This window comes from Balaenoptera ricei, chromosome 8, assembly GCF_028023285.1.
Source record: "Balaenoptera ricei isolate mBalRic1 chromosome 8, mBalRic1.hap2, whole genome shotgun sequence".
Taxonomy (NCBI): Eukaryota; Metazoa; Chordata; class Mammalia; order Artiodactyla; family Balaenopteridae; genus Balaenoptera; species Balaenoptera ricei.
The window spans coordinates 101,644,913-101,754,650 of record NC_082646.1 but is presented as its reverse complement, the minus strand read 5'-3'; the positions used below and the strand labels follow the sequence as shown (position 1 = coordinate 101,754,650).

The following is a 109,738-nucleotide window of genomic DNA, read 5'->3' as shown; positions in this document are numbered from 1 at the left end:
CAAATGGAATCAACTGCTCTTTCAAACAAGGAAGCAAGCAACCCAGGGGTTTCACAAGTTTTGATTTCACACAGCCACAGGCTCCCAGTGCAACCCTTCTCTCTGCTACCAGCCTCAGCAGAGAGCAACTCAGGCAAATGTGCCCCTGCTGCAGGCAGTGGCGGGCGGCGTCTTCCCTGGGGCAGGGGACAGTCCACCAGGAGGAGGAGGGCACCTGCTGTTCAAAGGACAGCGACAGTGTGAATCAGAAACTTTGTGTGACCACCTCCTTTAATCAGCCTCAATTTACAGATGAGCAAAGTTAGGCTCTGCGGGGCAAGTTACATCCCAAGATCATCCAACTATTGCATTATGGAGCTGGTATTTAAACCCACGTCTGTCTGACTCCTAAGGTCACCTTCACATTCATTTTAGACATTACCTTTTCCCTTTTTTTTTGTTTTTGGCTGCGCCGTGTGGACCCTTGGCAGTGAGAGCATGGAGTCCTAAACACTGGACCGCCAGGGAGTTCCTGACGTTACCTTTTCTTTACATTCATTCTTATGTGAGAAATAAATGCTTGTTGTAAAGCAGATCAGAAGATAAAGAACTGCGTGGAAAAGAAATACCGCTGTTAATTGCAGCGCTCTGAGATACCATGGTGGCTAACAACAGTGGCATGTGTCCTCCCAGTGGTGCAGCTGTGTGTGTGGTGATGGAAACCATCTCATAGACTCTTCTTTACGTCATCAAATAGTTGTCAAAAACGTGACTGTGGGGCTTCCCTGGTGGCACAGTGGTTAAGAACCCACCTGCCAACGCGGGAGACACGGGTTCAAGCCCTGGTCCGGGAAGATCCCACATGCCGCGGAGCAACAAACCCATGCGCCACAACTACTGAACCTGCGCTCTAGAGCCCGCGAGCCACAACTACTGAGCCTGCATGCCACAGCTACTGAAGCCTGCACGCCCAGAGCCTGTGCTCTGCAGCAAGAGAAGCCACCGCAACAAGAGAAGCCACCGCAACAAGAGAAGCCACCGCAATAAGAAGCCCGCGCACCGCAATGAAGAGTAGCCCCTGCTTGCCGCAACTAGAGAAAGCCTGCGCGCAAGACCCAACACAGCCAAAAATAAATAAATAAATAAATTTTAAAAAAACAAAAAAAACAAAAACGTGACTGTGAACGGCTGCTTACAACCCCATCTTATGGCTGTGTCACAACTTGATCCCCCACTCCATCCTGGGTCTCCCCTCACACACGTCTTGGGACATTGTGGTTCCCCCTCCCTTTCTGTCCCCCCTCCCTTTCTGTCTCCCCTCTGCTGCCTGAGCAGGGGGTCTCAGATGACAGTGAACCGTGAGAGCAGCCTAGGGCAGGTCGAGAGTGTAAATAATAATAGAGCCAGAAGCGCCACCTTGGGAGTTTCTAGGGAATGACATCACATCCATTAATCTTCCCTTAATCTGGTGCTCACTGTTCTCCAGCCTGAAGGTATTGACTGCCCGCTTCCCAGGGGCTGTTGATCCTCTTCCCCTAATTCAAAGCTTGGGGTCCTAGCAGTTATGCCCCGGAGCTCCTTTTTCTTCCAGCCCCTCGGGGGATAGATGCTTCCCAAATGCACTGGGTGTGGCTCTGGGGCACAGCAGTGAGCCCCTCTAACGTTCTTTGGGAAGAACACTTGCATCCAGGCTCCAAGGCACAGGCTCTGGTCCAGACTCCGGTCCTTTGTTGGCGATGAGGAGTTCACAGATGGGCCATGTCTGACCGGTCCTGGGTCCACTGCTGCCCACAGCGAGGCTGACTCACTGGCAGGGTGATTAAACCCGGGACGATGCTCAGGTCCCTCTGCGTTCCGTTTGCTGAGTCCCGTGTTACCTCCCAGGCCTGAAGGTGGACTCAAGCGGTAGGTGTGTGGGGAAAGGCTCTGGGCTTCACAGACACTTACCAGCTGTGCGACCTCGAAGAATCCCTTAATCACACGGAGCCTCAGTTTCCTCACCTGTAACGAAGATAATAAGCAGTATGGGAGCTGGTTGGGAAGACTACAGAGGACTTTGGGGAATAAAAGGTAGAGGTACCTTGGGCTCGGCAGTTGGACTGTCCAAGACCAACTGCCAGCTCTTTACTATGCAAGCTCTGGGACTTAGGTTCGTGGTGCCTCAGTTTCTTCATCTGTAAAATGGGGATAACAATAGAACTACATCTTGGAGTTGTAAGGATTAAGCGAATTAATGAATTTAAAGCACTTCAAACATGACATCAACCGCCTGGGATGCGGCAGGCGTGTGGTGCGTGCCTGCTGTTATCAGTAACATCTGTGATTCCCTGGGGGACGGGCAGAGCGAGGTGCTCCATACCTGATGGAGCCTGGAATGTCACTTCGTTTGTTCAGGGCAGAAACCACCCTGCAAGCATTTGCCCAAACTTGTTTCTGTCTAACAAAGCAGCACAGATTCTCTTGCATTGTTTCGAACGGGAAAACTTCAAGACGAAAAAATGGCTTTCTAATTATCCCAAATCTTAAGCCAAAGTCATTGAAAACTGTCAATCTTCATATTCAATTTTTGCACTTTTCTTTGTTTCTTCAGTAGTCAATGCAGAAAATCTGTGAGCAGAGAACTGTCCATCACCAGGGATAGGGCTGTGTATTCCTTCTGGAGCCAGGGCCCAGAGGTGGCTGGGACCCAGGGAGGAGCGTGGACAGACAGCCCTGTCTCATGTCCTCAGGCTGTGTGTCCTTGAACCGGTAGTAGCCTCTCCCTTCAGGTGAGGATAAATGAGGCTCCACATGAAAAGCGCTTGGCCCTGGCACACAGTAGGTCCTGTAGTAATTTCTATTATATACACAATATCATGTTAAAGGTCAAGTGCATATTTTAAAATGGTTTTATTCTCCTTGCTTGCGTTCCATCCAACCCGTCATCAACTCCTACAGTTCCTTCGGCTCTCAGCTCAGATCTCCCTTCTTTCCTTTCCAGCCTGTTACCGAGTACAGATTTTCATTGCACCAGGCACTTCTCTAGCATAGAGCTTGTCACAGTTGCAGTTTAACATACAGATTAAATAATAATAATAATAATAACGATGATGCAAGACTTCCATTAGGCTGGGAGCTCCATGTGGGCAGTAACTGTATCTTTTATTACCCCCTGTATCCTCAGGGCTTTGCACCCTACCTGGCACAGAATGGAGGTTCAAGAAATACTGGATGTAAGAGAGAGGCAGGGACTTCCCTGGTGGCACAGTGGTTAAAATCCACCTGCCAGTGCAGGGGACACGGATTTGATCCCTGGTCCGGGAAAATCCCACATGCTGTGGAGCAACTAAGCCCGTGCGCCACAACTACTGAGCCTGCGCTCTACAGCCCGCGGGCCACAACTACTGAGATCCCATGCTGCAACTACTGAAGCCCATGCGCCTAGAGCCCGTGCTCCGCAACAAAGAGTAGCCACCGCAATGAGAAGCCCACGCACCGCAACGAAGAGTAGTCCCTGCTCGCCGCAACTAGAGAAAGCCCGCACGCAGCAACGAAGACCCAACACAGCCAAAAATTTAAAAAAAAGAAAAGAAAAGAGAGAGAGACAGAAAGAGATAGAGACAAATACGGAGAGATAGAGACAAATACGGAGAGATAGAAGGAAGGATGGAAAGATGGGAGGGAGGGAGGAAGAGGAAAGGAAAGGGAGAGAAGAGAAGAAGGGAAGGAAAGAGGGAAGGAATGAAAGAATGTTTGAAGGAAGGAAGGAGCCTCTTTAACCTTCCACCACCCTGAGATTTCCGTTCTCCACCCACAGGGACTTGCTTGTGGAAACTTCAGGGTGACTTGAGCCAGGAGGCTTTGGAGAAGTTTGGGGTATTTCTGGGAGTATCATGTTGGGGGAGGTGATGAAATAAAATTTATATTTTATGACAGGAAAGATTTAAACATAAAAATTTTCTCAGCCCATTTGGGCCTCCTCCCTCTCCGAATGAAGATGTGTGTTGTGCATCTGCATTAATCAGACCTCCTTAGGAGATAACCTTCCTTCTTAATCTTGTAAGGGGTCACAATGACCCACGACCCACTACTCACTGTACGTGTAGATCTGGATTGTGTAAACTGTCAATAATACGTCATTTGACATATAACCCTTTGTCTCAAAAACTGATGTCATTGCTTTGATCCCTAACAGGTGGAACAGTCCTCAGAACTTTCTGAAAGACTGTCTCCTGGGTTATAACCTTCAGGTTGGCTCGAATAAAATTTTCCATTTCTGGGACTTCCCTGGTGTCCCGGTGGCTAAGACTCCACGCTCCCAATGCAGGGGGCCCCGGTTCGATCCCTGGTCAGGGAACTAGATCCCACATGCCACAACTAAGAGTTCGCATGCTGCAACTAAAAAAAAGATCCTGCATGCTGCAACTAAAAAGATCCCACATGCTGCAACTAAGAAGATCCTGTGTGCCATAACTAAGACCCAATGCAGTCAAATAAATAAATATAAAAAAATAAAAATTTCTATTTTTTTCTTAGATTGACTATTGATTAATTTCTTTGTCAACAAGGGGATGGAAGGATGCATCCATCCTTAGCATCAGAATGCTGTCCCTCCACAGCTGGTCAAGAGAGGAGGTCTATCTGGGGGGAAGACCCTGAGGTACGCAAACCCTCTCCCACCGCAGGACCCCTCAGTCATCTCCAGGAGTCTTTCTGGGGCCTGACAGAAGCTGCTTCAGGGTTGGTGTGTGTGTCCAGCCTGGTGCTAGACCAGCAAACGTGAAAGCCCATTACGCCAATCACCATGACCAACTGCCTTTTCCACTCATTACCAAATCAGCGAGTCAGCTTACATCCATAGGCCCTCACTGCACGGGCACAAACTCCCCTGCTGTGTCTGTGAGGCCCCAGTTCTGGGCTCTTCCCACCAACTGAACCTCCATCATGGCTCTGAGCTTCCAGCTGGGAGAGCAGAGCTATATTTCCAGGTGCTCAGGACCTGGCTCCTCTTGGTGGTGTCTGTGACTGGTCCCATGCAGTGTTGAGTACGTCGAAGATGTTCAGAAAATATCTGCTCATTAGAATTCTTTTTTTCAAGTTCCGTCATTTGCCAGTACATGAAATTTGGACCATCACTTAACCTTTCTGAGCCTTGCTTTCTCTACTTCTAAAATGGGGAGAATATTTAGGATTGTTTGTTCAGGACCTACCATGTGTCAGATCGGATTACTGTACAACCACCTTCTCAGTGAGTCCTCCCCAAACCCTGTGAGGTTCTCATCCTGAACTCAACTTGCAGATGGGCGGACAGAGAATGGGAGATGAGGCACCTGCCAAGCTCACGTGGTGGGCCAGCTCACGAGTGACAGAGCCAGGAACGGCCCCAGGATCCTCTGAATCCCAAGGAGCACATTCTTCATATTTCTTATATCATCACCTGCTAACTTACAGGGTTGCTTGAGTGCCACTCACATTGCTTTGAGCTAATTACTCACCACTACGGGGAAGTGAGGTGTGGAGGATAAGAGCTCAGGCTCTCCATTCAAATCCTGGCTTTGATGCTTACCTGGTAGGCAACGTCACCATCCTGAGCCTCAGTCTTTTTGTCTATAATTTACAGACGACAGTGGTACTTGTCTGATACAGCTGTTTAGAAGAGTAAATGATATGGAACACTCAAAACACTTAGCACATAGAAAGTGCTTCCTGGGACTTCCCTGCTGGTCCAGTGGTTAAGACTCTGTGCTTCCACTGCAGGGGGGGCAGGTTCCATCCCTTGTCAGGGAACTAAGATCCCACATGCCACGCAGTGTGTCCAAAAATATTTAAAAAAGAAAAGAAAGAAAGTGCTTCTTAAATGTTGGATGCTTTTGTTGTTATTGTTATTAAAATTCCTGCTTAAGATCTCATTTCAGGGAGCACCTACTCAACTCATCTTAAACAAAAATTTCTTTTCATCATTCATTCGCTTATTCAGCAAACGTGAATTGAGCCTTTGGCATGTTTCCAGGACACTGCAGGTACCAGAGATACACAGATGAGAAAGGCAACGCTGCTAGTCTTCTGGGGAGACAGCAAGAAGACAGCTGCCGTGAGATGGGCTAGGGGCGGGGCTAGAGTTAAGCCCCATGAGGTTCCTTTCTACTTCTGTCTGGGAGAATCAGGGCAGGCTTCCTGGAAGAGTTGATCTTTGGCTGAGACTTAGTAGAAGAGGAGGGTTAGCACAGTGGTTAGAGAGGAAAGGGCATTCTGGGCAGATGAAATGGTATCTGAGAGCTCACAGAATATTAGGGAAATAGCAGGGTGTTCAGTATGATTGGAGCAGAGTGGAGTGTGTGTGTGTGTGTGTGTGTGTGTGTGTGTTTGTGTGTGTGTGTGTTTGGAGAGTTGAGGTTGTAGACCAGTGGCTCTCAACTAGGGGGCAAGTCTGCCCCCAAGGGGACATTTGGTAATATCTGGAGACATTTTTGATTGTCACAACTTGGGGGGCAGGTACTACTGACATCTAGGGGGTGAGGACATTACTGCTAAACACCCAACACTGCACAGGACATCCCCCTGCAACAAAGAAGTATCCAGTTCCAAATGTCAATAGTGCTAAAGTTGAGGTAAGGAGGGACCAGATCAGGAAGAAAGTATTTGCCCAAGAGCAAGAAGAAGTAACTGAAAAGTGTTTGTGTGATGAACTCAGGGTTTTAGGAGCTCATTTTGGCAGCAGACAGACAATGTATCAGAGATGTGAGGGTGAGGGGTGGACTTCCCTGGTGGTGCAGTGGTTAAGAACCCGCCTGCCAATACGGGGGACATGGGTTCAAGCCCTGGTCCTGGAAGATCCCTCATGCCGCGGAGCAACTAAGCCCATGCGCCACAACTACTGAGCCTGCGCTCTAGAGCCCGTGAGCCACAACTACTGAGCCCATGTGCCACAAGTACTGAAGCCTGCGTGCCTAGAGCCCATGCTCTGCAACAAGAGAAGCCACCGCAATGAGAAGCCTGCGCACCGCAACGAAGAGTAGTCCCCCCACTCGCTGCAACTAGAGAAAGCCCGTGCACAGCAACGAAGACCCAACGCAGCCAAAAAATAAAAAATAAAAAAAAATAGATAAATTAAAAAAAAAAGAGAGATGGGGGAGGTTATGGTAAGAGGAGGAAGGGAAAGTGATTTGAGAGCCACTGAAGTGATCCAGGTGAAACGTGGTCAGCAGTTGGTTAGGAGAGCAGCGAGGAAGGGAGGTTGGGTGGGTAGATGAGATGGGGAAGCAGGAGCACTGTGACTGAGAATGTGTGGGTGATGAGAAGATTGCAGAGGACGTGGCCCCAGAGTCCTGGCTTGGGGGTTTGGGTGCAAGGTGATGAGTTCTCCTGAGAAAGGGACCACGAGAAGAGGAGCAGTTCTGTGTAGGTGTGTGTGCACGCGTGTATGTGATGAGTCAGTCTGATGTGTTGAATTCATAATGCGCATGGGACATCCAAGTTGGGAAGCTTATTTGGTGGCTGTATATGTGAGTCTGCAGTTGTGGACCAGACCTGTTGAGGAGCAGGTCTGGGGCTGGAGATGAAGATTTGGGAGTGATCAGTATATATTTCATAGCTTGAGACGTGGGGGTGGATGAGATAACCCATGGAGCGTGTGTAGAGCTAGGAAAGAAGGGCACCAAGAAACCAGGTGATGGCCAATATTTAAAATTCCAGAAGAGGAAGAGGAGCCCACCAGCAGAAACTGGGAAGGAATGGCTAGAGAAGTTGTTAAGAAAAGAGGCTGTTTTTAAGAAGGAGGAAGTAAAGAGGTATCAGGCACTGCAGAGGTCAAGTAAGACAAGAACTGAAGAATGTCTGTTGGGTTTGGCAATTAGGTGGTCAGTGGGGACCTTGGCAAGAGTAGTTTCCATGGAGCAATGCGGGGTGGGCAGAAACCAGATTATTATGGTGTAAGGAGTCGAGGGGGTTGAAGATCTGGCCAGCCAGTCTACACTGCTCATTGGAGGAGCTTGGCTTTGGCGCCAAGAAGCGAAGCCACCTCGTTCTTTGACTTAACCTCCAGGAAACACCAATCATCCATATCCTGGCTCAAATTCCAGCAGGACAGGGCCATGGTTTGGCTCCTAGAAGTGCCCCCTACTTCTCTCCTGCCTCTCCCATCCTGTCTGTCAATCCTTCAGAGCCCAGTCCAAGGAACACCTTTACAAGGAAGCCTTCTCTGCCTGCCCTTGCCCTTAATGTGACTCTGGTAGCACAGAAAATTGGTATCTTCTAGCAGGTGAAAGTTTTATCCTTCTAAGTGTCCACTCAATACAGTGCCTTGTTTTACTAAGAGGTTCATTTTGTTTTTCTTGCTTTATCAGCTACATGAAGCCTCCCTGAGATTAGAGACCACCTCTGAGTATTTACTGCATGAATGAATGTATGACCCAGTGCACAGAGCCTGGCCCACGATTGTGTCCATGGCAGGTGGGGCTCAGAAAGACACCTGTAGTATTGAAATTAATGGACTTCGACTTTAACTCAGCTGAACTTTCTCCAGGAAGTACATTTCAAGTTGATTAATCAACTAATTGAAAAACTCTTTCTATGATCTGGGTAGAGTTCTAGGCAGTGAGCAAGAAAGACGAGGTCCCTGTTTTCTTAGAACTTACTTCCTACTGGGAGAGACAGACAATAAACAAGAATCCAGTGAAGGAGCAAGATCGTATCACTTTGGCAAATGTTCTGATGGAAGTAAATGAATGATGTGCACCAGAGTAACTAGATATGCGAATGGGCTGGGTGGGCTTTTTTAAAAAAATTTAATTAATTAATTAATTAATTAATTTTACTTTTGGCTGAGTTGGGTCTTCATTGCTGTGCGCGGGCTTTCTCTAGTTGCAGTGAGCAGGGGCTACTCTTCGTTGAGCTGCACGGGCTTCTCATCGTGGTGGCTTCTCTTGTTGTGGAGCACGGGGTCTAGGTGCACGGGCTTCAGTAGTTGTGGCTTGTGGGCTCTAGAGCACAGGCTCAGTAGTTGCAGCACAAGGGCTTAGTTGCTCTGTGGCATGTAAGATCTTCCCTGACCAGGGCTCGAACCCGTGTCCCCTGCACTGGCAGGTGAATTCTTAACCACTGCGCCACCAGAGAAGTCCCCGGGGTGGGTTTCTTTAGAAAGAGTTCTCAGAGAAGAATTCTCTGAGGGGGTGAACTTGGAGCCGAGACCCACTAGAGGAGAAGGAGCCAGTACCAAACTTTAGCTTGGCCAATGGAGCAGAAACCAGTATGACAAGGGTCACACACACCAGTGAGGTTGGACAAGTAGACAAGAGCCAGACCCTGGAGGCCCTTGAAGGCAATGATAATGAGTTTGGATGAATCGCTAGCACAGAGGGAAGACACTGAATGGCAAGCATGGGGATGATGGGCTCGGATGTACATTATCAAACGTTGGCAGCTTGGGCTAGGGAGGTGGCAGCAGAGATGGAGAGAAGTAGATGGTCTGGGGAAGTATTGAAGGTGGAAGTTGGGGTAGGAGGATGGGCACTGACTGCAAAGACATATTCCTTCTAACCTTGTTGTGTGTACACAGTCCCTGGGAGAGGAGATGCCTGGAGGCCAAGGGGGGTTATCTCACCAAGGGAGCAGGAAGAGCACTGAACTGGGAATCAGGGCATCTGAGTCCTCCATATCTTAGGCATGGAGACTGGACTGGATCATCTCTAAAGGCCCTTCCCGCCCTAGCAGCCCAGCCCTTGGTCTATGTCAATTGTTGGGGCATCCAAATGGGGAAGTGTCAAAGGAGCTGTAAATCAAGGTTGATTTCACAGAGCAATGGCCCAGGTCTCTATCTTCTGGGCTGCTTACCCCTGGGATGATGTTAGTCCTTTCACCACCTCTTATCTGCCCCCAGGGAGATGTTGGCTAAGCCCAGGCAGCAGGCAGTTGATCAGCTCTGAAGTTCTGGCTCCTGCAGTTCGTTGCTTCTCTGAGGGCAGAACTTGGAGCTAGAAGAGGCTAACCAGCCCCTTATGGTCTGAGGGGAAGGGTGGTGGGACCTCTGGCTGGAATCAAACCTCTCTTTCTCCCTGTCCATATTTCCTGACCTTCTGCCCCTGGGTTCTTTAGAAGGTCCTCCAGCCCATTCCTTTGGGACACTCCCCTGTGCCAATCAATCCCCCACCATCAATTGCACCAACTGTAAATTTCATCCTGGGAAGGAAATGGGCCTCGAGGGTTGTATGTGTCTTCTATGCCACATAACAAATTGGCACAGATTTAGTGACTTCAAACAGCACACATTTATTAGCTCACAGTTCTGTAGGTCAGAAGTGTGGGCATGGCATGGCTGGATTTTCTGCTCAGGGTCTCTCAAGGCTAAAATCAAGGTGTCGGCTGAGCTGTGTTCTCATCTAGAGTTCAGGGTCCTCTTCCAAGCTCACATGGTTGTGGTAAAATTCTGTTCCTTCTGCTGTTCCTGGCTGGCTGTCACATGGGGGCTGCTCCACATTCCTTGCCCTCCGTCCTCAAAGCCAGCAATGGAGAACCTCCCTTGGGTTGAATCCTGCTCATGTTTGTAATCTCTGACTTCAGAAAGAGCCCAGTCACTTTAAAAGGCTTGCCTGATTAGATCAGACTCATCTGGGATAGTCTCCCTTTCATAAGGTCAACTGTGCCATATAATATAACACAACCATAGGAGTAAAATCTATCCTATGTACCTATGTACAGTCCCAGGGATTATGCACCATGTGTGCATGGGAGTGGGAGAAGGATCTTTGGGGACGTCTTAGAATTCTGCTGATTATGAGAGCCAAGGAGGACTTTTTTGGTGGAGAAGGTTGGAGGTCATTCCTGGCAATTTGAGAACAAATCATCCAGTAAAGTGAGAAGTCCCTTTCCTCTTGGGAGGACATAGAGCAATCTCATGGATGGTTTGAACACTCACCCTAGAAACATCACACCATATGTTGTCTATGATTGCAGAGTTCATGGCCCCTTGAATCCATTCATTGTTTCTAGGTTGATAAACCCTGGGGCAGGGTGTGGGGAGGGTGCAAGTGGAGATGAGGGCTGGGCAGTGTGAGTTGGGTATTTGGAGCTGCAGAGCTTTCTACCTTCAAGCTGCTCTGTGTTGGTCATGGGAAGGACATAGACCAGACCTCCTTGGTATTGGCCACCTTCGCCAAGGTGACCTCTGCTCAGTGCCCTGTAGACACGTGTGCACATTCGTGGCAGGGCAGATGTCTCAGGGCCAGGTCTGCCCCTGGACAGACTGTACCAGGGCTACAGCAAGCTGTCCCATGAGCCTAAAGTTGGGATGAGTCCCTGAGAATGAGATCAGGAAAGATGAAATGCAGGGGTGGTCTGCTGGGATCCCCCATGGGAGTGCTGATATGGAAATGGATGACGGAGTCTGTTTAGGGTCACCCAAGCTCTGTAGTAACTTTGGGGGTAGAAAGGGCGATTCCTAAGACTCAGGATCTTGCAGTGGTTGTCCAACACTTCTTGGGGGAAGAAGGCAGACCTGAGACTCAAAGGCACTGGGCCCCAAGACCTCCAGCTCTCTGCTTCCATTCAAAATTCAGGTATACTGAGCACACTGTAGCTTGGGATGCAGGGAGAGAACATGCTGATCAGAGGGCCCTAAGTGGGTCCCTTGCGGATATAGGTCAACCTAAATTATATCATTGGTACCAGATGTAGACATCGGTCTCTTGAGAACTTGATTAATGTGGGTCAGCCCAAAGACCTCAGTCACTTACACAAGTAGCTGTCATTTGTTGAGCAATAACTGAATGCCAGTTTCTGCGCTAAATGCTGTATCTGTTAGGGCTTTTAGTGGCAGCCAAAAGAAACTCTCCCTGGCTGATCTGAGAGAAAAACGAATTTATTAAAAGGAAATGGGGGACGTCCCTGGTGGCACAGTGGTTAACAATCTACCTGTCAATTCAGGGGAAACAGGTTCGAGCCCTGGTCTGGGAAGATCCCACATGCTGCGGAGCAATTAAGCCCATGAGCCACAACTACTGAGCCTGCGCTCTAGAGCCCGTGCTCCGCAGCAAGAGAAGCCACCGCAATGAGAAGCCCGCGCACCGCAACGAAGAGTAGCCCCCGCTCGCGGCAACTAGAGAAAGCCTGCGGGTAGCAAACGAAGACCCAACGCAGCCAAAAAATAAAAATAAAAATAAGGAAATGGGATTGGGACTTCCCTGGTGGTCCAGTGGTTAAGAATCTGCTTTCTAATGCAGGGGATGTGGGTTTGATACTAAGATTCCACATGGCCCGGGGCAACTAAGCCTGCGTGCTCTAGAGCCCATGCGCCACAACTAGAGAGAAGCCCGTGTGCCGCAACGAAGAGCCCATGCACTGCAATGAAAGATCCCGCATGCCGCAACGAAGATCCTGTGTGCTGCAACTAAGACCTGATGCAGCCAAATAAATAAATAAATATTAAAAAAAAAAAAAAGGAAAGGGGGTAGATCATAAATTTGCAGGAAGGGCTTAGAGGACCAGACGTGGGGTCAAAGCCAGGCCACAGATCAGGTCTGGGGAAGACCCCACTGCTGCTGCTGAGATTCAGACCCTGTGGCTGGCACCCAGGGTGCTGTAGGGCTTGCACTCTGGGTCCATCCTCTAGCCCTATGGCCACTGCAACCCCAGAAGCTCAATCTCTCTTTTTTAAAAAATATTTTATTTATTTATTTATTTATTTTTGGCGGCGTTGGGTCTTAGTTGCAGCACTTAGGCTCTCTAGTTTTGGTGTGCGGGCTCAGTAGTTGCAGCGCGTGGGCTTTGTTGCCCCGTGGCATGTAGGATCTTAGTTTCCCGACCAGGGATTTAACCCACGTCCCCTACATTGGAAGGTGGATTATTATTATTATTATTATTATTTTAATAAAATGTATTTATTTATTTTTTGGCTGCGTTGTGTCTTCGTTGCTGTGTGCGGGCTTTCTCTAGTTGGGGTGAGCGGGGGCTATTCTTTGTTGCGGTGCACGGGCTTCTCATTATCGTGGCTTCTCTTGTTGTGGAGCGCCGGCTCTAGGTGCGTAGGCTTCAGTAGTTGTGGCACGTGGGCTCAGTAGTTGTGGCTCGCAGGCTCTAGAGCTCAGGCTTAGTAGTTGTGGTGCACGGGCTTAGTTGCTCCACGGCATGTGGGATCTTCCCGTACCAGGGCTTGAACCTGTGTCCCTTGAAATGGCAGGCAGATTCTTAACCACTGCGCCACCAGGGAAGCCCTGGAAGGTGCATTCTTAACCACTGGACCACCAGGGACGTCCCCAGGAACTCAATCTCATCATTACTACCACCAGAGAGAGGTCTTCATGGCCCCCACTTTTTGGTCCCTAGCTCTATTTGAAGTCTTGAATGGATGCTTCTATTTGATGGAGCCTAGTTGTATGCCTTAGTTATGAAGGAAGCTGGGAATCTATTTGTCACATTAGTCTTCAATAATAAGAGACCTGGCCCCCACCAAGATCCATAGGAAATGGAATCCCAGAAGCCAGAAGGCAAGGAAGAGGCTGTGCAGCTCACGGCGTGTCTGCTACAAATGCGCTCATGCGTTCCCAGCGAGGCAGATGTTGTTACCCCCACTTTACGAAAAACGACAATGAGGTACAGAGAGGTTAAGAAGCTTGTCCAGTGTCACACAGCTATTAAGTGGTAGAGTCTCAATTCAAACTTGGATTGTCTGATTCCAGAACCGACGCTCTCAGCCACCGCTCTATACCTCCACTGGATGTCGAGGAAATGGAATTTCTGTGTTCGCTAAGCTGTGGATTTCAGACTGTGGATTGTGTGACCTAAAGAAGAACTTCCCAGGACTTCCCTGGCGGAGCAGTGGTTAAGAATCTGCGCTTCCCCTGGCCTAGTCGGGGGAACTAAGATCCCGCAAGCCGCCTGGTGCGGCCAAAACAAAGCCAGTGCCAAGCCACCAACTGGGCTCTAAGAGTCGGCTCCATCCCGTCCTTGTCTGCCTGTAATAGCTCTCTCCACGTACATGTAAAGTGGCCCTGCCGGGACGGCCCGGGATGGGGGTGAACAGAACGCAGCTCAGAGCTCCTGTCTTGGCTCTCCTTGAGTCATCCCCTTACTCCTGTGTCTGTCTCATTAAGTCAGTGGATACAGGAGAAGGATGTCTCCATCCTTGGCTCAAAGTGTGACATACTGGTTCCCTGTTTTTCCCACCCTCTTCCAAGGTGCACACTATTGACTTTAGTTATGAAAGGACCCTGTCCTGTGCACATGCCAATGTCACGCCACTTGCACACCTTGTTCATGCCCTTCTTTCTATCCGGACCACCTGTTTCCTTCCCTTCTATTCACCACAAATCCATCCAGATGAGACTCAGCTCCTTGTTTTCCTAGAGCCTTACCCACACTCTTCCACTCTGGAATTTCTTCTGAATCAGCAGAGAGTGCCTCTTAGCTTGGGTCTTAACCCATCTCCTCTTGTTTTATCGGGATGTGTCTCCTCTTACCAGTTAGGTTGCGAGCAAATTGAGGTCAAGGATTGTAATTGACTGTGTTTTGTCTCCACCTAGACGGCCTAGTTTTTGACATACAACAGGCACATGGAAGGGAAGAGAAATTTGGTGCCAGAGAGAACTGGATTTGAATCCCAACTTATTTACCTGCGCAATTTGCTTAACTATTCATTCGTTTATTCATTCAACAATGTTTATTGAGGACCTACTATGTGCAGACACTGTACTAGGCACCAAGGCTACAAAGGTGAGTAAACGGACATGGTCTCTGCTATCCAGGAACTTGTAGTCTAGGGAGGGAGACAGATGTTGACCCATTAACCAGATAATCTCACAAAAAAGAGAGAATGACTAACTCCAGAAAGCACTCTGAAGGGCAAACACATGGAGTTTGATCCAACATGGGGATGGGGTGTGGGGAGTGGGTTAGGAGCCGCGTGGAGCCTTGGTTTTCTCACCTGGACCATGGAGATATCACCCACCTAGCACACTAGGCTGTTGTAAGTGAGGTAATAGATGCAGTGCACATCTTAAGATGTGCAGTAAATGTTACCATAATGAAGGCTGGTACACTGGCCAATTGAGTGGCTAAGTTTTGAAGGAAAGTGGGGTTAGGCAGATGTGAGCATTTCCTGTGCTCAGACATCCCCAGGACAGTGATTCTCAGATACATTTTCCATCAGAGTCAGCTGGGAAGCTTTGTAAAAAGGCATACGTCTGCCCTACACTCTAGATCTACTAGCCAATCAAAATTTCCCAAGGTGGGGTTTGTGTATTTTTAAAATTTTTATTTATTTATTTATTTAGTTAGTTGCAGCAGGTGGGCTCCTTAGTTGTGGCATGTGAACTCTTAGTTGCAGCATGCATGTGTGATCTAATTCCCTGACCAGGGATCGAACCTGGGCCTCCTGCATTGGGAACTCGGAATCTTAACCACTGCACCACCAGGAAAGTCCCTAGGGGTTTGTGTACTTTTAAAATCTTTAATAAGGTCTCTTGCAAAATTTCAGAGTGAATACACACATCATAACCATTGAAACATGCACAGCTATATAAAGAAGGAGAACAGCAATCTCCCTCCACTTTCTTCCCTCTCCTCCTTCTACTCTTGGAGGCCACCAAGGTAAGGAGGCTGGTGTGAATCCTGTTTAGCACACGAGCTCTACGGTCTGTGGTTATGTAAAGGAAACTCACAGATAGATACTCACATATGGTTTTTTTCTTTACAAAAGTATTCTCATACTAAATGTTTTTCTCTGTATTTTGCTTTGCTTTTTTCACTTCACAGTACAGCATACACATCTCTTCAGGTTTACAGATATAGGTCCATATCTTCTTTAAAGAGTCACATTATATTCTGGGGAATTCCCTGGAGGTCCAGTGCTTCCACTGCTGGGGCCTGGGTTCGATCCCTGGTCGGGGAACTAAGATCCCGCAAGCTGAGCAGCATGGCCAAAAAACAAACAAACAAACAAGCAAACAAATGAGTCACATTATATTCTGTAGAATAGATGAGCCACATTTTATTCAATGCTCCACTGATGGATATGGGTTGTTTTGATTTCTGTAAATGGTAAAGCAATACCCAACTTTGTAAAAGTGTTTTTATTTGTGGGTACTTTAATTTCCAAAGGATAATGTCCAAAAACTCAAATGGATCAAATGATCTATGCACTTTTTTTTTTTTGGCTGCCCCCTGAGGCATGTTGGCTCTTAGTTCCCCGACCAGGGATCGAACACCCACCCCCTGCAGTGGAAGCCCAGAGTATTAACTACTGGACCGCCAGGGAAGTCCTGATCTGTACACTTTTAACTTTAATAGATATTGACAGATGTGTTTCCAAAATATCTGTGGCAGTCACATCCCCCTCAGTAAAGCAGGAGAGCTGTGTATTTTGGAAAACTGCCTAGGAGATTCTGAAGTGCAGCCCAGGATAAGAACCACTGGCCCAGAGCAAGCCCAGAATGTCCCCCAGGTTCCTGAAAGGGGTGTCAGGAGAGAATGAATGGGCTCCCCAGAGATGTGAAGAAATGGTTCTTATCAGCCCTCCCATCTCCCTCAGGCTGTGGGGCAAACCCTCCTGCCTCTGGAGAACTTCCTACAAAGCTCCTATATAAAACATCATTGTGAGATGGAGTGAAGAAGGATGGAGTTTGGGGTGTGCCTCAGGACCCAGGAAGACCTCTGGGCTAGTGAGTGCCTTGCCTGTTGCAGTGGAGCTGGTCCTAAGTAAATGTTCAATCTCCTGGGAGACGCCTGACTCAGGCTGAGAGGTTCCAGAGGGCTGGCTGGGACTGTGTGTGGCTCTCAGGTGTCAGCAGGGTCAGGACTTCTCAGCCTCAGCCTATCACGTTTCTTTTGAGGTCTGTGAAAGCTCTCCTTGGCTGGGGAAGGCAGAGCATGGAGGATGTGAGCATGTGTGTGGCTTTCTGAGCTTTGAAGAGGAGACATGCTTTCCAAGAGCTGCGAGTTCCTAAGAAGGCCAATGATCATCTTGTCTTGATCCTCTCTTTTTTCATAGACTCTGAGGAGAACATTAAGTACAAACAAAGAAAGGTAATACTCCCTTCTTCCCATCCAAGCCCACAGGAAAGTCAGCCTTGGCCGCCCCTCATGATCTGCTTCACTCTATTCAGAAAGAGGTCTCAGTGCCCTAGAGCATCAGGGGCTGAGCATAGCACTAGCTTTTCCATCCCATCTTGACTTCTATTCATGCTTTCTCTTTCTCCACCTCCCTCTCAAGGTCCCCTAATGGTGTGGCTCTTGTGTATGTGTGTGTGTGTGTGTCCAACTGTGTTCTCCATTACAGGACAAAGCCAAAATGAAACTCCCCCTACTTCTGGCTCTTCTACTTGGGACAGTTTCAGCTTTTCATCTGAGTAAGTCTCCTTGGCCTTCAGCCTTTCTTTCTCTACTTGACTCCTTTCTATAGTTTATAGGGTCAGAGTCACATAGCCACCTTCCTCTGTGGCCATCCCCAATTTCAGGATCTCTGCACAGAAAGGAGCGGGGACTCTAGAGCTGGAGTTGAAGGGATTCCTCAGGGCATCTGCATGTCTGCAGTCTTGGTTCTACTGTGACGTTCTCAGTGTTGTCCTTTCTGCAAGATGCAAACGATGATCAAATGATCACTTCTTTGACTTTGAGTTCACCGAGTGTACTGTGCTAAGCGTTTTCTATGCATTATCTCCTTTAATCCTCATACCATCCCCATGAGGTATGTGGTGTGGTATACCCATATCACAAACGAAGACCTAAAGCTAGTAGATGATGGAACCAGAACAAAACCCAAAACTGCCTGACTCTAAGTTCATGCCCTTAACCGCCAGGACCTCATGTGGGAGGTTGGCTTCTCCTGGGGTGGGGTGGGCTCCATTCCAGGTTCCTCTCTATCCAAGGCTCAGCTTGCAAATGCCTGGGGCCAGGAGGGAGCTGTCCGTGGTTCTGGGGAGGAACAGGGGAAGATGTGAAGGAGGGACACTTGGCCTTTCTTCTTGCCAGGAACTGAAATGTCCAACATCGAGAGCCCCTTGTGGGATGACACCCTGCCTCAGGTTGGGGAGGTGCCAGAAAGTGAGGCAAAGGAGGTCCCTGTGGAGGAGTAGATGCTGCTAGAGGAAGAGGAAGATGGGGCTCTGGAAGTGAAGATGCCCGCAGGGAAGAGGGGGCTGTTGAGTCCATCTCAGCCTTGGATGATGTAGACAGGGACCTTCAGTGTCCTAAGGATGAGCACACAGTAAAACTGGAGGGCATCCCTGGATGCAAGACCTGCCGTTTCCTCCTGGTGAGGAGCCCCTGAATTTTATTCATGCTCAGGTGAGTGGCCAGTGGCTGAGGCCGAGGCCCAGGGTGGGGATGGGGAGCAGGTGGCTCCAGCCTCTGTGTCGCTGGTCATTCTCCGCCCTGAGGACCCTGGGGGTGTTAGCAGAGGCTGAGACCCGCAGAGGTGTTGGGGGTAAGAGGTGAGGGTCATGTGGAAACAGAAGTTGCATCTTAATCTCCAGCCTTCAAATGTCTGTGGGGCTGGGGGGTGGAGGGTGAGTTTTGGAGACTTGGACACCCAGGACTAAGGTGATGTGAATTCCTGTGGGACGGGCACTCCATTCTTCTTCTTTCATTCTGCCCTGCAGTTAACTTGCCAGAGGTGCTACTGGGGAAGACTCATCTCCATCCACAACTGCAGCCTTAATTACCAGATCCAGTGCTTAGTCAAACAGATCAACCAGGGCCAAGTCTGGATCGGAGGCCAGGTCACCGGCTGGGTAAGAGGGGTCCCAGCTCTCAGTGGGGAGCACCTACTGACCCCAGCCCATGTTCAACTTGCTGCAGATTTGTCTGTGCTTCTCCTCTACAATCCCCTGAAGAACTGGGGACAGATGGACACCTGGGCGAGACAACAAGGGGGCTGCCTAGGCATCGGGAACAGTGAAGCATTTAGAATCAGGATGTTTAGATGCGAGTTCTGCTCAGTCTCTGACTGTCTATAGGACCTGGGCAAGACCGTGAGCCTTGTTCCTCATCTGTAGGATGGGGTTGGAACTCCTGCCCTACCTCTTGTTAGAGCCAGAAGGATGGGGGTGTCACTGGAATGCATAGAATGTGATGGTGACAATCACTGTGAATCTACATTTCGGTTGACCAGGACTGTGTCCATTGTGGTCCAGCAGTCCTTTAAGGGCCAATGCCTGGCGGGCAGCGGGAGGGTCAGGCAGGGATAGTCCCAGCTCTGCCTACCTGCTTTCCCTTTGCCCGTGTCCCAGCCCACCTCTTTCCCTCTTGCCTCCCCTAGGGTCGCTGCACACGCTCTCGCTGGCTTGACGGCACTCCCTGGAATTTTGCATACTGGGCTACTGGCCAGCCCCGGGGCAGTGCTGCTAGATGTGTGACCCCATGCACCAGAGGTGAGGTGGTGGGAGTGGGGATGAATAATGGCAAGGCCTGGGAGGGAGGAGGCTCCAGGAAGGGCCAGACCCTCCAAAGGAGAGGCCTCCTGGCTCTTCAGACTCATCTCCACTGAGGCGTGGGGTAGGGAGAGGGGAAGGCCCTACTGGGGCTGAGTCAGGGAGAACAAGAGGCTGAGACCCCTTCCTGTTGCGTCTTCACAGGAGGCCAGTGGCGTCGAGCTCACTGTGGCGTGGGTCTCCCGTTCATCTGTTCCTACTGAGCTGGATCTTCCTGGTTAGCCTCCTCCCATCCCCTCCCCTCCAGCCCCCAGCAAGAAAACTGTTTTCCTGAGACTGATTTCTTTTTCTTCCAATCATTGATCTACTCTGCTTAGCCCCACCCATGAGCTTTCTGCCATACGTGGACCACACCTCCCCACCCTACTGTCTTTCATAAAAAGGGACAGAAGTTATCACTCCCAAGGAGGATGGAGCATGGGGTGGGGTCTGTGTGGCCCTCTTGGAGACAGAGGAATGGGCTCAGGTGGCTCTTTTCATAGGACACCCAATTACTGGGCTCGTGCATTGCAGGTGCTGCCAGGACCCCACGCATCTCTCTCCAAACTTTCAAGGTGAACTCTCAGTGTACTGTGTTTGCATCTCCACGTCTGAGGGCCTTTTCTCCCTCTCCCACAAAAAACTGTGGTTGCCTTAATGTGCCAGGATATTAACATGTCCCTGGGAACAGCCCACAACTCTCAGGAGTGGGTGTATGTGTACCCCAGTCCTTTGCCCCCTCAAGTGGAATAATTCTGGGGCAGGTATCGGGCACTGCTTCCCAGGGTTTCGCAGTGGGATTAACTTCCAGTTATCCACTGAGGTAGCTGGCTTTATAACGCACATCTTATTGGCTGTCTTCTCTCCCCCATATGAACTCTCCTCTTCCCTACTACTGCCCCAGTACGTCCCATATAAACTACTTGCACTCAAATCCTTGCCTCAGGGTCTGTTTCCGGGGAGTCTCAACATAGGACAAACTGCTATACGTCCAACTCTATGTAAGGTTTGGGAATATGACAAGACACAGCCCCCTGCCATTCGGGAAGGTACAGATGTTTGTAATACAAGCTCAACAGCATCTACTAATTGTTACCGCTTACCGTGCACCCACAAAGTACCCCCTGCTGTGGCAGGCATCTTACAAAGATGACCTTGTTTGATCAGTAATTATTATCCCATTGTACAGAACCAGGCTCAGAGAAGCTATGACCTGTTTTTTTACCCAAGGCTGAACATCTAAATGTGACCTGTGCTGTGATTCAAGTATCTCCAGAGCATGTTCTTTCAACCATTAGGATTTCATGTCTGGAAGTGTTGGCTGCTTCCAGGACATGATCATATAGGGACAGAGCACAGAGGGGAGGCACAAGAGACTCATCTACCCTTGGGTTCATCTTGGGGCATTGGATTCCAACCCAGCTGGAGATGAGGGAGTCCCAATCAGAGGTGAGGAAGGAAGGCATTCTGAACCCTCCCCCTGATGGGGAGGTGAGCAGAAAGTAAGGCATCAATGCTCCGAAGCCCTTTTCCTCCAGGACTCCACAAATTCTCAGAAGTACAGATGGCCCCAGGGATTCCATTCTATCTGGTGGCCCGGACAGAAGAGGCTACTTATTCAAGGTTGCACAGGAAGTTGAAAAAGACAGAAATCACACTGAGGTCCTTTGTAACTGCTGTTCTCTTGATTTCAGAGACGGTGGAAATCTGACACACTCTTACGAGTTCAGCCCTGTGCTGGGTGCCGTGGAGGATGCAGTAGGAGCAGAACTTTCCCTCCTTGCCCTCACGGACTCTGTATTCTGGTGTGGTGAGGCGTTGCTTCTCTTTATTCCAGTACTACTAATAAAGAGTAACAAAATCCCTCATTTCATTGTTTATTGATCTTTATTGGAGTATAGCTGCTTTACAACGGTGTGTGAGTTTCTGCTGTACAGCGAAGTGAATCGGTCATACGTATACACACATCCCCTCTTTTTTAAAACCCCTCATGTATTAAGCACTAAATAGGTGCCAGGGTCTGTACCAAGAGACTTTGTGCTCAGGTGGGACCTTGTTTTATGCCTCACAAATCTCTCCTGTTGGCGGTGGTTTGTGACCGAAGTGTGACTTCCGGTCCACAAAGGTCTCCTCTGGGGGATTAATGTCAAGAAGGGGGCATGAAGGAGGCATTTGGGCTCCTGGTAACATTCTGTATCTTGACCTGGCCTGGGTTACGTGGGTGCATTCCCTCCGTGACCACGCCTCAAGCAGTCCACGCTACAGTGAACATTACAGGATGCATGTTAAAGATGCATCCTCAAGAAAAGCTTTAAATGAAATAAGAGGACTGGCCTTATGTCCCCAAATAAGGGCTTGTGTGGTATTTTTCCTGTCCAAAATCGTGCTAACTAAGCTCTGGGAAACTCAGCTCGTGTCTTTACAATGGTATCCCTGGCGTTCCTTACAGCATCATGCGGTACCCAGAGCGGGAGCTCAACCAGCTCTCAGTGCTTGCTTGTTGATTAGGGTCACAGTTCAGTCTCAGTTTCCTGACAAGGGCTACCCGCAACTCCACGTGCCAGGTACTCTTCTGAGGGCTTTACTGGAGCTGATCTCATTCGAGGTAGGTCCTGTCATTAGCCTCAGTTTATGGATGGGAAAACTGAGACCCAGAGGGGCTGACTCTGGAATGGTGATTCCATTCTATCAATATGTCGCACTATGCTGCCCTCTGCATAATGTGGGGCTGGATGGAAATTTGAGACGAGAGGCAGAGTTTGAAACCCCTATGAATATAGATGCAAACAGTAAGCCAGAGAGTTGGCGTTTCATAGATGCTGAAAAGGTGGGCACCATTGGCTAGTCTGGGACTAACACATTTGGGTGAATCAAAGAAAGCAAGGATGTAGGAGTCAAACAGACTAGGGTCAGACATGCCACTTCTAACTAGTTGTGTGGGCTTGGGCAAGTTATTTCACCTCTCTGAGCTTTTGTGGTAGGTCTGCGGACTGGGATGGCAGTGTCTAATTGGCAGGATGATTGTAAAGATTAAGTAAGTAGGATAATGGATGTGAAAGCCTTAATGAAGCATAGTGTTTGGACTGTGGTGGACCTTCAAAAATGTCATTTCCAGACTTCCCTGGCGGCCCAGTGGTTAAGACTCCGCGCTTCCACTGCGAGGGGCGTGGGTTCAATCCCTGATCGGGGAACTAAAATCCTGCATGCTGCACGGAACAGCCAAAAAAAAAAAAAAGTTATTTCCAGTTTTACATCAGACATCACCGTGGTGACTGAGGAGGGCCCTGAAGTCCCTGGGGTGTCTTTGCCCAAGGTCAACTCCGGGCAGGGGCAGGCCAGAGAGATGGGAGGCCAGTCAGAGGAAGTAGAGGGAAGGCAGGCGTGGGGTAGCTAAGGAGCCGAAAGGTCTTGGTTTAGGCCTGTCTCTGACTTGTTGTGTAATCTTGGGTAACTTATTTAAGATCTCTGAGATGCTGTTTCCTAATGTGCAATACAGGGACGTTTCAATGAAACAATGCTTGTAAAGCTTATCGTGGTGCTGGCTAACGGGGGGAGCTGACCTTATTGGTCATCCCAACCGCTGAGTGAAATGAGGCCCCTGGCCTGGGCCCCAGGACTGGGGAGAATAATGGGGAGGGCAGCTAGCTTTCCACCTCTCCCCAGCTAGGGAAGTCTCCTGCATGAACTCTGGAGACCAGGTTTTTGGGCCCTGGAATTAGCCAATCAACCCCCAAGTCAGGTAGATGAGCTGAGGGTTGCGTCTGTTGGGCCAGGGAGATAACGGCCGATACCGTTATTCTGCCCGTTGGGCCAGGGAGATAATGGCTGATACTGTTATTCTGCATTCAGGCCCAGAAGTGACCTCTCAGATGCTTCTCCACTTGTAGGTCCCCTGAGAGAGCAGAGGAGTGGAAGGAATCCAGGCCTTTTCACCCTCTGGGTGACGTGTCCCTGATGCCCTGAGCACTGGAGGACTGGGCTGGAATCCGAGGAACAAACATGCACTGCCCAGCTAGGATATCACAGAGCAGAGTCACCCACCCTGACAGGGCCACGAGCTCTTGGCAGTGATGTCTGGCAAAATCAAGGCTCAGCACTTGCTGGCCTCTCCTTGGATTGCAGTGAATGTGACTGGAACTTGATTGATTAATATTTTGACGTTTTGTTCATCATGGTAGCTTGACATCGATTCTGATTTTTAAGAAAGATTGCATTAAATATTTGTTTACCTTGACTACTGAGTCCTTTAGCGTCCCCTTAAGTTTTGCAGCTGAGGCAAGTGCCTTCTTCCCCTTAGTCCTGACCTTGGTCGTGACAGAGGGCTGGTGGGAGATGGGGAGTCGGGGTGGTGCGGGGAGGCTGGCCCACAGAGCATCTGAATGACTCTGCGTGAAGGTTTCCATTCCAGCTGCTGCCTCCCCGCCAGAAAGATATGCCTCAAGGTTGGACAAAATAGCATGTTCTAGATCAGTGATCCTCAACAGGGGTACTTTTTCTTTCCAGAGGACATTTGAAAAAGTGTGGAGACATTTCTGAGTGATATGATTTGGGGAGGCACGATTGACATCTAGTGGGTAGAGACCCAGAGATGCTGCTAAACTTTCTACAAGACACAGGACAGCCCCTCCCCCAACCTTCAACAAAGAATGATTTGACTCCAAATAGTAATAGTGCAAGGGTTGAGAAACTTGATCTAGAGCCACAGCATAAAGGAAAGAGCATAAGTTTTTCACATATTAAAGATAAGAAAGAGATGGAGAGGGAGAAGGAGAGTGAGAGAGAGGAAGAGAGTGAAGGAGGGAGGGTGGGAGAGAGAGAGAGAGAGAGAGAGAGAGAGAGAGAGAGAGAGAGAGAGAGATGGGGTGGGTAGAGAATGTTGGGAGCCCCAAAGACTTAGAAATACCAGTTCCCCCACTTCCTGCATAACCTTGGCAAGTCACTTTCCCTCTCTGTATCTCATTTTTCACATCTGTGCAGCAGGGCTAATCATACATTCTCATGGGACTGAGGTTAGGAAGGTGAGGATTCAAGGATGCAATGCACATAAAGTACTTGGTCTAGATAAGAGCTCAGGAGGGCTGAGGCTGCCCTTCATCTCCTACCTCCTCTCCTGTGGTCTCCCTGTCCCTGGGATTCTCCACTTCATTTGCTGGAATATTGACCGAAGGAAGGCTGCTCCTGGGGCTAAAGAGTATTGTTCAGACTGGGACCCTTTAGGGGTGCTGATAATCATGCCTGGACAGTAGTCATCTGGGGCTTTCTCGAGCATACTAGGGTGTTTGGGCACCTACATATGGCAGGAGGCAGGTCCCTGAAGTCCCAGCAGAGAGCAGGGCCCAAGGGTGGGAGGACTGAGCTAACCTCTTATCAGCTCCACTGTCCCGCCCCCCAGCCCAAGCCTGGGGCAATCGTCCTGGCTTTTTCCCACTTCCCCAGAAGCCCAGTATAAAGGTTGCCTCTGGGACCCAGCAGCCAGAGGCACTGAGAGTGGAGGCTCCAGACTCTGGGGAGGTAAGTGCTCCCTCGGCTGGCCGGGAAGGAGAGGTCCAGGGCTGGGGGAAGCAAGACCCTATACGGCAAACACCCTGGAGGCCTGTCCTTAGGACCATAATGGCCACTATCCTTCCCCTTTCACCCCCAGTGTGAGTGAAATTGGCCCTGAATGTGAGCAGACCTGTTCCCATGGCAGCTAGCATCTGAGCTAAGTGCTGTCCCAGGGAGCAATGATGGAGCTCTCAGGAAAAAGGGTCTTTCGTACTTGAGCTGACAACCCCCTGTTCTTTTCTTGATTCTCCAGCTCAGGGTCTGTTCACGGGGGGAGAAGGAAGCTCTCTAGTTTGCCCTTTAATCCACCAGTTAAGCAAACACTGTATCTCCACTGTGTGTCAGGGACCGTGCAGACACATGAGAAGTCCCCAAGGAAGGAAGGTGAAGCTGTGTCCCTGTCACAAGACTGAGAAGATATGAAATGCCCCATGCTCCTGCCCCTTCTCCTGCTGGGGACAGTTTCTTCTCTTTATCTGGGTAAGTCCTCCCCTTTCCCTCCTCGTCCATTTTTCTCTTTTCTCTTCTTTCCTGCATCTGTTTTTGCTCTTGTGGGCCAGGGCCACAGCCTCCCCTCTTCAGCTGACCCAGCCCACCTCTAGTTAGATTTCTCCTGGACTCAGAGCTGTGACCTGAACTTTCCGTCAGGGCTCCTTTGCAAGGAAAAACACCCACCTGTGAAGATGAGGGCTTCTCACAGGTGCTTCCTCCCACTCCCAAAATACCCCACATGTGGTGTCCGCCAGGTGCTCATGCATTTGGGTGTGTGATGCAGGAATTCTGGCTTGCCCAACCCCCAAGGGATCCGTCCAGTCTTGGTTCCAGATGGCGTCCCTAGGAAGGCTTGAGTGGGGCCATCAGAGCTGTCCGTGGTCCTGGAAGAAGAGAGAGCCCGGCCTGATGGCAGGTTACCTCTTCTTTCCAGAGAACGATGCCTCCCATCTGGGCAGCAGAGAGGCTGACCTGAGCCAGGATCTGGAAGGTTCGGGGGAACAGGAGGGAGAGCTGGCCCTGAATTATGGAGTGCTTGAGTCAGAGGAAGAGGAGGCTGTGGCTTCCAGCTATCAAGATGCGTTTGAGGATGAGGAGGCCATGGAGTCAGACCCAGCTGCCCTAGACAAGGATTTGCAGTGCCCTAAGGAAGAGGACACAATTCAACTTCCAGGCAGTCCTGGGCGCAAGACCTGCAGAATCCTGTTGGTGCGGACCCCGAAGAACTTTAGGCAAGCTCAGGTAAATGGCAGGGAGGCTACTATGGGGGACCAGGTGGAGGAGACAAGAGTGGAGAAAAACCTTCTGTTCCCTATCATTTGGACTAATGGTTCTCCAAGCCTAGTATGCATCAGAGTCTCCTAGAAGTCTTGTTAAAACACAGATTTCTGGGCCCCATCTCCTCAGTTTCTGATTTAGCAAGTTTGGGGCTTAAGAGTTTGCATTTATAACAAATTCACAGGTGGTGATATTGTTGGCCGGGAGACCGCACTTTGAGAACCACCGGTTTAGATAAAAAGCTTTGGTATAAGATATGCCTGTGCTAAATCCTGGCTTTGCTTGTCACCAGCCATTTTATTTGGGCAAGTCACTTCACCTTTCAGGGCTCCTGTATCTTCATTTGTAAAATGGAGGTGTATGGTACCACCTCTTAGAGTTGTGGTGAGGATTTAAATAATATATGGAAAGTATTTAGAATAGTCCCTGGGTCATTGTAAACTCTCCATAAATGGTGGCTGTAGTTATTCTGAGTATTATTATTCTTTTCTGCAAGAAGTTCCTGACACCAAATAAAGGAACAAGAGACGGGATTCAGGGGGGCAATAGATCCCTGATTTCTGACTTGGAAAGGGATGAGGGGGTCTCTCCTGGAGACTCAGGGACTTGAGAGAAAACAGTGAATTTTCTACCCCACCTCTTCTCTCTGCAGAGTATATGCAGGAAGTGCTACCGAGGCAATCTCGTCTCCATCCACAACTACAGTTTCAACTATCGCATCCAGTGCTGGGTCAGTAGGATCAACCAAGCACAGGTCTGGATCGGAGGCTTCGTCAGGGGCAGGGTAAGCAAGGGGCCAACTCCCAGGTACACGAAGGTCTTTCTGATTGCCTCAAGGGACCACCTGCTGGCATCAAGCCTCGTCCCGGCAGCTGAAGCTGGCTCATACCGGCTTAGGAGAACTGATGATTGAGTGCTTCTCTTCCTAACTCCATGTTCAGTGGCCTCATGCTTGTAGCTTGAAATCTGCCATGGTGGCTGTATTTACACCAAGGAAATTGACAATTATTACAAATCAGGTTTCTTTCTTCCCTCTAGCCTCTCACCTTCCCCCAAAGCTGGTTGTTAAACGTTTACCAGCACACTCCTGGCGTCAGGAGATAGATTCTATATCTAATTTGGTCCCTTACTAGCTGAATGACTGCCTCCAAATTTCAGTTTCCTCATCTCTAAAGTGGGGTCCTTCTCTCAGAGTGGCTTTGGGACTGTGGACAAATAAGTGCCATTATATTTGCTACTCAAGTGTGGTCCACGGACCAGCAGTATCAACATCATTAGCTCATTAGACATGCACGATCTTGGGCCCCGCCCCAGACCTCCTGAATCAGAATCTGCATTTTTCACTAGATCCCTAGGAGATCTGTGTGCCCAGTGAAGTTTGAGAAGCCTACTCTGTGTGATAGCTGGAAGTGATGTTTGCTCTTCCATTGTCATTGCCTGCGAACCCTCAGGGATGGGTCTCAATGGTATACTAGCCAGGTGGGCAGTGAGGAGATTATATATACAGTGTTCGGGAAGGGATACTCAGTGGGCTTTCTGGAGACCCAGAATCTGTCTGTCTCTCCGGACCTCCGCCCTCTGACCCAGCCTCTCTCTTCTCTAATTCCAGGGCAACAGATTTTTCTGGACGGATGGCAGTAGCTGGAATTTTGCATACTGGGCCCCAGGGCAACCTAGGAATGGGAGAGGCTGCTGTGTGGCTCTGGGCATCAGAGGTGAGGGGGGCCGGGCACCAGGACAAGGGGAAGGGGTGGCAAGGTGGACTCCCACACAGATCCCTCTGAGCTGCCTGAACACACCTCCCCAAACCCACACCCTCCCTCCAACCGGAAAACCAATGTCCCCGTCTGTGAGGAGGGCTGAGATGTAGGGATTCCTCAGAGCAAGCCCAGGTGATGAGGCTCCCGGTACAGGGGAGAGATGGGGACTCTCCATCCTCCCAGGCAAAGCTAGGCTCAGGGCCTGGGGACTCCTTTCCTTCCTCTGGTATGATGGCGACAAGGAGTGAGTATGGGACAGATGGGGGGAACAGATGTGAATGCAAGGTGTGGATGAGGGATGAGGTGAAGATGTGGGAATTAAGGATGGCTGACATAATTTGCCAGCTTTGAACAGCATGGCTGCCAGATGGGAGGGAACCTATTACAGTGGCTGGACCATACGGGTTGGAGTAAGATGGCCGGGATTCACATCCCAGCTGTGCCACTTGCCAGCTGAGACACAGGCAAGTTATCACTCCCACTAAGCCTCAGTTTCCTCATCTGTGAAACGGGAGTGATGATAGCACTGACCTCTTGGAGAGTCATTGTGAGGATTAAACGATAGTCCATATAAAGCACTTAGCACATTGCCTCTGCAAGGGAAGAGATCAATGGCTAGTCCGGATGTGTGGGAAACCTGTGGCCATCGGATCATGACGACGGCAGGCAAAGATGACATATGAGGTGCCTGAGGAGGGGAGGAGGGAGCACAGGCCACACTCAGGTGGGCAGCTGACATCACTGTGCTCTCTACCGCTAGGGGGTTACTGGCAACGAGCTCGATGCGGAAGCCGTCTGCCCTTCGTCTGCTCCTTCTAAGCCAGAGGCACGGAGATCCTCCCTTCACGCCCTCCTGGTGGCCTCTGTCCTACCCTTGGCACTTGTCCCCAGCCTCTCCGGATCATAAAGCCAGACTTCCCACAGCATCTCGTGACTCTTGTTTCTTCATTGAGCACTTTAGAGGAGTTGGACTGCGGGGCGCCGGGGTGTGTCTGCAGCGCCACCTGGGGGCGGAGCGTGTACCAGGCGGCGGTCCTTCTCGTTCCGGCTCCGAGGATTCCACCCCGCGCGCCCCAGCTCCCTCAGGTTCTGGGAGGAAGAACTCCTTTGGTGAGGGGGTGGGGAACTGACCCTGTTGCTCTGTTTGGATTCAGTAAAGTGTGCGGAGCGGGGTGGGAGTGGCGGCTTTCCAAAATGGAGGCTCTGTCGCCGATTCAAGAATTGGATGGACCATTGAGGTCCCACCTCGGGTAACCACATAGCGGGGAAGAGAAAGTAGTCTCTCGGGGCAGCCGGCTTCTCTAGACCTGTGTCTTTTTCACTTAGGATAATGGCCCCTATTTTCCACTCTCCCAGCCGCCTGTGTGTGAGTTCGGAGGCCCCAACTTCTTCTGAGATGGTTCCCCACCCCGTTCCCAGGAGGGCGGCTGTCCTCACTGCGCCCCGAATCCTTCGTCCCCTCCCCGGTCCCCAGCCTACGTCCCCCTCCCTAGAGGGGCCACATTCTCAGGAGGGAGCTGCCTCTCATCCCAGGACCTTTTTTAAAAAATATTATTTAAAAAAATTTTCTATTTTTGGCTGAGTTGGGCCTTCATTGCTGCGCGAGGGCTTTCTCTCGTTGCAGCGAGCAGGGACTACTCTTCGCTGCGGTGCATGGGACTCTTATTGCAGTGGCTTCTTTTGTTGCGGAGCACAGGCTCTAGGCACGCGGGCTTCAGTAGTTGTGGCACACGAGCTCTAGAGCGCAGGCTCAGTAGTTGTGGCGCACGGGCTTAGTTGCTCTGCGGCACGTGGGATCTTCCCGGGCCAGGGCTCGAACCCGTGTCACCTGCATTGGCCGGCGGGTTCTTAACCACTGCACCACCAGGGAAGTCCCTCATCCCAGGGCCTTGGGGCCAAAGTCAGGGCATCTGTAGCTGTGTGGCTCCAATGCTGGTTCTACAGCCCCAGGTCTCCTCTGCTTCTCCCATTTGCTCAGATCCTGGGGACATTGAGAACATTGTTGCTGCTCTTAACTTTGTTCCAGGCTGGGCTCCAGGAAGGATCTGGGCTTGATGAAGCGAGAAACTCACACTGGAAACTGGGTATTCAGAGGACAGAGAGCCCCAGGTTGTGAGAGAGAGAGAGAGGGATAGAAAGAGAGACTTCTTGGGGGTGTAGTTCTACATGGGGCACAGGGAGAATGTACAAGTAGTTCTGGGGGCGCACACATACACGTGTGTATATGTATCTTGGTGTGTACAAGAGTCAGTCTTTGGATACCTGTGTATATGTGAATCTATATTTGTAAATATGCATAAATCTGTGTGTGAGTCAGCATGTATTTATGTGTTGTGCGTACGTTTTATACGTCTCTATTTATGGATATGCCTGTATGTCTGTGTCCATCTTTGAGTGCGTGTATCTGTGTAGCTTTGTACCTTATACTCCTGAATCTGTATATGCATGCATATGCGTGTACCGCTGTGTCTTTGGCCAGTGTCTTTGGGAGTATGTGTGCATGTCAGTGTGTCTGAGCATACCTGTGTACAGGTCTACCTTTGTGCATGTATGTGTGTGTGTATCTGTACAGCTATCTGATGAAATGTGGAGTTTTTTTTTTTAATACATCTTTATTGGAGTTTAATTGCTTCACAATACTGTGTTAGTTTCTGTTGCACACCAAAGTGAATCAGCCATATGCATACATATGTCCCCATATCCCCTCCCTCATGAGCCTCCCTCCCACCCTCCCTATCCCACCCCTCTAGGTCATCGTAAAGCACCGAGCTGATCTCCCTGTGCTATGCTGCTGCTTCCCACTAGCTAACTATTTTACATTCGGTAGTGTATATATGTCGATACTACTCTCACTTAGCCCCGGCTTCTCCCTCCCACCCCGTGTCCTCAAGTCCATTCTCTATGTCTACATCTTTTTTTTTTAGATTCCATATATATGCGTTAGAATACGGTATGTGTTTTTCTCTGACTTCACTCTGTATGACAGACTCTAGGTCCATCCACCTCACTACAAATAACTCAATTTCGTTTCTTTTTATGGCCGAGTAATATCCCATGGTATATATGTGCCACATCTTCTTTATCCATTCGTCTGTCGATGGACACTTAGGTTGCTTCCATGTCCTGGCTATTGTAAATAGTGCTGCAATGAACATTGTGGTACATGACTCTTTTTGGATTATGGTTTCCTCAGGGTATATGCCCAGTAGTGGGATTGCAGGGTCGTATGGTAGTTCTATTTTTAGTTTTTTAAGGAACCTCCATACTGTTTTCCATAGTGGTTGTATCAATTTACATTCCCACCAGATGTGGAGTTTTTGGAACAGAAAATCCAGTTTTGCCAGATGTGCTTTGTTTCTAAAGATGCTGGAGTTGGACAGGATCGGAGAACCCCAGGGGAAGTGGCTGGTGACGAAGCGGCAGGGTTGAGTCCCTTGAACATGAGCAGGCCTCTGGCAACAGGATCGGGGCCTTGACATTGCTATGAACCTCACCAGTGCTGGGCTCCGGGGACTGCCTCTAGGTGAAGAGGCCTGTCCTCCGTAGAGGGGTCTGTCCATCTGCCTTGGGTGGAGATTGGGTCAGGAAGCTCCTAATCACAGCATGTCAGTCTCCCCAAGGGCATGGAAGGGGAGCTGCCTTGAGGTCAGGCCCCTACCCAAGTCCCTGCACTGTGTACTGCAACAAGCTAATAGTGATGCTGTACTTCTAAAAGAAGCAGAAGCAGTGGGGGGTGGGAAGGATGAGCTTTGCACAGGTAGCTCTGGGACTGGTATTTCTGGGACTTGCTGAATGGCAAGCCCCCTCTTATCAGCCTCCACTTATCTCCTTGGTGGGGAATGGGCTCTAGCTAATCCCAGTAACCAAATATACTGCCAGCCAAGATCAGAGGTAGAGGGAGGGAAGAGAAAGGGGTGAGGTGGGGTGGTGCTCAGACCCTTCCAGACTGAAGCTTGCTTGAGGCAGGCCAGGGAAGAAAAGATGTCCTTCAAATATCCAGTACTGTCTGTTAGTGGGCCTCAGCTTCAACCATTATATATTCATTCCTTTGGCTGTTTAAGGCCTTTCAGACTTGAAGCCCTTGATTAAAAAGCAAATATTCTTAGGACAAGAAACTCCTGAGTGTGTTGCCTATTAATACCTCTGGAAGATTGATTGGTAACTTGCCGAGAACAAGGTTTTGTGAGAAGGAACACAGAAGGGAAAAATGTGTGTAACTGTTAGTGTGCATGGGTCGGGGGTTGTGGAGAAGAAAAGCTATTAAAAAGGAGATAATGAAGCAGAGAGTGCTGTGCTCACAGTTTTCTCTTCCTGGGGACCTAGGAAGACTATATTCCCCAGTATTCCTTGCAGTAAACCTGGGCTCTGCAACATGATACCGAGTCTGGCCAGTGCAATGTGGTTGGATGTGATATAAAGGCCACACCTGGCCTTTATATGATCCCCTATGATCATCCATGACCCTCCAGTTCTCACTTTCCTTGCCACAGTGATCTGGGGGTCCATGTATCTCAGATGGCATAGCTGCCAGGTGGAAGTGGCTGACTGACCTACTTTGTTGTATTAAATCCTGAGATTTCACAATTAACTTGTTACTGCACCAAAATCTGCTTTAGCCTAACACATATAGAAAAGAAGTTGCCAACAAATTTCATAGTTTTTCCCAGGCAGATATGGCACAGAAGTCAAGATCCCAGACTCTGGAGTCATAACGGCCTGGGTTCAAGTCCCAGCTCTACCACTTCAGTTTTAAAACCTTATTCAGCCTCAGTTTCTTCTATAAAATGCTGGTTGAATGAGACAATGCCTGTCACACATTTAACTCATTGCTTGGCGATGGTGAGTTATCACTAGATGTTAGCTTTGATGCTGAGCTGTTAGGAATGAGCGTGGGTTTCAGGTCAAATATCCACGTATTGCAAATTTCTTTTTCTATTTCTAGGATTAACGACAAACCATAGCAAGCTAACCAGGGTTGGTGTGAGGGGTCACGTGATTATGTTGGTGATTGTGCTGAGTACACGTGATGCAGCGGAGGTGAGTTAGTTACTGGTATTACTACTGAGATCAGCCCTAAGTCTTGCACAGGGAGCCATAACCTAGTTCAGCCGTGGGGAAGACAACATCAGGCCCACACACACAGGAGTTCAGGCTCAGGAGGGGCTGGCAACCTCAGGACGGGCTGATGCACCTGTAGGAGGACCACCCCAGTCTGGAGGAAAGGGAGGGGCTGGAGGAGAGGGTCCCTTCAGGACAGAGCTGCCTCTGTCTCCTCCTCAGAGAGCATCCCTGTGACCCCAGCCTCAGCCCATCGTCCTGAGAGCTGGATTCACCGGGGCTCCTGGTGGGAGAGCTCAGCACTGTCTTCACTGATGTCTCTGCTGGTCAGATCTCCAGATGCTGCCTGATTCCCTAGGCCACCCATGGGGAGGTGTTACCCCATCCTCTTGAGGATGGGGCTGGGGGTGAAGGCAGAGTGGGGAAAGGGGTGATGGGCCTCATGTGGCAGAATCTCACCCCTTCTCTCCCTGGGGTGGGGGATCAGAGGGCTTGGGCCTTCCCGAACTACCCCCCAAGCTGCCTGCACCTTCTGTAGAGGGGCCAGCCCACCATGTACAGTTAAGCTCATCTCTGCTAAGACCTCATGATCAGGCCTGCGAGCCAACCTTTCCCAGGGATTTACCATGAAGCTAGTGAAACTTACACTCCAGGGCCACTCACCTGCCTGAGCCTCTTCTAATCCTAAAAGGTGACCCACATTGCGTATGCTTCAGGCTTCATAAAACCTGGATCTGCTCCTGATCTCTGCCCTGGTGAGATTTCTGGGCCTCCACTGTGGAAGAGCCCAGAAGGGGAGGGGGCGTCGGGGCAAAGGAAGACGGGGTGGGCTTGGCGTGCTCGCAGCAGCCTTCCCAGCTGCCTGTTCCTTCCTCCTTCCCTGAGTGGCGGGACACCTGGTTCTCTTTGTGCCACTAACTGCGTGACACTGGACGAGTCATTTTCCCTCTCTGGCCTCAGTTTGCTCATCTGTACGCAAGCGAATCAGACAAGATGGTTCCTAAAGCCCCTTTAGTTTCTGACATTAGAGGACGGACCACCTCATTAGGGCCCCACGGGGACTGGCCTGTTGACAGGCTGCTTGCCGGGCGTTGGGTCTCACCGGACCTTTCCGTCAATGTGTTGGAGGAGACTTGCTGATCTCCTGGAACAGGGCACCAGCTTGGGGAATCCCGTCCCGCTCTGGGGGAGCCTAAATGGCCTCCCGGAGTGAGGGGCCTGGAATATGTATGAGCACGTGGAGGTCCCAGAGAAAATGAGAATGGCCTCTTCTCTCGCTTGGGGTGAGGGAAGGAAAAATTTACTGACAGTTACGCCTCCTATTTCCTTCTGAATTTGGGACCCCCCCCAAGTCAGAGAGAGACCCCGCACCCCAGTCCTACTGATCTCCCCTAAAATGGGGCCTGCCTGCGTTCCTGGGGACAGCATGGGGCTTACTCTTGACTAAGCTGAAACTAATCATGGTCAAGGTGGAGGAGGCTGAAGCAGCAGGGCAGACGCCCCCCGGGGGTTCATTCTCTCCTTGTGGGGTGTGGGCGATGGAGTTAGTCAGACGTGGGTTCAAATCCCAGCTCTCTCGCTTCCTGGCTGTGTGGCCTGGGGCAAACGACTCAGTCTCTCTGAGCCTCAGTGTATCTTCAAAATAGGGAAGCTAATATCTACCTCGTAGGATTATTCTAAGGATTAAAAGAGATAATGTGTGTGAAAGTGCCTGGCATTTGGTAGGCCCTTGTGGCCACTAGTTATTCCTATTATTAGCTCTACTCTTCGGAAGGGGATGACTCAGGTACCACTGCCCTGGGGGTTCTGGGAAGCACAGAGGGGTGAGGCGAGGGGTGAAGGTGAGACTGAGGTCTTAGTGGGAACAGGACCTGTCTGTAGAGCAGTGGGAAGGCCAGACACCCGGTCCCGGCTGTGGTCTCAAGGGGTGAGCAGCAAAAATGAGAGCCTCTCCCCTCTCCCATCTCCCCTTGCCCAGGTGGGACCCTCTGTTGGGAGGCCTGGAGCCCAAGGGTGAGAGGGGGGCCCACAGAAGAGGCCCTAGTGGCCAATGGAGTAGGCGCCTGAGTCCGTGGACTGCTTTTCCTCTGTGGTCTGGTCGCTGGCGTACACCGGGTTGGCCGAGGCCGTGACCTTCAGCGTGGTCTCGTTCACCTGCAGGCAGAAGGGCTGGCATGATCGTGCTCTGTCTGTGGGCAGGGTCCTCCTGTGGGCCCCCGTGGGACAGACTCAGCCTCTGGGGCTCACAGCCCGGTCATAGGGGAGCTAGAGCGAGTCTGTGACCCCAAGACTCTTCCCATGCACCTCAAGGGCAAACAGACCTGAGCCAACCAGTAGCAGGATTTGTCCCTCCCCGAAGCAAAGAGGGGACAATGAGTGGACGGAGACGTTGACAGCGATGAGCACAGAGCCCACTCTTGGCCAGACCCCCTCTTGTCGGGTCCCCAATACGCATTGAGGCCCAGTGAACTCCCCTTCAGAAGCCCCCAGAAGGTGGGCCCCTGAGAGTCCGGGGTCCAGCTCCCCTCCCTGCCCTGTTCCTCTGCCTCTCGTGGGCGCACCCCACCCTCCCCGACGCACCTCCTCAAACTTCTTGGCTTTGTACTGGTCGGCCCCCTTGAGGAAGTTGAGCAGGATGATGTCGCAGAGGACAGTCCCCTGGAGGAGGAGAGCAGGGCGGCTCAGAGGGGCTGCAGGGTGGGAGCAGGGTGGCGGGAAGCACGGGCCGTGGGCAGGACTGCCCTCGGGGTCAGGGTGAGTCCTCCAGAGACACCTGGCTGATGTTTCCTCTTAGGAAAACATCGAGGGGCTTTGCAGAATATCTCCAGAACCCACCTCCCCAGCTCCTGGGGTGAGCCCAGACCAGAGTGCAGAGGGAGGACTTGGTGGGAGAAGCAGAGGGACCGCGGGGGTACAAGTCCCTGGGGATGGGGCTCTGTCCCCACCTTGCCAGCTGGGCTCTGTTCCTCGACCGGGCTCTCAGGTCTGGGAACCCTGGAGTCTCCTTCCCCCCCCTTCACAGTGGCGCACGGGGACTTTGTAGCAGGTGGGGGGGCTGCCGTGGAGGGAGTGAGCTCTCCAGGACTGGAGATGTTCACGCAAGGGCTGGCCCAGCAGGGAGGTGAGGGCAAGAGGTTGGGCTCACGGTCTGGGAAGGAGAGGGTCACCGCTTGCCCAAACCCTGCCAGCTGGGGCCGCACCCTGAGTGGCCCCCGGACTGAACCCAGAGGGGCTGCACTCACCACTCCCACAGAGGTGAAGGCTGCCACGGAGCTGATGATGGTGGGAATGATGTCAAACTTGCCAGCCTGTGTGTGCAAAGACCCAGGTGAGTGGGCACCGCTCCAGCAGGGCCGGGCGAGGCCTGACGTGGAGCTTGGACTCCCAGCCGGGGAGACCGTGGAGCCAGCAGGCCTCACCTGCTGTGGACATGTGACCAGCGAGGGTCTCAGAGCTGGTCAGTGGCAGGACCCTGCCCCCAGAGGAGCCTCTTTAGGGCCCAGGATGGGTCCGGGTTTCCTCCCCTATCCCCCGTGTCTGCCTGGCCCAAGGACTCACATTCCCATACACCAGCACATCGAAGCGGATGCCGAAAGCCTTCAGAAGCGTGCGGTACTCACTGCCGTTCTCCGTCTTGTAGTACTTGGCAAACCTGAAGGCCAGAGGGGAAGGTGGGTCCCGCTGTGGGCTCCTGTCTCTCTTGCCTGAAAATTCAGCGTCCTCTAGAGCCCTATGACCCTCACCTACCGAGCAACCCTTACTGATGATTTGGTGGGACACCTGCCGTGGCCCTCCCTGTGTGGTGAGCTGAACCCCTGCACAGGCATCACCTTGGGGGTTTGTTCATAAGGCAGATTTCCAGGCCCCACCCTGAACCCATGGAATCAGCATCTCTGTGCGTGGAGCCCAGGACTCTGTCTTTTAAATAATTTCTTTAAATGATTCTGATGTGTATGAAAGTTGGAGCCCAGCTGGACTCCAAGCTTCTTCAGTTCTCTTTGTTTGGGTATCCCAGGGCCCGGCAGGGGCTCCCCTCTCCACAGGCTTCTCAGCCTACTTGGGTTCAAAGCCTGGTTCTGCCACTTATCAGCTGTGCAACTCGGGCCAGTTACTTAACCTCTCTGACACTCGATTTCCTCATTTGTGAGTGGGAATAATACAGAAGTCCTGCTTCAAAGGGTTGCCGTGAAAACTGAATGAAACCGCATGTGTCAGGGGTTTAGAATAGTGTCTGGAACAAAGTAAGCACCCAGGAAATGCTCACTGGTGTTGATACTGCTGAAAAGATATGTTGATTTCTAGAGCAGTTTACAGAGCAGTTTTAAAAAGTGCCTTTAGACACCTCATCTCACAAACCTGTGGGATAAGGATGTGAATGCTCTGTTTTTCAAATGAGGCTCCAGGGGTTAAGTGACTGGTCCAGGGTTACCCAACTGGCTGAGACCTGGTGCTGGATTTGCCCCAGTTCAAGAATTTGTCCTCTGTACCTTCTCTGCCTGGGCTGCTGGCTGCCAGGAACCGTGCTGGAGACTGATAAGAATGATCGCATTTAATTCTCACCAGACAACACAGTGAAATGGGTGTTCATACCCCCATTTGGAAGATGCCTGTGGGGTGAAGGGACCCGCCTTGCAGTCAGTAAGGATTCAAATTGCATTTGGCTTTTGGCTTCTAAAGCCAGTGTGTTTCCCCTTACGTGGCTCTGCCCACCACGGGCGAAACTCTAACATTAGCGAAGTGCAATCTCTTTGGGCTACTGTCCCAAAGCTGTAACACAGGCTCCTGATGCCAGCATCCCAGGAAAATGGTGAGGATTAAGGGAGAGGATGGTCGAGAACGAACTCAGAAACCTCTGTAACTGTGTGGCGTCGACATCGGTCTTATTCGGTGCCTCCCTTTCAGTGTTTCCACTCCCCAGAGATTCCCAGGCCAGTCCCAGGCCTCTCCCAGCACAAAGAGGGCGCCTGAGAAACTCCTTCCCTGGAAGTGTTCCGTGATTGACGTGACGCCCCTCCCAGGGATGTTTGCCTTTGAAACTGTCCAGCAGGGAGAATGAAGTGCTGAGCCCAAGGGGATAAATAAGGGCGAGCTCACAGGCAGGGGAGGAAGGTCGTTTGTGGTGGGGAAGAGCCTCCTTAAGTTGTAAGTACCGGCCACTGTCTGCTCTGGTTGCCAGGGAACTTTGGGGTCAGGCAGAAATGAGTTTAAATCCTGGCTGCACCACGTGCTGGCGGTGTGGGGCCTTTTATGGGACTTAGCCCTCAGGGTTTGACTTCCCACGTCTATAAAATGGGGGTGCTCAGGCCCCCTTTGCAGGTCTGTTAGCGAGAAGGGTGACCCCTGAGACCAGCCCTTCGAGGCAGGTGCTCTCCTGATTCCCATGTTGGACATTTTGCCTGCCCCTCCACACCCAGTCTCTGCCCTTCTCTGCGGGGCCTGGCAGCCTGGTCTGCAAAGACTGCTTCCTCCCTGCCCTCTGGTTCCAGCTGGGTTCAGCCAGTGGGAGGCACCCACAGGAAACCAGACGGTGGGAGGGAAGAAGGGGGAGGGCGTTTCGTCTCCCAGTTCCTCTGCTGGGCCTCTAACAAAGCTGACTTCCCTCCTGAGGCCCAGAGCCTGTAGGGCGCACCCCTCTCCAGTTCTGTGACTGCTCCCTCCCTTTGCCTTGCCAGCTTAGCTGGTAGCAGCTTTCCTGTGGTGGCCGCTCTGGTCCTTCCCCAGGCTCCTAGCTTCCTTCAAACTGCCTGCACCTTTGCACACAGTCGTCCCTTTTGAGACCACTGACTGTTTCCCGCCAGGACACTGACCCTTACCATCCCCATTTTACAGAGCGGGAAGCTCAGGCCTGGAGAGGTTTATGTGGGTCAGGAAGGAGTGCAGGAGGAGGGCGGCCCATCTTCTGTCTTGCCTGTGCCTGGGCAGGGCTGTAGCTGTGTGCCCAAGTAAAGCACCTGTTACCTGACTAAGGCCTTAAAAAGGCTGTAAACTATTCAGTGAGAAAGTAGTTTCTGGGGAGCCTGGGCTGGGAATGTATTTCCTGTGGGCTTAGCGGCTGGAGGGAGAGGCAGGGGAGGCAGGATGATCTTCCTGAAAGTGAGACCAGAGGAAAACCGAGAGCGGCCCTGGAAAGGATGCCGGAGGAAGGGCAACTGCTTAACCCTAAGAACAAAGTCTTGGTGGGGGATTTCCCTGGCGGTCCAGCGGTTAGGACTTGGTGCTTTCACTGCCGTGGCCCGGGTTCAATCCCTGGTCAGGGAACTAAGATCCCGCAAGGTGTGCGGCACGGCAAAAAAAAAAAAAAAAAAAAAAGAACAAAAGAGGACAAGGAAAGCGGGCAGCGGCTACACCATCCTTAAAAATATGGTAAGTATGGCCTGGGTGGCAGCGGCAGAGAGCTTCACAGACCAAGGCAAAATGCAATGAACTCAAGTTGCACCAGAAGGAGAAGAATAGGACAGACACCAGAAAGAAAATCGTTTCTGTAAAGATGAAGAGGCCCCAGAAGATAATTCTCCCAAAGAAGTTTGCAAAAGAAGTATCTGGGATGGGCAGAAGGCTTCAGGAAGTCCTCACTGTGGCTTTTTCAGGTTGGCCTGAGGCTAAGTATGAACCATTGCCATCTCCACACCCACTTTTACACAGCACCAGAAAAATATGCACGTCTCTTGAGCTAAGCCGCTCAGGTAATCTCATGAAGAAGGCACCATTGGCCCATTTTGTAGATGGGGAGACAGATAAGAAGGTCACTTGCCTGAATTGGAATTCTGATCCACCCTTAACAACTCCAAAATCTGTGCTCTTAACCCAGAACCGTCCTGCCTCTGAGCTCTAAGTGGTCGTTAAGGACACAGGCAGCCCTCGTGCTGGATCTCAAAGCCCTTCTGTAGTCTGTGTTCTGTCTCACATCATGGAAGAATTCAGGGCCCTTGTCTGAGACATGTGGCAACTAAGAGATGGGGACCAGGCAAGGATGAGAGGTGGATCACAGATGTTAAGGGCCGGGCAGAGCCTGGGACTGTGATCCTGAGGGCTACATCCCCGGCCTGAGGCTGCAGCCGTGGAAAATGCTCTGACACGGACTCGAACAAAAAGTCAGCATCCTGGGCACTGCCGTTCAAAGCAGGGCTGGCTAAATTTATCTTGGGAAGGAATGTGAAGGGAACAGGGAGAAAAACCAAAGCAGACTTGGTTTTCCTCCAGCACCTGCCTTCCAAGAGGCAATAAGCATGATAAGATCATATCTCACCACCCACACACCCTTGGAGGAGGTTTGGCAGGGACTGGTTCTCTACCCGGGAGGGCAGGAGGAGGGACAGCTCTTGGTGGGTGGGGGGAGGCCCCCCGCTGCAGACAGGGGAAGGACCCAGACATCCTGACTTCTGCACTCAGTGTGGCCAGTGGAGATCACAGAATCTGGCCCAACCCTGTGGCAGAGATGGGCTTGGCATTCACCAGGGTCTGGGTTATCTTCTGTCCTGGCACCCGGCTGGACCATATTTCCCAGCCGCCTCGCATCTAGCCTGGGCCCTGTGACTAGTTCTTGTCAATGGACTGGGAATGGAAGTGAGGTCTGTTACCTCTGGGCTGACGTGTGTTACAGTTGTGTGCCTTCCTCATCCTCCCTTTCCTCATGGCCAGGTGCTCAAGAGCCAGGGGAGAACTCAGGCCCTAGAGGAGATTGATCCATAGGTGGCAGGAGCTCAGATCCCTGAATGACTGCACGGAGCTCCCCACCCACCCTGACTCACAGGGCACTGTGCCATGAGCAAGACACAAACCTTTGTGCTGAGCCACTGAGATGGGAGGGGCTGTTTGTTACAGCAGTTAGCAATATTTACGCTGACCATTACAAACTCTTATAATGTTATCGCTGAGAAGACTGAGGCTCAGGGAGAAGAAGTATTTGCTAAAGGACAAAGAATGAGTTAAAATTGGGAGTAATTCAAGATTAGACAGAGAGAGGGTAAGGATACCACATCCCTAGGAATAAACCTTCTAAGAAAGTCCAGGAGATCTACGTGTGGTTCTATGGCTGTCTTTAACTAGCCTTTTGACCCCTGGCAAGTCACTCAACCTCTCTGAGCTTTTTATCTCGACTGATAAATGAGAGTAAAAAGAGCTACAGGAAGGATGAGATGAGATATAGTACGTGCCCAGATATAATACGTGCTCAAGGCATGTCCCTTTCCTTTCTTATCCTGAGATCAAGGTAAAGTGAAATAATAGTATCTAGACTTGTCTGAACCATTACACTCTCTGAACTCCTGGAGATAATAACATTAGTAACAATAATGGCCAACGTACATTGAGTGCTTACTGTGTGCGAGGCACTGTGCTAAGTGCTCTACACCTACTAACTCATTTAATACATACAACCACCCCATGAAATCCAGTACTGCTGCAATTCCCATTTTACAGATGAAGAATCAGGATCAGAGACGTTATGCCACTTGTCTAAGGTCACACCACCAATAGTCAGTGAGTGGAGATGGGATTCAAAGCAGGGCAGTCCAGTTCTAGAGCCCACACTCTTAGCCAGTATCCTAGACTGTTTTTTTTTGTTGTTGCCTGGTTTCTGTTAGGTCCTGGCTAATTTCTTTCAAGTTCTCCCCAGCTGGGAGCCCGTTTTGCATTTGCAAAATGACCCAGAGTCATCCGGTGGGAGTAGAACAGAAAGCATAGGAGAGCCATGAAGTGTACGAAGAAGGACCCCAGCCTCCTCATCTAAAAAGGGGAAGGGGCCTTCCTTGGCCTGGCTCACCTCTCTCTTGAGGTGTTCCCTCTGTTCTCTCCTTATCGTCAATAAACTCTCTTGCAACAGGGGGAAAAAAAGGGGTGGGGGGGAAGGGCTTGGAATTCCCTGGTGGTCCAGTGGTTAAGACTCGGTGCTTTCACTGCCGTGGGCCTGGGTTCGATCCCTGGTTGGGGAACTAAGATCCCATAAGCCACACAGCGTGGCCAAATAAATAAATACATAAAAGGGCTGAGCTACCCCATGCCTGGGCCCTGATTTCTCCCAAATCCTCCGATTTCTACCTCTCTGGCTTTGGTCTTCTTGTCTGGGAAGTAGAGTTGGTGAGAATGATACCTCCGTCCAACACCTTGGCCTGGAACACCGCCCTCCCCCCAGCCTGGCTGGGCCCAGCTTCCCAGCCTCATCGGCGGAACCCCTCTCACTGCACACACACCACCCTACCTGCTTCCCGTAGTCCCCGAACGCACTCAGACAGACTTCTGTGCCTTTGCCCATTCTGTTCCCCTCTCCTCCCCTCTTCTACCGTGCAAACTCCTATTCATCCATTAGGGCCCAGCTCCGTGGCCTCTCATTTTTTTCTACATTCAGCAGATCTTTAGAGCACCCCACCCTACGCCAGGCGTGGTGCTAGGCACTAGCTGACCCGTTGGCAAGCTCTGCTCTCATGCGAGGAAGAGAAATACGAATGAACCGTGCAATCCCATCAATAGGTAAAACTGGAAGTAACCCATAAATAGGTAAAATCGGACATAAGGGCTAGGAAGGAGAAGGGCGCCATTCTAGAGCACAGGTAGTCAAGACACTGGATGGAGGCTGGCGGGTCAAGGAAGGCTTTGGTGGAAGTGACGTGAAAGCTGAGACTTGAAGGATGGAGAGCGGAAAGGTAAGAAGGACAGAGCGGGGGCAGCTTTCCTGGCTGAGGGATCTGCAAGCCCTGTCAAGGGAAAGGACGTGGTGTTCTGAAGAAGCTCAGAGAGAGCCCTGGTGGGTGGAGGACAGAGCCAGATGGCAGTGGCTGTGGCTGGTACACCTGGCCCTGGCTGCCACAGCCAGCGTGTGTCTCTCTTCCCACTTCCACGTTCAGGGACTTCATGCTTTAGCTTGAAATTGATCATGGTGGAGTATTTCCACTACGGAAATCGGCAAGCACTACAAATCAGCGCTGTTTTCTTTTTCTCCGGAGAGCCGGCTTACCAGTGTAGCACTGAGGCTGTAAAATCCCCCTAGGCTACCTTTCCTGTCTCTGCTGGGATCCAGGCCTCTACTCCAGTACCTGCCACACCAGACTGTAGTTAATAATTGGGACTACTGACTACAAGCTAGATCTCACTGTCTCTCTTTGCCCAAGGGCCTACCCAGTGCAGCAAGGAGTGGGGTAAATGCTTGCTGGAGGGATAAATGGATTTCGGAGATTCTCGACATCTCACAGATGGAGTTTAGTGATGTCAGCCTCCAGGTTTCCTCCTAGTGACTCGGGCTTCTGCATTCCTCCCCCTTCTTCATGTAGAGCTAGTACGAGGTGGTAACAAAGGCTCTTTCTCTCCCCAGCAGAAACATTTAGATCTGGCAGCTGGCTGGGTGGGAAAGTAGGCGCTCTTGGTGGGAATAGCCCCCGTGGAGGGGAAATGGGGAAAAGGGTAGGGAGATAATATACGTGCAGCGCTTACTCCAGCTAAGCGCTAGGCTGGAGACTTCCACACCCATCATTTCACTGAGGCCTCATAACTACAGCTCCACGGCATAGTTGCTGGCTTAGGGGCTCTGAAACGAAGACAGTCCTGGGCTGGAATCCTGGCTTTGCCACTCGAATGAGCTACATAAGCTGGGGCACAGTGCTTTATTTCTCTGAATCTCAGTTTCCCCAGGTGTGAGATGGAAATATAGCAACAGCTGCAGGCTTACTAGAGAGGATTCCATGAGCTGCTGGAGGTGAAGGCTGAGCACAGCCCCCGGCTCGCAGCTTTCTGCGAATATTTTCATCTATCACCATGAGGCTACGCTGTCCAGACTCTCCAGGCTGGAGGGGAGCATCGCAGCTCTCCTCAGGCTACTGGGCCTGCAGGGGCACAGCTGGGATCTGAGCTCAGGCCTCTTGAATCCAAAGCTGCCTGCTCACCCACCGCTGCTTCCCTGAGAGAAGATCCAGAAAAGAGAGTTCACTGCAGCCTCAGCGGCGGGCAGGGAGCTTGTTCAGCTGGTGCCTGAGAAAACACCGCAGCTGTGGAGGAAAGAAGAGTGTGGCTCTGACTGTGATGATGCCAGAACTATCTGGGGAGAGATCAGAGCCCAGACGCCGCCCAGACACCTGGGCAGTTGTTAAAGCGCTGGCTCCTATGTAACTTCAAGGAGTCTGGATAAGAATAGCTGCAATAACAAGTGCTGTATGGCTGACGGAAGAAGTGCTGAGCTGGGAAAGGGAAGGAAGCCTGGGGGCGCGCGGTGGGGGGGGTGGTGCACTGGCAGGGATGGCCATGGGGGTTGGGAGGCCCCCTGAGCCCGGGTGTTTGAATGAAGTGGGGACGATCACCTGCTGTGCTGACTACTCTCCACGATCCCAACACCCAGTCTCTGATCGTGGGCCCCTGAAGGCTGACCTCTGCAGGCCACATTCCTGCCCCTCTTTGCCTCGGGTTTCTGGGGGGGGTGGGGGTGAGTTGGTTAATGGGAAGCGCTGGCCAGCACCGGCCCGGGGATCAGAGGGTGGGAAGGAGAGAGGCGGGGTATTTATTCCACCTGCTGCTTCCCTGCTTCGCTGTGGTCCTGCCTGAGGCTGTGTCGCTCTGTGGCTGCTCCTGCCAGGGACCCCAGCTCTCGGCCAGGCTCCCGTCCTTTCCACTGGCTGGGGGACTAGGGATGGAAACAGCTCCCACGTTGTTAGGCCCTGCGTGTGAGTTTCTTCACAAACCCCAGCTGAACCTGCTTTCCCACCAGGCCCCTCACTGAGATACCTGTCCTGTGACCAGACAGGAAGCCCCCAACACAGGACTGAATCGAACACTTCTGAGGCCTGACAGTACTGAGAAGCTTGTGTGTGTGTGTGTGTGTGTGTGTGTGTGTGTGCGTGAGCAAGCACACGTGCTACCTCTTGCCTCAAGCAGCAACAGATAAAGAATGAGTAAGTTACAAATGTCAATTACCATAATAAGTCACTTGTCAGAGGTATTGCTGCAGGGCAGTTTGGAAGCTACATTCCACTGTGATATATATCACAGGTCTATAAATAAGAGTGCATGCTTCGGCAGCCCAAGTTTCCAAAGCCCCTCCCCAGATGCCCACAGGCACTGATTCAGACTTCTGGAGCTTAGAGATGATCACCTTTAACCAACCCACCCATTTTACAGAGGAGGAAACTAAGGCCCATGGAGGGAATGAGACTTGTCCAAAAAAATCACACTGAGTTTTTGTGGCGAGGCTTGAACCGTAGCCTGTGTCTCCTGACCCACAGCCTGGACACTGGTGTTTCACCTCTGCCTCATCTTAATTATTCTTGGCTCGCCCCAGCATCAAATGTTTTTTGTATAAACATTTTTGTTATTTGGGTTCAGGCCTTACCATCTCCACTAGATTAAAAATTCCTTGATCATAGGAACTGGTCCTGTTCATCTCTGGGTCAGCCACAAAGCCCAGCACATAATATAATTAGATGTTAAAAGAAATCCTCAAAGCCCTCCCCCACTTTAGCCACGAGAGGTTCCCTGCCGCTGCCTGCGTACCTCCAGTGAGAGGGAGCCGTTACCTGTGGGAGCAGCCCAATTCAGCTTTGGACAGCTCCAACCCTTAGCAGCGCTTCCCCACGCTGAGCTGACATTTGTAGTCGTCGGCAGTCAATAAGCTGAATGGAGAAGGGTTTTTATCACCACATTCAAATCCCTTGGAAGCTCTCAGACATCTGTTTAGAAACGATCCATCTCCCAAGAAGTGGTGGAAATTCCTTCCCAAAGCAGGGACACCGTAACTGTTACAACAGCAGGAAAAACAGCAACAAACTTGCGGGATCTGGGTTGGGCCTGCGAGGGAAAACTTGGGCCTGGAATCTGGGCGTCTAAGTGAGGGAGGTGGTGTTCTCAGCAAAGCTTTTGCCTGGTGGGAAGTAATTTTGCCAGCTGAAATATACTTTTACAGTTGATTTTATACTGATGGGAAAATATCTCCTGGCAGATGCATTGCATGGGGTTGAGGCAACATCCTTCCAGCAGGCGGGACTCTTCCCCTTAGAGAAGGGTCCCAAGCTATATGGATTTACTCATGTTCTAGGAATCTAATCCACCTCAAAGGCAGACATTTAAAATATGGTTTGTTTGATCTTTTTTTAAAAATTTAACATATTACTATTAATCTATCTTTAATGAGGCAGGGAAGGCTCAATGGACACAGAGCTAGAAGATATACCTGAGAGCCTGGTTACTAGCTGTCTTATCCTGGGAGTAATCTTTTTTTTGGCCTCAGTTTCTTCATCTGTAAAATGGAGGAACCATACCAGTCCTGCCAGGATACCTGTGGCTGTGAGCACATGCTCTGGAGCTAGCCTGCCAGGGTTTGGATTCCAGCTCCAGCACCATTTGCTGTGTGGTTTTGGGCAGATAAATGCAACCTCTGAGCCTCAGATTTCCAGCTATAAAATTCTCCCTCTTTAGAGTCAATGGGATAATCCACAAAGAGCACTTGCTAAGTCCCAGGCTCACAGGTAAGTGCTCAGTGAGTGTTAGCTAATATCTTCCACCCATAAGGTTGGTTGTTGTGAAGATAGGGTAGACATGGAAATTACCAAGGGCTGAATAAATTCAGGATTGCTCTAATTGCCTCGCCTCTCACCCTAAGCTAAAGAAAGTGAAGGGGAATATGAATCAGGGAGAATTCAAGCAAGTACGCCCCATCCAAGAGGGCCTTCACATGTTTCTGTGGAAATGATGGAAATGGCTGCATTTAACACATATTTTATGGCTTTTGAAAGGAGAAAAATCCAGATTGGAGAAAGAATGATCAAAGCCAAGGGTGTAGTTCGAGTCTGTCTCTGTCAATTGGCCTAAGATCTTGCTGATCTGCATGTTGCAACATGGAAGCAGAACACACGCCAAATTTCAGAGCTTCATGAAAGCTGCTGTGGGTACATTTCCAACACGAAACGATCACTAGAAACACCTACAGCACGAGGAACATCTAGCAGCTGAACGGGTGTTTTTTGTCCCAGACACCGAGAGAGGAAATCCAAAACTGCGTTGCCTTTTAGTAGCAAAGCTGTCTTAGGAACTCTCAGGGGAGGAACAAGAAATCAGACATTGCTAAATGCACCATTTTGCTTCTCTCCTATCAATCCAGCAATCAGGATGGGCGGGGGGGGGAGGGTAGGGGGGTGGTATATCCCTTATAGCTGCTTTTCTTTTCTTTTTTTCTCTTTTGCAAGCAATGTGTTGGTGGAAGGTGTGCTAGAAGCAATGGCGATAGATCAGGTCCCTGGCTTTGAGGACCAATGTTCCTCTTCATTAGGCTGTGTAAACTTGGGCAAGTCTCAAAATCTTTCTGAGCCTACCTTGGGGGTGAGGGGTAGACAATGAGCTATAAATCCTGTCGAAAATCGGTGTGAAAGGGCTTTGCAAACTTAACTCTAGGGGCTCTTAATCTGAGGTCCAGATATAAGCTTTTAAAGGCCTTCAGAGTCCTGGAATTTTACGCTGCATGAATATAAATGCAGAGAAAAAAGATGGACAAACTGCCCAAGTGGTTAACTTCCTGCAAAAGGAGTAGGACTGGGGGAGGGAAGAGAGTTTTCATGTCATTACTCTGTTTGGCTTGGATGTATTATTCAGAGAATGGATTTAATCTTATTTGTAGAAATAAAGTATCCTTTATAAAAAAGAAGTTGCCTGCAAAATTGCTCACGTGTATGAATATGTGCATTTTTCTTGGGCAATCAGTGCTTTCACCAGGGGGCATGAAAGGCTCAGAGACCTCCAATAGTTACGGCAGGGCTGTGATATCACAAAGGAAAGTTGTCAAGACTTGTGCTGGGTACCTCCTCTGACCATGCTCCTCTCTACCCCACACTTGGACAGTCACCAACGTCCTGTTACTGCCCCCAGACACTGCGCTATCCTTTGTGGTTTCCCTATATCCTTTGAAACAGTCTCTTTATTCAACTCTCTTCAAATTACCCAGTTTGCATGTGCCATCTGTTCCCTGCCGGGACCCTGACTGATACAGTATTTTTTTTTTTTTTTTTTGGCCGCGAGGCACATGGGACCTTAGTTCCCCAAAGAGGAATCGAACCCGCGTCCCCTGCATTGGAAGCGCAGAGCCTTAACCACTGGACTGCCAGGGAAGTCCCCTGATACAGTATTTTAATAGACGCTCACACAGATGCACATGTATTCACTGACACACTCACACACACCAACTCACACAACTGAGGCACACACTCACACCCACATGTCCACACTCACTCACATATACTCATTCACAAACACACACACACCCCACTCATGGGCAAATGCACACTCAGTACTCCCTCAGCAACACTGCCTGCTCCCAGCACTTTGGGGAATGCAGTGCTCTGGTTAAAGTCCTGCTCTGGTGAGCTGAGGGTGCACCAGCTATGCAGGAACCCTGCCTCTGGGACCCGTCACCCTGTGCACCACGGAATTCGCGATTCTTGCCAGTTCTTATTTTTAGAAATGCTGCACTTTGTCTGGGACTAATGTGGACGAATCCACCGACTGCACACCCTCAAGGTACTTGGAAAGAGGCTTCATAAAAATATCAAGTTAAAGTGGCCCCTGGAATCTTGAGCCATGCAGAATAGACCTAGGAGTAAAAATAAAATCTTTCCACCAAATTTCAGGTAGGGACAGATGGAAACCTTCAGGAGATCGTACAAATAAAGGTTAATTTAGATGGACAGCACCAGGTGCTTTGGGTGGGAGTTGAAAGGAGACACGTTTTAGTTCAATACGAGGTCACCTCTCCAATAATCAGAGCCATCAATGATGGACAGACCTTTTCTGGGGCTGCATCGCCGAGAATGATGTAGGACTTGGGAGCAAATGACCTCTAAGGCGACTCTAAGATGCACCCGTGACCTTGGGCTCATCATTTCCCCCTTTGGAGGGTCTGCTTCCTTATCTGCTAAATGACCGCCTTAGTCTAGGTATCTTCAAGGGGTCTTTAACAGCTATAAATTCTGAGAGTCTCTGATTCTGCAGGCAAAGATCCTCAAGATCCTCAGGGGTGGGGGCGGCATTTGGAAAGGAGCTGCAGACGTAATTAGTGATGGAAATGCGAGTCTCTAGCTGCCTCTGGATGTCGGAGTTTTCAGATTAAAACAAGGCTGAATCTTGGCTGAATGATTCCATTCCCTCCAGAGCAAATGGCAACCGCAGAACGCTGCAAAAAAAAAATCTGGCCTCGGTTGGAGAGCGAAAGGCAGATGAATTTGTTTGGGAGACAAAAGGCCGGGCAAGGAACGGTGCCTCCGGCAGCTGCTAGTCTTTTAGCCTCCCGGGACCTCAGATTCTTCCTCTTTAACTGGGGATGAAAGTATCAACCTCACTGCCCGTGTTTTTCTGAGGATTAACAAAAGCGAATGACCGTAGCCTTCCTATGGGGTGGAAAACAGCCAAGAAAATAGGTTTGCGTTCAGGCACCCATGCTTGCTGGCTCTGTGACCTTGAGAGAATTACTTAACTCGCGAGCCTCCATTTTCTCATCTGTGAAGTGGGGGGACGGAAGCTCCTCCCTGGCAGGGGGTGAGGAACCTTGAGCCAAAGCACACGGGACACTTAGTACGTGGGGCGGCCAGTCTCGGGCCTCTAGCAAGGAGCCTTGCGGGGTTCTACAGAGCAGACACATTCTACCGCGTCACAGGAACCGCACCGCGGCTGCGCTGAACCTGGCCGTGACCCTTTTCCTCTTAACCGAGGATTCGGATGGGTGGCCTGGAGCCTCCCCAGCGGGGGATCTTAACTTAGTCTTGGGTGTCCGTGTGGTGCCAGCAGCTTGAAGGCAACATGAGGTAGTGGGTGGGCACCCAGGGGAGGGATTTGAGGAAGCTTGGGTAGAGCCCCCTGCTTGCCATGGCCACAGAGATTCCCCCATGCCCAGGCTACTCCTCGGGCCCTCTGGACACTCTTCAACCATAGGGTCAAGTGCAGCAGCTTTGCCTCTTCACACTCCGGCCTGCAGGTTTTTGGTGAGGGGGTCAGTCATCCAGGGCCCACACCTCTCAGATGGTTTCCTTTAGGCCCCCAGGAATTGAGCTTGCAGGGTCCTTAGGGACCCTCTGACCTGTCTCCCCAAATTTTCTCTGTCTTTTTTTTTTTTTTTGGCCGCGCTGCGCGACGTGTGGGATCTTAGTTCCCCGACCAGGGATCGAACCTGTGCCCCCTGCAGTGGAAGCGCGGAGTCTTAACCACTGGACCGCCAGGAAAGTCCCTGTCTCTCCAAATTTAACCCAAGCTTATTTAGGACCAAATCCATCTCCTGCTCTCCTGCTGTGCCTAGGGGTGATAGAGGGTAGAGGGTAGAGGGTGGGGGCAGTGTGTGTGTGTGTGTGTGTGAGTGTGTGTGTGTGTGTGCGTGTGTCAGCCAAGCCCCTACACATTGGAAATAAGGAACTCCAAACCAATTCTTCTTTAAATGAAAGACTTTGTTCTAAAGCTGTATGAGACCAAGAGTCGGGGTCTTCAAACTAGCTATATTCTTCATAAGCTCTCCTGCCAAATGAGTTATTTGGAAGACTGAAGAATTCCCAGTGGCCAGAGAGAAGTTATGAAGATGAAAACTTGCATTTTAGATCACGAGGATTTTATTAATTTGTTCCTATTTTAAGCCACCGTACAAATATCCTTTGTATTGATCTCAGTGTGATGTACTGACTGAATAAATATGCCAGTTTCTACCAGGGAGCCGAACGGTATTTTTAACCTACTTTAAAATATGTGTTGTTTCCTATGGATTTTTTTTTTAAGTTTAGAGTTGATTATGAAGGCACTTTCAATTTTAAAAAATTCTTCTTTCCAGAGAATACACATATATTTTAAACTATTAAATATAAAGCTTAATGGGGCAGATAATTATTTTTTTAAACTACAAATAAAGGTGGGAAAAAAGGTGAAATGATTTTTTTTTTTTTTGCTTATGGATACCATTATATTGGATAATACCACTATAACAAAGGAAATTTGAATATATAACTGAAATATATTCTTATACATATTTTTTCCTGATACCTGCCTATTTACCTAATTTAGCCTGTTTAGTGTATATAACACTGTGTACTTAATCAGGGCCCTGCCAGAAACTTCAGGATCTTAAAAAATTGAGGGAAAAAAACTCCCGAGAGCTGAAGCTTTTCACACACTGGCTGATAGGCTCCTCAAGATAATAAGGATACCATCACCATTTCATAGATAAGGAAATGAGGATGGGAGAAGGTCAAGGGCTTTTCAAGGGCTTTCAGCTGTTTCCCAGTAGTTTACCCCAAGTTCTTCTCTTTCCCTTTCTTCAAAATGGGGAGAGGGATCCCTTATGTCTCAAGGCCATTGGGTATATAACTGAGATGATATTTAAAGACTGGCATGAGTTCTTGTTTGGAAAGGCACTGAAAAACTAACGGCCACTGTAATTGTTATTTGTGACTCAGATGAAATCTCCTGGTTATGGAGAGAAATGCAAAATTTCCACCTTGTAAAATGATACCAACTATCGCTCTTGCTTTGTGAAGTGAGAAACCTCAGAAAATTCAGGGACAGGAGACGAATGGGACTACCTACAGCTTCAGAGCCGGAGCTAAGAATGGGCTCAGAATCACAGAACCCAGCATTTCAGGAGACCCTGGTCTTGTAGTCTAACTGCCGGCTGGGAGCATGAATCCTCCACAGGTCCCTCCCTGTGACAGGGAACTCACAGGATGGCCTGTCCGTCTCCGAGTGGCCGACTGCTGGAAAGTCCTTCCTAATTTTGAGCTGAAACCTGAGGCGGGGGAAGTGGGACCGTCTCTGCCCAGGATGCGTTGCTGCCTGAAGTGTCATTCTCTAGGACAGCCCTGCCTCCTTCTCCCGAAGTCCCAGGGGACGGGGGTTACCTGAAGTTGTAGCCTGGGGAGACGCTGCTCTTCTCAGAAACGCTGTCGAGCCGGGTGAAGGAATATTTGGGGATGCACTGGTCCCAAGCCTTGTCCAGGTCACACACCCAGCCGATCTTAATGCCCAGAACTCCTCCCTGGATGGAGAAAGGGGGCAGATGTGAGTCCTCCCACAGCCCCCGACTCCCGGTCCTCGGTCGGAGTGGAGTGGGTCCCGGTGTGGGGGGGTGCATGTCATGACAAATGGACAAGTGATTTCTTTTCATTCTCCAGGTGGAGGACAGAGGTCGGGAGAAAGAAGAGCGGTCTGTCACACGTTGCTTAGTAAAGAAGTTCTGTAGTTCAGGGTGACAGCCCTTGAGCCTCTAAATCCTGTTTTTGGTGCCTTTAGTCCCTTAGCTACAACCCAGGAAAGTGGCCACAGATCCACTTTCCCACAGTGTAGACCTCCTCGGAGATGTGAGGCCTCTGCCCGCAGGTGAAGCATGAAGACAGGAATGGGAAACTGAGGCTGGGCGGGAGGCAAGACCACTCAGGGCAGGTGTGGGTAGGACAGGCACAAAGCCGGTCGCAGGCCTGGGATGCCCCCACCAGGTGGCGCTGCCACAGGCAGCTCCTCTTCCCCAGTAGCTGCTCCCCCTGCCCGAGGGCCCCCAGGCCAGGGAAGGGAAGAGTGGCTCGTTCCTCACCGTGCTGGCCAATTTGGCAAAATCCTGCCCCGCGAACTTGACCACATCTCCCACCCGCAAGATGGGGCAGAAGGGGGCCTTGTCGGGGTGGAAGCGGCATGTCTTCAGGTCGGCGGCAGTCAGGCTGGGAAGGAGGTTTCCCCTGGGGAGGAGAGGGCAAGGTCCAGGGTTAACGCGAGGACAGTCACGCTCGGATTTTCCTCTAGCCGTCAGGAGCCTCGGGGCCGCCGCTCTCTTGGACACTCGCCTTCTCCCTTCCCTCTGCCCCTACATCTTTCTGGTGATTACCCCTCCCTCCCGTAGAAGGTTCTGTGTGCCGGGGCTCCCAGAGGGCAGGAGTCTTTGCCCTTGGCTCCTCTGTTGTGCCCGCCTTGTGCTTTGCATGTGGCCGACACCCACCCAGGAGTCGCCAAATGGGGAAGTCACTGAAGAGGGGCTGAACTAAGAGAAAAGGGACACCCACACTGGGCTTGAGGTGGGGAGAAGAGAGATGGTAGGGGCGCCTCTGGCCCCACCTTTGGAGGCGTCCGAGTTCCAGGCCCAGGTTCAGCTTGTCCCTCCCCTGCTCTGAGCAAAAGCCCCCGTGGGTCCCGAGCCCCAGGGCAGGAGGCTGGCAGAGAAACTGGCCCCAGAGTCCACCCTGGGGAGGTTGGGAATAGGAGCCCCGGGAAGCTGGGGGATGGGGAGGAAGGGGTGTCTCCCCTCCTGGGAAAGGGAGGGGGAGGGTGGGGTGGCAGCATTGCTTCTAGGTTTTAGGGAGGGAGCTTGAACTCACTTCTCAAAGTTGAAGAGGGGGAAACGGATGCTGTTCTTGATGAAAATAGTGAAGTTCTCAGCTTCCATCATGACAGGCCTGTGGGCGAGAGCAGGAGGTCTTAGCGCCTTGGGAAGAAGAGGGGAAACAGGAGGAGCTTTCATCCCGGGGACCACCTTCCTGGGAGCATCTCCCAGTGGGCACTGCCCGCCCTGGGAGTGGACAGTACTGGGGGTGCCCAGAGATGCAGAGCGCCCCCTGCTGGCAGAGCAGAGCTGGGGTGAGTCCTCTTCCCGCCTGCCCTCCTCGGGTCCTTACATCTCCACCGTGTCCACCTCGGTGGGGCACCAGCCCTGGATCTCACAGGTCCGGAGCTCAGAGCTGTAGTTCACGCAGCGGCCCGTGAGGATCCCTGCGAGGGTGGAGCCAGAACTGCTAGATGCACGCCTGGCCCTTCACCCCTTCCTCCCCCCACCCCTCCATCAGGGACGCCCCCCCCCCCACAACGCACACAGGGACCCCGCAGGTGGAGGGAGAGGACAGGCAGGGCCAGGGACTGGGGGTCCGTTAGCCCTGCAGGGCTCTCCCCTCCTCACCTCCTGAGCCCTAGACAAGCCAGAGGGAGGTGACAGCCCTCCCCTCACACGTTCCAAGCCCCAGTCTCCCTGAAGACCCCATCACCACTTGCTCTTTCTTGCCTCTGAGCCTTTGCTGCTTCTGTTGCTTCTGCCTAGAATGCCCTTTTCGAAGCTTCTCTATCCTGCCAAATCCTACCCATCCTTTAGGGCCCATCTCTAGGAAGCCATCTGGGGTCACCCACCAGGAACCAATCTCTCTCCCTCCCCGCCCCGGGGTCCCACAGTACCTCCGTGACAGCACTTGCCACCTCATGGCACACCTGTCTGCAGCACCATCCCTGGCCTGGGAACTCTGGGGGCAGCCCCACTGGGCTGGCCCACAGCGGGCATCCATCAGTGCTGGCAGCGTGACATGGAACAAGCCAACTCCCACCCCCTCCCTTAGGGTGGCCTCTCCCCTGGGGGGATGTGCTGCCTCCAGGGCCCCACTGACAGTGCGGGGCAGTGAGGGGTGGGGAAGGGGCTGCACTCACCCACCCCTGGGAAGCGCTCGGGCCCGCACTGGCTGTCTGACACACAGCGGAACTTCTCCTCGCTCTGCGGGGAGACAGGAGCGTGCAGGACCCGCACTGGCTCCTGGGGGGGCGGGGCCCGCCCATCGGCAGCCTCTGGAGGGTGGAGGTCCCCGGACACAGCTCCAAGGCTGGGCCCTGGGCCTCTGCTCACACCCTCACCACCCCCCCCCGCCGACCATGCTGTCCTCCCCTCACCTCTGGGCAGAATCCTTGCATCTGGTTTTCGGTTACAATCATCTTTGTGATTATGACAAAGACGGAGGTGCCCTTGGGAGGAGGAGAAGGGAGAGGAAAAATGCAACAGTGCTAATTCTGTTATCCCCACTGTACAGACGAGGAAACCGAGGCTTGGACTAAGAAATCTGGCCAAGGTCACGGGGCTAATAAAAGGCAGAGGCGAGGTCCAAGCCAGGCTCTTTCCACCCACCCACCCACCCACCTGGCCCTTCTTGCTCCCTCTGTGGGTTGTCCTTGATTTCAGGACAAGTTGAGCCAGGGCTACAGAGAAACCCAGCCTCCCCGATACCTAGTGCTGCCTAGTGGGAAGGCAGGCCCAAGCCCCCAACACCTCCCAGACGCTGGGGAAGGGGTTCTCTGGATCACCGATGCCACAGAACCTGGTCTGGGAAACCCATTGGCACTCTCCTTGTCTTGCCCTCTCCCCTTTAACCTTCCCAGTGTCTGGGCACCCACAGCGCCCCGGGGCAGGTAGGGGGACCCTACCTGGGGTGGGGTCACATAATCAGACACGTCCATGACTCGGTTGGCATAGTGTCCAAAGCCCTTCACCTTGGTCACCACCGAGGACTCAATGGCTGTGTCCCGCACCTGGTACGCCTTCTCGTGCAAGAAAACCCACCTGGGCAGGAGAGCAGGGGCGGAGAGCAACAGAGGAGGGGCTAGACCCTTCACACAGAGGCTGGGAGAGGTCCCCTTCCTGTCAACATCAAGAGGACATGGGGTGCCTGGCAGGGGGCATGGGCCCTGCGAGTGAGCCCTGGGTTGGCTTAAACTCATGTTTCTCTACCTTTCCCCTCACTTCCTCCTTAAAGAGCCCTTTTAGACTTTTTCCCTAATTGTACCCCCCTGGAAATTTTAATACCGTAGATATCATTTATGTACTGTTTGTGTTTTTGTGCTTTATACATAAAAAGAGTGAGTTTACTTTTTATTCTCCAAGAACCAATTTTCACCCCTCTTGAGAACACACTGTCTTTCCCTCTTTGGCTGGCATCTGGACAGAGAAGGGAGAGGATCATAGGCCTCTGGCTCTGTGCATCCCAGGCTTTGTTCATGGCTGTATCCTAGGTGCTGGCACATAGTAGGTGTTCAGCAAACAAGTCAGTGAAGGCCCTGGGAGCTGGGCACTTCTCAGAGGCTCCGTCTGTGCAAGGGTCGGGTGAGAAGGGCCAGAGGAGGAAAGGAGGGGCCTTGCCAAGCCTTCACCTGGCAGGTAAAGGGAGTCGGGTGGGAAGGGAGGAGGGGGCCTCTAATCTTATTCGTTGGATTCTGCTGCCACCCAGTGGGCATTTACCTGTACTGGCTTCTCCCTGCAGCTTCAAGCCAGCGCGGGACCACGTGGATCAGGGAGGGGCCCCTTCCCTTCTTCCCTCCAAGCCTCCCCCAGCAGCAAGAAGGGCCTGCCGACACATCACTTGTTTCCCTCTGCGTTTCCGCGAGGTGCCCACCTTTCCACGTGAAATCACCCATCACAGCCCTCGAGGCTCAAGCCACTCTCGGCCTCAGAACCACGCGGGGCCTCAATACTTGCTCCTGACAGCACGTGGGGAGGCACATTCACTGTTCCCGCTGTGCAGACGAGAAAACCTCTTCAAATGTGTTTGGAAAGTGCTGCGTATGCTCAGCTTTGGGGAAACACTGGTGGCATCTCAGGGAATCTAGGAGCACACTTTTGGAAATGGGGGGGTTAGGGCCATTTTCTGATGCTAACCAGGGTGGTATCTGGCTGCAGAACTCCAGCGGACGAAGTTGAGTGGCAGAAACGGAGACCGTGGCACAGAGGAGACAAAGCTGGGGGAGGCTCCCAGGCTGGGAAGCGGTGAGGGCAGCTCGCAGGCTGACCCAAGGAGTTTATGAGGAGGGGTTAGGACATCAAGCCCAGGAGTTTTCTGACCTCTGGGGCCCCCTGATGTTGGCAGATGCAGAGGGGAGCAGCTCCCGGGTCGTGCCGGGGTCACGGTCACTTGTGGGGTCCTGCTGATGGGAACACAGGCTGACGTTTGCAAGCGGCTCCTCGTTCCGTTTTCAGAGAGAGGGTTCAGAGTCATCCCCCCATTGGGGCTTCCCTCAGGCCCCTGAATTCTGAATGCTGTCTCGAGTGGGAGAGAAAGGCTGGTCACAGCCAGCCTGGCAGAGGGCTCCTAACCTGTCACCTGTTTTACGGTTGCTGCCTTATCCCAGGCAGCATTCTGAGTAATGCACCGTTAAGAGTTATTCGCCTGCTTGTAAAACGCTCCCGGGAACGCCACACCTCCGTGGAAGTCCGCCGTGCTTTACTTCCCTAGCACTTTTCTTCTGTTTTTTAACTGGGAGGGGTTTCATCAAGGTCTCCGAAGGGAGTGTGGCTCCCATAAACATCCCACCTGCCGTCTAACGTCCTGGCAGAAGGGAAGGGAGCATCGCTATTACGGAAAACGGTGAAGTCATCCAAAAGAGCGCCACCAGCTCCCGGGCTGGGGCCCTTGGAGTGAAGGGAGGGAGGTTGCAGCGGGAGCACCTTTGCCGCTGCTGCGCCCTCACCCGGGTGGGAGCCACAGGTGCCACACACCCTTCTGGAACCTCCGTGTGCCTGGCCACGGAACGGACACTCCTCCGAGCGTTGATCAGTGAAATGGTCTCCTGGGGCCCCTCCCCTGTCCTTAAAGTCTGGTCACATTCAGAACTCTGAGAAGCAGAGTTCAGATGGTTGTTTATCACTGTATAATCAACACAGCACGCGGAGTGCTGTACGTGTTGAGGATTCTTTGAATCCTTACTCACAACCCAACGAGTCACCTGTGTTATTATCCTCATGCTACAAACGAAGGAACCAAGGCACATAGCAGTGTGCTAACTCGCCAAGCTGGCGTGCGGGTTCCAACCCCGGCAGACGGCTGCAGAGCGGCTCACGGCCACCCCGGGGGGTCCCCAGCTGTGTTCCACGCAGGGCCTGGCCACAGCTGGCCCCCTGAACTGGCCCCTGGTTCTCGTCCTGCTGGCCCTGCCCCATCACCAGGGACAGCACCTCCTAGCTCAGGAGAGTCTCAGGAGGAAGAGCCCAGGGCTCGAGGGACAATTAACCAGCCTCTTTCCTCCTCCTCCTCCACCCTCATGGCTCCTTCTTGGGCCCAGTCGGGAGGTGAGGCCACATCAGAATTCTCTCTCCGAGTTAAATAACAAGCGGAAGCGTTTCAGTGGCCCCGGGGGCCCGAGGACATCATCAGGGCAGCTCAGGATAAGGGGATACTTCATTTCCAGAAGAGAGGGACTGAGTCTGTCTCCAGAGGCCAGGGCTGAGGAGATGGGGCAGGACTGAGCCTTCAGTTCTTGGCATTTACTCTGCTGCTCTGACTTGTTTTTCTCTCGCGTTCCTGGTTCATTATTTATAGAGCGGAAGGCGGGTGGCAACTCCTTGGCAGGTGGGATGTGCAGGAAGGAGGCCAGAGCAGCGTCCCAGCACCCTGCTGTCCAGCCCGCCCCGGGAGTCAGGGAGGAGGCCGGGGAGGGCGTGTGTGTGCGTGTGTGTGCGGGGAGCAGAGGGGTCTCTCAGGAAGGTGTGAGCTGGGCCGAGCGAAAGGGGGACATGCGGGGAAATCTGAGAAATAACAACTGTCACCATCTTCCTGAGTCACCCGTCCCAGGCAGGCACTGACTTATGTCACCTCCCCTTCCCAGGACTCTCGGAGGGGGCATTCCTACACCCATTTTCCAGATATGGGGACTGAGACGTAGAGACGTAAAGTGACCTGTCCAAGCTCCGCTCCTGTCGGTGTCAGAGCCAGGCTTCTAACCAGGTCTCCCCTTCACGGGGCTGCGGTGAGGGGGCAGGGGACACAAGAACGAAAACCACTCCTCTCTCCTGACCTGCAGGAGGGGTTTCAACACTTCTTCCCACCATAAGGCACCTGGTGTGCCGTCCAGGTGGCTCAGGGGCTACCTTGGGCTGAGAGGAGGGGTGGGGGCCGAGAAGGCGGGATTCCACGCCCTCCTCTTTAAACTAGAGGGTCTCCCCCTTTTAACTGCTTTGCACGTTGAGCTACGTAAGATTTTACACGAGGCTGAATATCATGAATCAAAGTGCGTGGCTGTGCAGATGGGCCTCGTAGGGGTAGGAACAGGGCGGGAAGAGCAGGGTTGGGACAGGTCAGGGGGCGCCATCAACCTCCACAGGCCCTTCCCACGGATGGAGCATCAAAGGGCCGGGAATGCCCTCCCTGCTGGTTTCCAGGAAGGTGGCTTCCCTGGAAACCAACCTCAGGCCGAGCGCTGCCTGCTGCTTCTGGGGACTCAGGCCCCAGGGATCTTCTTCCTCCACCTCAGGGGCCCACAGGATACAGGAAGGGGGTGGCCTCTTAGGAAGTCCCACCCCCAGAGGAGACTGGGCATTATGACCTGGGCCTGAAAAGAGAACGTGAGAAACACCTATAAGTCCTGGCCTCTCGTGTGTGTGTGTGTGTGTGTGTGTGTGTGTGTGTGTGTGTGTGTGTGTAGTCGAGTAGGTGGTGTGTTGCTGTGTGAAATAGTTGGCTCACGTCACATACGTCCTAGGTAAAGCTGTGCATCTGGTCTACCTGGCTGAGCTCATACAGAAGAGATTCAAGTTAAGCATTAACATCAAAGCACTAAAAATCCTTTCAGATTCTCTTGAGTCTAAGCCATGATCATCTCTCTTCTCAGGACTGCATGGACCCTTAACAGGTTTTCCTGTATCCACTTCTACCCACTCCAATCCTTGGTGTATCAGCCAGAGCAATCTTCCCATCTCTCTCTCTCTCTCTCTCTCTCTCTCTCACACACACACACACACACACACACACACACAGGTTAAAACGCATCAGGAGCTTCCCATCCACGTCCATTACTCTTCTGTAAAAACGAAAGATCTGAGGGTGTCTGAGGTCTGGCCTCTGCCTGTGACGGCACTCCCATCTTACGCCATCCTCGCCTTTGCTCTCTCTGCTCCAGCCACAAAGACCTTGCCTTCCCCGCGTTTGCCAGGCTCTTTCTCTTTGCAGAGCTGGGTTTCCCTGCCTTGAACCCCCTTCCTTCCCTTCCTTCACCTGGGTTGCTTCTACTCATCCTTCAGCTCTCGGCTTCAATGTTACGTCTCCAGAAAGCCTTTCCTTACTTCCCCGACCGGGTCAAATTCCAACACCTCTGCACTAGTGGCCCTCCTAGCTCTGTGCGGCCCTTCTTCAACCCTCAGCCACAGCTGGAATGTTACGTTTGCTTGTGGAGATGATTTGATTAATATCCGTCGCTAGCACTGTGACCTCCAGCGCGTACAGGAAGGGCGATGACCCTTCCTGCTTTCGCCCACTGCTCTCCCCTCGGTGCCTAATGCCTGTCATGAAGAGATGCCTGATACATTTTTTGCTACATTCATGACAATGGGTTCGTGCAGCCCTAACAGTGCATGGGCTCATGTGCACAAAGATGGGGCTCAGGCCAGGGGCCGGGCCAAAGAGCGCACTGACGTAACTGCCAGGCACTGCTCTGTGGGGAGCTGTCAGGCCGGGAGATCGATGGGGTGGGATATCCAGACGCCAAAGAGCCTCTCACGCCCGCCCCAGCAGGCTGGGCTCCAGCACTGAGGATGGAGCATCAGACTGGATCAGGATGAGGGAGAGACAAGGGCAGTGGCGGGGGCGGGGGGGGGGGGGCGGAGCCTGCTGTGTCTACCCTCCATCAGTCTCCTGCCTGGAGCCCACGGAGCCAAGCCAGGCCGGAATGTGCTGAGGCAGCTTTTGCGCTCACCTGGACCAACGTACCATTTTGCGGCTATAAACAACACAGCCTCACATATACATGGGAACAGGGAGCCTTGAAGAAGCAGCTTTGCCCCAGGCGCTGGACATGCAGCTGGGGAACATCTGCAAACATCACATCTTGTGAAACCACAAAGTTGGAAGGGAATTTCATTTAACGCCGTTTAATCCTACCCCAAAGCTTGAATCCCTCCTCTAATGTCTCCGAGAGGAGCACCGGTTGTCTAGCCTTGCCTACAACGTCCACGTGAACGGAGCCCACTGCCTCTCACCCAGCATGTGGAGCAAAAAAAATCCCTTAATCCACGTCTGTCCACCTTTCCAGGCACACCCTCACATGCTACCCGGCCTCGCAGACCAGCGGGTTCACTCTCGCAGCGCCCGCCCACATGCACACAGGTCTCCTTTGATTTCCTTGCGTTAACTCCTGACGGTCATCAGTGGCTTCCTGTCTCACACACACAGAACTGTTGTTGTCTCAGGGAACAGCATGAGCCTAGAGACCCGCATGCCAGCAAAGAAAATCCCCGAGGTTTCTGCCCAGCTTTCCTAATGCAAATGACCACAAGAAGGACAGAACCTGTGTTTTCCCCCGGCCATTGTCTGCACCATGAACCTCCGTGCATATATATCTGTGTGTGTGTGTGTGTGTGTGGGGGGGGGGGTGTTTGGACCTTGATGGCTCTTAAGCAACTCCCAGGATGGGTTCTAGGGTACAAAGTCAGGTAGAGGTAGGGAATTTATGCTTCCTGACAAAGGGGAGCATTTCTGGATTCTTGAGGGGAGTCCTTACATCATGTTCAGAAAAGCCACTTCTCTCCGCAGTAACTCTCCCCTTGAGTGGCATTTGCACCTGTGTTTCTCCCCACTCCTCCCCAGGGACAGAGGCCCTCACCCAATGCCCCGCTTTGTCCTGCCCTCCAAGAGAGAGGGCTTCTCCCCTTCCAGGTTCTCTCCTTCCCCCTCTGCCATCCACCTGGTCAACCCGTCACCATCTCCCTTGTCTCAGCGCCTTCCCTTCCCCTTCCCTGGCTCCCCTGTCTTTCTGAGACCCCCGAAGAGTTGACTGAGGGGAATGGGAAGATGTGTGTGTGTGGGGGGGTCTGTCTGTTCTCTGGCTTGGGGCGGGGGGAGATGAGAGAGGGGAGGGGAGCTGGTCACTTGGGACCTCTCCTGGTGGAGGGTGGTGCAGGGGCAAGGGCTCCCCTCCTTGGGGTGTGTGCCTAGAGGCCACTGCCTAACTCCGGAGGATTTACTGGGAAAAAGAACGCATCTGGGGATCAGATCCCCGATGGCGGCAGCAGAAGCCAGTTTCTGGGACGTGGCCCCACGGAAGAGACTGTGGGCCCCGAGAGGGGAGAAGCTCAGGCAGCTGGGCAGCGACACCGAGGGGAGGACGGGGAGGACAGGACGCCGGGAAGGCCTCCTTCTTGGACCTGAGGGCCACAGACTCACCCCACGAAGTAGGAGATGATCAGAAGCTGAACGGCGCGGTTGATGATTCCAATGGTCCAGCTCTTCACAACCACCGACTTGGTGGTCTCGTAGGTGAAGAAATCTGAGATGCAGTTCATGTTGAGAGAAGGACCCCTCAGAAGAGACCCGATGGTGGCCTCAAGAAGGAGAGGTCATAGGGATGGGGAGACAAGAGATGGAGCCCTGGAGGGGGCAGCTTAGAGGGTCTTGAGGAATGGGGAGCCTGTCCCTTTAAGTCGGGCCACCCTAGCCCAATGCTCTCAGCCTTTCTCTGCTCTTGACACTCTGGGCTGCCAAGAGTCCAGGGCCAGGGTGGCGGACCCCCTTTTTGTTCGTCTCCACCCCACTCCCCCGTGATGTCATGGCAGGGGTGGGGTCTCCAATCCCAGGCTCCTGATTGCCCGGGATGCATCTGGCTAGGGCCCTCTGGGACTCATGTTTTATCTGCACTCTGTCTACCGTTTCTGTTCCGTTCTCTTATGCTGCATCTTCAGCCCGGCTCACCAGCTGCTTCATGCTCTCCTGAAAGCCCCTTGCAATATCCCACCCCCCAGCCACCTAACAGCCTGCTTGAGCTGAGTATCCCCTTCATTCCTGAGCGTCTTCCTAAAGCTGCTCGATTCTACAGCCATCCCCTCCTTTCTCGAGTTGCCACTAATAGCATGGGTCACGGGGAGGGGGTCTCTTGGTCTCCTGGGAAGGTGTGATTAAAGAGTCCTATAGTTCCCATTTCCTGCTCATGTTGGCAGTGGCTGAAGCTCTACCTCTAACACTGCATTATCATACTGGGTTTTTTTTTGGGTTTTGTTTTACTGTCAGTTTACTTATCTGAATCATTTGTTAGATTACATGGTCCTGGAAGGCTGGCGCTGTTTCCATCTTGTTTACTAGTTTCCTCAAATCTTATCACTGCGTCAGAGCTCAATACATATTTATTGAATCTAGTTGAATTTATGTTGCTAGATAGTGCGGTAACAGCCATTACCCAGAGGTTAAAGTTATGAGTTCAGGGAGCAACAGAGCATTCACGTCTCTTGTCCCAGGATCGAGTTAGCAAGCTGGTGTAACAGTAGGTCAGATTGTCAGAGAAATCTTGAGTTTAAATATTCTGTCCTGATGTCTTCATACACGACACATATTATCACTCATTCTGAACGTAGGGTCACGGTGAGGATGACAGAGGAGAACTAGACTGGGGTAAGTAGATTTGGATTCTTAGTCTTCAGCTTTGTTGCCAACTGAGACCCTGGGCCACTCCTCTTAGGGCCTCAGCTTTCCCATCTGCAAAAGGAGGTTGGAGCAGACGAACCCAAACATGTCTTCCAGGTCTGACCTCCTCTGATTTTGCAAGATGCACCCTAGGACTATATAAGGGGGGGCCTGGCTTCTGCAATCCCAGGCTGATGTGATTTCAGATCAGTTCCGGCTCCATGGTGAATCTGACACCAGCACTTGAACTTGATACTGCCGCTGGCCAGCCCCTTCCAGGCGACTCACAACTTGCAGTTACTGATGTTAAGTTTTTGGGTGCAGTGAACTCATTTCAAAATGGATCCAATCCCATGTGACAGGGGAGGGCAGTACAGTCACAGAGACACCAACAGCCGCATTCTCACAGAAGGCAGTGGGAGGGGTCATTTCTCTCCACAACTCATGAAATATTTTCCTTCTGGTCCCGCAGACTCCTTTCTACTCCACGAAACCACGATTGTGTAGGAGAGGACACACATCATTCCAACACGTACATACGTATTTGTGGAGAGTCTGATAAAATACAACTACACAATTTCTCTTTAAAACCTAGTCATCCCCTGAAGTGTCTGTAATTTTTAAAGAGCCCGACGCGCTCCCACTTTCTGGTCGGATGCCAAGCGGGTGGGACTTCAGCGCACCCCTCTTCCCTCAGGTCCTCCAGCGCCGACGACGCTCTATGTGACCGCCGCTAAGGCGGGCCGGGCTCGCATCTCTCTAGCCAGCTCGTCTGCTCTATGGTTTGTGCTGGGCTTCCGGTGGCGGGACGCTGGGCCGCGCACGCGGGAAAAGCCTCCCCAGCGTCCCCCCCCCTCCCCCGCGTCCCCACCCCCGCTCCGCGTCCCCCAGCGCGCCCACTGCCCGCACCCGGGCCGTCGCGAGGCGACAGCTTGAGAAGGTGGGTGGTCGCCGTCCCCGTTCCCCAGGAGGGCGCGGGCCCTGCTCCCCCGCGGGATGCGCGTGATGGACCATTCCGCGTTGGAATCCACGGGCAGCGGGCGAATCCATTTTAGGGGGAGGGGAGAACTGTGGGTCCGGGACCGCGTCGCGGTGGGGGCTCCGGGAGGGAAAACCCTGCACTCTGAGCTGGGTTGGGGCGCGGGCGAGGTGCGGCCTCCCGGGCAGGCCCTGGGGCTCCGCTGCTTGTTGCCATGGCGCCCGGTGGAGTGCCCAGAGCGGGTGTCTGGTTGGGATGTAAGCGCTACTTCAGGCAGGCCTGGTTCTTCAGCCCGGGCTGGGCCTGGCCCCTGGAGTTCGGCAGAGTCGGCCTGTAGGTTCCCAGGCAGAGGAGATCTTGAGACATCCCAGGCACAGCAAGGGTTGCCCCTTGGCTCCATCCGTAGGCAGAATGAGGTGTTGTCCTTTGTACTTATTTATCTCCCTCTCGAATTCAGATTCCCAATCTGCCGTGTATCTGCACACCTACCCAGGAGTTGGGGCCCAGCTCCCAGTTGAGGCCAGCAGCGGCAGGTCAGCATGGCAGAAACACTGGAGTTCAACGACGTGTATCAGGAGGTGAAAGGCTCCATGGTAAGAAGGGTTTGGGTTTTTAATACAGGTGGAGGGAGGGAGGCGGAGTAGACGTTTTGTTTACTAACAAGAGCTTGTCTTGATGATGGAGCAATATCAGCAACGTAGCGACTTTGGAAAAGGAGTCAGTGTTACCTCAACAAGAAGCAATACTGAGAGAGTACAAAAATTATACAGTGTTACAAGTGGAAGGGATCACACCTGCTGCTCAGCCCTGCATCCCTAAACTGAGGGCCTGCAAGGGTTCTGGATGCCAGGGCCAGGATTAGAATCCACATTTTCTGGCTACTTGTCTCTTACTGGCTCTCACCCCTTTAGCTGTTGCTCCTGCGTTGCTATCTGGCCAGCCCAGAAGGGGTGCTGGGTGGGACTGACCCTGGTCTGCACTGTGTGCTGTTCCCGTGCATTTGGACCTGTTTTTCCAACAGAATGATGGTCGGCTGAGGTTGAGCCGCCAGGGCATCATTTTCAAGAATAGTAAGACGGGCAAAGTGGACAACATCCAGGCTGGGGAGGTGACGGAAGGTATCTGGCGCCGAGTAGCTCTGGGCCACGGACTTAAACTGCTCACGAAGAACGGACACGTCTACAAGTACGACGGCTTCCGGGAGTCGGTGAGGTGTCCTGTTGTCATAGCCCCCTTTTTACTGTGCCGTCTTCTTGATTTTTAACCTTCTAGAGAGAAGTGGGGCTCCTTTTTCTGATAACCATGTAAATGCTAGTTTGGGCTCCTTAGTGCAGGACCATTGAAGCTATTAAGCATTCAGTGTTCAGCTTTGGGTGTCAGTCTTGGGAGTTTCTTTGTGCCTTGACTCCGGAAGTTCTTCTACTGTTTTGATTTTTTTGGTGGTTTCTGCCTATTGCCTCTATCCAGGTTCAGGGTCTTACCTGATGCTTTAGTTTGGGTTTTGTTTTTTCATTTTGAACTGCTTGAGTTAAAGACTTCACTTCATCTTCATTTCTACTTTCACTAAAGCAATACCTGTACAAAGTCAGAAAACCATTGTGAGGTGCATAGCCAGGAATGTCAGTCCTTTTACTCCTCCCCCAGCCTGAGAGCCGGTCCCCAGAAACAACCTTTTTCAAAAGCCTTTTAAACAACTTTATAGCTGAGACTTTAAGTCAGTATGGATTTCTGATAAAAGGTATATTGGGTCAGTTTCTCAGAAATAGATAATCCCAGAACGTTCAAGTTTGTGTTAAGGCCACTGGGGTTTACTGGGCTTGTTCTCTCCCCTCTACCCACAGGAGTTTGAGAAACTCTCTGATTTCTTCAAAACTCACTATCGCCTGGAGCTCATGGAGAAGGACCTCTGTGTGAAGGGTTGGAATTGGGGAACAGTGAAGTTTGGTGGTGAGTCCTGTGGAAGATTGAGGTCTCGGGGGAGAAGGAAGGATGAAGGGTTTCAGTCTTTAGCTTGTTTTACTCTCTTACTGCCACTGTTTCTGATTTCCTGTCAGTTTGTAATTTATCATGTACTTAAATCGAGGACCAACGGTGTATCAGGCACTGTGCCTGGTCCCTGGGGTACAGTATTAACAAAGTAGCCTCAGTGCCCTGTCCTTAGGGAACGTATAGTCTGGTGGGAACGTAGTTTACGCAGAGCCAAGGGAAGAGCTTGTGGCTCGATATGCCTTTTCCCCACAGGGCAGCTACTTTCCTTCGACATTGGCGACCAGCCGGTCTTCGAGATACCTCTCAGCAACGTGTCCCAGTGCACCACAGGCAAGAATGAGGTGACACTGGAATTCCACCAGAATGACGACGCAGAGGTCTCTCTCATGGAGGTGCGCTTCTATGTGCCTCCCACCCAGGAGGACGGTGTGGACCCCGTTGAGGTGAGGCCTTCCCCAGTTGCCTTGGGAGCAGGTGGTGTGGAGCAGGCCCCAGATAGCCCAGGGGCGGGGTCTCTGCTGCTTGATTACCAGTGTGTGCTTTTGCAGGCCTTTGCCCAGAATGTGCTGTCGAAGGCGGATGTGATCCAGGCCACCGGAGACGCCATCTGCATCTTCCGGGAGCTGCAGTGTCTGACCCCCCGAGGCCGTTACGACATTCGTATCTACCCCACCTTTCTGCACCTGCACGGCAAGACCTTTGACTACAAGATCCCCTACACCACAGTGCTGCGTCTCTTTCTGCTGCCCCACAAGGACCAGCGCCAGATGTTTTTTGTGGTAAGCAGAAACCGCTGGGGGTGCATTGCCCTGGGTTTTGCCCGAGTCTTTAGTAGACGTATCTCACCAGTGTTGAGTTCGTCAGCACGTTCTTGTGGAGCACTGACTGGTGCTGAACTCGGTCGGCTCTTCCTTCCCAGATCAGCCTGGATCCCCCCATCAAGCAGGGCCAGACCCGCTACCACTTCCTGATCCTCCTCTTCTCGAAGGACGAGGACATCTCCTTGACTCTCAACATGAATGAGTGAGTGTGTCCCTGGCCCAGGCAGGAGGCAGGTGTGCCAGCAGCAGGCAGCAGTGCTCGTGACCACGTCTTCCTGTTTGCAGGGAAGAGGTGGAGAAGCGCTTTGAGGGGCGGCTCACCAAGAACATGTCGGGATCCCTCTATGAGATGGTCAGCCGGGTCATGAAAGCACTGGTGAACCGCAAGATCACCGTCCCAGGCAACTTCCAAGGGTGAGAGTGCAGGCCTGGGCCCGTGGCCTGCTGGGGATGGGCTGTGTCGTGTCTCCGTGGTAAACCTGTCCTGGGATGGGAGTGCGGCTCTTTGGAGGCCTGGCTGGGTTGTAGCTTGATGGTGTCAGTTGCCCCCATCATAGCAGCTTAGTGAGGTTTACTCACTTGAGGGCCTGAGCACACACTGTGCCGCCTGCTGCTGAGGCGGCACTGACTGAGCTCCCTGCACCTTCCACCAGGCACTCGGGGGCCCAGTGCATCACCTGCTCCTACAAGGCCAGCTCGGGACTGCTGTACCCACTGGAGCGGGGCTTCATCTACGTCCACAAGCCACCCGTGCACATCCGCTTCGATGAGATCTCCTTCGTCAACTTTGCCCGCGGTACCACCACCACGCGTTCCTTTGACTTTGAAATTGAGACCAAGCAGGGCACTCAGTATACCTTCAGTAGCATTGAGAGGTGAGAGTCTCTGCCCGCCACTTCCTGGGCATCCTGGTGCTGACCCAGCCTCGACCGGGAAGGCTGGCATGGCCTGGGGTACTCTCCAGGGTTGGGACTCTTCCCTGACTCTTCAGGCCTTGAGCAGAATTTTTCTTTTGCTTCCTGGAATTTGGTCCTCCTCTTCGGAGTGCTCAGGCTTTGGCAGCCTCTCCATTGCTTTCTTTCTGTACTTGAAAAAAAAGTCGTTCTCCGTATTACGAAAGCTCTATGTGTTTGGTACTAGCCCTTCCTCTCCTCCACTCCCCCCATGATGGAAATGCTATCTCCCTCTTTCCTGGAATGAGCTTTGTGCCCGAGAACACGGCAGCTAATGTTTATTGAGTGCTCGCCGCGGGCTAAACGTTTTACGGACATCTTCACACTTAATCCTCATAACAACCCTGAGAAGTATGAGATACGGACCAGTAAAAAGATGAACACATCCCCTCCGCCTGCATCCTCCCCTTGCTCTGTGCGTATTGGTAAATAGGTGCACCTCCCTCCCCGCCTTTTATTTCCCAGAACTCTTGAGACCATGTAGGTTTCCTTCAAGGCTAGTGCCTGACTCTTTCTTCCTGCCATCTTCCGGGAGCCTCTGAGCTGTTGGGTTGGATAGTGCGGTCAAGAGCTCCAAGCCCCACAGTCTGTCCTGGCCCGTGGGTGTCAGGACAACATGGGGTCCACCCCTGTGTTGGCCCTGCCTGTCTAGTAATGTGGTGCGTCTCTCCTCACAGGGAGGAGTATGGAAAGCTGTTTGATTTTGTCAATGCAAAAAAACTCAACATCAAAAACCGAGGATTGAAAGAGGTACCTGCGTGTGTGGAAAGGACGAGCCTCTCTCCTGTTCTTTCTGTGGGGCGAAGGGGCAGGGGTTTGTCTGGCTTCTTTTTCACTCTCTTTTCTCTTCTTACTCTTATAGAAAAAAGAGGTGCGTGTGACCCCTTCCCCCTCCTGGTGCAGGTTTCCTCAGCATGACCTTAGAGCAGTCTCTGCAGCCCCTCAGGAGCCCCCAGTGGGGCTGGGAGAGGGAGGGGCTTGGACTAACCCCGTCAGCAGGAAGTCCGGGGCAAAGGCCCTGCACGTTGGCTGCGTGTGGACAATCCAGCCCCAGGGTCTTCTGGGCACTGCTCTGATCTACTCACAGGCATGGGGAGCGCTTTTGAGTCTGCAGGCGCCAGGGTGGGTTGGCCCTCACTCTCACCTCTGCCCCGACTAGGGCATGAACCCCAGCTATGATGAATACGCCGACTCCGACGAAGACCAGCACGATGCCTACTTGGAACGGATGAAGGAGGAGGGCAAGATCCGGGAGGAGAATGCCAATGACAGCAGTGATGACTCAGGAGAAGAAACCGGTGGGCTCACCTCGGCAGTGCCGTGCCTGGGGGCGGGGCGGCTCTTCCGTGGGGCGGGCGCTGGGCGTCTGGGATTTCCACGGGGGCAGAGTTGATGCATCCTGTGCTGTTTTTCAGATGAGTCATTCAACCCAGGTGAAGAGGAGGAAGATGTGGCAGAGGAGTGAGTTTTTGGGTCCACCTCGTGGGGGTGAGGTGGCGGCCTGTAAACTTAGGGGACCAGAATATTTCTGGACGTTCCCATGTGCCAGCGTTACCTACTGACCGAGGGTGGAGAAGTGACCTCCCGCGAAGTGACACATGGAAATGTTTTGGAAGTTGTCAAGATGCTTTGTAAGTGCAAGGCACATTGTGAAGCCAGAAAATGACAGTGGAGAGAGAATGGGAGTAAGGATCAGTGCTTGCCAGCTTCCCAGCTGGGGATCATTGGGTCAGGCGTTGCATCGCGGTGTCCTCACCTGTGAGATGGCAGTATTCTCCCCGTGCTGTATCCATCAAGACTCTTGATCGCTGATGTCAGAGATACGACTCAGACTGACTTTAGCGTAAGAGGGAATTTTATAAGCTCATGTAACTGGAGAGTCTGGTGATAGAATTGGCTTCAGGCACTTGGACCCAGGTGCTTATAAGCTGTGGGGAATCTTTTTATTTCTTCTGATTTCCTTATTTTTAGATAGGTTTGCCCCATGCGGTGTTAAATGACCCTGAGAAGCTTTGGACAGGCTTAATCCTACTGGTTTAACACCCAGAAGTGCCAGTTTTCTCAGAGCAGTGGTAAACAGTGTGGTTACTGCCCCTTCCTGAGTCTGAGTTACCAGGATGTGCTCTGATGGGCCAGAACTAAGCCATTTACCCGCCCTTAGAGCCTGTGGTTGGGGTGAGCCCCTCCTGAATGGGGCAAGGTGGTTCCCAGCAGGAAATTGGAACTCTCTTAATCCAGAAGAATTGGGAATGAATGTTGGGCAGCAAAAAGAAAAAAAAAAAATCTGCTAGAGTTCACTAGTTCTGCTTGCCGCATACTTATGAGGTCAGTGAGCAAATGCGTGTGAAAATGCTTTGAAAACGGCTCAGCACCATTCAGGTGTAAAGCAGCTCCACCTTCTGAGGAGTTCCAAGTGTAACAGGTAGGAGTGTTTGTTGTTTGGGTAGGTACTGGGTTGGACTGAAGTTGGTTTTCCCCACTTTTTATATAGTAACTAATTATCTCTTCATCGGAAAAGACTATAGGGCAGATTAAAACGATTAGATCCAAGGAAGTGGTGAAATGGACTTGGGGCATGTTCTGGGCAAGACAAGACAGTGGTTTTGTCCCCAGGAATGTGGGGACGGTGTAGGAACTGGGTTAGGTAGGCCATGACCAAGGAGAGCCACTGAAGCGCATTGGTTCATTTGTTTCTCACTGATTGATTCAGCAAGTAACCCATCGCCATGGCTGGGTCTGGAGAGGGTGTGGTTGAAGCCACCTCAGCAAAGGGGAGGAAGCAGGGTTGGGGCCTGGTGGGGGGAGGCCATGGTCCTCCTCCCTCTCTCCTTTCCGGGCAGGCATCTTGGGGCTCATTTTCCTCCTGTCTTGAGGTTGCGGGGTGCTGTCCTCTCTCCCCGAGTCTAAGTCCCACTCTCCTTGACAGGTTTGACAGCAACGCCTCTGCCAGCTCCTCCAGTAACGAGGGTGACAGTGACCGGGAAGAGAAGAAACGGAAGCAGCTGAAAAAGGCCAAGATGGCCAAGGATCGCAAGAGTCGCAAGAAGCCCGTGGAGGTGGAGACTCTGCTCGGTGGGAGGGCGCTGGGGAAGCCGTTCTCTTTACCTTCTCCTGTCCTCCACCAGTAGGGTCTGCTGACCGGTCCTCCGGGGCTGAGTTTTACAGTCAGCGATGATGGCCTTGAGGAATGAATATCTTGGAAATTTTTCACTCTGGCCCTTGAGATAATCAGCTTCTGGGAGATGTGAATTGGGGGCAGGCTTCTTCTGTGCCAGGAGCCCAAGGAAAGGGGGCCCCTAGTGACCTTGACCCTGGGGTGCAGAGGGGAGGAAGACATGGTCTTTGCCCTTGGGGAGCTCTCAGTCTGGCCTGACGCTACTTAGTCTTCTCTCCATTTCATCCCCCTAAGAAATTGTCCAGATAAGTTCTTTGGGAGAATGGGGGGGGTTTGTGGAAATAGACGGCCGAAGGCATTTGGGTTCTTACGTAGGTAAAGAAAGGCAAAGACCCTAACGCCCCCAAAAGGCCCATGTCTGCCTACATGCTGTGGCTCAACGCCAGCCGAGAGAAGATCAAGTCAGACCATCCTGGCATCAGTATCACGGATCTTTCCAAGAAGGCAGGCGAGATCTGGAAGGGAATGTCCAAAGAGAAGAAAGAGGTAAGTAGCAGCAGACATGAGGGGGTGGTGGGACTTTGCTGTATTGGTTTTGCCTATGTCAGGGAAGAGGCCTCATTTTTCCCTCTGGTTTTTCTCTGTGTGTGTGTGTGTGTGTGTGTGTGTGTGTGTGTGTGTGTGTGTGAGACAGGAGTGGGATCGCAAGGCTGAGGATGCCAGGAGGGAATATGAAAAAGCCATGAAAGAGTATGAAGGGGGCCGGGGTGAGTCTTCTAAAAGGTGAGTATTGGGAGCAAAATGGCCCAGTTACTGCTTTCTTGGCAGATATTTTTGCAATTCCAGGTTGAGGATTGGGGTGTTAAAGATAATAGATATGCTTCTGACTGTGGTGGGCAGTGCTTCTCAGATCTGGGTAGGCAGCTGCCCAAGTATGGGTAATGTGCTAGAGAATTTACGAAGTCACTTGGATAAATATGGCTCATTTTCCTAAGAGGGTCAATTTTATTTGAAGGTATGGGGAAATTAAAAATACTTACATTATGGAGCATAATTCACATGGATTTTTAAAGATAAAGTAAGAGGTTTTAAGTAAATTTTGCATATAGGGCTGCTTCAGGCTGTAGCCCCTGATTCTTCCGGTTATTCATTTATGATGTGCTCCCTTGGGGCACTTGGGGCTGAGGTGGCTGGCTGGGCACATTTAGAGTGAGCTGGGCAGTGTGGCTGGGATTGGGAAAGGCCCTGTTAAAGCCAGGAGAGATTTGGCCTTGACCATGGGTGGGAACTTGAGGGCCCAGCCCCTTTCCCCTCTTGCTAATCTAGGGATAAGTCAAAGAAGAAGAAGAAAGTAAAGGTCAAGATGGAGAAGAAATCAACACCCTCTAGGGGCTCATCATCCAAGTCTTCGTCCAGGCAGCTGAGTGAGAGCTTCAAGAGCAAAGAGTTTGTGTCCAGCGATGAGAGCTCTTCGGGGGAGAATAAGAGCAAAAAGAAGAGAAGGCGGAGTGAGGTGCGGCAGGAGTCTGGGGGCTCTGGAGCCTGGGAGGGCGAGGGGCATCTGAGTTGGTGGGGCAGGTGTTTCTGGACCAAGGGTTGTGGTTGGCCCTTAAGAGAAATGAGAGGTGGAATTCTGTGGTTCTGAAGGCTAGTGCTGGAGTCTAGGGACGGGGTTGGGAGTTGGGGACTCTTCACTGAAAAATGGCTGGGGGGCGCACCTGGACTCTACACCTTTCCCTTTAAGAGACCTTTGGTTTTCAGGACTCTGAAGAAGAGGAACTAGCCAGTACTCCCCCCAGCTCCGAAGACTCGGCGTCAGGATCTGATGAGTAGAGAGGAGGAAAATTCTCTCTTCTTGGGCTTACCCTGTCACACCCCCAGTCTCCCCGCCCCGTGTTTTGGTACCAGTTTCTCCTCGTATGAAATGTAGTCCTTGGATTCCGTGCCATCTGAACAAGCTCTCCTGCTAGTATGCACTTCCCTGGGGCAGCAGGGGAGGCGTCTTACTCTGCTGCTTCACAAGGATGGCTCTTTATAATTAGGGGAGAGGTTGGGTAGGAGGCAGGGCAGTGCAGGATCCAAATCCTTGTCCTGCTTTCCCTGCCTTTGGGATATAGCTGCTGCTTGTCCTGGTCAAGTTGCTGCAAGCAGGGGTCATGTGAGGTCAGGTCTGTAGCTCCTAACCGGGGCCTATTTCTACTTTTATTTTGTATTTCTGGTCTGTGAAAAATCAACATTTAATAAAGGGAACCGACTTTGGAAACCATGTCCTTATGCCTTCTCTCTAGCCCTGTTGTATTGCTGCCACTTTTGTGTTTACTGCACTCTTCTGACCCTTCAGCTGGGAAGCAAGTCTCCAGGTACATCCTGTTCTGTTCCCGGCTGGACAAGCATCGTTTTTCACTCTCTTCTGCTGGGATGGGCCACCTGAGAGTCTAGAAATGAGAGCTGATCTGATTAGGGAGTCTCTCTCACAGTTGCACTCCATTAGCCAAGCTGAGGGGGCAGCTCCGGCTCCATCCTTAATCACCTATATGAGTCAAGGGTCTTCTGAGTCTTTAGATAATGGAATCAGGATTGACCAGCTTCCCTGCAGCAGGGGTAATGGAAACCTGAGCCCGGAGAATTGGGGAGGATGAGTGGTGTGTGTGTGTGTGTCGGGGCGGGGGGAGTGGTGTAAGTCTGATGGAGATGGAGATGCAGGAAAGGTGTGGAGTATGTGTGAAGCTTTTCTTACGGGAGGAAAGGGGTATGCCGCATTTTTAGGTTGGGAGGAATTTATATATGGGAAGGGAGCATAACAGGAGATAAATGAGGATTAGCGAGGAAAACAGAGCTTCCAGTCATCCCCGCGGTGGCTCTAAACCTGAATTTATACACGTGGAGTGGCCACGTTGCGTAGGCTCTTAGGTGTTTGCACAGGAAGCCTCTCTAGTCCGCCAATGGTTACCTTTTCTCTAGCCGTGACTCTATGGTGCTGCAATCAGTACAGGCGGCTGGGCCTGAGAATTGGGCCGTCCTAAGGCAGTCTCCTCTCTAGGCAGTCGTCTCGGTGGCCATTTTGCCCAAGCGCTCCTCAGCAGCTAAGTTGCGTCAGTTTCGCCGGGGTCTCAGCCTGTGGCAGGCCCCTCATTTGCAAGACTCATTAATAATTGAGTACCTGGGCTGCGCCTATTTGCGTACGACCCGGCGGATTCTGCACGGTCTATCCACTCCCGGTTTTCACCGGTTCATGGATATTCATGAGGCGCTTTGGGGGCGTGGACCTGGGCGGAGCTAGGGGCGGGGCCCCGCCACAGCTCGTACTGGCTTGGTCCCGCGGTGACGGCGGCGGCGGCGGCGGCGGTAGCGGCGGCGGAGACTGGCATCGGGGTGCCGAGCCCGAGCAGAGCGGAGCCGGATCCTGGGGGAGCGCGTGAGTGTGCGGGGGCGGGCGGGAGGGCGAAGGAGGGGGCGGGGTCCGGCATTGGGGGCGGGGGAGAGGCATGGAAGGAGTGGGCGCTTTTCAGTCGGGACCTCGGTTGAGATTGGAGGGAGGGGGGGGTCACCAGGAAAGTTTGCAGGGGCCGGGGGCGCGGGGTAGGCGGGGGACACAGGGGACCTGCCGCGTGTGCGCGGGGGCGGTGGGTGCACGGTCTGGAGCTCGTGCTGACCGAGCCAGAAGAAAGGGGGGAGGGGGCGAGGGCTTGAGGAGGAGCCGGGGGGCGGGCGGAGCTGCTGGAGGGACCCCCGCCTTTCCCTACCCCCGGGCCTGCGCTAGCCCCCTCCCCCGGCTCCCTCGGCACGCCCCCAAGCACCCCAGTCCGCCCCCACCCGGTCCTTGTCCCCAGTCCCTCGTCTGTTCGCCGGCTGCTCCACATCCCGCGCACAGGTTCTCTGCTTCTGCCGCCGCCGCCCCCTCCTCCTCCTCTTCTACCCTGTTCTCCTCCTCTCAGGCTGCTGCCGTCCCTCTGTGTCCAGAGCTCCCCACTGGGCCCCTCCAGACGGCCCCTCGCCCCGGGCTGTTCCGTCTTCCCGTTGGCCCTCCCTCCTCCAGCAGTTTACAGGCTGTCCCTTCCGACCTCTCTGGCCCCAGATCCGGCCGGAGATCCCAGGTCTATAGGGCCGACCCCGCCTGCGGCGATGCTTCTCTGGGCCTCTGCCCCGGGGCTGGAGCTGCCTGGCCTCTCCCCTGCCATTCCGGCGGCCTGTGCTCCCAGGGGTCAGCTAGTCTCCTCCTGACTCTTACGGATTGGGAATGCTCAGAGCCACTGAGATTTTACAGCTTTGGGCTCTGGCCTTGTTCCCCTGGGTTTCCTGGCTGGGGCCTCTGAACTGCTGCGACCCCTTCCTCTTGGGGAAGGCGAGCTGCAGCTTCTTTGCTGCAGCTCCTCACGCTGCTGAGGTGTCCACCAGGCCCCCAGGTGAAGGGTTTTTCGGTTCTGGACCAGTTCCTCTCCATTTCTAACCACCCACACCATGTCCCTGGTAATAATGTTCAGGGACAAGGAAACAATCTTGTGTTTTTTTAATTTTATTTTTTCCCGTCATGTGCCCCTCCTCCATGCACACTTGGACCGGCTGTGCACAGTTACTCACCCACCCACCCACAGTGAGCATCCTGTGTGGTAGTTGGCTGACCAAGGGATTGACAATCATGGGTATCTCTCTACCTCCTTCATATTCCCTCCCATCTTTCAAACAAGCTGGGGCAGGGTAAAAGTGAGAGGTGGGTGGGTTTTGCAATGGTTGGACACCTGAGGTCCCTTCGGATTTGGTGCTGTCTTGCCAGACCAGCTGGAGTGGGTGACTTTGAGGAAGGCAGTGCCCCTTGCAGGTTGGAGAAGTTTGGGTCATCCTCACTGACTGTGGACACACTAGGTGATAGGAAATACCCCTCTTCCTTTGGAACAAGAGGGGCAGGGCTCCGTCAACCTGGGGGGGTCTTGAGGGTGGGATGGTGCTTCAGGAGCCAGGGTGGGAACTGAGGAGGTGGTGAAGTGTCTGAAGAGCAGGTGACATGACTGGGGCCTGCAGGAGAGAAGGAATGGTCTGGAACAACGGAAGCCTGTGGTTTGGGGAAAGGAGGAGGTGGTCACCAATGTGTTAGCTTATTGGTGACACTAAATGGAATCATACTAATAATGGCCAACATTTATTGGACACTTATTAGGTGCTAGGCACTGTGGTCAGCAGCTGTGTGCATCCTTTCATGTAAGCCTCTCTCTTTTTTTTTTTGCTGTGCTGCATGGCATGTGGGATCTTAGTTCCCTGACCAGGGATAGAACCTGTGCCCCCTGCAGTGTGCAGTGAAAGCGCGGAGTCTTAACCACTGGACTTCCAGGGAAGTCCCTCATGTAAGCCTCTTAACAGTCTCAGTAACTGTGTTTTTCACATAGGGAAACTGAGGCTTAGAGAAATCAGCAATGTGCCTAAGGTCACAGAGCTAGAAAGTGGTAGATCCACCCAGCATTTGAATCTGGTGTAGCAGACCTGAAGCTTCTGTTACAAGCTTAGAGGAGGGGCACCCGTTTGGCTTCTACCATAGGGTTGTGTCATTAGGTTTAACATTTCTACTTCAGCCCCCCTCAAAACCCCTCAGGTCAAGTCTAGGCTGGTGAGTGATGCCCACATACATTCATAGGCTGAGGCTGTCCCACTGTGACTGTCCAAGAAAGGGAACCCTAGGGAGTTTTCCCCCAAGCCACCCCGCCCCCCGGATGTTCTCAAGCCCTGTCCCATTCTCCCAGCCCAGGCCTGGGCCGGCTCCTCCTTCCTCTTGGCGAGGCTCTGGAAATCCAGTGGGAGGCCATTGCTATGGCAACAGGACTAGGCCCTGACTTTACCTCATCAAATTCCAAGCTGAAGCCAAAGCGATTGAGAAATTAAAGAAAAAAATGTATTCCAGATGTTTACTTTTTATTCCTTATTTTTCCGTGTTTGGATGAGACAGCTCTGAAGGAGGCGGGAGTGGGGCAGGGATGTGGAAGGAGGAGGGGGGAAGCGGGGGGAGAGGGAACCACTCCCAGCTGCAGGAGGGAGGGAGAGAAGGAGGGTGAGCAGGAAGGGGGAGGCAGGCAGGCAGGCGGTGGGGCGGAGCCCCAGGTTGGGGAGGAGGGAGCGGGTTTTTCCCGTCTCCCATGAGGTGATTCACAGAGAGACTTCAGACTTTGTGGACCTCTTACTCTGCCCCTGAGTAGATACCTCGAGTGGGGCCACCGGACCCCGGGGGGGTGCCTTGGGAGAGGTAAGTGGGGTGCCACGGAGAGATGGCCACGGGAGGGAGCAGTGCGTGGCTCCCTGAAGCTCCAGGACTTTAGGGTTAGGAGACAAGAGTTGGAGAGTGATTTGGGAAGTGTGGAGGGTGTGGCGGCTGGGGACCTCCCTTGACCTCCCCCAGCCCCCCCCCCCCCCGAAGTTCCCTCTTCCTGTCCCGCACTCTGCTTCTGCCAGAAGTAGGAGACGTCCCTCGCCACCGAGCCTACTGCCAGCGCCCAACCCTTTTGCTTTCTCTCTTTTCCTGGGTCTTCAGCCACCCCAGCTCACACCCCTCTGCTTCCCACTTCTCACGCAGGTCCGCCGCATGTGATGAAAGTATCTGCTCTCAGGGAAGGCACAGCCATGGCTTCCCTACCGCCCCGGGAGCTGGAGGAGGAGTTGGTATCTGCTGGCTCTGAGCCAGGTACCTATGGGTGCAGGGTGGGGCACCGGGGTGGCTGGGAGGAGGGTGGGAGGGGCGGAGGCTTGAACCCCCATTCTGTCTTGGAGCGGTTGGGCTAACGATGACTCTGTGCAGTGGGAGGGAGGGAGGGAGGAGTACTGAGGACGGGCAGGATGAGTCTGAAAGGTTCTTAGCTCCCACTGAGACCCTTCAGAACTGTTTGAGATCATAGCTCTCCAGCAGAGGAGAGCAGACTAACCTTGAGATGGTGTGGATCAAACCACATGTTTGACAGAGGAGGAAACTGAGGCCTAGGGGGGAAATGGCATGCACCTATGGATTTGAACCCAGGCCTCCTGGCTCCCTGTCTAGACGCCTTTCTTGCCCTGAGCCAAATGAGTGGGCGATGGATTCTATTAAAAGGGCCGTGGCCATGAGTAATTCAAGGTCTTTTATTTGGTATTGAAACGCCTTACATAGAAGATGGGTTTCTGGTCTTTTTTTTTTTTTTTTTTTCCTCCTCCTATACCAGATTTACTTCTGTTTGGCTTAGGTCAATAGTAAGTTTGCATTCCTGATCACACACCGGATGACAGTGGGGAGGTGGCCTGGGTGTGCACTGGGGGAGGGGGCAGCAGGGTGGCAGAGTAGGGAAGCTGAGCTGGGATAACAAGTTTACTGTGAATGGTAGTATAGCAGAGTATCAAGTAAGAGGAGAGGACTACATTGGGGAGATGATGGGCTGACTACTTGATATGGGTAGGCAGGTACTCATTTATTAGCTCATTTGCTCATTTATTCATTCATTTGTTAAGAACGTGTACTAGGTGCAAAGTGGGTACAGGGAGAAATAGCTGCCAGCTGGACCCTTAAATAGCTTTAGCTTATAAGGGGGATTGACTAGACATTTTGGGAATTTGGAGATGGAAGATGTTTCTGGCATGTGTATGTAAAATCAAGGAAGGCTTCGTGGAAGAGGTGACATTTGACTTGTACCTAGAAGGATGTGAACATTCTGAGTTTGTACGGTGGGAGATGAAGTTCTGCTTGCTGTTCTTCTGACATCCCCCCAACCAACCCTTTCCTTTTGGTAGGTGACGCTCGGGCCAAACCCCCTGTCAAGCCCAAACCCCGAGCCCTGCCCGCCAAGCCAGCCCTGCCTGCCAAGCCCAGCCTGCTGGTGCCTGTTGGGCCTCGGCCTCCCCGGGGTCCTCTGGCCGAGCTGCCTTCTGCCCGCAAGATGAACATGCTGGCGGGACCCCAGCCCTATGGTGGCAGCAAGCGTCCCCTTCCGTTTGCACCAAGGCCTATGGCTGAGACCCCTACTGGAGGAGAAGCCACCCGAGAGACTGTGAAAGAGGAGCCTGGGAAAGAAGAGGTAGCCCCCTTGACACCTCCAGCTCGATGTGCCGCCCCGACGGGTGTGCGGAAGGCGCCCGCGCCCTTCCGTCCAGCCTCGGAGCGCTTTGCAGCCACCACAGTGGAAGAGATCCTGGCCAAGATGGAACAGCCGAGGAAGGAGGTCCCGGCCAGCCCTGACCGCCTCTGGGGCTCCCGCCTCACCTTTAACCATGATGGCAGCTCAAGATATGGCCCCAGGACCTATGGTGTGGCCACAGGTCCCAGGGATGAGGATGGTGGGACCCTCTCCAGGGAATGGGCCCAGGAGGGGCCGGCAAAGTCTCCCACAGAGTGCCCTGAAGAGCCCAGCAAGACCCCCGAGGAGAGGTGAGGGGGTGGGAGGCTGTATGTTTGGTTGCAGCCTGGAGGACAAAGTGGGTAGTTGCATCTGGGATTGTGATCTTCGCTTTTAGGTTAGGTCTGAGTCACAAAACATTCCCCCAGCAGACAGTGCTACTGTGTTCTTTTTACAATGATAGTTGTCTATACAGAGTTGATGTATGTTTATAGTAGAGTTCAAATGTACGGTATGGAAGTTTATTTTCAGGGTTTTTTTTTATACTGAGAGCCAATCTCTGCCTCACTTAATCCACAGCCATGCTGTTTAGTGAAGGGAATATTAAACCCATTTTAGAGATGAGGAAACTGAGGCTCAAAAGTGACTTCCCCTGGTCCCTTAGCAAGTGAGAGAGACAGAGCTGGGGTTTGAATTCGGGTCTGTTTGATTCCAGAGTGTGCTTTTAACTTTAACTGCTAGCTCGTGCTGTGGGTGCAGCCGTGTGCCAGGTGCTTGTGTGTGTGTGTGTGTGTGTGTGTGTGTGTGAGTGTGTCCGTTTGAAGAGGACACAGTCTGGCTGTGAGGAGGAGTCTGATGGGAGAGGAAAGACACGAACACACCTTGATGCCAGGCCAGCTAGTGTCAACGCACAGGAAGTACAGCTAGGTTGGAGACTGTTGCATATGGTATACTTGCCTAGAGTTGGTGCCAGTATATAAAAGAAGGCTGACCAGGAGGTGCCCCTGGGCACTGGAAGAGGCTGAGGGCTGTCAGCTGCATGGAGGCCATCCTCAGGGCAGGGAGAGCTGCTTGAGGCACTTGGCAGCTGGACCCCTGGCAGCTCTGCTGGGCCCACAGGCCCCTTCCCACTCCTGCTGCTGTGGAGGGCAGGGCCGCTGTGGTCTGAGCTGAGCTGGAAGGTAAGACCCTTGCCCTACCCTGCGCTGCCCTGCCCTCCAGCCTTTCCCCTCTCTCACCTTAAAGTGCCTGGAAGGCAGGGCCTCCTATCAACTCTTTTGTCCCAGGCCTGGGCTCCCAGGAGGTCACACCCTGTCCAGACTGGGTTCCGCCCTTCATCTTCCCCTCCTTTGCTCCAAGCCAGGCTTAAAATGAACAACTTCAACCTTGGAAAATCACTCTTCCCTCTTCCCCCTTTCCCTCCCCCTGCAATTCCTCAAGAAGTATTGGCAGGGCAGCAGGACCAGCTGCATTCTCCCTGGTGGCAGGAGAACATTAACCCCTTAAGGGAAGGGGGGCGGGTATCTTTTTGGGGGCCATGGAGGGGTCTGGGCAAGCTGCATCCTCTTCCCAAAGGAGTTGGGGGAACTTAACCCTCGGTGTGCAGGTGGGGAACAGGCACTGTCTCTGGGGCACTTTGTGGAAACTGCATAGCGTCTCTGTCCCCCAGTAGGAAATGCCTGTGGGAGGTGGGAGGCAGTTAACATTGGATGCAGTTGCAGTCGCTTAGGCAGACCCGTGATCAGCTCTCCCTTATCTACCCTGTGACAGGCCTTTCTATTCTAGGCCTCCATTTCCCCTCTTTCTCCCTCACAGGAACCCCCTTTCGGACCTGGCCTTCAACGGGGACCTGGCTCAGCTGGCCAGCTCTGAGCCACCTACCGACGTGAGTTACCCTCCGGTTGCGAATCAGAACCGTGCTATTTTAGAGCTGGAAGGGTCATCTGAGATCATCTCTTTCACCTCCTTGTAGTTTAGGTGGGGGAGCGGAGGCCGTGGAGGAGGTGACTGGCCCAAGGGCTGGCCCTGGGGCTCAGATTTCTCCACTTCCAGGCCACCCTGGCTAAGTGTGGCTCAGGCCCTGAGGCTCTTACAGTGTCCAGAACAACAGTCCTTGATTACCTACTGTGTGCTGGGCACATCCCAGGAATGTTGACTGATAACTCTAGCTGGCAGGCCCCTTTGGTCCCATATGAGAGGTGAGGACACCCGGGCTTGAAAGGTTAAGTAACTTACCCAGGAGCTGAGGCAGGATCTGAAGGGTCTGAGTCCTCGGCTCTCCCTGGCTGGATTGCCTTCTCAGGGTTCAGAAGAGAGGAAGAGTCCTTTCTTGGGGGTTTCCTGCTACATCCCCTCTCCTGACAGTGTGCTCAGAGGGCAGACGGCCTGAATTTCTGAGTAAGTGATGTGAAGGGTGGTCCTTCTTACTCACAGAGCCCTTGCTAGCCAGAGGCTGTCCTATCTGCCCCATGAGGGAGACCTGACTCCATTCATTTGTCTGTCCAAAAGTATTTATTGAGCAACTACTGTGACCTGGGTACTGGGGAAACAGCAGAGAACGAAACAAAGACCGCCCCTGCTCTCAGGGAGCTCACCTTCCAATGCGGGGAGGCAGATGCCAACCCAGACATCCCTGCGAGCCAGCAGATGTGTAGTGTGTCAGACAGGTGCTGGGGACACCTGGAAGGGTTCTGGGGTGAGGGTAACAGGGGGAGGCCTCGCTACGAAGAGGGGGATGGAGTGAGCTATGTGGATGTTGGGGAATAGCATTTTTGGCAGAGGGAACTGCAAGTATGAAGGACTTGGTACCTTCCCGGCAAGGAAGCCTGCATGTCTGGATCACAGTGAGAGAGGAGGAGTTGGGCGATCGGGAGGACCCAGAGGTGATAGCCTTGCAGGCCCCTAGGAGGACCTTTGCTTGCGTGAGGGGATTATGCCATTGAGGGGCTGGAGGAGAGGCGTGACCTCTGCTGTTTTAATTGTAAAGAGTCACCCTGCCCTCTTGGTTGCAGGGAGCCTAGGGCAGCAGCAGGGACTAGTTAGGGGGCTGTTGCGATAACCCAGGTGAGAAATGATGGGGTCATGGACTCTGGAGGTATAGCCCGTGGTAGAGACGGCGAGCAGTGGTGACCTCTGTCTAGGATCTGAAGGTGGCGTGGACGGGATTTGCAGATAGACTGATGTGAGGAGAGAGCAGAATCAAGGGTGACTCCAGGGCTTCTGAGGTGAGCGATCAGAAGGTTACCCTTTACGGAAAAGGGGACTTCTTAGGATGAAGCAGGATCGGGGGAGATCAAAGGAGCTTGCTTCTGGATTTGTTGAGTTGGAGATGCCTTGTAGACAATGCAAGTGGAAACGTCGAGGGGGCAGTGGGATATTTGAGTCTGGAGCTGCAGGGCCTTGTCAGTGTAGAGATGGTAGTAAAGACAACTGAGATCACCAAGGGAGGGGGTGAGGCGGAGGAGGGAAGAGGAGGAGGCCTAGCAGAGGAGCTCGGAAGAAGCGGGAAGGAGCAGCGGTGAGGTAGAAAATCCAGCCAGCGTGGAGTGCTCTGGAAGCCAAATGAAGTTAGTAGCTTCCAGGACTGGGGGGGTGGGGGGGGCGGGAGACGGGAGGAGGGCGGATTAGTGGTCAGACGCTCCCCACGGGGCAAGGAAGATGAGCGCTGAGAAGTGGGAGTTAGCTGCAGGGCGTCATGGGTGACCTTGACCAGAGCGGTGGGATGGCGGGCGAGGGGAGAAGCCCATTTGGAGGGGCTTCAGCAGAGGATGGGTGAGAGAAGCTGTGGTGATAGATACTGAATGCAGAGCCCTGTGTTTAAGGAAAAGGGGTGGTAGCCAGGGAGAGAGGAGGAGTCAACAGCACTGTGTAGTTTGTTTTTTTTAAGCCAGAAGAAACGAGAGCAGTTTGTGTGCTGATGGAAGTGATCCAGTAGAGTAGGAAAAATCAGTGATGCAGGACAGAGAGAGGAGGAGTTGGCCTTAGCTCTGAGCAAGGACAGTTCACGACCACGGCAGGGAGCAGGGTGCTTGGGCTCCTGTGCAGGCGGCGGGGCTGTGGGTGCTGGTGTGGGTGTCCTCCGTCCACGGCCCCTGCGTTCTCAGGGAAGGGGGGCGAGGCCGTCAGCTGAGAGAGCCCGGGAGGAACTATGGAGTTTTGAGGAGACCAGATGGGAAAGCGTTGCCTGGGGGGTGGGGGGGGGTGTGCAGTGGGATTGCTGGGCCGCAGGGGTGCCCTCTGAGGGCAGGGGGTGGTGAGCCGCAGGGGGCCCAGCCATCCTGGTTGCGTGCTTTTCTCCAGCCGCGTCCAGCACAGCTGCCCGGGTGCAGCCTTGAGGTGGGGAGAGCCGTGTATTTAAACAGGTTAAGCAGTAGGGTGAGGGAGGGAGCTGTGTAAAAAAGTGACATCAGTGGTGATAAAGAGAGAAGGGAGGGAGTGAGAAGGAAGGAGGGTTAGTGGCTGTGCTTCTCAGAGGGGCTGAGGGGTTAAGCGGGGTGGGGGATGGAGAGAGGGAGGTGGACAGATGTGGGTGGGAATGGGTGAGCGGGACACCTGAAAATGAGGTTGTGGAGGAGCAGTCGTTACAGGTAAGGACAAGGTCTAGGGTAGGATCCTGGGGACAGGTGGGTCACAAAGTAATCGGGAAAGAGGAGGGCAAGGACTGGAGCCAGGATGCTGGGTGGGTTGACGGTGTGACTGTTGGAATCACTATGCATTATAACGGGTAGCGCTGGGGAGGGTGGCAGTGGTCCAGGAGCTCTGCTTTTGAGGGAAGGAGGGGTCTGTAGGGGGCTCTAACAGGAGGGGTTCTGGCTGGTGTAGTTCAAGGGCATGAGCTTTAAATTAACCAGAGATTTGTAGAGGGGACAGAGGGTGGAGGGAATGGAAGTTGGCCTTGAGAAGGAAGCAGGATGCCTCCCCCTGCCCAGACCCAGTGGGTGATGATGTGGCAGAAATAGCCCCGTTGGCGAGAGGGCGGCAGGGGAATCGTGATCTCTGGGGGTGGGGCAGAGGTCAGGTAGAGCGAGACTCACTTTGCCGTCTGGGGACAGGCTGAGTGGAGGGGTAAAGGAGTGCCAGGTGTTTGGTGGCCCCAGTGTCCCACAGCATCCATTCTTCCTCTAAGTCCTATCCTGAAAGGCCATGTGCACAAATCTTAGTTAATCCTCACCTAACCGTGAGACGGACATGGTTGCCACCAGCCCCAGGGTACAGATGGGGAAGCTGAGGCTCGGAGTGACTTCTGTGCAGGAGGGCACACAGCTTACAAGGGCCGGGCCAGGGGTAGCTCTGGGCCAGGTGCTTTCCCGTGCCCTGGGCCTTTCACCTGAACGCTGAGGCCGGCCTGCCTGCCTCCTTGAGGCGAGACTATGACGCACAGAGCAGGGTGCAGAGCTCCACGCCACCCCTGGGAGGTAGGAGCTGCTCCTGGGAGCTGGTCTGGAGCTGCGTGGGGCCTGGAGTCCTGCTCTGAGGCCGAACCTCCGCGCACACAGACAGCCAGAGTCCCAGTTTTCCTTTTCCCTTTGTAAAGCCAGTGTTCTTGACCCATGAACCGTGGATCCTTTAGAAGATCCTTAGGTGCGCTTTGGGGTGGGTGGGTGTGGGCGGGAGGGTTTGAACCACCTGAAGTGGTGTGAGTGATACCGTGTGAATAAGGCGACGTGCATTTTGTGGGGAGAGGGCCAAAAGGAGGGGTCTGTGGACCCCAAGACGTTTAAGACACTCGAAGTCCTGTGGGAGCCTCTTGCGGCCATCCTGGGTGGCTTTCCCTCTGCGCCCGGGCTTCCTCCGTGGAGCGTGAGAGTGTGAGGCGGCCGCTGACCTGAGGTCCCTGTGGGGGTGGCAGCGGGCCCCCCACCCAGCTGAGTGGTGAGTGATGGCTCTTGACCTTTCTCTTGCAGGTTTCCAAGCCCCGGGTCCCCTCCAGTCCAGGCTCCACCTTGGAGAATGGAGGCTCCGCCAGCCCAGGCCTCCCCGTTGAAGCCTCGAGCTCGGCCCCCGAGTCTCCCCGTCCTTCCTCACCCGATGAGAGCTCTCCCCGCCACTCACAGCTTCCAGAAGCCCAGAGCCCTGCAGCTTCCGGCGCTTCTCCCTGCCTCCCCAAGACTCCGGCATCCCCAGCTGCGGCCCCTCCTGATGAGGGCTCCTGCCACCCCCCTACTCCGGGGCTCCCCTCTCTGGGAGCCCCGGAGGCCCCCAGACCCAGCAGCCCTCCCCTCCAGGAGCTCTCGGGGCGCCGCAGCCCGGAGCAGCCCCCAGCCGCCTTGCCCCAACCCCTGACGGAGGGGGGTGAGTTGCTAGACCTCCCTTGGACGTTGCCATCTGGGGAGGTGGCGGCCGCAGAGGGTGAGGACCTGCGTCCCGTCAGCCTGGCTCAGCGCCGATTTTCTGAAGGTGGGCTCCGGCCGCCCGGCGAAGACCAGGAGAAACTGGGGGGCTCGCTGGCCGCCCTGCCCCAAACCCAGGGGAGCCATTCGGCCCTGGATCATCCCTTTGGGAGTGAGACACAGTCCAGCTGGAGCCTGTCACAGTCCTTTGAATGGACCTTCCCCACGCGGCCTTCGGGTCTAGGGGTGTGGCGGCTGGACTCCCCGCCCCCCTCCCCCATCACTGAAGCCGCGGAGGCCGCGGAGGCTGGAGACTGGGCTGCAGCCGGCGGGGAGGAAGGAGTGTCCCAGCAGGCGCGAGGGGCCCCGCCAGCTCCAGAGGGCCCAGGAAGGCCTGGTTCCTGGGTGCAGGCGGATGATCCGGGCGCCTCCCCAACCCAAAAGGGCGATGGGGAGAGCCATCCTCAGTCCCCAGCTGTCCCCCTCGAGCCCCTGCCAACGGCAGGGCACCCGCCTGGACCAGTCTTGCTGCAGGCAGAGGAGAGGCCCGAGGAACGGGAGCCCCTGCCCGGACACGGATCCCTGCTTCCTCTGCCCACCAGGGAGGCCACCCTGCCCATCCTGGAGCCGGTCCTGGGGCAGCAGCAGCCAGCACCCCGTGACCAGCCCTGTGTCTTCTTTGCCGCCATCCCCGACCCCGGGCAGGCACTGCCTGCCGAGGAGGAGGCCGTGACCCTGGCCCAGGCTGAGACCACCCAACCCAGGACAGAGGTTCAAGACCCATGCAGGGCGTCCCCCGAGCCTGCAGGCCCTGAGAGCAGCTCCCACTGGCTGGATGACCTCCTGGCTTCACCGCCCCCCAGTGCTGGAGGTGCAAGGCGGGGAGCTGGATCTGAGCTGAAGGACACACAGACCCCAAGTGCCTGCTCTGAGGTGAGGACAGGGCACGGGGCAGGGCTTGGGATGGAGGCCAGGACTTCCGGAGGGCTTTGTTCTTTCAACATGGATTTTATGTGATCAGAGCTTGGGATCCAGCCATGATCAAGGGCACCTAGGACGTGCCCCTCAGAGCTGTACCGTCTGGCAGAGCTGGCAGAGCAGAGGGTATGGGACGGTGCTTAGGGTTTAGTGTGAGTTCTTATCTGGCTCCAGCATCCACCAGCTGACTGGTCTTGGGAACATACCCTAACCTCTAAGCTTCAGAGTCCTTTCACAATGATAACGTTTGCCTCTTAGGCTTGTATTGTGGGTAAGATAGACATGGAAAGCGCTGGGTGCAATGCTTGGCAAACAGCGTTCAGTACGTTATTATGGGTGGCATTATGAAGGGCACCAGCATAGCCAGTTAGAGCTATGGGCTCTGGACCCCGACTGCCTGGGTTCGTGTCTTGGCCCTGCTCTTTGCCCACGTGTGACCTTGAGCAAGTGACTTTTCTGCCTGTGCCTTGGTTTCTGCATCTGTAAAATGGGGAGAACAGTGATGAGCTCTACCTTGTAGTGTGCCGGTTACCTTAGTACCTGTAGAGTACTAAGAATAGTGCCTGGCTCATCACGAGTGCTTGGTGAGTGTTGCCTTTTATGAACATTATTACTATTAAGCTCAGACTTGCCTCTGTAGACAGGCAGCTGAGGCCCCGAGGAGGCAGAGCCTTGTGCAAAGGTTACCCAGCAAGTTGGTGGCTGGGCCAGGGCCAGAGCGCCAGTTCCAGGGCCAGTGCCCTTTCTCCTACCAGGCTGCCCCAGAATCTCAGGGCTGGGGTCCAGGTGGCTTTTGAAATGTATTTTTCAAGCCCAGCCTGGGCTGGTAGGGGTGGGGCTGGAAGGAGGGCGGAGCCTGGGGGCCTCTGGGGGCAGAGGTGGGGGGAGGAGGAGGAGCAGGAAGGAGTTAAGACCAGGCTGGCTCCTGAAGTAGGTGTGTCTGTCCCAGGATGTGGGTGACTCAACTGGCTTCTGGGCGGGGCTGCCTGAGCTGCAGCTGCTCTGGAGGGAGCGGGGCCAGGGCCAGCGAGAGCCAGAGCCGGAGCACTCGGACAGGTCTGGGCGAGGGGAGCGGCCCAGCCCTGTCCTGGCACCCTCCGCGCCCAGTAGCCTGGGGCGGGCAGGGGGCAGGAGGCAGGGGCCATGGCCCGACCTGGGGACGGGGAGCCCAGCATGTCTGTCTTGGAGAGGCTGCTGGCCAACGCAGCGCTGCGGGATGAGGCTGGCTGGCTCCGCAGCCCTGAGCCCAGGGCTCCCCCACCCGCAGGAGTGAGTCAGGGAGTGTGGGGTGGGGTGCCGGGAGCCCCGGCTGGGTCTTTTCCCCTGTGCAGGAGGAGGCTGTCCCTTCTGCCTCCCAGGCGGGCAGGCGGGCAGGTGGGCGAGGACTGAGAGGTCTTCCCGGGGAGGCCTAGACAGGAGGGTGCTTTCCTTAGGGAGGAAGGGGCTGGGAACTCCCGGGGGCTAGAAGGGTGTTGGGTGGTGTTGGGATTTTGCCTTGGAAAGGAGATCGTGGAGGGGCTTCGAGTTCTTGATCTCTCCTTGCTGAGAGTGCAGCCCCATACCCATGTGAAGACCATTCCGCCAGGCAGCCTCTCTCCTGGCGGTTTGCCAAGTGTTGCCCAAGGGCTGTAAACATGACCATGGGATCATCGATTGAGTGTCCATGGTGCGCCAGGCGCTATGCTGAGTACTTGGCGTAAATGATTTTGTTTAATCCTCTTGTACCACCCCACGCAGTAGGAATTACCCCATTTAAGGATGAGGACCCTGAGGCCCAGAGTGGTTAAGTGATTTGCCCAAGGTCACACAGCTGGGATCCAAACTCAGGCTTTCTGTAGCCAAAGTGGGGCTCTTGGGCACTAGGCAGTGCTGACTCTCTCATTCTGGACTGATTCTCACCCTGATTGTTTCTCTCTTTTTTCCTGATTCCCAGGGACTCCTTGGCTGGGCCCAGAAAGATCTGCAGAGTGAATTTGGGATTGCAGCAGACACACATCCCAGCAGTTTTAGTCCCTCCAGCTGGTCCCAAGACACTTCTCAGGACTATGGCCTTGGGGGTGCGAGCCCTAGAGGGGACCCAGGCCTTGGAGAGAGGGACTGGACCAACAAGTGCGGGCACGGAGTGGGGGAGGGGAGCTCTAGGGAGTGGGCCGGCAGGTGTGGCATCGGCCAGGAGGGGATGGAGGTCGGCAGCCAAGATGGGAGTGGAGTGTCGGCCCCAGGGGGGCTCGCGGGCCAGGACCGGGTGATTGGAAAGCCAGCCCAGCTTGGCACTCCGCAGAGCCAAGAGGGGGATGTTCGGGACTGGGAGTTCAGAAAGAGGGATTCCCAGGGCTCTTCCTCCAGCCAGGATGTAGATATCCAGGACCAGGAATTCGGGAAGAGAGATTCTCTGGGTACTTACAGCAGTCAGGATGCAAGCCTTCAGGACTGGGAATTTGGGAAGAGGGAGTCTCTGGGTGCTTACGCCGGCCGGCGTGAAGATGAGCAGAGCCAGGAATTGGAGAGGAAGGACCAGCTCGGCAGGTGCAGCAGCCGGGACGCAGGTGAGCAGGACCAGGAGTTCGGGAAGAGCGATGCTTCCCTGAGCACCTGCAGCAGCCGGGGTGCAGAGCAGCCGGGCCAGGATTTCGGGAAGAGCGCCTGGATGAGAGACTACAGCCGCGGTGGCAGCTCCACGGCCCTCGGCTCCCGGGACAGAGGCTTCGGAGTGAGAGCCCTGAGTGCCGGGTTCAGCCCCGAGGAAGCCCAACAACAGGACGAGGAGTTTGAGAAGAAGATTCTGAGTGGCAGAGAGAGCCTGGGCGAGGCCAGCAGGGATGTAAGCTGGCCTGAAGAGACTGAGTCCGGGGGCTTGTTCAGCCCCAGCAGCCCCCAGTCACAGGATGGGGCACTGGGACAGAGAGACCAGAGCAGCTGGCAAGGCGGTGGTGCCAGCCAGGAGGTTGGAGGGCTGCAGGGAAGACAGCAGGCAGGGGGCCAGAGCCCCGGTGATGCCGACCAGGAAGACCGGGAGGGGGGGCAGCGAGGCTGGGCCGGTGACTTCAGCCTCGGCGTTGTCCCCCAGCCAGAGGCGGTGGCCTTCAGCCCAGGGCAGCGGGACTGGAGCGGCGACTTCCGCATGGAGGCAGCCGAGAGGAGCCATCAGTTTGGCATCATTGGCAACGACAGAGCGAGCGGCGCTGGCCTGAGCCCTTCTGGCAAGATAGGAGGCGGCCACTTTGTGCCTCCCGGGGAGACCTTGGCCGGGACCATTTACTGGAGGGACCAGCTGGGCCTTAGGAACTTGGAAGTGTCCAGCTGTGAGCGTTCCGGGGGCTTGAGTGAAGCCAGGGAGGATGCCATGGGGCAGGTGCGCTGGGCAGACAACCTGGGTTTGAGCGACGTGGAGCTGGCCGGCCGCCTGGAGACTGGAGGGTCTGTGGAGCCCAGGGGCATCGGAGTCGGGGAGAAGGACTGGACTTCTGAGGTCGGGTTGAGGGGCAGAGATTTGGCGGCAGTGGGGGAGGCAGGAGACCACAGCCAGGCCAGAGAGAGTGGCGTGGGGCAGACCGACTGGTCAGGTGTGGAGGCGGGAGAGTTCCTTAAATCAAGGGAGCGCGGCGTGGGTCAGGCAGACTGGACACCTGACCCAGGGCTGAGAAACAGGGAGCTCGGGGCGGGCCAAGTGGACTGGGGCGACAATCTGGGCCTGAGGAATTTGGAGATGCCCTGCGACCTGGAGTCTGAGAGTTCCCGGGGGCCACGGGGGTGTGGAGTGGGGCAGACGGACTGGACCCAGGACTCGGGGCTCCGGAACGTGGAGCTCTTGGGGACCCGGAGTGAGGCCAGGGAACATGGGGTAGGGGAGGTCAGCCAGCCCCCCGAACCAGGCCTGAGGAACGACGGCGTCTTGTCCCCTGGCCTGGAGGCCAGAGACCCCTCGGAGGCCAGGGAGCTGGGAGTTGGCAAGACAAGTGGGCCAGAGACCCAGGGCGGAGACGCTCCCCTGCCTTCCGTGGCCGTCTGCCCCGAGGAACCCGGATCAGAGGCAGGGGAATCCCCCGGCTTTGGAGTCAGGTAAGGGAGCGCCATCCCAGGGTGGGGAGGGAAGGAGTGATGGCTGTCCGAAAAGTGCATCCTTTGTAAGGGGGATAGAAACTGCCTTCCCCCAAGAACTTGTAGTGTTTGGAAAATTGAGGTGGTTTGGACTGTGAATTTTTGCTTTATTTTTTAAACTGACCTCTGACATACATACAGGTGAGTTCCTTTTTTGAACGATGAATGTGATGGTTGCGGTGTGACTTTTGCAACCCGTGCTTTAGGCTTCCTTGGTGATTGTGAGTATGCTGGAGGATATGTCCTGTCTTTGGTTGGTTTCTGGTGGCTGTTCCCCAGGCCTCTCGGTCCTGAAGCCGCAGGTGCTCCAGGACCAGGGAACACGGATGCTTTCACAGGCTTGGGGCGGAGGACTCTGCATCGTCCTGGCCTGAGCGCTCCACGTCAGGGTGGAGCGGGCAGTGGCACTCGTTGCTTCTTGCAGCGGGTAGGATCTCTGTGCTTCTTGCCTGCCTTGTCTTAAGGCCCAGGAGGGCATCCGTTTAAGAACCTGAAAGGCGGGAATTCCCTGGCGGTCCAGTGGTTAGGACTCTGCACTTTCACTGCTGCGGGCCCAGGTTCAATCCCTGGTCAGGGAACTAAGATCCTACAGGCCTCGTGGCACGGCCAATGAATAAATAAATAAATAAAATAAAAAATAAAACAACAACAACAGAGAATAAACCCTGGTTTAAAAAAAAAAGAAAAAAAGAACCTGAAGGGCATTGGGACCTGGCTCCTGGCCCCATGACCTTGGCCTCCATGCACAGAGTTTCTGAAACAGAACTTTCCAAAAAAAAAACAAACCGATAGTTTTCCGAGCCAACCACAGTCTGTCCCTGAGATTTTTCTGTTCTAAAACCAACTGAGGTGATGTTGCACCTGGTAAGGGTGCTAAAAAGGCATTGTTTCTATTTCCCTAACATTTCCATCCACTGAGGTTGGGTTTAATTCTCTTGACCGAGTAGCAGGTTTGACCTTTTCCAGCCCTGGAGCTTCTCACCTGGCGTGAAGGGAAGAAGGGAGGGGGGTGTTGGATGGGATCTGTGTTAGAAGTGGAAGGGGTTGATGGTAGTGGGAGGGGGGCAGGAGGGCCCAGGAAGTGTCTAGAGGGACTCGGTGGGGTGTTGGAGGGGTCAGGAGGGGCATTTGGGGTTGAGGAGGAGGGAGAGGGGAAGGTGGACAGAGCCTGGGGCCAGGACGATGCCCCGGGGAGTATCCTGGGGGCTCAGGCTGCTGAGGGGGAGATGGAGGAGTGTGGGCAGAGGTGAAGCCTGCAGGAAGGGCTTGAGTGCCCGGGACCAGGAGTCCACTGGCTCCTGGGATCCTGCACAAGTTGCTGGACCTCTCTGAGCTGTAACATTCCTGGTGGGAGGAGAGTGTAGGCTCCCCGTGGTTGCCCCGGATTCCACTTCCCGGGACTCTCAGAACTTCTCAGAACTCCGCAGTGCCCCATGCTCAGCTGCACACTGCACCTCACTGATCTTCACACCTACCCTGTGAAGCGGGAAAGGGATCTTATCGTCTCCGGTTAGCAGGTCGGGGAGTGGTGTGACCCGCTTAAGGTCACCGAGTCAGCAATGTCTCTTTCTCACTTCTGCGTCTTTACTGCGTTCAAGGCTCTTAGACTACCACGCAGTGGGACCCACAGCCCTCCACCTTTCCCCGAAGATTGGGGTGGGCCTTGGGAGGGGGAAAGCGAGAATATCTCCCCTTGTTTAGGATGGAGGGAGAGGCTGGCTGGGGGACTGGGTTGGGGAAGGGGAAGGGTATCGGCAGAGAAGCTGGGAGTCCTCAGCGCTCAGCTCTCTGAGCTCCGGTCCCCATCACACCTTGAAAACGCTTGGGTTTTTCCGGCCATGTTGTGTGTTTGGAAAACGCCACTGTGTACTCAGTGGGCGTACAGGAGACTTAAGGAGTATGGATATTAGCACTGAAGCACAGGAGTAAGGGAACCTGTATATCTTTCTCTAATGTGATGTTTCTCAAGCTTATTTGACTAATATCCAAGGGGCTGGTGTTCTGAGCATCTGACTTAGGGAAATTCTACCCTCTGGGAAGTTGCTCTTTAGAGGAAAATTTGGAGGTTCTCCTGGTAACGAGAAGTCCTTGAGGACAGCTCAGAGCCGGCTGGCTTTGGGCCTGTGTGCCAGGTTTGGGTCCTGATTCTGCCACCACCCCTGTGACCTTGGGCAAGTCCCGTCTCTGCTCAGGCCTCCTGTGTCTTGTCTGTAATTGGGAGTAATCGACCCCCGACACCCACAGCATTGATCTTCACACCTACCCTGTGAAGTGGGAAAGGGATTTTATCATCTCCGGTTAGCAGGTCGGGGAGTGGTGTGACCCGCTTAAGGTCACTGAGTCAGCAATGTCTCTTTCTGGAGTTGGGCTAGGAGTTCATACACAGGAAGTGATAGAAACCTGCCTGGCACGCGGTCGTCACTGACCGAATGCTCACCACTAGTATCTGTATCTGTTTTGCAAGTGTGGATGGATGTGAGGGGCTGTCCCGAAACTGAGGCCTTGGAGGACACTTTGGTCATCATCCTGTGTGGGGCAAAGGTTCCCCTGCTGGTGGTCATTGGCTGTACCACTGTCCATATAACTGGGACAAGAGCGGCGTCGGGGAGAGATCAGGCCCCTCCCCTCTGTGTCTAGGTCACCTCGTCCTGGTGGGAGTGGCGCTCCTGGGTCTCCTGAGAGCTGTTGCAGTGCCCTCTCCTCTCTCTGGCCTCCTGGTCATCTCCTGCCCCTTCCCCCAGGCCGCAGCGAGGCAGAAGCCTCCCAGCCATTTGGTGGGGGTGGGGGGGTGGTGGTCTTCACAGAATGTGAGAGGACCCGCAGGGATACTGAGGCCAGCTCCTTCATTCCGTGGGTGGGGAAGCAGGCCCAGAGAGGCAGTGTGACTTTCTCAAGGCCCCACAACTTGTGAATGTGGGCTCCTTCATGTTCCCTTGGGCCCCAGCCCTGTAACCGTCTCTCTGGGTGCTCCTCCTGTCTCTCTGGGGTCAAGGTCAGCTGCTGCCCCTTTAGACACATCATTCCAGCTTCAGTCCTCACCTCTCTCATTTTCGGTCTTGGAGCCTTGAACACAAGGAAACTGATTTTTTGTGCATCTACTACATGCTGATCCCCGTGTTTACACCTGGAGTGGCTGTGGGCGTGGGGTTGGATAGAGTCCTGGCCCTCAGGAGCCTCTAAGTCCAGGTGGGCGAGGGATAGAGATGGTATGAGACAAGTCCTCAGGCCGGGAACCTGTGCTGAGCACGAGGATGATTATCCTAAAAATTCTTCAAGGGCCAACTACATGCTGGGTGTATATTTCTGCCAACAGACCCGGCAAAGTATAGGTACTTATATTATCCCCATTTTACAGGTGAAGAAACTGAGGCTCAGAGTGGATAAGTAACTTTGCCAAGGCCACAGGCAAGGGGTGCAGTCCATATGTGTGCTGGAGTGGGCAGTGCTCAGGATGGGTTCCTGACCTGCTTCCCTGCCAGGGAGCGGCTCAGGTTATAGGTGTTCTGGGTGCTCCCAGAACAAGGAGAAGGAAAGCTTCTCCCGGGATGGGGAGAAGGGTGAGTGGGGTTTAGACAAGTCAGCAGGAATGAATGCTTCCCTCCCCCACCCCATGGTCACCCCCAGAGCCCACCGAGCTCCTCCACTGCCCTCTGCCCACGTGGCTCCGGGCCAGGTCTTGCTCTGGAGGTGGATCTTTCCATCCACCCATCCGCTGTTTCACATCCCCTTAGCTCTCGGGGCCTGCCCTCAGCCTCCTCACTGCCTCACCCCGGGAGAGGCTGTGGGCAGGGCCTCCTCAGGCTGGGTGGGGTGCTGCCGCTGCCGCCTCCCTCCCTGGCCTCCCTGATTTTAAGCAGCAGGGTAAGCTAGCTTTGGCCCCCCTCCACGGCTGCTCCTGATTCCGCTGCCTTGCTGCACTTCTGCTGCTACCTCCGCCTCCTCCCTCCCTCCCTCCTTCCCTCCCAAGACTGCTTTAATTTCCATCTGTCAGCAGCTTGTGGAAGGACAGACTGACACACGCTCTCTCCCGCCCTATCCCCTTCTGGCCTGGTACTGACTCACCTGCTTCACGCTCTTCCCCTCCAATCTGGGACTCTGGCCTGGCTCCGGGGTGCTGTCCTGCCCGCCTTTCCCATGCCTGTGTGCACGGTGTGTGTGTGTGTGTGTGTGTCGGGTCTGGCTCTGCTGTGCTTGTGGTGTGGCGGGTACGAGGTGTGTGTGGAAGGAGTGACAGATGAATAGTGCACACTTCCCTGCAGGAGATGTGCCGTGAGAGTGTGCAGGTATATCTGTGTGTTTCAGGGGGGCAGCTGGGCAACACAGGCTCCTCGTGTGAGGAACGTGAGCTAGTGAGAGTGGTGTGCTGTGCCTGCTGTGTTCTTGTCATGCTTTCAGGGAGCGGCGGGCAGAAGACCGCAGACGCTGTGTCGAGGTGCAAGGTGACCCAGCCTCTCATTCCCTCGGCAAATATTTGCTCCGTCCCGCTCCTGGCCAGGCCCTGGGCCGAGGGCTGGGAGCACAAAGGTGGCAGGGGGCCCGTCTTTGCCCTTGAGTTGCTCACAGATGGGCAGTGGGGACAAAGAACCACGCGCTCTGAGGCAGGGGCTGGGGCAGGTAGAACCCAGGGCTTGCAGGGCTGGGGAGAGCGCTGGCTGGGGGAGGGGAGCCGGCCGGCTTCAGAGGAGGAATTGAACTTCAGGGAGAGTGAGCAGAGAGGCAATGGGGGAGCCTTCCAGGCGGGAACAGCTTGTCCAGACACACAGTCGGACACACAGCCATCTGTGAGGGTCGGGTGCTCAGTGAGACTGGGGCACGGGGAGGGACGACCCGGAGGGTGGGGGCCGAAGAGGCAGGCTGGACAGATGGACCGCTGCCTGGCTTATCCCAAGGAGAGTGACCACCCAAGCTGGTGCCCTTGGGAGGGACACACTGACAACATCAACAACAGCGACGGTCGTGGTAATAGTAACCGTTATTTATAGGGCACATACCGAGGGCTCTGCACTGTGCTGGGGGCTTTAGAGTCTCACTCCAGTCCCCCAGTGATTCTGTAGTTAGGAGACCCCGAGGCTTTTATAGGTGAAGGCACTCATCCAAAGTCTCAGTAAGTGGTGGACCTGGGATTTGAACCCGCCAGGCTGGCCCAGGTGCTGCCCTCTGTGCTGTGTTGTATGAGGCGCCTGTCGGGAGAAGCATGGAGAAGAGGGAGAGGTTGGGGAAAGCGCCCTTCGGGGAGGGAGATGTGGTCCCACGTGACCTTGGCCTCTGGTCCTTTGCAGCCCTGGCGGATGCCTGGCCCGCTCCCCGCCCTCCGGCTCCCAGGGCCTCCTGGAGGAGATGCTGGCTGCCAGCAGCTCCAGGGCCGCGGCCCGGCGGGAGTCGGCAACCTCGGGCCTCAGGGAGCTGTCAGAGGAGGAAGGGGCCACAGCAGGCGCTGGCCAGGGGGCGCCCCTGGACCCTGGCCGGGACCCTCTGCCCTCCTGGAGGCCCCAGCCCGATGGTGAAGCCAGCCAGACAGAAGAGGTGGACGGCACCTGGGGCCCTGCAGGGACCGGGCGGAGCGAGCGGGACCGGACGCCGACCCCCCAGTGGCCCCCCCAGGGCCCTCCCGCCAGCTCCACCAGTCAGGATTTCTCCTTCATCGAGGTCAGTGGAGGGGAGCCCAGGGCAGTGGGTGGGATGTTGTCGGGGGCATGGGGGGGTACTCGTCCCTTGGGCCTCTCTCATCTGTGTGGGCCCTGAGCAGTCTCAGTCCGGGAGGCAAAAAGCAGGAAACTCCGGCCCGAGGCTGTTAGGGGCTCCCCTGGGATGGGGCAGGACCACGAAGACGGTGGCAGTGGTGTTACCCTTGTCCTGAGCAGGGCACCGAGATCCTGGACAGTGCCATGTATCGGAGCCGTGCCAACCTGGGGCGTAAGCGTGGGCACCGGGCCCCGGCCATCCGGCCTGGGGGCACGCTGGGCCTGTCGGAGGTGGCTGAGTCGGACGCAAGGCTGTTCCAGGACTCTACAGGTAGGGCCGGGGTATCGTGTGATGACATCCGTGTCCATGTCTGAGGGCGGTGCAGGGGCGGGGAGGTCTGGGGTTGCCGCCTGTGCTGAGCCCTTCTCTGGACCCTTGCAGAGCCGCGGGCTTCACGGGTACCGTCTTCCGATGAGGAAGTGGTGGAGGAGCCTCAGAACCGCCGGACACGGGTGACCAAGGGGCTGAAAGTCAACCTCTTTCCTGGCCTGAGCCCATCAGCCCTGAAGGTACCGTCTGATAACGGGGCCATCTGACCACCTTGCATCCAGCCTGCCTTCCCTCCATCCATCTTCTCATTCCCGATCCCCTTCCTCCTGTTCTTCCTCTCACTCTGCTCTCCCTGTGCTGTGCGCTAAGTGGGATGGAAGGAAGAACAAGGCGTGTTTGTGTCCCACAACTTCCCAGGGTAGTGGGGACGTGAGCCGTGCCATCATTAGCCCTGGTGAAGGGAGAAGTTTAGGTGTCACTGGGGGGGTTAAAGGTAAGAGGTGGGCCTGCCCAGAGGGAGGGAGAGACAGTGGGTGCAGGATGGGAGGGTAGATTGGGGAAGGCCTCCTGTGAACATGTGATTGTAGCTTCGAGGTGCGCGGAGGAGTGGGCTGTGCAGGGTGAGGTGGGGAGACATTCGAGACAGAGGGAACAGAGGCGCGGGGACGGGAAGCCACTGCTGGCTTTGTCCAGCCCAGTTAGTCTGCATTCATTTCAGCAGCGTCTCTTTGAGGGCCTGCTGTGTGCCAGGCATGGCTCAGCTCTCGGGGGAAGCTCATCTCTAAGCGACTTCGCATCCACTGGGGTGAGAGGTGGAGGGGGTCTGAGCCTGATTCTGGGGACGGCGTACTCTGGGGAGAAGGCCTAGCCTTCTGTGGCTGCTCTCCCCTGCCCCTCTGACATCTGTCTGCACCTGGCTTGTCTCTCAGGCCAAGCTGCGCTCCCGGAACCGCTCGGCTGATGAGGGGGAAACGACAGAGAGCAAGTCGAGTCAGAAGGAGCCCGTGATCCATCGCTCCAAGTCCTGCAAGGTCCCGGGGCTGGGGAAGCCCCTCGCGTTACCTCCCAAGCCAGAGAAATCCTCAGGGTAGGTGACCTAAGCGCCGGGTATTCACTGGCCTCACTGCGTGGGCCTTAAAAGGAAGACCCTGCTTTACAAGAGAGGAAAACTGAGGCTTTGAGATGCTTGGCATGACCCAAGTCTGCTCTGCTCAGTTGGTGCCGGAGTGCTGGTCTCTAACCAAGCCCGAGACCACCTCTCCCGGTGGGAGGGGCGTTTCTGTCCCTACCACTCCCTTCTGACCTTCGCCCTCTGCCTTCAAGGTCAGAAGGATCATCGCCCAACTGGCTGCAAGCCCTGAAGTTGAAGAAGAAGAAGGTCTGAGAAGTCACTGAGGTGAGGGCAGGAGCTGGGCTTGGGCCTGTCTGGGGTTGGGAGTGGGTTCAGGGCTGAAGAGGGCCTGCCCTGGAGGACTCAGGAGGCCCCAGACCCTCTTCTAGACCTGAGCTCTCCATCCCTCTTTCTCTGTGAGGCTGGAAGCAGGCAGCTGAGGCCAAGTTCCAGAGACCTGGCGGGTCCCTTGGCTTGGGGACGTCCATCCCCACCTTCCTTCTTGGGCTCAAGGAGGGTCCCCCGTGCCCTGTAGGTGGCCTGAGCGTGGTCTGCCCGCCCTTCCAATCTGGGACCCTGGGGTGCATTCACTAGGCTCCAGGTGCCCAGCAGGGTCTCCATGGCGCCGGGCTCCGCTGGGGGAGCCAGGCTGCGGTGTGGGGAGGCAGGTGCGCGGTGGAGGGGGTGTGGAGAGGTGGGGGAGAGACACCGAAGCGCCTCCTCTACTCCCACGTCTCTGCCTGACCTCTTCTCTTTCCTCCTGTTGCAGGTCCTTCCCATCTGGCAGTCTCAGGCAGTGCCTGTCCCTGTGGGGTCCCCGGCAAGGAGACTGCTGAGCCCCCCACGCCCCAGGCTGCAGCCTCTGCCCCCTCCACCTCCGGGGGCCGTCTGGGGAGGCACAGTTATGCACTTTGTATCACCGTCCCAACTCCCCTCACACCTCCCTCCCAACCAGTTGTTAGCGGTCGAAGGTTTAGGTCCCTCCCTCCTTCGCTGTCTTCCCGCCTCCCTCTCTGCTTCCTCCTCCAGCCTCCCTTGGGTTTTCTTTTGATACCAGTTTATAGCATTTTTTATAAAAGCCTTTGATTTTTGTAACGGGCGGAGCCCAGCCCCACCCCCAGTCTCTCTCCGCCCTGCCAGGCGCCCCACAGAAACTGATACCATTTTGCCACTTGAAACAATAAAGTTTTTTGGGAATTTGTGCTGCCCAGGTTGTGGTGTGTGGTCATGGTGCCGCATCCCCTGTCTGAGGCTGTACCTGGGAAAATGCTGGTTCTAGCCCTGGCCGACCAGCAGCTTGCTCTGACATTGAACCCGTCACTTCCCTGGGACTCGCTGGGCACCTAGCACCCACTGAGGAGGGCGTATTGGTTACAGTAGGCTGACTGCCGATTCACACAACCCCCAAATCTCCGTAGCTTAACACACAAAGGTTTATTTTCCATTCATGGCCCCGTCTGGGGTGGATTAGTGGTAGGGACACTCTGCACCTCATAGTCATTCAGAACCCAGGCTCCTTCCCTGTTGTGGCTCAGCCATCTGCAGGGGCCCTGGAGTCTCTGCAGCATCCAGTGGAGAGAGGGCAGGATCCTATGGGAGACCCGTAGTCCACCGGCCGAAATTCAACTCATGCCCCTTGCTAACTGCAAGGGAAACTGAGAAATGTAGTTTAGATGTGTGGCCAGAGAGAGAGAGAGAGAGGACCAGATATTGGTAAAAATTCACCCTTCTTACAGTGGGGGTGGGGAGTGTTGTGTTGGTTTCTGTGATCCCTAAGGGTCCTCTGAACCCATGTGGTCTAGAATGTCCCCCAAGCTCTGGCCTTTCTCCCCTAAACCCCTGACCATTGGCATCCTACTGTCCCTCAGCCTAGTCCTCTGTCATCCTGGGTTCCCCAGACTTGCCAGCCTCTTTCAGGGCTGGCATCATCTTTCCCTGAGGTTTGGGAAATGGAGAGTCTCCTGTGGGCTCACCTTAATGGGGGCCAAACAGAGTCACTTAAATTGTAGCTATAGCTGAATTTAGAAATCATCCATTCACCAGAGCTTCTTCTTTTTTTTTTTTTTTAAAGAACATTATTTTATTTATTTATTTATTTATGGCTGTGGTGGGTCTTCGTTTCTGTGCGAGGGCTTTCTCCAGTTGCAGCAAGTGGGGGCCACTCTTCATCGCGGTGCGCGGGCCTCTCGCTATCGCGGCCTCTCTTGTTGCGGAGCACAGGCTCTAGACGCGCAGGCTCAGTAGTTGTGGCTCACGGGCCTAGTTGCTCCGCGGCATGTGGGATCCTCCCAGACCAGGGCTCAAACCTGTGTCCCCTGCATTGGGAGGCAGATTCTCAACCACTGCGCCACCAGGGAAGCCCCTCACCAGAGCTTCTTAGCCTTTTGGGTTTTTTTTTTTTTTTTTTTAGGGACTATGGGGGCTATTGACCTAATTTGAGAATTTGACCAAAGCTGTGGACTCTTCAGAAAACTGGGCAAATGAGGCTGGAATTCCCATCATTGACTAGAGCAGCGGTTGTTAGCCTTTCACCCTGCATCACGATCTCCTGGGGTGCTTACTAAAAATGCACATTCCCGGGCCCATCCCTGGACTCCAATCTAGAAGATGTGCCTAGGAACCTGCATTTTGGGAGGCACCCCGAAGTGGAGGCGGAAGACAGGGGCCCTCAAGTGTGTGCCTGGCTGTGCCCCTGGGTGGGCCTGTGCCACACAGCCCCTGCGCCGGCCCTCCCGGGAGCCAGCGGGGCCGAGCTGGCATAAGCTTCGTCCGGTTCCTTCTCTCCCACCGCACCTCCCTCCTACCCATAGGAGTAGGGCTGGCAGGAGCCCAAGCCAAACACTTAAGACTCATTAGTGGGGAAAATGGAGCCTGGGCCGGTCCCAGTGCCCGGGCTCTGCTGGGAGGGGGAAGAGATGGGGCCCTGCTTCCAGAGAAGGCCAGAGCCAGGTCTGGTGGGTGGGGACAGCACACTCTCCCTCTGTCTGAGGACCGGTTCGGGGACCTTGCTGGGAGTCAGGGAGAGAAGAGGGCAACATATGTGAGCTTTGAACTGCCTGTAAAGTGTTTGACAACAACTGGGAAAGTGTGGTCTTAGCATGCAGCCATTTCTTAGACTGTGCCTGGGGTTCTTGGGAGTGGCCTCAGAGGGGCAGGTCTTGGTCTTTGGAATGTGGCTTTGGATTTTGGAAATGGCTGAAAGTCACTTGGATGTCTGTATTGGGGAATTCTTTGGGCAGTCAAGTGGGCTGATCAATTTTGGTCAAAGGTGGCTCTGAAGGCGATTTCTGAAGAGTTGAATGAGCTCTAGAATAAGTGTACAGCCCTTGAGGGCACCACTTTAAAGGCAACAAGTCCATGTGTTTATAAAGGAATCAAATCCTTTCCTACATGTCAGAAAGCTGAACTGTCCCTTCCCGGGATTTTTGTTGATGACTCTCAGAGGTTCTGGTCCCAATCCCGTTATAATTAGAAACGTCTCAACACTGTCTCTTCCCGATGCCTTGCTTCCGAGGCCCTCACCCAGAGCCTGTCCACGTGTGAATTTGGCACTACCAGGTAACGGAGGAAGCCTTTGGGAACTGAACAGGAATGGTGTCCAGGGGGCAGTCCCACATTCCCTACGATCCAAGGCTGGAATTGGTGTTTGGGTTGGGGTTAAGCCTGAGAACCCTGGCACTCGCTGGGCACCTAGCACCCACTGAGGAGGGTGTATTGGTTACAGTAGGCTGACTGCCGATTCACACAACCCCCAAATCTCCGTAGCTTAACACACAAAGTTTTATTTTCCATTCATGGCCCCGTCTGGGGTGGATTAGTGGTAGGGACACTCTGCACCTCATAGTCATTCAGAACCCAGGCTCCTTCCCTGTTGTGGCTCAGCCATCTGCAGGGGCCCTGGAGTCTCTGCAGCATCCAATGGAGAGAGGGCAGGATCCTATGGGATCCTGGCAGAAGCTGGCTGTGACAGTTTCTGAGACTTCTGAGGCTGTCACAGACTGAGAACAAGCTGGCGGTTGCCCACGGAAGCCTTTTGCTATTTGGGTGGTAGTGGTGGGTGTTGTGGGAAATCTTCTACCTACTGTTGCTGCCCATTGTCCTTCCTCCAGCATCCTGTCCCCCAAATGTGGTCCAGCCATCTGCCATGGGCACAGCCCATCCCCGAGAGGGCTAGAGACAGGCGGTTCCGGTGGAGGGGTGAGCAGGTCAGAGTTTATCTGCGGCTTCTGACCCTCAGGGACACTCTCTGACCCTCAGCTTTAGAAGAGGTGTAAAATAGGGGATCTCCTCTACAGAACCGTTTGAGGTCTAAATGGTGGCAAATGAACATACCTGGGACAGAGCAAGTGGCCCTGGCTAGTTTTGTCTTCTTTCTTTTGTTTATTTATATGGTGGGAACAGAGGACCTTTTTTGGATCTCTCGACTCCTAGGCTCAGAGCAGGCTGACACTTGGCCTGGAAGCTGGTGGACGGGATTTTCCTGGGGATGATTTGCCTCTGGGGTCTCTCTGAGCCTGAAGTGTAGGTTCACCTGGGATAAGCCTTCGGCCACTGAGCAGCTGCCCTGACTCCCCGCCCCTCCCCTGCCAGAGAGAGCCCATCACAGACAGGAAACATGCTGGCAGGTTTCAGAGGCACACCGCTCTACCCTGGGGAGAGTGCCAGGCCCTCGTGGCTGGAGCCTCCTGGGTGCAGAATGTTCAAGTAGGTTTTTTTTTTTTTTAATAAATTTATTTATTTATTATTTATTTTTGGCTGCATTGGGTCTTTGTTGCTGCGTACGGCTTTCTGTAGTTGCGGCGAGCGGGGGCTACTCTTCATTGTGGTGCTCGGGCTTCTCATTGCAGTGGTTTCTCTTGTTGCGGAGCTCGGGCTGTAGGCGTGCGGGCTTCAGTAGTTGTGGCACGTGGGCTCAGGAGTTGTGGCTCGCAGGGTCTAGAGCACAGGCTCAGTAGTTGTAGCGCACGGACTTAGTTGCTCCATGGCATGTGGAATCTTCCCGGACCAGGGCTCGAACCCATGTCCCCTGCATTGGCAGGCGGATTCTCAACCACGGCGCCACCAGGGAAGCCCTCAAGTAGGTTTTAATCGCTGCCCAAGGAACAACTCTAATTATTCTTTCATTTATATAGCACTCTGTCTCCAAAGGGCTGAACACCCATTCATTCATTTTTTTGAAGACAAAACTTGTTGAATTTTTTTCTGATGACAAAAGCAAAACATATTCATTGTAGACCTCTTAGAAAATACAGAGAAGTACAATTAAGAAAAGAAATTGCCTGTAACTTCACCACCCAGATATACCATTATTTAAAAGTTTACTTTCTATTTTAGAATAGATTTAGATTAACAGAAAAATTGCAAAAATAGTACAGAGAGTTCCCCTCAACCCACATCCAGTTTTCCTTAATGTTAATATCTTACATTGGTATGGTACTTTGGTTACAACAAACGAAATGGTATTGATACATTTTTATTAAAGTCCAGACTTTATTCACATTCCTTAGTTTTTACCTAATACCCCTTTTCTGTTCCAGGATCCCACATTACCTTTAGTTGTCATGTTTCTTTAGGCTCCGTTTGGCTGTGACAGTTTCTGAGACTTTCCTTATTTTGATGACCCTGACAGTTTTCAGGAGTACTTGTAGAATGTCCTTTAATTTGAGTTTGTCTGATGTTTTTCTCCTGATTAGACAGTGGTTATAGGTGTTTGGGAGGTGGAAATAAAGCATCATTCTCATGATACCATATCAAAGGTACATGATATCCAAATGACTTATCACTCTTAATTTTAACCTTGATCAGCTGGCCGAGGCAGTGTTTGTCAGATTTCTCCACTGTGAAGTTACTCTTTCCCCACTTCCCATACTGTACTCTTTGGCAAGAAGTACTAACTCTGGCGTTTTTATATATTTGTTTCCAATCTCAAACTTTCCCCCCTCATTTCCTAAAATGAAAGCAAAATTCCAGTGGGCACTTGTTAATTCCTGACCTGTTGGTCTTAACCAGGAGCTGGGATCTGGGTTCTAGCCTAGACAGTTTTTATTTTCTTATTTTCTGGAGATCTTAGCATGTAAGCACATATTGCCATTTAAAATGAGTCTGTGCTTTGGTTTCATCAATTAAAATGTAGTTTTCGAGCATTTACGTTGTGCCAGGCGCTGTGCTAAGTGTCTTCCGTGCCTTATTAGTCCACGTACCACCTGGTGGTAGAGATACTTTTGCTCTCTTCGTGTTGTGGGTGAGAAAACTGCGATTCGTGGAAGTGAAGTAAGTCGCCCAGAGTCACACAGTGGGCAAGTGACAGAGTTGGAATTCAAACCTTGGTCTGTGACCCCAGAGCTCAGCCCTAAACCATGCTTAACTGGACTGGTGAAGAGCAATCGTAGGGAAGAGTACAGGCTCAGGGGTTTGGATCATAGTTCTTCCATTTACTAGCTGTGCGGCCTTGGGTAAGTCACTTCCTGTCTCTAAGCCTCAGTTTTCTTAACGGTTCATTGGGAGAGTAACATTATCTTCCTCAGAGGATTAAATTACTTAAACAGTGCTTGGCTCAGGGTAGGAAATCAGCAAGGGTTGTTATTGTTATTACTATGCTGTTTTCTCATTTTCACATCCATCCATCCATCCAACTATCCATCCTTCATTCATCCATCCGTCCATTCTTCCATCCATCCATGAAAAGCATTGCTTGCTCTGGGCCTTGGTTTCCCCATCTACAGTGGGCGTTAAACAAGAGTGGGAGTTTTTAACCTTTTTTGTGCCACTGGACACTTTAGGTGGTCTGGTAAAGTTAAAGACATAGGATGACAAAGGAAACTAATTATATCAACATACAGTTATCAAAATATTGAAAAACGAATTTGTGCCATAGTAATACATACATTTATTTATTAATGCATTAAACAAGATCTAGTGGTAAGTCCGGTCACTACTACAACTTTGAGGTAGTCGTATGAATAATGTTTTGAGAATTCTGCCATGACTGTAATGAGCTATGAAGATACTTGTCATTATTCTTAGTGACAAAGTCTTAGGTCCTCCTAATTCTGCTGGGGCTGGATGCCTGTGTTCATAATAGAAAGAAACACTCAATTTCCGTTAGCATTGCTGAACACTTAGCGAACATTTATTCCCTCACTCCAAGTTCACAGATGGCTGAATTCTTTTTTTTTTTTTTTTTTTAATTGGGGTTTTTTTTTTTTTTTTAAACTTTTGGGTTTTATTTATTTATTTATGGCTGTGTTGGGTCTTCGTTTCTGTGCGAGGGCTTTCTCTAGTTGTGGCAAGTGGGGGCCACTCTTCATCGCAGTGCGCGGGCCTCTCACTATCGCGGCCTCTCTTGTTGCGGAGCACAGGCTCCAGAAGCGCAGGCTCAGTAATTGTGGCTCACGGGCCCAGTTGCTCCGCGGCATGTGGGATCTTCCCAGACCAGGGCTCGAACCCGTGTCCCCTGCATTGGCAGGCAGATTCTCAACCACTGCGCCACCAGGGAAGCCCAAGATGGCTGAATTCTTAACAAGGACCCCAGGTTAAGAAGGGAGCCGGTGGATGCCTGGGGTCCCTTCCAGCTCTTACAATGTGTGATTCGAGTCTGATCCCAAGGGATTCTGGGGGTGGAGAGACAGGAGCCCTCTGTTCCGAGGATATCGACCACAGGACAGACGTACCTTGGGGCCTTTCAAGCCTCAACCTGGCTTTCCCGGATTGCTCTGTTCTAGATGTTTCAGAGAAACCGGCTGGCAGCTCCCCATGGAGACTTTGCCCTCACTGATGAATGGCTGCTGCTGCACATCTATTGACCGGGCCCTTTGTTTTCGAGAAGCAACCTGCCTTTCTCTTGTTAACCCCTGCCGGCCTGGCCCCAAACAGGATGCTTTCTGTGCTCCGGGCTCAGCACCAGGGCAAGACAGACATCAGGAGAAGGTTAACATCTGGGATGAAGGGCACTCACCAAAGGCCAGGAGCTATGCTGGGCCCTCTCATCTAAGTGTTTGGCTCATTTAATCTGGTGGCAGCACAGGAGCTAGACTTCAAACCCCAGGTCTGTCTGAACTTCAAGCGCTGTGCTCTCTCCGGGGCTCCAGAAGCTTCTATCCCTGCTTCACCACACAGGTGAGTTTGGGGTCTTTTCCATCCCAAGATACACACATAACCACCCCCCTTCCCACCACACACACACACACACACACACTTTCTCAGATTCACAGACAGATCGGGGTTGGTTTCACCCAGCATGAGAAGGAGCCATTGACTCAAGCTTTGGGGTGCTGGGAAGATGGGAAAGGCCCTTCCTGCCCCCCAAGTCTGCTAGTTTTCAGCCCCTGGAAGCCAGCCTTTTCATCACTAGCAACCCATATCTTTGGGTTAAGCATTGCCCTCCCTGGGGCTTTGGTTTAGAATATACAATCTCTAAGGCAATGCTAATTCTTCCGACCTTAAAGTCCTTGTTCGTGTTTGTGCAGGGAGCAGGGCAAAGGCACAGAAGGGGAAGCCATGGGGTCTGAGGGCCCGGGACGCTGCTGGGGCAATGCTGAGACACTCAGCAAGCTCCTCCGTGCAATGCAGTCCAACAGACATTTTATCGAGCCATCTGTTCCTCATGCTGGGGAAGTGGAGATGAGTCAGGTACAGCCATCGTATCAGGGTCAAATTCTGGCAAGGAAGACAACTACAGGAGATAAACCAAAATATGGTGCCATAGAGATAATAATGGTGACATACGTACAGTGTGAGACGGTGCAGAGCAATTTGGATGGGAGTTGTCTTAGTCTGCTCTGGCTGCTGTAACAAAATACCACAGGCTGGGCAGCTTAAACAACAGGAATTTATTTTTTCACTGTTCTGGAAGCTGGAAGTCCAAGGTGCTGGCAAGGGTGGTTTCCACGGAGGTCTCCCTCCTTGGCTTGTAGGCAGCAACCATCTCCCCGTGTCTTCACATGGGCTTCCCTCTGTGTGTGTCTGTGTCCTAATCTCCTCTTCTTTATAAAGACACCAGTCGTATTGGATTAGGGCCCATCCACATGACCTCATTTTCACTTAGTGACCTCATTAAAGACCCTTATCTCCAAATGCAGTCACAGTCTGAGGTGTTGAAGGTCTTCAACATGTGACTCTGGGGGCTGGAGGGGGCACAATTCAGGTTGCGAGAATAGGAGTTGCCCGTGGAACAGGGGAGAAATGAGGCTGATAGGGGTGAGGGTGGACAGAGCAGAATCAGGAGAGGCCTTGACTGTCAGAGTTAAGCTTCACGTTATAGGACTTAAAGGTGCAGACGCCTGTTCTGTAGTTGGAAAGTGAAAGCATCTCATCTTCTCGTTCCCAACGCTCTGGAGATTCTGGGAGGGGTGAGAGCTCTCAGGCCTACAGCCCTCAGAGCTGGTCATTGGGGCCACTCCCCAAGGAGGGGCCAGCATTGTCCCTGTGCCCGGGCTCTGTGGGAGCCCCGCCCAGCTGGGTGGGTCGCAGAAACTCGTCAAGTAGGAAACCTTCCCGCTTTCCAGAAAATCCCATCTGGGTGGGCATGGTTGTACAAAGACCTCACTAAGCAGAGTCTGATGGGCAACCGAGAATTCAGGTCATGCTCTCAACAGAGAGGAAGAGGGGTGGAGTTCTGCCTTCAGGGCTTTCACCATCCCGGGGGTGGGGGCGTGGTCGATGGAGGAGGTATGAGGTCCCATGCTGTCACATTCAAATCCCTCCATCTCGCTGCTTCCTGCTTCCTCTTCCGTAAAACAGAGGGCCTGGCCCTTCTGCCACTGACTTTAGGATCCTGAAACTGAGAAGGAAATGGGGGCAGAAGGGCCAGCTGAGGGCATGGAACAGGCCCCTGCCTTTGGGGAGAGCCTTTCTGCTCCATCCACCAACCAGGATGAGGAGGCATGGAAAGCTGGCTGGGGCAGGGATGGAGGATGGGTACTTCTGCTGGATAATTAAAAAAAAAAAATCATTTATTGACCTGGTGTGTCCAGTTTATGAATTTTAAGCATAGAGCTTTGATGGATTTTTACATATGAATACGTGTGTGTAACCACCACTCAGATCAAGATATAGAAGGTACAGAGCCCAGAAAACTCCCTCCTTTGTATCCCTTGCACCCCACCCCCCAGGAACCACTATTCTGACCATAGATTAGTTTTGTCCTTGAATGTCACATAAATGCAATCACACAGGATGCACTCTTTCGCGTCCGGCTTCTTTCGACACTCATTATTATACCTGAGATATTCTCCCTCTGAGTTCTGCAGGAAACAGGGCAGACCCTCCTCAGACAGTCTCTTCCACATACGCCCCTGAGCTTGGCCCCCAAATTCCTTGACATTTCTCGTGGCAAGATGTCCCTGCCTTTGAATCTGGGTGGGGTTGTGACTGCTTTGACCAATAGAGTGTGAAGAATGACGCTGGACTTCCTGGGCCGCGGCGTAAAAGGTGGTTCAGCTTCTGCCTTATTTGCTGGAACACTGGTGGTTGGAGTGCTGGGTAACCACGTAAGAAGTCTCACTACCTGAGGCTGCCATGTTGTGAGGAAGCCTAGCCTCATGGGGAGGCCATGGCAGGTGCTCTATCTCTGAGTCTACCCAGCCCAGGCACCCGGCATGTGAGTGAATAGACCCCAGAGGGTTCCAGCCCACAGGTGTCAATCATTCCCTGCCTTAGCTTCCCCCCCCCCCCCGATTGACCCATTTACCAAATCCCTGACCCACGGAATACAGGCACATAATAAATTGGCTGTTTTAAAAGCAGCCAAGTTTTGATAATTTATTACCCCAATAATAACTGGAACACACAGTGAGAAGTAGATTCAGGAAGGCTGAGTTTAGCTTTCTCGTTGGGTGGGAAATGGCAAGAAAATCTGCTTTCCTGAGCCTACCAGCTGCTTCACAGCCCTGCCTTGGCCTCATCGTCTGGTCCATTCTTCAGACCTGCTCATCTCGGTTTTAGGCCAGTTGTCAATTAATTCTCTGCCTCCCCGACCCCAGAAGCCAAAGGCTTCTCCGGGTAAGGGTGTCATTCCTCCCACACATCCTTGCCTTCCTATCAGACTCTCCCAGAGAGGGGAGTGCATGGAATATTTGGGGCTATAGACAATCTCCAGCCGCTGCAAGGAAATCACATGACAAGTCCCAGGCCCATAGTGCTCAAGAGATGTGTGTATCGAAAGCATCATCATTCCTCTTCTACGGCCAGGGGTCCTCTCTGTGGCCTCTGGATGGAGCCACTGCTCGGGGAGCAGGACTTTGGCACCCTGGCTCTTGGAACTCTTTTCTGAGGGTGCAGCTCTGGGTCAAGCTTTTTACCTACATTACGAAATGTCATCCTGGCTGTGGGGATGGAGTAGAGTATGGCACTTAAAGTGATCGATTTGGCACAGTTGCTCTGCTACTTACTAGCTGTGTGACAATAGAGAAACTGACCTCTCTGAGCTGCAGCCCCCAATTTTGTAAAAAGAGCATAATAATAAATAGTCCTTGCTTTGTCCAGGGCTGCAGTGAAGACTGAAAGAAATAATAGTGCACGGACAGTTTTTGCTTGGTACATAGTAAGCCTTCCATAAGTGTTAGACACACGAAACAAAACAGAATGGAATGGGGGGAGGGGAGCTGATGTGATAGGCATTATTATTGAATTTTTTCAGGTGAAGAAAAGGCCTGAGGTCATGGAGCTAATAGGTGGAAGAGACGTGGTGCCAGGTCGGGTCTGGCTGCGGCCAAAGCTCATGCTCCTTTCACTCTGTGTCTTTGTCTTCAGAGCAAGTGCCTGTAGGTCTGGAGCCCATGCGTGACCTTGCAGAGCTTCATGCCCCGCCCAGGCTCACGGCTGCGTCCAAGGCTGCTAGAACTGGTCTGCTCTCCTGAGGCATGGTGGCAGCCCACTGCAGCGTCCCCTCCAGCCCCAGTGAGGCTGGCCATGCCAGGCTGCAGCCACTGAAGGGTTCACTGAAGGGTCCAGAAGGTTGCACTGCAGTACAACTGCCCTGCCTCCCAGAAGGCCCTGTTTTTTTCTGTTTTTCCTGTGATCTAGACTGAATGCAGGTGCTTGGAAACTGCCCTTAACTCAAGCAGGTGTACAAGGAAGAGTCTGATTTATATATTTTTTTTTAACAACTTTATTGAGATATAATTCACGTATCATACAGATCACCCATTTAAAGTGTACAATTCAGTGGCATTTATGATATTTACAGAGTTGTGCAACCATTAAGCAATTTTAGAACA

General features: G+C 53.2%; 5 protein-coding genes across 6 annotated transcripts; 4 read left to right on the top strand and 1 right to left on the bottom strand.

The window, feature by feature from the left end:
* Positions 1 to 17,233: 17,233 nt before the first annotated feature.
* On the top strand, positions 17,234 to 19,576 carry PRG2 (proteoglycan 2, pro eosinophil major basic protein). The gene is given in 6 exon segments (XM_059929700.1): positions 17,234 to 17,291; positions 17,914 to 18,036; positions 18,039 to 18,196; positions 18,543 to 18,674; positions 19,202 to 19,313; positions 19,518 to 19,576. Coding segments are annotated over 6 exon segments (642 nt in total).
* A 5,739-nt stretch (positions 19,577 to 25,315) lies between these two features.
* PRG3 (proteoglycan 3, pro eosinophil major basic protein 2) lies at positions 25,316 to 28,744 on the top strand. The gene is made up of 5 exons (XM_059929698.1): positions 25,316 to 25,376; positions 25,822 to 26,129; positions 26,818 to 26,949; positions 27,775 to 27,880; positions 28,686 to 28,744. The coding sequence occupies exons 1-5, from the start codon at positions 25,316 to 25,318 to the stop codon at positions 28,742 to 28,744; spliced, it is 666 nt and encodes a 221-aa protein (XP_059785681.1).
* A 6,029-nt stretch (positions 28,745 to 34,773) lies between these two features.
* Positions 34,774 to 62,153, bottom strand: P2RX3 (purinergic receptor P2X 3). Its single transcript, XM_059931619.1, has 12 exons — positions 61,852 to 62,153; positions 55,133 to 55,268; positions 54,605 to 54,676; positions 54,368 to 54,431; positions 53,575 to 53,668; positions 53,278 to 53,355; positions 52,503 to 52,644; positions 51,814 to 51,950; positions 36,542 to 36,635; positions 36,226 to 36,291; positions 35,564 to 35,641; positions 34,774 to 35,137 (listed from the first exon to the last, which is right to left on the bottom strand). The coding sequence occupies exons 1-12, from the start codon at positions 61,968 to 61,970 to the stop codon at positions 35,024 to 35,026; spliced, it is 1,194 nt and encodes a 397-aa protein (XP_059787602.1). The 5' UTR covers positions 61,971 to 62,153; the 3' UTR covers positions 34,774 to 35,023.
* Positions 62,154 to 63,865: 1,712 nt separating this feature from the next.
* Positions 63,866 to 73,201, top strand: SSRP1 (structure specific recognition protein 1). Its single transcript, XM_059931618.1, has 17 exons — positions 63,866 to 64,021; positions 64,518 to 64,653; positions 65,082 to 65,267; positions 65,902 to 66,007; positions 66,302 to 66,492; positions 66,598 to 66,828; positions 66,969 to 67,072; positions 67,156 to 67,284; positions 67,524 to 67,745; positions 68,501 to 68,573; positions 68,983 to 69,121; positions 69,239 to 69,284; positions 70,750 to 70,879; positions 71,314 to 71,484; positions 71,633 to 71,721; positions 72,265 to 72,451; positions 72,700 to 73,201. Exons 2-17 carry the CDS (start codon positions 64,600 to 64,602, stop codon positions 72,769 to 72,771), a joined length of 2,130 nt encoding a protein of 709 aa, XP_059787601.1. The 5' UTR covers positions 63,866 to 64,021; positions 64,518 to 64,599; the 3' UTR covers positions 72,772 to 73,201.
* Positions 73,202 to 74,177: 976 nt separating this feature from the next.
* Positions 74,178 to 98,381, top strand: TNKS1BP1 (tankyrase 1 binding protein 1). 2 transcript variants are annotated; one of them, XM_059931616.1, is made up of 12 exons: positions 74,178 to 74,353; positions 77,492 to 77,599; positions 78,673 to 79,306; positions 80,811 to 80,880; positions 84,899 to 86,257; positions 88,236 to 90,361; positions 95,680 to 96,046; positions 96,262 to 96,412; positions 96,524 to 96,651; positions 97,342 to 97,499; positions 97,736 to 97,808; positions 98,293 to 98,381. In XM_059931616.1, the coding sequence occupies exons 2-11, from the start codon at positions 77,506 to 77,508 to the stop codon at positions 97,794 to 97,796; spliced, it is 5,148 nt and encodes a 1,715-aa protein (XP_059787599.1). In that variant the 5' UTR covers positions 74,178 to 74,353; positions 77,492 to 77,505; the 3' UTR covers positions 97,797 to 97,808; positions 98,293 to 98,381. The 2 variants fall into 2 exon arrangements, with proteins under 2 accessions (XP_059787599.1, XP_059787600.1); XM_059931617.1 differs by lacking the exon at positions 74,178 to 74,353 and adding an exon at positions 77,056 to 77,164.
* The last annotated feature ends 11,357 nt before the right edge of the window (positions 98,382 to 109,738 follow it).

Bases quoted from the DNA above. Each gene is read 5' to 3' on its own strand.
- PRG3 (XM_059929698.1), top strand. From the start codon at position 25,316: ATGAAATGCCCCATGCTCCTGCCCCTTCTCCTGCTGGGGACAGTTTCT. The intron at 25,377-25,821 runs GTAAGTCCTCCC...TCTTCTTTCCAG, and splicing joins AGTTTCTTCTCTTTATCTGG to AGAACGATGCCTCCCATCTG. The intron at 27,881-28,685 runs GTGAGGGGGGCC...CTCTACCGCTAG, and splicing joins TGTGGCTCTGGGCATCAGAG to GGGGTTACTGGCAACGAGCT.
- P2RX3 (XM_059931619.1), bottom strand. From the start codon at position 61,970: ATGAACTGCATCTCAGATTTCTTCACCTACGAGACCACCAAGTCGGTG. The intron at 54,677-55,132 runs GTAGGGTCCCCC...CCTCCTCCCAAG, and splicing joins ATTATGTGACCCCACCCCAG to GGCACCTCCGTCTTTGTCAT. The intron at 36,292-36,541 runs GTGAGTCCTTGG...TTGCACACACAG, and splicing joins ATGTGCTGGTGTATGGGAAT to GCTGGCAAGTTTGACATCAT.
- SSRP1 (XM_059931618.1), top strand. From the start codon at position 64,600: ATGGCAGAAACACTGGAGTTCAACGACGTGTATCAGGAGGTGAAAGGC. The intron at 66,829-66,968 runs GTAAGCAGAAAC...CTTCCTTCCCAG, and splicing joins AGCGCCAGATGTTTTTTGTG to ATCAGCCTGGATCCCCCCAT. The intron at 72,452-72,699 runs GTGCGGCAGGAG...TTTGGTTTTCAG, and splicing joins AGAAGAGAAGGCGGAGTGAG to GACTCTGAAGAAGAGGAACT.
- TNKS1BP1 (XM_059931616.1), top strand. From the start codon at position 77,506: ATGAAAGTATCTGCTCTCAGGGAAGGCACAGCCATGGCTTCCCTACCG. The intron at 79,307-80,810 runs GTGAGGGGGTGG...TCTCCCTCACAG, and splicing joins AGCAAGACCCCCGAGGAGAG to GAACCCCCTTTCGGACCTGG. The intron at 96,047-96,261 runs GTCAGTGGAGGG...TGTCCTGAGCAG, and splicing joins AGGATTTCTCCTTCATCGAG to GGCACCGAGATCCTGGACAG.